General features: G+C 42.3%; 11 protein-coding genes across 14 annotated transcripts; 5 read left to right on the top strand and 6 right to left on the bottom strand.

The window, feature by feature from the left end:
• Positions 1-21,470: 21,470 nt before the first annotated feature.
• atoh1b (atonal bHLH transcription factor 1b) lies at positions 21,471-22,316 on the top strand. The gene has a single exon (XM_070837227.1). It carries the CDS (start codon positions 21,534-21,536, stop codon positions 22,269-22,271), a length of 738 nt encoding a protein of 245 aa, XP_070693328.1. The 5' UTR covers positions 21,471-21,533; the 3' UTR covers positions 22,272-22,316.
• Positions 22,317-22,786: 470 nt separating this feature from the next.
• Positions 22,787-27,445, bottom strand: dok3 (docking protein 3). The gene is made up of 5 exons (XM_070837091.1): positions 27,321-27,445; positions 25,971-26,273; positions 25,604-25,694; positions 24,562-24,749; positions 22,787-24,303 (listed from the first exon to the last, which is right to left on the bottom strand). The coding sequence occupies exons 1-5, from the start codon at positions 27,375-27,377 to the stop codon at positions 23,437-23,439; spliced, it is 1,506 nt and encodes a 501-aa protein (XP_070693192.1). The 5' UTR covers positions 27,378-27,445; the 3' UTR covers positions 22,787-23,436.
• Positions 27,446-27,734: 289 nt separating this feature from the next.
• On the bottom strand, positions 27,735-33,506 carry ddx41 (DEAD (Asp-Glu-Ala-Asp) box polypeptide 41). Its single transcript, XM_070836576.1, has 17 exons — positions 33,354-33,506; positions 32,379-32,474; positions 31,696-31,846; positions 31,467-31,541; positions 31,291-31,351; positions 31,061-31,197; positions 30,869-30,941; positions 30,607-30,760; positions 30,127-30,263; positions 29,709-29,871; positions 29,461-29,592; positions 29,273-29,344; positions 29,095-29,191; positions 28,651-28,800; positions 28,496-28,567; positions 28,237-28,347; positions 27,735-28,109 (listed from the first exon to the last, which is right to left on the bottom strand). Exons 1-17 carry the CDS (start codon positions 33,378-33,380, stop codon positions 27,973-27,975), a joined length of 1,845 nt encoding a protein of 614 aa, XP_070692677.1. The 5' UTR covers positions 33,381-33,506; the 3' UTR covers positions 27,735-27,972.
• A 299-nt stretch (positions 33,507-33,805) lies between these two features.
• On the bottom strand, positions 33,806-44,939 carry fam193b (family with sequence similarity 193 member B). 2 transcript variants are annotated; one of them, XM_070837125.1, is made up of 10 exons: positions 44,678-44,939; positions 42,943-43,221; positions 42,114-42,300; positions 39,753-39,965; positions 38,160-38,571; positions 37,849-38,032; positions 37,511-37,744; positions 35,793-36,855; positions 35,613-35,688; positions 33,806-35,454 (listed from the first exon to the last, which is right to left on the bottom strand). In XM_070837125.1, exons 1-10 carry the CDS (start codon positions 44,834-44,836, stop codon positions 35,358-35,360), a joined length of 2,904 nt encoding a protein of 967 aa, XP_070693226.1. In that variant the 5' UTR covers positions 44,837-44,939; the 3' UTR covers positions 33,806-35,357. The 2 variants fall into 2 exon arrangements, with proteins under 2 accessions (XP_070693226.1, XP_070693227.1); XM_070837126.1 differs by having other exon boundaries at positions 35,817-36,855.
• Positions 44,940-46,094: 1,155 nt separating this feature from the next.
• mxd3 (MAX dimerization protein 3) lies at positions 46,095-51,368 on the top strand. Its single transcript, XM_070836925.1, has 6 exons — positions 46,095-46,234; positions 47,828-47,927; positions 48,053-48,082; positions 48,190-48,304; positions 49,224-49,389; positions 49,928-51,368. The coding sequence occupies exons 1-6, from the start codon at positions 46,165-46,167 to the stop codon at positions 50,044-50,046; spliced, it is 600 nt and encodes a 199-aa protein (XP_070693026.1). The 5' UTR covers positions 46,095-46,164; the 3' UTR covers positions 50,047-51,368.
• A 371-nt stretch (positions 51,369-51,739) lies between these two features.
• Positions 51,740-56,016, bottom strand: prelid1a (PRELI domain containing 1a). The gene is made up of 6 exons (XM_070836745.1): positions 55,888-56,016; positions 55,082-55,191; positions 53,963-54,188; positions 53,752-53,865; positions 53,377-53,455; positions 51,740-52,553 (listed from the first exon to the last, which is right to left on the bottom strand). The coding sequence occupies exons 2-6, from the start codon at positions 55,171-55,173 to the stop codon at positions 52,432-52,434; spliced, it is 633 nt and encodes a 210-aa protein (XP_070692846.1). The 5' UTR covers positions 55,174-55,191; positions 55,888-56,016; the 3' UTR covers positions 51,740-52,431.
• Positions 56,017-56,745: 729 nt separating this feature from the next.
• On the bottom strand, positions 56,746-62,286 carry npy7r (neuropeptide Y receptor Y7). Of its 2 annotated transcripts, none has more exons than XM_070836742.1 (2): positions 61,930-62,286; positions 56,746-59,128 (listed from the first exon to the last, which is right to left on the bottom strand). In XM_070836742.1, exon 2 carries the CDS (start codon positions 59,089-59,091, stop codon positions 57,976-57,978), a length of 1,116 nt encoding a protein of 371 aa, XP_070692843.1. In that variant the 5' UTR covers positions 59,092-59,128; positions 61,930-62,286; the 3' UTR covers positions 56,746-57,975. The 2 variants fall into 2 exon arrangements, with proteins under 2 accessions (XP_070692843.1, XP_070692844.1); XM_070836743.1 differs by having other exon boundaries at positions 61,968-62,286.
• A 2,876-nt stretch (positions 62,287-65,162) lies between these two features.
• On the top strand, positions 65,163-71,464 carry trim105 (tripartite motif containing 105). 2 transcript variants are annotated; one of them, XM_070836347.1, is made up of 7 exons: positions 65,163-65,252; positions 65,757-66,090; positions 66,898-66,993; positions 68,639-68,872; positions 69,047-69,060; positions 69,199-69,314; positions 70,065-71,464. In XM_070836347.1, the coding sequence occupies exons 2-7, from the start codon at positions 65,794-65,796 to the stop codon at positions 70,622-70,624; spliced, it is 1,317 nt and encodes a 438-aa protein (XP_070692448.1). In that variant the 5' UTR covers positions 65,163-65,252; positions 65,757-65,793; the 3' UTR covers positions 70,625-71,464. The 2 variants fall into 2 exon arrangements, with proteins under 2 accessions (XP_070692448.1, XP_070692449.1); XM_070836348.1 differs by lacking the exon at positions 69,047-69,060 and having other exon boundaries at positions 68,639-68,884; positions 69,197-69,314.
• A 3,748-nt stretch (positions 71,465-75,212) lies between these two features.
• flt4 (fms related receptor tyrosine kinase 4) lies at positions 75,213-116,091 on the top strand. The gene is made up of 30 exons (XM_070836457.1): positions 75,213-75,291; positions 89,588-89,684; positions 91,826-92,100; positions 94,221-94,351; positions 94,477-94,642; positions 95,573-95,712; positions 95,795-95,954; positions 96,389-96,506; positions 96,668-96,852; positions 97,714-97,879; positions 101,272-101,407; positions 102,003-102,111; positions 102,824-103,183; positions 103,729-103,875; positions 104,701-104,832; positions 105,444-105,550; positions 106,969-107,104; positions 107,584-107,688; positions 107,918-108,031; positions 108,634-108,722; positions 108,919-109,045; positions 109,174-109,268; positions 111,395-111,517; positions 111,710-111,821; positions 112,022-112,121; positions 112,341-112,446; positions 112,548-112,672; positions 113,684-113,804; positions 113,998-114,083; positions 115,524-116,091. Exons 1-30 carry the CDS (start codon positions 75,234-75,236, stop codon positions 115,741-115,743), a joined length of 4,146 nt encoding a protein of 1,381 aa, XP_070692558.1. The 5' UTR covers positions 75,213-75,233; the 3' UTR covers positions 115,744-116,091.
• A 909-nt stretch (positions 116,092-117,000) lies between these two features.
• ergic1 (endoplasmic reticulum-golgi intermediate compartment 1) lies at positions 117,001-132,320 on the bottom strand. Its single transcript, XM_070836763.1, has 10 exons — positions 132,191-132,320; positions 127,299-127,360; positions 124,334-124,406; positions 123,737-123,831; positions 121,341-121,465; positions 120,617-120,721; positions 120,451-120,511; positions 120,098-120,198; positions 119,266-119,388; positions 117,001-118,403 (listed from the first exon to the last, which is right to left on the bottom strand). The coding sequence occupies exons 1-10, from the start codon at positions 132,208-132,210 to the stop codon at positions 118,296-118,298; spliced, it is 873 nt and encodes a 290-aa protein (XP_070692864.1). The 5' UTR covers positions 132,211-132,320; the 3' UTR covers positions 117,001-118,295.
• Positions 132,321-136,202: 3,882 nt separating this feature from the next.
• dusp1 (dual specificity phosphatase 1) lies at positions 136,203-139,625 on the top strand. The gene is made up of 4 exons (XM_070836585.1): positions 136,203-136,844; positions 137,093-137,232; positions 137,371-137,590; positions 138,323-139,625. The coding sequence occupies exons 1-4, from the start codon at positions 136,436-136,438 to the stop codon at positions 138,676-138,678; spliced, it is 1,125 nt and encodes a 374-aa protein (XP_070692686.1). The 5' UTR covers positions 136,203-136,435; the 3' UTR covers positions 138,679-139,625.
• The last annotated feature ends 1,913 nt before the right edge of the window (positions 139,626-141,538 follow it).

Below are 141,538 nucleotides of genomic sequence, written 5' to 3'. Positions count from 1 at the left end.
AAAAGTGATGCTGGAGCCTAGTTGGATGAGTGCTCCCAATAAAATACACCTTCCAGAGGGAAAGGGGTTTTATTGATTTTGCTATTGTGTTATTAATATAAAAATGTAGCCTGGTTGTTGTAAATAAGCCCAGTGAATTCTCTTTATTGCAGTCCAGCTGAACCTTTTACCTACTTAGCTGAAAATTGTGTGGGACAAAAATCTACCATATAAGGCAGGTAACATGTGCAGTATAATTACTGCCGAACTGGCCACCCCTCTCTGTAATTCTGAATAACGGGAAGTCTAAATGCTTATAATCACGTATGATTACCGGTGAAAGGTTAAGCTGATTCAATCCCTCAGCCCAATTTTCAGCAAAATCCAGGAAAATACTACAAAGACTGGGGGATTTGTGAGCCTGCTCGTTAGGGACGCTGAATGATCAGATTGTTGCTTTGGGAGAATAATAGCATGTTCTGCATAAGGAGTCACAGCATAATTTCATTGTAGTTGCGTTACCCAGGAGAACAGCAGCAGCTGGACATCTGAGGTAGCAGACACGCTGCATATTGTGCAAGCGATTAAAAAAACCCAGTGTGGCCTAAATATCCTCCCACAGCCTGGTTTCCTCCCTTTTCACACATCCCCTGATTCTGTCACATCTTCCCTGTTCTACTCCGCTGCTTCCCCTCCCTTGCTCCATATCTCCCCGTTTCACATTGTATGTTCAGAAATGTATGATGCAGTCATTCAATAATCATACCCCCCTGTTGCCCACAGGCTGATAAACCTCGCAAACACAATTTCCCATCTTCCTCTGACAATCACAAGTTTTTACAGAGGATGAATCATTTATTCAGCATGAGAATTGCCTCTGAATTGCCCTGGCTGGAAAGTTGAGGCGGTTGCATGGTTGGGGTTTGGGCTCCACCTTGTCCCCCCGGTATCGCCGCGTGCTGCTCCGTGGCAATCAGGGCTGACAGCAGCAATCAGAAGTGGGCAAACCTGCACACTAAGGACCTCGGTCTTAACCACAGTGCTGTGACACAAACACATCATAACTCATCAACACCGCAGCAATAATTGTTCAGGAATTCTCTGAGGAGCCCCCACGCTCTCTTTTTATTTTCTTCCCACATCAGGCACTCCTGTGGATTCTGTTAAAAGCAAAGGCTGAGGTGCCATCACATGCCGTGATGCTTCCGCGCGGCCCGGGACACATCAGCTTCCCTCTGGCTGCATCCGAGTGAGAAAGCCCTGTCAACACGCCCAACACAAGGGGCTCGTCTTAAGTAGTAGAGGGAGACAGAGGAGAGAGGTGGAGGATGACAGAGGGAAGGAGGAGGTGGGAGAGGGGAGGTAGGGAGCAGGAGAAGTAGAGGTCATTGTGGGATCTGACAGCGGAGGGCAATGCCAGGCCTCATTTAGAATTCACTCCCTGAGAAGCAGCTGTTACATCTTTTATTGGAGGAACAAAAGAATTGCGTGCTATTTTCATATGAGAGCGATTTTTTTAAGAGTAGCATCTAAAGAGACAAGAGGGAAACAGGAGTGCGAGTGGAAAAAAAACAAAATTCTTCTTTCAGGAACACGGAGACAGCCAACATGCAGCTCATTACAAGCTGCTTGGTGCTTGTTGTCTCCAGCGCAGGTTCTCACCCTGTCATTGTTACGGTCAAAAGCCACCTCAGATGGATAGCCAAGAGAGTTGGCTCCAACACCTCCAGACAAATCAATACCTAAGATCCTATTTTATTTCTGCAGTAGCCCTCTTTCTTTGAAAATACATTTTTGGCACACTTGTTCAGTTTGGGTTTCATTTAATTAAAACACAGAATCGCTCAAGCATGAAGTCTAATTACTGTAAAACAATATCTTAGATGCACACACACACACACAAAAAAAAAAAAAAGAAACACTGCATATTAGCGTATAGCAGAGAAGGCATTTCTCTGAGTCTCTGAAAATGAAAACGGAAATTGCAGTTGCAGCCTCCCACTTTTGGTCAGCAACCGTGATTCAAAAACTCATTATGATTTCCTTGCTCGGCATTTTAATACACTGTGGGGGTAAATAACAGGCTGGTCCACCACTGTGTGGAAGGCTGGTGGGCAAATTCATGTCGTTAAAAGTTGGACAGATGCACAGAGAATGAAGTTTTCACACAAGTGAGCAGAAGAAAGCAAATGAAGGGGCTACATCTCGCAACGAGCTGTAATAAATTACTGTGTTGATGTCGGTAATGACACCACAGTTACCAAATTTGAGTCTCTGCATTCCGACTGAAGCTGAATTAAACAAACGCTGTCCGGTCTGGTGGCCTAGTTCTTCGGCTGGACGAAGGCCAGCAGCTCAAACATGTTGGTTAGACATTATATTGTTCTGCTGTGAATGAGCAATTTAATAGAGGCTTTTTAATCTTGTCGCTGTGTCTTGGCAAGACACTTTCCTTGGCTCCCGTCGCTTGGTTAACACTAAATGTTTTATCCCCTCACCAAAGAGCACTTGTGTGATTACACACCGCAATGCTTGCTGCATATGTTTTAATGATTAATTATTTAAAATTTGTATTTCACACCTGTTTCCACCATTTTCCTCACATGGAGAGAGAGGGCAAGCATTTCAACTTTTTTGGAGTTTTTTATGAAAGGGAAAGGATGAGAAAAAGAGCACTCTTCCACAGGGGACGACTAAAAAAAGATCAAAAGTGACATCACTTGAGGCAATTTATCAGCTGCCCCGGAGCAACACATGACTTTGTAAACATTTCTTTTCAGTTGTAATCCCCAAAACCTGTAAACAAACTTTGATGTGTAAAATCAGAGTTCCCCTTTTAAGGCTACGTGAGTTTCTTGGCCGCACATGCATGGTGTGATTTTTTTAAAAGGCCTTTCCATTAATTTTAGACAAAACATGTAATGAATAAATAATAACAATAAAAACAACTCCAAAGATGATCTTGTTTGTAGCCACTGTAATCATTTATGAATGACTGCTGTCAGCGCCAACCTTGTTGACATTGCATCCCATTGCTTCCCAATAAAAAACATCCAATGTTTTATCGGGTGAACACTTTTAATGAGATCTAGGAAACGTCTGGTCTCAGCAGTAACTTCCGACGTGGCTGCAGGAGAGTCAGCGGTAAAAAGTGAGGCTGATATTGATTGAGATCAAATTTAAAAGACAGATAGCTAGATTCCATACGTGCATCGTTTCCTGTGACTCCCATGTGCACAAACATGTAATTCGAAACTTGAATTCCACTAAGAATGATGCTGTATGAATGCTATGATGTTATATGGTGCTATATAGTGAGATAAGTGCAGAATGTAAATAGGTTCAACAAGGCGGTTTGACTTCATTTAAATCATAAGGGTTATAACGTTAAAGTTAAAATGTAATGGTCTTTGCTGCTCTGATTTCGACCATAGATTTTAAACTGTCTCTAACAAGTTCCTCAAGTTTGTGGGGAAAGTGCAACAGTAAGTGCCCCTTCATTTCTCATTTCGTTAGAACAACAGAAGGGCAGTTACTGCACTCAGGGAGCAGTACATTGAATTTAAACAGGCTGTGAGTGTTACATAACTTTTCTTGTGTGTGACAATAACAAGCCTAACAGTACCTATGTCTGGCATGCTATGTAGCAAAACACACACACTAATGAGATGTTTTCTTGTCGGCTTGGTCAAAGCCTGCGGACGTCCACAGGTTCAAAGGCAAAGCTAGTTAGCCTTTCTCATTCGCCGCTCACAGTGGGATGGGCAAGATCAATCGGAAGTAATCTGAGAAATGTCATGCCGTCCATTTTGTTCTTGCCCCACAAAGGCTAAGCAGAGGGAAGAGGAATCATCGCTACTAATTACGAAGCCCATTAAGTTTTGATCCGTGTGCAAGCCCTGTCAATAGAAAGGTGCTATTATCACCCACCCATAGCCGCTTTTCCTGGAATTAATTTCTTGGAATCTGTTGTCAAATATCATAACACCCTGTGAATAACAACTACAATGGTTTTCACATGGCAGGGTTGTCGCAGCACATATGGCAGAAAGAAAAAAAAAAAACAAATATTAAAGGACATTCAGCAGACAATTTGGACGATTGTCATTGTGTGTGTTGCGTGTGGAATTGAAATAGCTGCTTGTCAGGCTGTGTGATTACACCGGACTGTTGGTAAGAACATTTCCGGAGGGCATATTTCATACATGCCTCATGTATCATTTCCACAGTAAATCATAATTTAGTGGTATGCAACATCACTGGTATTATGGAGTTTTCTTCAGTTGTGCTGAAAGATGAAATATGCTCCTGAAAATGGAACAGAAAAGAAATTATTCATGGCAAAATGGAAATCAAGTGTTAATGTGATAATATTTCTCTGCCTCTCACAACTAAAAGACATAGCGATACATCATCCTCATCGGCACAGCACCTTGAATCTTCTGCTAGGTCAGAGCAACCGAGATGAGAGTGATGATTCTTTTGTTTGTGAGGCACATTAGAAGGATTTACATCTGTCACCTACCACGATAACAAGAGTATGCTTTATGATTAGTTTTGTCTCAAGTGGTGTCAACTGCTTCCATGATCATGATGAGAAATAAGTGGATCGGTACATTCGGACTCTGGAGGAGTAACCAACAGGTAAAGAGGCCACCCAATTACCAGTGTTGTCAGTTTGATCGGTGCCACTCGGAGCTGGGTGTGCATCAGCTGCCAGCTCGTTACTGGAGGTTAGCTGGAGTCACATCTGCTGCTGAAGTACACTCACCACCCGACATTATGGGTGGGAGAGATCCTTGAGCAAGGCACCAGTCTCCTTGGTGCCCTCTGATGCAGAATAAATGTTGCCAGGAAACTATAAATGTATCTGAGAGAGGTAAACAAGACTGATGGAAACTATGCTGCCAAGTAGCTAAACTCCTTCCCCATGAAGAAGCGTGCCAAGGCTACATGTCTGAGCTGTTACTTAGCTACCAAGACGACTCAAAGTTTCTGTGACAATCACTTTTAAGCTATGCTTGTGATGTAGCTCTGGGATGTCAGCGTCTTCTCTTGTGTATTGGCCATTTACCATTCATCGGTCATCCTCTAAGTAAATTATTTAGTTTCGATGAGGTTATAAACTCTACGTCATGAAATCTTTAGGTCAGCAGCTGTCTGCTGAGAGAGGCCATCACAGTATTTGTGTTTTTTCTTGATAGGAAATCAAAAGCGTTTGAAGTCATTTAAAGCTGCTAATAATCACATGACAACCTCATTGTTTGCTTAATGTTTCATCTTTTTATGGAAGCCAGAGAACAATGAGGGGAATCTAGCTAAAACAAGTGCAGTCTAATGCAGCAGCCTTGCAACAAATCGTCCCTTCATGAAGGTTGTGATGCTCATTTTTTGTTATAACTCTTTCAGACAGGTGTAGATTCAACTGTATGGTCATTTTGGAGGATATTGTTTGTGTTGAACTCGGCTGTGTTATACTGTCATGCGTTTCTATTAATTTGTCCACCTCATTTACATCAGTGAGGGTGAGCTAAATAGCAGAAACACTTTTTTAACACAGTTGAATCTACACCTCTCTGAAACTATTACAACAAATACTGAGCACTGTCACCTTCATGGAGGGAGGGCTTATTGCAGGGCTGTTGTATTAGACCACATTAGTTTATCAAAGGAGCAGCGCTAATTGTACAAAGCCTTGTCACAACTTTTCTGATAATTGCTGCCTCTCACTAAAAAAAAAAAACTGTAAACAGCGTGTAACAAACGGCGAAGCTTTATTTTCATTCAAATTCTGTTGTTGAGGGCCTCACTCACACCTGGCTGCTCAGTCTCATCCCAAATGAGCAGATGACAACATCTGGAGTCTTATGGAACGGAAAAGCTCTGAGGACAAAGGGAAAGACAGAACAAACCCTCCTCCACACACACACACACACATGCGTGAGTAAAATGTGTCTGAGGTCATTAAAAGGTAAAGCCCTCTCCGTCTGAAATAATCACAACACATCACTGTCACTGTCTGATGAGGGGGTGGGGGGGTTCTGCCACTCCTATTTTAACCTGATGATCAGTGCTCAGAACAAAAGTGAAATCCTTTAAAACAAATCACTTTCAGACAGACAGGATATTATACTGCACGACTACTCAGACAGTATTATGCAAAGGCAGAAGTTCAGAATGACACTCCATTATTCTTTCAGTCTGAGCAAACAGCTGAGAAACACAAATGTTGTTTATGGTTCAAAGCACAGGCAAATCGGAGGGGAGACAGAGCTCTTTGTCTTTTAAGTGCATTACAACTGGAATGCAAAGCTGTTCAAATGAAAGGATCTTAAAAAGGTTATCTGGTATTTGTCTTGTATACAAAGAGCCAATACAGATAAAGTTCATATTATTATCTATAGACTGCATTAAGCACAATGAGGAGGCTAAAATGCATTTGATGTTAAAGTTATGTGATTGTGATGTCTCATATCAAAGCAGACACAAGCAGACGTGTTACAGGAATAGTTCAACGTTTTGGAACTTTTAATTCAGAGTCGGGGATATCAGGAATAAAATAAAGTATATCCCCTTTGGTGAAAATACGCACAGGCGTCTGTACATCTGAATAAAATCCAACTTTGATAGAAATAAAATTGCTCCAGCTGATTTAAAAGGAGTGCTTGTTAATGCTGTGACTACAAGGCCAGCAGTGTGCTAATGATGTTGGAATGATGCGCTAACACTCATCAGCATAGCTTAGCTTAGCTTAGCTTAGCTTAGTTAAGCATGCAGACTGGCTCTGTCCCAAGTTAAAAATGACTGCTTCTAAAGTTCAGTAATTAACATGTTTCTCTTTTGTCAGACAGAATGAAATTAGATTGACAATATAAAACAATATATCCATCCCAGTTGTGAGCCGCACCCCCAAGCTGTTGTGTCCAAACCTGGGCAGACATGGAGCTCTGTCCTCCTGGTCCTTATGAGGTGGTCCAAATGTTTGATGGGAACCCCAAAGAAAGAGCCAGCCACTGAATGCTGCACAAAGTGTTTATGGTTGCCTGTCACTTAAATGCCATGTTGACTCGGTTTATTTATATCTTGATCATTCCAATTGTGTGTGTGTGTGTGTGTGTGTGCACGCAAGAGTGGGAGCGACCATGATGACAGCCAATTAATTCAGCTCTTGGGGACTCGGCTAGGAGAAACAGTGACTCGCGGGCTGCATTAGTCATGCAGTATGGCAGCACTGGCATCAGGGAGCTCTCATACACTTTAAAGGTGACTCTGTGTGTGTGTGTGTGTGTGTGTGTGTGTGTGCGTGTGCCCACATTTGTTGTTTGCCTCCTCTGCTACCCTGTCATCCCTCCCTCACCCATGGGGGCCCAGCATGAAACAGCCTCATGACTTAAGGATACCATCGGCAGTGTTGAGTGTAGCTTGAGAAGCTGAGTGTCAAACTTCCAACAAAGCATTTAACAAGCACAACAGTGCACAGTGCTAACAGCTCGTTCAAAGACTATCGCAGAGTTTACCCCCTACAAGCACACAAACAAACAACTTTATTATAGTTGATGTAATGCTGAGTCCAAAGGGAAGTGAGAGAAGTTTTTTCCTTTGGAAAAAAAAGCAGCGCTGAAGTGATACAATGATCACAGCGAAGTGGGTCACAAGGCTGTGTGCATGTAATTAAAAGCTCGACTGTATGCTCACATTATTGAATGTGACGCCGATGGACTGTGCAGAAAAGCAAGGATGCTCAGGGAGATGAGTAAAAGAGAAGGACACACACCCATACGTATTACCCTGCTCATTGAATACATTTTATACTCATTATCCATCAATGCTGACCATGAACAGCCTGTGTAACAGCTTGAAATGTTCTATTTTAAACAAGCAGTCACAGGTTATATATATGTTAGACACTCAGTTATAGATTAGTATGATAGTCATCAAGCCTTGTGGTGTGAGTACCTGCTTTATCTTTAAAAGTCAAGAGCGAGAGCAGAGATATGAGGACATGGATATACAGCACATGTGCACGTATACATATGCAGATGAAGTGGCAACAAAGCGCTTCTGCTTATTATGTATGTAGATACGACTGCTACATACATGCCATGATAATGTTGTGCAGGTGGCTTTAGTTGGAAATGGTATGAAGCTGCTTCAGTGTTGATGTTTTGGTATCGAGAGGGAAACTGTTGCCTGTTTTTTCCAGGGGACAGTTATGAGTTGGAGGAGAGTCTGATGTGATCCTTGGTTGGGCGTGCTTACTGTCCAGCTGTGTTTGCATTGATCAAAGATTTAGTCTTGTGGAAACTGTAGCCTGGTAATTAGCCAGGGTGACTGGTGAATTCAGGGTTACATGAATAAGGCTAACGTTCTAAATGATTTGTATGTTTTGATTAATTACTTCAACATTGAGTAATGCATATTTATTTATTCATGCTTTAAAGATGAAATTAGACGTTTATACGGACAATTATTGTTTGCTGGCAAAAAGACATTTGGCTGGTTATCCTGCATAGCTTTGCATTAACACAACACAACTGCAGATATCCTATCAGAAAGTGAGTTTATAACAAGGAGTCACAAGTTTCTCATTTTACAACAAGCTATCAGGTCTGTAGATATGAATGTTATATGGAATATTTTGTTAAAGAGTTTCTCCACCATAATAATCCATCAATTGGGGTCACGATAAAAAGGCCCTGCCAAAACTCAAGAAGACCCTAACGGAAGAGCTAAATGACTGTTCATCTGTTTTATGATCTGCAAAGACTCACTGGCTCTCTGAAATAAGAGTGTTGAGTGCCCAGCTGGGTGACAATTGAAGCCAATTTGTTAATTTACAGTCTTGTCCACATCATAATCTGGCTCTCATTTAAAGAGTGTGATCAAAAACACGAGAATGAAGTCACTGACTCTGCAGAAGTAAAATGTGTATTGATCTTGATCCTGTGTTAACTATCCATTTGAGACATACTGACGTCTTGCTGAGACATGCTGATGTTTTGATGCTTTAACAATAGAAACAGGAACTGTTAATTTTCATACATTCATCTGGAAAGACTCTGCATACTTCATATTTCTATTTGTTGTTTTTTTACTGCTTTTAAATCTTTTTAGAGTATGTCACATGTTGTATTATCTTTAGACTATTTCACAAACCACTTCTTTAACTGTTAGATATCTTTGTATTTTGCATTTGGTTAATATTTGTGTGTTTGCAAAAGTACGAAGCCCTCAGTTCATACCAAATCACTCTCATTCGAAACAGCCTGTGTATAACACCTGATAAACTTGTGTTACTCTCCTCTATGTATTAATAGTGCAGTTAAAGTCCACCAAATCTCCTTTCTGCTGTATAAAGCAAACCCCCAGATAGTAGGTAATGTATGGAGCTGTTAGAATGGGCCAATATATGTAGCCTATTGCAATGGACTCACTCACTGATTCTGCTGATTTTATATACTAACTAATGTAACCTGGAATAAACCCATCTAATTCATGCAGGGGATCTGTCAGTATTTTAAACATGGGAGGATTAAATATGTAAAACACTTCAGTAATTAATTAGGAACGAAATTAGAAAGTAGTGTTAGGTCAAAATTAAAGGTTTTCCCCATCAGTATGGTTCTGATTTCAGTTTCGATTATCAGATTATTAATAAGTTGTGAATTAGTGTGCATTTTACACTGCTGGACGTTCCTGCATTGCTGAGTTTTATCCACTTCGTTTTCATCCTGTGTTTCCACTAATTAACGCATCTGTTAAAAAGATCACGCTTGATCATGTCTGTCGGTCCTCCTGCAGATGTTTTACACTCTGCTGCATTAATAACTTGATTCATTCAGTCGTCCATGACTTACTGTATTTTTAATAGCTGCATTTATTAATCCCTTCATGTGTTGGACAGTAGTTATTTGTGTGTGCATTTAGTCCTTATAGTGCTTATATATATACGTTTAGTAATTAGCATTTGTATGTGGATTAATTACTACAGTAGTTGTGTGCACATAATGGTTTCCTGTACTTTTCATTGTAGAGGGGGCATGGTCATGTGCTTCTGTGTATGAAATCATTGTACATCAAGTCCGATAGAGACTAAATTAATTACAAGGCTATCATTAGGGGTAATTTAGCATGGCATGGCGTAATTCTGTTATTTAAGATAAATGTTGATTCTTTGGAGAGCTATATATATGGATTTACAAAACAAGACAAGTATACTATAGTATAGTATACTATAATACTATAGGATGGACCCGCTGGGTTACAACGGGGTATTTCATGCAGTTGCCAGGGGGTTCGCAATATAAAAATTATGATCTATTAAAGAAAAATACACTATATATCCATATCTTTAACTATGCTGTGATTGAGAGAGTCTGAAAACTACTAAACAAGTCTAAACAGATGAAAGTAACAGACAAGTGGTTGAAATAGCATCCAGTTTAAAATCAGTTCAAATGGACAGGTGACAGGTGGTTTAGATGAACGGGGTCATCTGGCTGTGGGGAAACATCAGACAAAAAGTTTGGGGCCCTGCTGTAGGAGGATCAACAGCTCCCAAAGAGACCAACCAACAACACTGTCTTATTATCATTATTACTGAGCTACAGGATAAACCACTATAAAGTTATTTCTTAGTCTTTAGTAAAACCACTGCTTAATCATTTTATAATGTATGTGGTAGGAATCAGTGTAATATAAAGATGACCATCAACTCACAGGCATGAGGACGACGGTGTTGGACTCAACACCGTCGTCCTCATGCCTGTGAGTTGATGGTCGTCCATTCTCCTGGTTGGCGGCAGGATATCTCCGTGAGAAACTAATGATGAGGAGGACCAGTAGGTGGCTGGTGTGCCGCCTCAGCCAGTGCTCTGCTTACAAAGGGCCATTAGCCAAGGTCTGTGGCTGACAGATGAAGGCCCCCTAATGGACCAGGATCATGCTGTGATTTACAATCTTTATATTTAACCAGAGAGAGATTAATTATTGCTGGCAAATTGACAGGTCCAACGGGGAGAGGGAGGTTTCTGACTGACATCACCATTCCTCACAGCACCTCCTGTCAGAGGGCATTGCTCTTGACCTTGCGATGCCAGGCATGTTGGGCACCCCGCCTCCTTTCAGCAACACCTCCCTGGTCTTTTTGTTTAATAATCATCCTTTATTCTTAGCAGGGATGCCACTCACCCCTGGAAGAGCTTAAAGCCTGACAGTGGCTGTCAAAGAAAAGCGAAAATTCACTGTCAAGCAGAATTCACCTCTGTTTTTGATCGTGGACGCTTTATTGTCCACGATCTAGTGAGTGAGTGTGAGAGTGAGAGAGTATGTGTGAGGGAAAACAAGTCTTGCCCAAAGCAACAAAACAAAAGAGCCACGATTCCACTCTGTTTCTACCCTCCTGGTGTACTGATACCCTGCAGATATCCTCGGCCACTTTTTATAACCAGACTATTGTTTTTTGTTTGAGGGTTTTTGTCATGTTCTTTGCTTTGTTTGGTTTGCTATCTAGTGTGTGATTCTTCATGCAGACGACAGGTTTGGCCTAGTCAATTCTTTGTGCTGCACATTTAACAATAGGATGCAAAATCAATTTTCCACTGTGGGGACAATAAAAAGCCAAAGAATGATGTGTTTAGGCTGTTAAGTAATAAAACCCCCTTACAGTCATCATCATGGGATCTCAGTCAAACCCAACAACAAACTGATTGACAGGCATTTTTACTGCATTTTTACAAAATTTGATTTCAATCAAAAGCGTCTACTAGTACAAATTTGAATTTATTAAAAGGAATAATTCAACATTTGGCTACAACAGACTACATGTATGAAAATACTATTCACTTTCTTGACATGAGGTAGATGAGAAGACCAATACCCCAATCACATCTGTAAGCTAAACATGAAGCTACAGCCTGCAGCTGGTTAGCTTAGCTTAGCATAAAGACTGGAAACACTAACAACTGTTTTTCCCCCTGTTTTCAGTCTGTGAGCTAAGCTAAGCTAACCAGGTGCTGCCTTCGGCTTTATATTTACCATTCAAACATGAGAGTGATGCAAATCTTCAAGACAGTAAAAAAAATGCAAAATATCAAATCATTGTTTTAAAATCGTTAACTTGGATGAATCAATATTGTATTTTTCTTGGGTGAACATATTCTCAAACCTGCACGATCACATGAGTGCACTTATGCAGGCACCATAGGTGTTTTCACCATGATGGGGGACAGTTTTCAGCCCTTAGCACACCAGGCAAGCACACCTTTCAACACCATGGATGCCATGGTTGTTTTGCTGCAATTTGCCATTTTGCCATTATGAAGGAAGGAGTGAGCCTCCTGGAGCTCTTTAGAAAAGACTGTCTTTGTCTCCGGCATGACAGCTGACCGTTAGCATACTGACAGGTTCTGTCAGAGAGAGCCGCAAGCATCATAGCCTGTGACTCATAGCCTAGCAACGGCCTTGACAATGACACATTGATTGATTGACACACATACAGACAAATCAGTGTTGAATTCAGACCCGTGGTGCATATTATTCTACCTGTGGCAAAAATCAGGAAAATTTGGGAGTGAATATTGAAAACCGTAACATTTCAGTGTTTTACAGACATTTCTCCAGACTCGAGACACCCAGCTGACTTGAGGAGGAAATGTAACGCTGTCTTTGGGACAAGACAAGTATCAATACAAAAGATAGACAGCGTGTGTGTGCAATGATTTTACAAAACTTCAAACATCTGCCGTGTTTTCAACCACTGGTTGCAGAGAGCAGCTCAGGATGAACAGGAGATGGAGTTTGATCTCTCTCGACAAGTTCAGTCCACACACATCCCTCACACCTCTGATCCCATGCAAGAGCCTCCACCCACCTTCAACCGGACGCTCCAGCTCCTAACAGCCCCCCCCTCTTTTTTCTCTCTTCCTCACCCCTCACCTTTGCCTCTCTGGTCTCATCCATCTCTGTTCGCTGTCTCCCATAGCCAAGAAGCTCACCTATGGCACTCTCCCCTGGCACCCTCACTTGCACTTTGCAGTTTGAGGATCACAATGAAGGACATGGTGCTAATGATTTCCATTGAGTGTAGCCTCCGGGCTCCAGAATACACGTCCTGGATAAATCCTAAGATTTATGGCATCAACATTTTATCTTCTTCCAAGTGCGGGACGGCCGAGAAGAGGGCAGCGGGGATGGACAGGGAGTGCCACGAAGGATTCATGACCGTCTTTACTAATCCATTGGCACCCCTACCAGCCCCCATTACAGATGGAAATCACTGAAGGATTATAACAGGGAACCAGCTCCACTCCTTTTCAGATGCCTCCTCACCCCCTCTGCTCTACTTCCCTTCATTTCTGTCTTTACCACACTTACATCACACCCCCCACCTCCATCTTAAGTTAGTGCTTAAAAAGGAGAGATCACACCAATCCAACGTGTCAGCATGGGAACAATTAGCAGGCAGGTGCAGAAAATTGCTCTTTTCATAATGAAGGTTATTTATACATGCCCCCTCGTAGAGCTGGACACGCTGCCTCATTGTCACCTAGTAAACGCTCAAGGCTTTTTTCTCTGTCTCTCTCACGCTTTCTGGCTTTTTCTCCTTCACAAAACAAATCCTCAAATTCAGCTCATAATTCAAAGCCACAAAATATGATGATAAAGCCTGTTGCTGCAAAATCTGACATCAGCTCACATGTCAGATCAGACTGAGACATCAGCGATTCTCAATCCAATTACGTTAATCAACCATAGAAAATCCATACTGAAGGTTGATGAACAGCCTTTTACTGCCAAATTACAGGGATGGCCCGATTATAATTGAAGTTGGTTGTGGCTGTCACTATCCGTCTAATGAAATAATCTTGTTGAGCTAACCCTCTGACCGTGATCATGACAGACATAAGCATCAATCTTTTTTTTTTCTTCTCCAAAATATTGTGCTTTAGTCCCCACATAATCCAGCTGCCTCTTGTCAGTATGGAGATAATCTGTTAAATGTAGGAAAAGTTTCAAAACTTATGCTGCCTGCTATCCTGCTTATAATAGACAGGCGGGAGAGATCAAGTCGAAGATGACAAGAGGAAGATGTGAGCTGTCCGCCATCGTTTCCGAGGCAGTTCACCGACTTCACAGGCATTACAGACACTGAAGGTCGTGCACTTTCAGAAGATCACTTATTGAAAACAACCTCACATGATTCGTCGATGTCCACATGACTTCATAACAGCTTCCACTTTGTGCAGCACGTTTAATTCACTCCTCAAGGTCAAAGAGGTCAGCGGACAAAGTGTTGCTCATCTTAAGTGACTAACAGCCACATGCTGGTGTACGTTCAGCTCTCCTCCAAACACAGAGCACTACTGCTCCCTACTGACGGCCGTGTGCCACTTGCCTGCTGACATGGCGCTCTCCTGTCCTTTATTAGTGATAATGGAAATACCTGGTGGGGCATGTCTGTGCTTCACACTACAGAAAGTTGTTGGAAAGTTTTTTTCAAGAGAGAAGGTTTAGTTTGGAGCAGCATGTGCTGTGCTGAGGATACGATCACATCCTGCTGTGGCCTCTATCAGGAGGGATGTAATCCCCAGTGAACTGAGCAAGGCCTTATTATGATAAGATACACATCCTTATCCTCACAGTAAATAGCTTTCTGATTGTTGACCACTGCTGAAGCCTCCTGAGATATTCCCTTCTCAGACAACCGTCTATCTCCTGAAAGATTTATGTCTGCAGGCATCTGCTACATAACCCCTTCAGCTCTTAAAGGATCATTTGGCTGCTGTGTTATTGTATTTGTACGGTCGTCATGTGTGATTTCCTTTTTTGACGGAAAATGTTTAAGAAATCTTACAATTTCATTCTAGTAACACCGTGACCGTCTGTGGCAAGCATGTTGTGTTGTCTCCATCTGCTGGTGTCAGGCGAAATTACATCCTCTGTTTTATTTATGTGGCCTTATTATTTTATTTCAGGCAGGTACACACACACATTCTTGAGATTCATATTATATTTACATTTAACTTACATATAAAAGTTGCTATTACCACACTCTTTGCCTTGAGTTTGTAGTTTTTAGCCATCAAATAGCATTCTGTTCATGTTTGCAACCAGCGCTCGGTGAATCAAATTCAGTAAAAAAAAAAATCACTCAAATACAACTATAAACACAAGCAGGAGAGACACCGGACAGAGATCACAAAGATTATTCTCTTTCAAACCACACTATTAAATAAGATAAATATTTCAAATGTTCCTTCAACTGTGTGGTGAAAATTTCAATCATGTCTGACCTGACAAATATAAACATCTGCATGATGCAATGTGGTGCAACACAGAAGCCCTTCAATGAATCATACCTTACTCATGAAGTTTTGGTGAAAGTTTACTTTTTAAAGCTGAAGTTTCTATTGTATCAAACAGAAAATAGGTTTATAATACTCTGCGGACCTGATTTGCACATACGGAGGAGAAACAACACTAAAAACAGAATAAAATGTCAGCCCATCCAGTACAGCAACCTCACACACTACAGCCTCAGTCACCATATGGCGTCGTCAGCTCTCTGACACGGTGTGGACAACAATTGGAAACTTAAAGTTTCACAAACGTTTATTACAAGACTGTCTTAACGGAGTTCAACGTTGCATTTAGAGGCCCCTGTTTTCTGGTTCTACAGTGTGTATGATTTTATTTGAAGTTATTATGAAAAGAAATTAACAACCTCCATAGGGACCATAGGGCTGTGAGCTATGGCAACTATGACGAAAATGGATGGAGGTTTGTAGATATTTTTAGTCCAATTGTGCGCTTTTCTGTGCATCAAATACATCATGTATAGATGTTATTACAAGCACAATAGAACAAGCACCCATTACACATTGTAAGTGTTTATCCACGGCTGACAGCTCTCAGAGTCCCTGATGCTCAAGTGTCTGGAAGCCTTTCTTCTTCTTTTGATAGACTGAGTCTTAACAGCATACTCCGTGTTTGTCTATCTGCCATATGGTGTGCTGGTACAAGAAAAGAGCTCACTTGAAACAGCATTTTTAGCCTGTCAAATGTGAAAGAAAAGCACTGAATGGCCCATTAAAACAAACCAGTTCTCTTTTAACATTGGTAAAGCACTCTCAAAGTTTGCTAGATAGCTGCGCCACTGAGGAGCAGCACATTCATTTTGGCCAGAGATGACAAAAACAGAAATAAAGAAGAATTGTGCAGAGTGACACTGTAGCCCATTTCCAGTGCTGAAAGGAGCAGTCACGTGTGTATAAACCCCCCAGTGTGGATTTCCTCTGTTGCAAGTGTTTAAAATGTAAAAATCTTAAGGTTTTGTTGGCATAATTTAGTTAAATTACTTACATAATTGAAATAATACTACAGATACATCAACTTGTGAGTAGCATTTAAAGTTTTACTAGTTTTTCTACCATACGGCAGTTTCATCTGTAGCACATTATTATATTTTACTAGCTCTTTATATATTTTGTTAATAAAAATAAATAGTACCTATAGCCATCATATAATTGCAGTGGAGTACCCTCCGATATTTGCCTCTGAAATGCAGTATGGTAGAAGCTTAGAGGTGTATGAAATTACAAGTACCTCAATATTGTGGGTACTACTTAATAAGTACAGTATTTCAATTAATAGAATTTAATTACATTCAACCTCTTAATCAGGATAAATAAGGAAAAAAAAGACCATTGTTGTAACTTGTTGTCTGTGGAGTGTTTGTAAAATATATAAAACCTGAGCAAGAAGATTTCTGCCAATTTAAAGGAGCATTTAAACGAGAATAAATGTTTAGATGTATGTAATAAGAGTCACTGCCTGTATTTTTAATAGCATGCTTAATTAACATGCCTGAAACGTGTGTTATTGTCACGCAGGAATGTGGACACACCTGTGGTGCAGGTCCACTGACTTTTAAGACCTGCTTTGTTTAGTCCGTCATCCTGACCACACTGTCACAAACAAAGGCATCCCGAGGAGACTTCGGCTCAGGTATCGCGATATTTCCTTCCGCGTCCCATCGGTTGTGCCGCTACTCTCGCGATATGTTACAAAAGCGCTTAACTAAAGTCGTCTGAAGCATCTTTGGTCGTTTGAGTTCCGCAAACTCAGCACAGTCCTCTCGGTGCACGAAGCCCTCTCCTCTTCTCATTGTCCTTCCCTCAAAGTTCATCAATTAGCCCTCCACCGCAGATAGCACTGACTTAATGAACCGTTGCGTTAACTAGAATATTACTTCCCTTTACCCAAATTAATGAGGCCGCTAATTGTCCTAATTTGCGTCTGAAACCCCGACATTAAGATTTCTCTCTTTGCTCAGTAGAAGCACCTCCGTAGCTCCGGGTGTGTGTGAGGATAATTACAGAGTAGACGGCTGCCAACATCAAGAGGTTCCCTGTTCCTGGTGAACGACAATGGAAACGTTGAGGAATTATGGAGTCTTTAATTAAAACACAAGAGAGACACGAGGCACATCGGAGGCTCACTGTATAGACCATTAAGGAAGGAAATCCCACTCAGTGTGTCATTAGGGTTCAACTCTACTGTTATTAGAGAATTAGAGAAAACAATCAAATCAGCATTTGGACAATATATTTGAAATCATAGCATTTATAAGTTACACTATATGCTAAAATAGACATTCCCGTCAAAAGCCACATTGCCTTTGTGAATATTACAATTTTGCTTGTTTATATATTTATGAAACTGAGTCTAGAGAGCAGAAACAAAGCTTTGGTCATTTTAGTAATGCTTTATGGGTACGTGACGTCTCCCCGGGTATTTTCCCATTAATAACTTTATAATACTGATGATGAGGAGAATGGAGGCAGCGTTCAGCTGGTACACTTGCAGCTCAATTGCAGACTAATCAAAAGAGTCAGCAGGTAAACTGGATTTTTGTACTGAGTTTGTTTGACTTTTTTTTTTTTCTAACAGGCAACTTCACATATAAGGAATAAATGAATAATGAATGAACGCAGGTTAAAATGGAGTTCTTTCAAGGACGCTCCTTATAATTAGCACCAAATTACTTTTTTTTTCAGGAAGCTTATTAGAAAATGATTAAAGGAATTACAGCCCTGTAGAAAGTACAATCATTTCTAAAGCCTGTGTGGTTTGCATGAATGTACTGTAGTTCTTACAAGGTGTTGTAATGTCTTGAACAGGTGGACAAAGAAACAGACACACTTCACACTAAAGCCTCAGAAATAGAGCTGAATTAATTATGGATTGCTTGGGGCCACGGTTCCCCAACTGTGGCTCCCCAGGGACAACCGAGGAGGCTTTAAGACGTCCCCAGTGAAAGGACGGCCGCTTTAATTTCACCATTAGGCCTTCTTCATTTACTAGAAATGAGAATAATGAGACGACGTTTTACTATTGGAACTGCTCTCGTCCTCTCCATTATCACCTCCCGTGTAAAGGAAGAGCCCCGAGGATCCCTGCTGCCAAACATACATGCTGGTGTAGCAACTTCAGGTGGTTAATAACAGTTGAACAGCAGCCACAGAGCGTGTGCGGATACAAGCGGGAGCCGCTGTGGTTGGCCGGTTGGGTTTAGGGTTTGAATAGTTAAGGGTCAGGATAAGCTGTTGGGAATGGGGCCCGATCCTTCACCAACGTCATCTGGCAGCTGCAGTCATCTATGGCACCCACGGCTGCCAAGTTGGTGACATGTTGTGACAGCATTATTGGCAATAAACTGATCTGTGAGGTTGCTGAGGCATTCTGTGCCAGCTACCATCAAGGCGGTTTGTTGTTTTGCATTATGTGATGTTGTATTTGACACTGCAGCCTACCTGACAGTCTCCATTACTGCTGCGCATAAATATTTGTATGTGTGACAACTACAAAAGCTTCTTCATCTTTTTTATTTTCAGGAGTTCAGGAGGAGCTCTTAAAGAAAAAGAACACACAGGTACGGCTCCCAAGTCAGTTTGTGAACAAATTGGTCCAAATTATTTACATTCTGCCAGTCAGCAGTGTTTACAGGCTACCTGCACGTGTTTTATGATGAGAGAGTACAGGATTCTGATTCAACAGGGCATATTTGATACGGATACAGATGTCCATGTTGTGAGTGAGTTCTGGGTTTCACTTAGCAACACTGCCCAGATAGGCGTGCCTCTTGGAGCAGGGCCCAGGCAAACATGCACAGACACCTGAAGCTTATAGCAAGAAATGAGATATTTGTAGTGGAGGTGGCCACACAGGGTGGTGATGTGAGGCACTGCAGTTTTGGTGAAATGACTAAATTTGAGCACTAGCAGTTTGATAAAGCAGCTGATATCCAGCCGCTGACATGCTGAGTAGATGTGTGTGTTTCTGTATGTAACAGAGCAAAATAACTGTAGTCACTCTGCTTGTCTGGGGGGGAAACAACAAAGTAGTTTTACCAGCATGCATTCCTCAGATACTGTGTTGTTACTTCTCAGTGGTCACTTTTTTTTGCTGCCACTTCTGGTTGGTATCACCTATCTGCAGAAATGGAAAGTAACTAAGCACCGCACTTAAGTGCAGCTGTATGGTCTTGGTACTGGGGGGTTAAAGTGGGTTGGGGCTGAGCCACAGGACTCTATGGGCCAAACTAAAGGATCAAATTAGCTCCACCTTCAGGGTGACCGGTTCAAGTCCAGCGCAGACCCCAGAATGGGGTGTGCATCTCGGTAGCTCGACAGGTGCCAGTTCACCCACTGGGCACTGCCGGGGTGCCCTTGAGCAAAGCACTAAAGCCATAACTGCTCCAGGGGCAATCACCCAACCATCTCTGACAACAGTTTGCAAGTCTGTGGATCCCTCTTGTGCTTATGTATGTATATGATAATAATAATAATGCAGTAATCATGAAGATCACATGCAGTTAACTCCTACACTTGTGTAGGTCAGAGGCTTGGAGCAGCACTGGGAGGTACCAGAACTTGCCCCCCAGCACACACACACAGGCATCAGTCACTAAAGCTGACCTTAGAAATGTTCCTCACACCTCCGCTGCCACTCCCCCGCTCACGCCCCGCACCAGATGGGAAGTGTAGCCGCATTTTTAAAGCCTGCACGCAGGGTTGCAGGCTGTTGCGCTGGCAGTGGGGCTGAAGGAATGAAATATTCATGTAGCCCAAAAAATGAATGGACACCCCGGGATGGAGAGCGTGCCGATTTATTCAACTAAGACCAGGCCTCATTAAACTGCTGGCGGCGAGGCAGGTCATGGTGATTTTCTTTACCAGAGCTCGACCCCGACTGTCTCACACACACAAACAGAGAGAGAGAGAGGGAGAGAGGGAGGGGGTGGATGCCAAATTTGTCCAAGTCTACATCATGTCAGCATCCCAGAGCTCCCATCGGACAGGTCTGCGTTGGTGCTGGAGAGGCTCCTCTCCTGTAATTGATGACCTAATGAGTGATTAGCTCTCCCGTCACAGTGGCGGTGTGAACGCGGAGCTGCGGCATATGGGAGACGTGGGTGACACTGGTTGTGACAGAGGTGTGTAGCTTGTCCAGGGTGCCAGGGGACAACAGCTGATAGGCACAAGGGCCACGTGACCAATCCAAATTAATTTATCTGACTTGATTTGGTCTCGCTTAGGACACCGAATCTTGATCGAACAACAATAATAGTAATAATAACAATGGTGATGATCAGAATAAGAGCAGTAATAATACTTTTTGCTTTATTACACGTGCATGTTTTGAACCTGCTTCCTGCTAAATGATTCCTAAATTGCCTTCGGACAACGTAGCTGTTATCATGTCTCTGCTGGGGACAGGTGTGTCTCATGTCTTGCCTTCCACCTGCTCGTTTTATTATTCTTCTGCAAATAATCCGCCAAAGATTGTCCACTTTTTACTGTTTGAGAACAAACCTCAGTGCTGCCAGATCTCTCCACAGTCAGACCCAGTGAAGGAGTCAGTTCCTTTGCTCATGAGAAAAAAATCACAGATGTATTTTTGCTTGGACTTGGAGAAGCGATGGAAGTACGATGTCTGACGAGCTTAACTTTTTAGATAAAACCTTTATAATCGGTATTAAGACCTTTAAGAGTCGTAATACCCATCAGAAAATGTACCAGAATAAACTTTGGGTTACAAAAAAGTTGCAAACACAACTTTGTTTCATTTACCAATAAATGTAAAATAAGTGTTTTGTTACTTTCTGGGACACTTTACTGATGAGGGTCTGCAAAGTGTCTTATGAGATAAAAACGTTCCTTTTCAAACATATAAGCCACGCTATTAAATGATTAATACTTTCGGCTCCCCTCTGCGTGAGCACAATAACAAGGTCGTGATTGAGTTACAATGCACAATAGGAGAAAAAAAGTCGAGCTTTGTCTAATTGTTCCTTGACAGGGTCAGAGGACACTGTGCGATTGGCTGCTGCCTCCCGAGGCTGCAGGGCAGGGCTGTCAGATGTGTCGGAGCAGGGAGGCCTTATAAATTGCTGGCGCGGTGCAAAACGACTCCAGAGACGAGGGGCACCAGCCACAAGTCTTGTGTGTGTGACCTTTCCCTGCCGTGCACGACCACAGGCCTTTACAGTGATGACTGCGAAAGTAGAGCTCTCAGGCTGGCCAGACTACCCAGAGGACTTCACCCTGCCGCAGCAGCGCAGCGTGGCCCACATCAGCTCCAAGGCTTGGATCTCCTCTGCTTCTCTCCATGCGTTCTCCAGGAGGGACGCGCACGGAGCTGCCGACTCGGGCCTCTCACTGGACAAACTAACCAACATTAGTAAACTACCTGACAGCGTGTCCGCCACGGGGAGCACAGAGACGGACTCTGACAAGGCATCAGAGGGAGGCAAGGCGAGCCACTTTGGGCCCCAGAAGCACAGGCGCGTCGCAGCCAACGCCAGAGAGAGGAGAAGGATGCACGGCCTCAACAAAGCGTTTGACGAGCTGAGGAGCGTGATCCCCTCCCTGGAGAACGAGAGGAAGCTGTCCAAGTATGACACCCTCCAAATGGCGCAGATTTACATTACTGAGCTGTCGGAGCTCCTGGCCGGTGTGGTTCACCCGGAGTGCAGGAGTCCGCGCCCGGGCTCAGCGGACAAGAGCTCCATGAGGGGTCTGATTCACTCTCTCAGGCCTGGAGCCACTGCGCAGTCCCCGAACCCACTGACCGGAGAACAGCGGGACTCCTCCGCCTCCGTCGGCCACCTTATAATACTTGGATCTACATCTGACTTCGGGTCAAATAAATCAGCCTCCTCCAACAGCAGCGATGGAGAATCATCGCACCTCAGTGACATGGAGGAGAGTCACGCTGGGAGACAGTGACAGAAAACAGAAAACCAGTGACTTCTCCCTGTTTACACTGCAGTGTCTGTTCTTCTAGGGGAAACCAGGAGAACCAAATATAGAGATGTTGATCATGTGAGATAGTCCTACAGGTTCTCCTGTCAGTTTGATTAGCTTAGGTGTTGCACTGCCAAACGGAAAAAACAGGTAAAACTCAAAAACGCCTTGTGAGATGTTTTTTTTTTTTTTACTTCCTAAGGCCATGGTGAACTCCCACAGGCCTTTTTAATGCACTTTATGGCTTGAACCATCACTAAAGACATTTCCAGTGTCATTAGTGACATTTGTCTAAATTAAAAACAATTATTTTGATATTTATGTATAGCTTTGGGGTATTTTATGACGATTGTTTTACTATAATAAAGATATACTTACGACACAAGTGTGCATTTAAGTTGATTTTGTGTATTTCATTTTTGTTTGTCATGTGCTGAGTAAGTTACACTTCAAAAACACAAACTTGGATTCTTAATATTTCAATATTGCTACACAACAGCTGATACATGTGCTGCATACTCTGTATGATCTCTGTATGATTTAAAGCCCTGCTTTAAAGTTTTACATACTAGTGTGAAAGTATCAGCATGAAAATATACTTAAAGTACCAAAAGTGAAAGTATGTAGAATGAATCATCTCAGAATAATGATATATATTATAATATATATTGTAATATTGGATTCTAGTTATTGATGCATGTGTAAGCATCACTAATGTTACAGCTGGTAGGGTTGGGACTAATTTTAACTTTACACACTACATCATACATCATACATCAGACATCATACAATATGATCTTAGTTGATCATATTTGTATTGATAATCTGACTTTGCAGAGTTGCTGTTAAGATAAGTACAAGAAGTATAATATCTACCTCTGGGATGTAGTTCAGTATAAGTACAGTAACAAATTTCAATACTCATACTTTCTCTCAAATGCTTTAAAATTGCAAATAAGTACAGTACTTTAATGCATTTTGTTGCTTTCCACCACAGCAGGTTAACATACAAACATCTGTAAGCCAAGTCCTGAAGCCTAATGTTCCCAGCGGAGGGGATTTCAGAGACATTAAGAAACTAATTATGCTTTATGACAGTTTATCATGGTTAAAACTGCTCCTTCTAGTCTGTCTGTTAACTAATAGCCTACTGAGAAAATGTGGGGCTGCCCGATCCGGAGGGAAGAGGTGGCTGGAACTTTGCCAGGTCCTTGGAAATGATTTCTGCCAGCCTGTGTTTAAAACTGCCAGGGGCCTCTGTGGGGGTAACATGGGCAGAGGAGCCGTTGGCCTCCTCCATCTCTTTCACGTCGTCCACTGCCTGTGCATGTGCAATGTACCCTGGCAGGATGCAGTTATTGGCAGGGGGCTGACGCTGGAATCGGGACTTGGGCATGTTGCAGGGAGAGGGCGGAGGAACAGGCGGAGGGATGGATGGCAAGAAGGGCTGCATCTGGGGATTTAAGGGAAAATGAACTTTTTTCACATCTGAATAGACGCACTCTGAATCGTCTGTCTCAGCTGTGAACCGATCTTTTCTGGTCATGGGAGGCGTGGCTCTGCTTAGGTTGTAATAAATGGTTTCATCCATGACACTATCCAGGTGTAAAGCATCCAGAGAATGACAGCGTCCACTCTCATCCTCACTCTCCTCTCCCACAGCCTCCTTGCTGTTAGAGAGGTATGGTTTCACTAGAGATGGCTGCGTCACATTTGGTACAGAGACATTAATAGTAGAGTAGTGGTCGGCAGACTCGTCCTCTGGGTCAGCAGAAACATCTGCAGGGTTGTAGATGGGGGGAGCAGACGGCTGGTTGGTCGTGGTTGGGAGCATAACAGGAGACTGATCGGATAAGGATCTTCTGTGGGCGCTGAGTGGCTGGAAGGAGGACTTACTCTCCACAGAGCACTGCTTTAATATAGCCTGGAAGATCTGGGGACCCCACTTGGACAGGAAGACGAACACTCCTTCTCCTGACTCACAGCGACGGCCTGCTTCAATGCTGAATCCACCCTGCAATCACACCCATTAATAACCAACCATAACTGTTTTGAGAAACATGCTCATTTGTGTTCTTGCTTGTGAGTTTGATGAGATGATCAATACCGCTCTCGCACATGAGATGGGTATCCATCTTCTCATCTATCTCTGGCCAAGAAAGCCATTAAACCTGCTTTCCAAAATGTCCAACTATTCCTTTAAAGACATGTGAATGATCTGAGCTGAATCATAGCCATGGTGATGCAGTATGGATAAATCTTTGTGCTTTACCTCAACCTGTCCAAATTTGCGTAGGAGCCTGTACGGCCAGCGACAGATGATGTGACCAGTGCTGATGGCTAGCAGTATCATAGCCTCTTGTTCAGGGGAGACCAGATAGTCACCAGCCAACTGGCACCTCCTGGATGCCTCCGTGCTCTGGACAGTCACTTGGTACTGGTTTGGCGGAAGGGTAAGACCTAAATATGAGAAGACGGGAAAGTATTTGCCACTTAAAACATCACAGCACGCTGAGTTTAGTGCAGCACCACTGCACACGGAAAGCAAGTTTTCCATATGTGGTCTGAGCAGAAATACGCCGGCGCTGCCTAAACGTACAACAAATACATTCTCATACAGAAACGGGCTGATTTGCATTCTGCTAATCTCTCCATGTGACCAGGCTGCCTCGATTTTTCAGGAGAAGTGTAATCCATTAGGAAATAAAAAGAAATAAATTTGTGTAAGCCACAGCTTGCTGACGCTAATACATTCTGGCGTTCATGTTTGAATAAATTAGTGACTGTAGCGTCTGCTCACACATATTCAAGTTTTCTGCTGATGTCTTGAATTTATGATGCTATAACATCTAAAGCTCACTGCTTGCTTTACTCGCACAAGCTTATTAAAAGATAATTCCACTTTCTCACAACTTGGGTCTAATTTGTGCAGTTATTTCTATTAGTTATGACAACTTTGTACTTTACAGGTTAATTGCCAATATGGGAACGCTGCAGCTCGACTAAAACTGGTAAAAAAAAACAAAAAAAACACTGTTAGTCAGACAATGGTGAAAAAGCTAATAGTTTGTCCAGATTAAATGGTTATTTGGAGGTAAAACCAAACGTGAGAGCACCAGTAATAACATGACAATATCCTACCCCATTTCTGACCCCCTCACCCTCAGAATTATGTATCTGTCCTTTAGCAATGGCACCTTCCCAAATATATTAAGTTAACCACCTGGTAACTGTTTCTGATGAGAACCACTTCAGCTGACACTCACTTAACTGAAATTATTTTTGCTTGTTGACTGAAGATTGGCGAGAATTACCAGTTATCCAAGATGAGTAAAGGTCATTGTCCTCCATGGTCAGGCTATTTCCTCCCTCGAAACCCCCTTTGTCTGATTCTCCAGGATCCTTCTGTAAACACGGTGGCATGGTAAACATTATACGGAGCGAACTCCACCCTCTTATCAGTTTTATGACTTCAAAGAGGTAAGATGCAAGAAAGAGCAGAGCTTATGCAAGCAGGAGAATTAGAGAAGTGAAGTGACAGAAAGTTCCAGATACTGTATTAACTTCCCCATTGTGCTATCTATATAGTGATCGTAGATAAGGTTTATCAACACTTTTTCCAAATGACAATACTGCTCCTGATATAAAAAGAGAAAGGTCAAATGGAGAGATGTGTGATACCTGGAAGGCTAGAAGGCAGAGGGCACTCAGCCAGTCCTGGCTTGTTGTGGAGGCCAGCGTGTAGGTGCACTGAGTGGTGTTTAAGTAGAAGGCTGTGCACCCAGTCGGGCAAGACTCCTTAGGAGCAGGGGTCACGCTGAGGCAGTCACTTAGACGGACCACTTTCCTGTCTGGCATTTTCTGCCGACCGATCCTCCACTGGTCAGTAGGAGAGCTGTTGTCAAATACAGTATAAAACTCCAACCTCCCAACCCCTGTGGAGCTGGGTTTAAAAAGCGTAATCCATATTTTCCGCCATGTTTTCTGTAGTAGAAGATGGGAGGAGATGGAAGAAGTTAATAAATGGGTTCTCTGGCACAGTCAGTCAGTGACTTAGATCTTATGTTATTATGTTGACCAGCAGACCTGGCCTCTTTTTTCTATTGTCATGCAGACGACACACCACTCTACAGTTCTGCTCCACATGGCGATATGAGACCTACTGACTTTGAGACTTTTAAAAATTGATGATTGGATGGCTTGAACTTGTGGTTATTAGAGAAGACACCCAGTTCATATCTTACTGCCCATTCTACACTTTTTTACAAGGTTTATTATAATAACATAAATATTCTGGATACAGAGCTAATTTCAAGATGCTTTTCATTGCTTTTCATTCATTCATCAGTTGTGCTGCATCGAGTGTATTCACCCCGTCACTCTAGAATGAGAGCATTTGATTTGTATTCAAAACAGAATCGTGTCCGCATTGACCTGAACACGGCGACCACGTGTCATTTCTTCACTCTTAAATAGGTGTAGAGAATGATTACATGTAAGTAAAAGCAGCACGTAAAGTAATAACCCTAAACGTGTATTCAAACGGTGTAGTTGCTGCTTACTTGCTTGTAGCCAACCCCACTGAACATCTGAATATTGCAAAAGCAAGAGGGTGTAGAAAGCTTACGCCACAGGAGGTCTTGACGGCAGTTTCTTAAATTCAGCAAAATCATTTTCATTCTATTCCATGTAGAGTGCATGCGTGATAGAAATTGTGAAATTTAGTTTGAGTAAGGAGTAAAATCTTTTTCATTTACTCCAGATATTTGCATGTTTTTACTAAACGCTCACAGGGTTTGGCTGTGCACTCTGCATTGTTTACTAAAGCTTGATATTCTGTCTTTGCATGCAGTGACTTCAGATCTAATATCCTCCACATCAACAATTAGAACATTTGTGAAAAACATTTGTTAGCCTTTGCCTAATTCAATTAAGCAGTTCAGAAAAGTAAAACGCTGTCCTGGAAAATGAGCCACATTATTCACTTTTTCACAAGTATGCTGAATTTGTCAATTTGTGAATAAAACTTACTTTTCCAAACTTGACCCCCTGAAGGTAGAGCGTCCCTTCTTTGAAGATGACCTCCATGCTTGTAAGCTTTCTCTGTAAATGTTTCACTCTAGTACAACAGTTGTTCTGTGTGGTCAAGATGTAACAGCCCAAGAGGATAAAAATGGCTTTTCTATTACACTACAACAATAGTTTCCTCTACGTCACAGCAGCTCTCATTCTGACCGTACCCGTGTGCGTCTAATGGGTAAAAGTTAAGATCTCTCTGATCTCTCTGACTCTTGCAAAAGCAAGGACACATATGATGTGTCTTGCTGTTTTCTTGAGTCAAACTTCCCTTTGCATTAATCTGCTTGTTTTAGCAACTTCCTCAGTATACAAAACTGGTACCGCACCTTTTTATTTTTTCCAGGAAGAGCATAAAAGCATAAAAGATAACAGATATAGCAGTTTTATTTACAATTAGAGTATAAAATGTATGTTACAAAGTCTACACATCCAGAACAAGTAGGACATGTTTTGAACAAATAAGGTAAAAAAAAAAAAAACTGAGCAACTTGCAAACTATGTTCTGTGATGATAAAAATACACTTCCTTTGCTCAGTGACACGACACTAACTGTACACTTCCCTCAGAAATGTTTCTCACTTCCTTTCCCTCTGGTGAAAAACTCTTAAAAGTCCATTGAGCTATGAGCCAGGTAGTCTTTCCGCCCAATATTGGTGACCTGCTTGGTCTGCATGGCCTCCAACTTGGGACAGTCTGTAATACGATGACCCAGACCACCACAAAATGTACAGCCCCTCTCTCCTGTGAAAACACAACAATCACAGCATGTTGAAATGAGAAAGGGTTTGCATTTATAAAGAAAATGCAAAAGGTCTAGAAACAGAGATCTGAAAATAGATCTGAAATAGATTTGGTGTGCTCGACTCACCTCCGATGTCCAGCATGGTCTCGTCTCCTGTCTGGAGCACCTGGAGGACTGGAGGAACCTTCTGCTTGGCTTCAACTAGCAGGGCTTTGAGGTCCATCAGTACAGACTCATCTAAGAGGAAAAACATACACTTAACCTTAGTTTATAGTCATCAATTAAGCTCACTGAATTCACTATAATGCAGTGCAAATTGTCTGGAAAATCATTACTTGCACACAGAATGAATTTGGTGTATGTCTTGATGGGTATTTTTCCTTACCACAGCCTTTATTGATGAACGTAGTGGCGATACCAGTCTTGCCTGATCGACCAGTTCTTCCAATTCTATGGACTGAAACAGAACAATTAATCATTAGTTATTGTAACAATTTTAAGAAAGCCAGGCCACATGCATATATATATATATCCTCTTACCATAGTTTTCTATCTCCTCAGGCATGTCATAATTCACTACATGCTGTATAGCTGGGAAATCCAGACCCTTGGAGGCAACGTCTGTGGCAACTAGGACATCTTTCTTTCCTTCTTTAAACGCCTCTATGGCTTTTGTTCTTTCCTCCTGATCTAAAAAAAAAAACAAACAACCCATATTGCGTGAACAAAACAGTATTTTGCAAGGCTAAAAAATGAAAATAGAACATATGCAATGCCTCCTATACCTTGGAAATGTTAAGCAAACTTTGAGAAAGAAATTGTGACATTTGCAAGCAGGATGGCACCTGGTGGCAGTGATGAGCAACTACAAGAATGCTGAAGAGTTCTCTGAACTTGATGCCGACATTTCTCCAAATACAGTAATCCTTTGCAGGGGCTGTTGCTATTGTCTTGCTTATGTATTTCAATGATTAGAAAGTATACCTTTTCCTCCATGGATGGCCACCGCCTCTACTCCTTTTAGCAGCAGATACTCATGAATGGCGTCTACATCGGCCTTCTTCTCAGCAAATATCAGCACCTGTCAATATGAAAGGACAATATTCTGTTACATCAACTTGTTTGACTCAGATTTTTGGTATAAATCAGTGGAGGTACTGACGGGAGGCGGTGTTTTCTGGAGACACTCTAGCAGGTACACCATCTTTGCCTCCTCTTTGACGTATTCCACTTCCTACACACACACAAAGTATTTATTTAGTCCACACAGTTTTTATATCATTGGGTTTGTAAATGGAATACAATGAATTTCCTTAAGACAAAATACCTTTCAGTGATAAATTAACATACCTGGATGACATCCAAGCTGGCAGCACCGGCCCTGCCCACGTTGATCGTGATGGGTTTGACCAGCGCACTCTTAGCAAAGTTTTGAATCTTTTTGGGCATGGTGGCGCTGAAAAGCAGCGTTTGCCTTTGTCCCTAGATTTAAAATAACACATTGGAGTTTTCATTTTAACCATAGCAGACGGAATATGTAAAAACAGGAGGAAATCTAAAGCAGCGATTATACATTGCGGTCATTTGGAAGGCCTCACCTTGAAATAGGAGAAGATGGTTCTGATGTCTTCCTCAAAGCCCATGTCAATCATCCTATCAGCCTCATCCAGGGCCAAGTAGCGGCAGATGTCCAGACTCACCATCTTCTTCTGAAGCAGGTCCATCAGTCTGCCGGGGGTAGCGACCATCATGTGGACGCCACTATAATCAAGACGAGATTCATAGAAAAATTAACTCAAGAAACTATTTCCTGTGTGTATTTTAAAGAACAGTGTTATTAGCGCCTTGTTCTGAGATGCTCATAAATGTTTTGTACTATGCATGCTGTCAGTGGCGCATTATGTCAGTTTGGCCTATTTTATTCCCCTCTGGGTGATTTAATGTAGCTTAAGCATGCTATTTTTTGCTTCACACTGAAATTCTGGATAAGACACACAAATCTTCTCTTTTACTTACTGTTTTACTACCTCCATCTGCTCCTTGACAGACATTCCTCCAATGCAGAGGGCTGTGCGCAGCTGAGGAGCTCCCTCCTCCTCCAGCAGCTTGCAGTAGTACTCGATGATGCCGTGAGTCTGCCTCGCCAACTCTCGCTGAAGTGGAGGGTATTAAAATCGGATATGCTTAGTTGCAGAAAAAGCAGGGTTACTAGCAATAAAACGCCATCTGTCTAATGTGTAAATAGTAAGAAATGCTGCGGAATTATTTGAGCCTTTGATGGTCACTCAGAGTTTTGAAAGAGTTTGGAAGTTTTGGAGTGTGTGTAAATCAAATAAAATTTAAATGCGGTCTGGCGCTAACAAAAGTTTTGTCTTCAAAAACACGCTGATGAACGCGACAGAAAACTCTGATTTAGGACGACGTTTGACCACAGATCAGTCTTCATACAATATTTTCAAGCTGTGTCATTAGTGAAATGAAGTTGTCCTGTCTTACCGAGGGACAGATGATGAGTCCATACGGCCCCTCTCTCTTAAAGAAAGGCAGCCTTTTCTCCTGCTCCAGGGAAAACATGATGATGGGCAGAGTGAAGACCAACGTCTTTCCAGAACCAGTGAAGGCGATGCCAATCATGTCTCGACCTGAGAGACTTAAGACAAACACAGTCAATTCACAATTTTTCCTGGTTTACATTAAATGAACATACATCAGATATTATATACTGTTTGCATTGTAGACATCAGTTTACTGCACTTACACTGTAGGAATTCCTTGAATCTGAATGGGTGTGGGATGGACGATTCCCTTCTTTTTCAAACCTTTTAGAATTGCTGCAAAAACAATGAACAGATTTATTGCAAGTTGTTAATCATGTAGGACCACTGAAGGCCTCGTGCAGAAAGGCAATGTGTTTTTCCACGTGTGGGAGTGTTTTGGAGCGTGTTGTAACCTGGTGGTAACTTCATCTCCCTAAAGCTCTTGATTGGAGGAGGGACGCCGTCTCCATCCACCAGGATGTGAAACTTCTTCCTGACGCGCTCATGTCGGGTGCCGGGCATATTCAGGATGTAGCGTGGTGCCTTCCAGCTATAAAAAAAACAAAACATCAAGGTTCAATGTAAAGTAAACAAACTCAACAAACAGTGTTTTCTTTACAGAATTCACAGAAGATGAACTTACCTTGTTTTTATGGGATCATCATATATGATACCTTTGGCCATTTCCTTCACAGACATCAGAGCTGGTAGAGAAGAGTTGAAAGTCCCCAGAAGTGAACATGTAGCACTGTTTTCCAAAGTAAATCTGATAATATTTCAACATTTATTCACAGGAACATGACAGCATAATAATTTTACCTCTGCCTTCTGCAACGCTCTCAAGAATCTTCTCTTCCTCTTTCAGCTGCTTCTCTTTGGCGGACTCCTTACGGGCTGCGGATGAAAGAACATATAACAGGTTAGATGTCACAGAACCAATGTGGTTATGGTTAAGGAGCAGGATAATCATAATATGTTAATAATAGTGTGAAAAGATTTCAACAGGTAACAATCATAAACCGGATTGGACGGTGTCTGAACTGGATACCTTCTGCTTTTTCCTTGAGGTGCTGATGCTGATCAAGAAGACTGATATTGGAGCGTGGACCAAGACCCTCTTCCTCATCCCTCTGCTCCTCCCCGCTGTCCTTCTGCTCCTCGTCCACCGCCTTTCCTCGCAGGCGTAACATCTTCTGTAGCTGTGACGTACACATTTTTCAAAAATGCATTAAATTTGAATGTGTGACAGCTGGATGTGATGTTGACACATTCATAAAATGAAAATACAATTGTATTTCTTAAAAACTGTACAACCTTTACAGTTCGGTTAGGCTCCTCTAGTAGAATCTATGTTAAACTGGCCATGTACCCCTAACTAAGGATGCACCTGTCACACTTTTTTCTCCTGATACTAATTCCGATATCCTAATATCAGGGTATCTGTCAAAAGTGCTATTTCGTTCCAAACTTTAAAATCTGTAAGCTGTTAGGAACACTTTGTGTAAAGGTAACATAAGCATAAAGGATTGCTGTGATGCTAAAAACTGAATCTGGAGCTTGACATGGCTAAAAACACAGAATTTCACAATGATATTGCTGAAGAAACTGTATTTAATGTGGAACCATCACATCTGGCCAACACCCCTGATCCAATCAGTGAGCTCTTGGATGTGACTGGTGCATCCTTACTCTTTTCTAAAGTGTCAAACAGGGCAGTACGCAACAACTTACCATTTGCTGTTTTCTTATTTTGACTGGAACATACGGAACATAATCGTCATCCTCTGATCCTTCTGAGCCGGACCTTTCATCCTCTCCATGGGATCGCTGTACAAATGCATTAACATTATCAGTGGCGTTTCCTACAGAGAGGTTAGAGCTCTGCATTCAGCCAGAGTGAATACTTTATGGAAAACTTCACCATACAGTATGCAATACAGAAGAAAGTGGCTGCTCCAAAAACAGATTCTGATGCAATTATTATTTTCAGGACTTCAGATGTGCAGATCATACAAGCACTGGTCCTAGAGATGACCACAGTGTTATTTCAAACAGTGATATTTTCTGGATGAGATTGATGTGCATATTCCAGAGCTACATACTGGGCTGCAGCACAGGGATGCACATGTGCACAGTACAGATTCTGATACAGTTATATGTTCAGACAAACATCATTTGTATTTGATTTATATACATTTCTACAAAAGACTGCTGTCTGCTGTTTTGTCTTCCATGTGCTGGAAAATCTCGGTTTTCAAAAGAGCAGGTTATGCTCACGGTCTTTGAAATGCAATGGCGCCGTTTTCAGCTGCTCTGCCTTCAACTAATTATTCATTCAAGTACTGTAATATTTGACTTTAGTACAAATGCAGGTCGTTATATCTCGAGGTGTGCTGTAACTTTTGTGTTACTACAACCGTCGCATGTACTCGTTAACTATGTAGCACTACTATTGTAGCACAGCATTGTAGCTAGCTGACCGTAGAGATTTACCAAACACGGTTAATAGAACAATCTACATGAAACTCCTTTATGTACGTAATACAACGTTATTTGTTGGCATGTTCCAACGCTTTTAATTGCGAGTGGAAAACATAACGTAAGTAAACCAGACGGACACTAATGCTTGACAGGCTAGCTAACTTTAGCTAGCATTAGCTAGTGAAGCCTCGTCATAAAGTGAGCGGAAACACACGCTTAACTTACCTTTTTAGGTCGATTTTCGGTCTCCATTTTACTTATGAATACAGTAACGTTCTCTATGTGGCCGAGCAACGAGTTATTGACCAAATTACGAAGCAGACAATTTAATAAATACAGCTAATCCACATGTTTACACAACACAGGAAGCTTTGATGCTGTACGGATCGCTGTGAGGGTCAAACCTTATCGGGTGACGCTGCGTCCAAACAGCTCGAAGCGCCACAGACAGTCTGGTGTTGGAGGAGCAGGTCGTGCAAATGCTATGTCATGGACACCAAACCGTAAAGATAAACTGAGAAAGCAAACACCACACTTTATTTTTGTCAAAACGTTTTTGTTTTTAATCTTTCTGAACGAAAGATTTTTCACAGTATCAAAAGTGAATTTTAAAAAAAGAAAAACAAGCCAACATACACTTGGCTATTATTGATATAGTATAAATCTACATTCGAAACATTAAGATAATCTTCTCTAATTGAATATAACCTGGAAAGCATCAGAGATGTTATATGAAAACAAAATCTCAGCACAGATTCAAGAAAGAAATTATCCATGTCAATGAAATCCATCAGCTAAAACATGGTTACTGGTGTAAGGCCCTTGTCCCAAAGGTATTGACCCTTTAAGTATCAAGACTTGGACTTCAGATAGGCTAGCTGAGGTACAGGGTGCCACCAAGGTCACAGTACAGGGAAAAGAGTGGTATGGTGGAAAATATATCTCACACACACGCACACACACACACACACACGCACACACACACGAGCCCAAATCATCACTCGGTATGTACAAGCATTGAAATTAACTGTGTCAAACAATGTGTGATGTTTCCAACGTTAAAATGAACATTGCACACTGGTGTACCTGTCACTGCTGAGCTATACGGGTTAGAATAACAGTTAAAGAGTGAGAAAAACGTGGTAAAGGACTTTCTTCTACAGATGGCAGAGAGAGTATATTGGATATCACTATAAAAAAGAGTTATTTCTTCAAGATTAACACCCAGGGAGGACTGACATTGAAGCAACAGACACATTTAACTTTGCCCAATACAGGACTGGTGGACAGTATTGAGATTTTTCTGCTCCACACATCATGCTTGGGGATGTATTTGCATGGGGAACTAACTGCAGTTATTTCTTTTAAAGCACTGTGAGCCAAGTGTCAAACATAGCAAATTGATATATTCCCATAAGGTTCTTTTAGCTTTGTTGGCGTGCTGACAAACATTCATGTTCAGAATTTCATGATTTCATACAAAAAGATAACAGTGTAGCAGGTAGGTCTTCAAGTGTTTGTCATTTCATTTTCTGTCACTAATGACTAAATCGTTTGATGATCACGATTAAGTATTGAGGAAAGTGTCCCAATTAAAAACCACAAACAGCCACCAAATGCACTGCAGTCTGCTTGCGAGTCAAATCGATGCAATTGTTGCTGCTGCTCCCTGCAGAAGAGCGGGATGTTTTTTTTTTTATTTTTATAGAACTGGGTCAAAATGTTGTCTTGTTGTCAGTTGTATAGTATAAGACAAATGGTGCCTAGGGTCTACTAGGACTGCTGTAGTGGGCAGAAAAACTAGCAATGCAGAATGAACTGGATGACGAGCACCAAATTTAACTGATTGGAATTCAGAAGTTTAACAACGTTAAAATGTCTCAGATTTGTGATAAAAACATTTATTTCATGTAAGGTAATTGTTTACATACTACATAAGTAAGCACATGGATGCAGTGGATTCAACAGACTTCCATTTCCATTTTTGCATCTCTCATTTAGTGAACATTGCAATAATAGCAAAGGGTAGAGTTGGCCTTGAGAATGATCCCTGGCTTGTCAGCCACAAGTTATGTTTCAGTCTTCTGCATGGAGAGTATGATTGTGAACCAGGGTCCCTTGGCTTAGTAAGGAAGAGAAAAAAACAGGGAATGAGAGAAGGCCTCTGGCCAAATCGGGCTCTACTGAAAGAGTTTGTGGTGTGAAGTTTTTTTCTGGCACTCATCCAAGTTATTGAGCTGCATTGGAAGGAACCTTTTTGAGGCTGAAGTTGGACCAATTTACTGCTACCTTCTGGCGTGTTTGTTTTGCAGAATCAAGGCAAAACCTAGAGGGACCAAAGAGGAGGAGGAGAGGAGGAGGAAAACATAATGCCCGGTTAATATTAAGTAAAACGGTTTAGCTAATGTTTTGTTTTTAGGAAAAAAAACAACAACAACAAAGCATCAGTATCCAGGTATCAGTATTCTGCCATGGTTGAGCTACCTTTTGAAGTATTCCACTTCCCGATCAATCTCATCCATTTCTGTCGGATCCACGTCTTTAGGGAGAAATACATCATCTGAGGAACGACAATAAAGATCAAGCATTAGCTCAAAACCATTAAAAAGTAAGAAACAATTCAAATTTCAGTGCATTCGGTGTTAAAGATTGTGGTTATGGTACCGATAGCACTGCTGGATTTTTCACCCTTGTTCTTGTTCTTCTTATTTTTCCCCTTGGATTGCTGCTGTTGCTGCCCATTTGCTGAAATGCTGGGGTGAGCTTTGCTTTCTGATTCCTGCTCAGGCCGACCACCTCGTGTATCTGTGTCACCTTTCCCCCTGTGTGCATTCGAGAGGCCACCATTTGCTCCGTTTGTTGGATGTTTGGACGATCTGCTTTCCTCAGCTTTCTTAGGCCCATTTCTCTGGTTGTCTGCAAAGTGCTGGGGCTGTTTGTTCCCAGCTTTAGAGCCGTTACAGGCAATTTCTTTAGACTCATTGGTTTTCTGTGTGTCATTCCCAGAGGCAGCTTTGGTTGGTCTGTTGGTATTTTGCTCCGACACAGATTGCTCTTGTTTTTGCAGCTGCTTTTTATTCTTCTTTGACTTTGCACCATTGTTCCCAACTGTTGTGTTCTTGGGATCAGGTGCATCCTCCTTCAACTTAGCTGTAGCTTGGGCCGGCACCTGTGGTGAAGTGTCAGATCCAGTGGAAGTGCATCGTTCTGGGGACCGAACCCTTATGAGCTTTGACAGACTGGGAGTAGTGTGCAACCGCTGGATGTCCTTGGACCCAGCGGTGACCCCTGATGCCGTACTGGTTGTGGTATTAGGGGATGAGACAGTGGTTGTGTCCTCCCATCCATTAACCAGGTCCAGGTGACTCTTAAAGGTTCCCAGCGACAGAGGTGCCAGGTCAAGGTCTATCTGCTGCAGGTCAGAGGAACCATTGAGATGGGACAGTAAATGGTTACCCTCCAACGTGGCTGCCTTCTTTGGGAAGTCATTGACATCCAAATTGAGGTCGTACATGCTAAATGAGGCCCGGATTGAGTCTTTGATGGTGTTTTTAATCTCTTCCAGCCGACTGGTGAGGAAACTGTTGACGCGCTCAAGTTCCAGCTGAGGCCAGTCGAGCAACCGACTGGCTTCTGAACCATCAGGCAGCAGGTCGTCGACAGACTCAGATGGATTGGAGTGGGGGTCACTGCCTGCAGGACCCATGTTGCCCTGCTGAGCTTTTTCCTGAAACAGAAATGGTACAGGCTTGAGCGAGTGAACAAGTGCACACACAAAATCTTATTGAGATAATACATTAATAGGGCTGTGTATCGAACCTCAATACTCATGTGGGATTTCCCAAAATGCATCTGTAGCCCTGAGTATCAGAACTACAAAAATGTCTGATCAGATTTGTCATCCTGTCAGCGTATTTGATTAGTTAGTTCCTGGTTGAATTTGCTTATGATTTTCAAGAAATCAAACCCTTTTTTGATAATTATGTTCAACGTTTTTTAAGCCCACCATTCCCACACTGAATTCAAATTGCCTACCTTTGCACGAGGGGAAATGGAAATGAAACATTCATGTGATTCAGTGTGATCATTTATATTTCCCTGATATCAGCCCCACTGTTCACTCATGTTTACTTATGCACTGTTTATGTTCTTCTGCTGCTTGGACAGAAATGATGTGGATTATACCTTGAAATCTAAATTTTGCCAATTTAGACAAAGGTCTTGTAAAAGTGATGGTGTTCAGGCAACATTCACCATTACAGATATGTTCTTCATTTGTTAAAAGGAAAGAAGGGTTTAATTAAAAAAAAAAATTAGAAATGAAATTAGAATAAAAGAAAAAACTAAATATTGAAAACACATGGTTTCTAAAGTTCCCACACCTTTTTCTTTTGTTTGTGCCGCGCCCTTTTGGCAGCTTTCGCACTGTTGACAGGTTTGGGCTCAGAACTGTTGATGAAATCTAGCAGCTCATCTACGTCCCGGTTGTCAATGGCACCAGCCACCGTCAGTTCTGAATCCTGACGCTGAGGCAGCTCCTCTTTACGCCGGGTGAGACGTGAGCGGAGCTTCTCTCGGATCTCAGCGTAGTTACGGCTTGTTGGTGCAGCTGGAGGCTGTGACCAAAATATATGTTACATTACATCTTTTTCATGATGTCAGCTTTTTATAAATGTTTTACTCTTAACTCTTAATTACTGAACAAAAAGTTTCAAAGTACCGCATTGTGTCCAAAAAATTCGCAGTAGCAGCAGTCGCAGTACTTCCCGTCCTTCTGGTTGGTCGAAGAGGAAGCACAGGAGCTCCTCTCAGAGCTGCTGTCTTCATCCTCCCCCTCCTCAAGCTCAGACGAAGGGTGGCACAACGTCCCATTAGTCATTTTGTGCCCCTTACATGCCTGGTCCCTACAAAAAAGAAAAATCTGACATTAATCCTCACAGAGCATTTGCATTTTGAATCAACCCAGCTACAGAAGTGGTTTCTCAATTTCACTTACTTGACAAAAGCAATGTAAAGTTTGGTGCTACTAACCTACAGGCCCCGGCTGTCAGATGGCCGACATTTGAAGTTGCCACTGTTCCCGCGTTGTGTCCGTTACAAGGGTGGTTACAGCCCATGACAGACGTGCCCAGTTTGTTGTGCTGCGTGTTTACGGCAGGAATGTGGGAGTTTTTACATGGGCTGGGCTTATGGACAGATGTTGGGCTGTCTGGACCGGGAGAATTGAGTTTGGCTGTTGGGCCATGGAGGTTTGGTACCAGCGGGGAGAAGGGAGCGTGGGCTGCCACACCAGGGCCAGACGAGGAGGTTACATGACCGTGCTGCCCAAAGCTCGGCTTTGGCGGCAGCAGGGAGGAATGCTGGGAAGACAGGCCAGTGGGACTGTTGGGGGGTACCGACAAGTCTGTGTGTTGATGGTGGTCACTGGGGTGGAAGGCTTCACCTGGACAACGCAAAACATGAATAAAAATGACCTGTAGATACTGAATCGCCCCTTCACATAGTACATCAATCAATTTGGGTTCTGGTCTAACTTATTTCATGGGATTTTGTTATTACCTGAATAAGTCTACAGAGACACTACTAGGCCAATTACCATTAATCTAATTACCACTAATGTCTTCAATTGGTCCACTTTTCTATAGATTAACGATGTTTACTTTGAAGTTGAGCTCAGACTAAAATATGAAGACTGGACTGACAGTTTTATTTATTTCATATAACCCTACATAAAACACTTCTTTGTGCATTATAATGAATTTGGTTTAAATTGTGCTGTTTATTACATTAAAGTCCACTACTTAAAGCTAGAGGAGGCAGTTCTCTGGAGAAGATTTTTTAAAAAGCCAGAATTTGAAAAATACAGCCCTCCTCCTGCAGCTCTCCCCTCTCTGCCCTAAGCTCCTCCCAACCTTGTGGGCCTGTAAAACCCTTTGAGATTGTATACTGTGATTCCAGGCTCTAACGTTAGCTAGTTAAATAAACATGAACTGGAATTAGCCGCAGCCTTTGGCCACAGACAGCAGAAGGCTAAACTATCAGCTTTCTATTTTTAGCAGCTTCATCGTGAAGATCTCTAAAATGCCATATTTAACTTGAGTTTTATCGCGTTTATTGTCAGCCTCTATTTTTCTTTATTATCTTTATTTATCTTAATTTTTGATAAGTCCGTCTTCCTTTATTTGGGTGGTTTTTGCAGTGTAGACGGTTGTTGCCAATGCTGCGCCTGTAATTGGCCAAACTTTCCCATCACAGGCTATATTTTCTAAAGCCTGACCACAGAGCCAAGAGGAAGTGCAAAGGTCCCATTTCTCTCAGACCACTTGAATTTGAACACACTGAAAGGTTTTTATTTAATATTTGCCCATTTGCATCAAAAATATATGGCCTATCCCAGCTTTAATAGAATATATAAATAAAGATTACTGAAAACTAATTTGGACATAAGTGAGTACACCAAACTTAATGAAATTTGTCAGATACATATTTAATTCAACATTTTCTATCTCAACTCCTTATATATTCCTAAATCAATAACAGATTTGAAGCATTCAGTTTGATAAACTTATTCTGTTTCAAATGGAGAACATGCTATTGAATCCTAAGAGTCAAAGAAAACATTACCTGGTGGCGTTGGTCGACGGCACATGGTCTTGAAGTGCTTGGGAGTGGTCTTACAGAGGTCTGCTGAGGTAGACAGGGGGTTCCCAGCAGGAGATCCGCTGGAATTCTGGGATGACGGGTGACTGTAGGGACAGACCTTGGTCCCCGACGTTTTAGCAGATTTCCCAGGCGCTTCATGCAGTCCTCTTTTCTCGTGACAAGCTGCTGTTATACCTGGAAATGTAAAAAAAAAAAAATGTTTGATGAATTTGAAGGGGAACTGATGTTAGATTTAAGACAACAGGACAGTTGTCCCACTAAAGGGAACTACTTTTGATTAGAGCCACACGTTGCCTGACGTTTGTCAAAACCCAAGGCTTGGTTAAGCAACAGAGCTACACAAAGTAATTATCATTTCACTTGTTGGTATGTTAAAAACGTCTAAAATGTCCACATCACAAACTCATGCTAATGTCATGAGAACTGTGATCAAAATCCTGGACTCCAGTTTCCTTGACAATTTCCAGATGCTGTGATTGTGATGATTCAACAAAACATTTCTGGTCTGGAGTTTATGTTCTGTAAAAATAACTCTGTTGTATGGAGGCACTTTGAGGCATGTTTCACTGTCCAGTGGTGATAACTTCTCACTGCTGTAACAAAGAAACCAGCATTGCCTAAAGTAGTAAAACAAGACATTCTCATTTGTTGTGAAAAAAGTGACTGTATCTCTGGCTGGGAATAGCCCATGGCTGTCAGTAGAAGTTGATACAAGTCACAGCAACTTAATGCCCACTTTGGGAATTTACAATGGTATGTAATGAAGTTCAATCAGTAGGTCAGTTCCTTTCCAATTAAGTATATTTGTTTGATATACTTACTGTTGAGAAAAATAACAGCTCACCGACAAAACTTCCTGAGTTAATTAAAGTAAAATGTGCTATTTCTAAAGTATGCTCATGCATACTGCACAGCTGCTATCGCTGAGCCCACGTGCCATCATCTGTGACAACTTTCATTTACTCTAGTTTATTGAGCAAATGAAAGTGACGCGATTTGGCATCCTGACCCACTTGAGTGTTTGCTAAACAAGAAGCACAACCACAGTTACACACCAGGTGATGAGAGCCAAGAAACAGGAAGAAAACAGACGAAAACAAAAATCATAGCTGTCTGACATGCCGCGCTTCCCGTAACAACAGGTGTCCAACAAAAGCCAGCAAACATGTGTCAGTTTCACATTTAGTTCTCCTCTTATGACACATCTTCCTGCTATCTCTGTAATGTGTATGTATTAGATAGGTGCACTGCCTAGTTACAGCTAGGCAGTGCACCTGAGTTACTTCATAATACAGTCCTGCTAAATCACTGAACAATCAAAGGAGTAATCAATCATTTTATCTGTTAACTGTGATGTGTAAAAATGTTAAATCATGATTCATTTAGAATTTAACATGCTATGATTTGATTACAAAACAATTCTTGATTCAATTTTTTTATTTCCTCCATTTTCTTTGAGTGTGACAACAATCCTAACTAAATAACTGATATGTCCAATCGTGAAAAGTCAGGAATTTGCCTCCATTTGAATTTAGTATAGATGTTTCAGCAGTGTGTCACCATTGCAGCATGTATTTTGGCTCAAACATGTGCATATTTGGGCAAAATCCCAAGCTTTCAATGATGCACGAACAGGTGCAGAACGTAGTGATAAAATATGCAACAAACTGTGACACGTTTCATCCTTTCTAAAGCTTTCTTTAGAAAGTACGTGGAAGTTTTAGCAACTTGTAATGTCTACTATGATTCTGCTTGTTAGTTGCATTTCATAAAACTTTATCTTTACATGACACAACTTGTATACTGCATGTATACTCTATTTTCCCTTTTACTTAACACTGAACAACAATTGTTGTGCTGCAGCATTTTCATCAATACTGATACTGACACACTCGATTACACATAGAACACTTCCTTCTATGCAAAATGGTTCTCCACTGACAAACTAAATTAAAGGAAACAGTATATAATGTTTTTCCACCATCTGAGAGGCAGTTTTGACAACAAGCTAACCATAAAACAGTACTCCAACTCTCTGACTACTACTGAGCTCTAAGGACCTCAGACAGTAGAGCACCGCAAGCTTTCACAAGATGCCTCTTTGGTCCTCGAGACTAATACCTGAACAAAGCAGCCAAAAATGTATCACATATTTATTGCTAAGGAAGTAAGCAGGCAAGCCATCCCAAGAGCTCCAATTCTGACCAAATTTATTTGTTTCCCAAGACTGAAACACAGCCTGAAATCTAGGTTTGTAATGTTTTCAGCTGTTACTCTCATTAAATGTTGTCTGGAGCTGTCTTTTACCCTGTGACGACAGACCTTGTTGTGAGTGTGAGGACGTGTTGTGGTTGCAGTGTTCCCCTCCGTTGGTGTGGGCAGAGTTCCAGAGACCTGACAGTTTGTGGGCTGACAGGAAGGAACTCGGGTCCCAATCCACAGTACTTTGCTCCGGGTAACCGTTCCCGCAGGTCTGGGACTTACAGGAGGAAGAGTGTGACAATGGTACCTGAATACAAACAACAAAACCCAACAGGTTAATCACAATGCTGTCCATACAGGGTCACATTTTGGCACCAGTGCCACCAAGTAACTACCAATAATAACATAAAGGGAGACGAGCAAAAACATCATAAAACTGATTTATCAATCTTAAGTAAACAAAAAAGAAACAACTCACACAAAAACCCCAAATATTAAAATAAACTGCAGATGACTGTTCGGCAATCTTTACTTCTTTAAGCCAAATATCAACATAACATCTTGAAGACTATGTTCACCTGCAGTCGAGCTGAAGTATGATTACACAGCAAGTCTTCAAAATTTGCATTTCATGTAAAGTATTTATGTAAACACAGCCAAGAAAGCAAAGGTAATAGGTGCTGCTGTCACAGAGACACAAATACAGAATAAGTTCTTTCTGATGAGACAAAAAATAGACTAATTTAAACTTACTGAATCTAACGTGAAATTTAGACAAATATGTTTAGTGAGTAAGCTCATGCAAATGCTACGCCAAGTGTGAAGGGTAAAGATTTAGACCACCTCAATTGAAAGAAACAAAAAAAGTCAACTAAAAAGTTGTAAAAAAAAAAAAGAAGTTGAGAAAAGGTTGCAGACATATGACCCAAATCAGTCCCTTTTTATTTACCGGCGTTGGCTGCTCCTGGGTGCTCCGCCTCTCCTCTTCTTCCACACTCTTGCAGCAGCTCTGACAGATCCACAGAGGCACCTCTCCCAGCAGGGACTGAGACAGCGAGGGCACCGCATCAGCAAGCTTACGCCCTGGCGCCTCCCGCAATAAGGCCTGGGAGAGCGCAGGCACGGCATCAGCCAGCTTAGTCCCATGGCCCGCAGGCAGTCCGTTTACGGAGCTTGCTCCCCAGTCCTTAAATTCACGGTGGCACAAGAGGCAGCAGGTGTGCATTGGCTATGTAGGGAATGAGAGGATAAAGAGGTCAACTATTAACCTGTGATTACCAGTCAGACTGTGATCTGTGACAAATTACTTTGCTAAAGTCTAGAAAATAAGAGGGATCAAACAGGCTGGGTCAAATGTCACTCAGAATAATGTCTACAATATCTGACAATGCCAGCAATAAAACATTATTTTAATACTAATAATTACATGTGTTTATACACACTAGGTTGCAACTCAAGTTGAAAACAAAGAATGAACAGCTCTTTCAAACAGTGTCAACAAAAACTGGACAATACAATCACCACAAAGGTAGGTGTATTAACAGGCAGGTAGACTGTGTTTCTATTATTTCAATGTAATAAACACACTGTCATAGATAGATAGATAGATAGATAGATAGATAGATAGATAGATAGATAGATAGGATGTCTCCCAGTAGTAGCATCTTTTTATCATAGATTATATAAAATATACTTAAAGAAATATGCAGATTATTCAGAATTACTGAAGCACAACACAGTTCTGCAAAACAAGTTGTTTTTTTTCCTACTCCGTTACGACATGTTACTAGACGGGCATCTTACTAAACACGTGGTACAACGTGTAATAACTCCATGGTAGCAGCAGTCGGTGGGGCATGTTTGAGGCTCAGGGGTCAGATGCAGGGGCAACAGGCTGCTGAGGAGACAGTGGTCACTCTGACTTAAGATAGCTAACGTCAAAGCTGGTAGCCCCGCTGTGGCTAACGTTGAGCATCACTAACTGCATGCACTGGAAACTTCTGACATTAACACTCGCTCCTGTCACACTCCGGCAGAGGAGTGTTACAGCACAACAGATAACTACCACGCTAGAGAGGAATAAACAACTCCAGCCATGTCTCAGAGTTAGTCAGCTATCACATTTCTGAGCCCGTTTTTCTCTTTTAGCTAAAAAGCTAATTAGCTGTTAGCTGGCTAGCCTCTGCTGCCCGAGTGGTTCCTGTGAATGGGTTCAGGAGTATAGGCAGCACAGCACGCTTGCAGCACGCTAGCTGGGGATGATAGCACAGCTAGCGTGCTGGCTAAGGTTAGCTGAGCGGATGAGGAGTTGCAAACGCTGGAAATGGGACGACCTGTCCGAGGCACAATGTCACCTGTCCGGCAGAGGAGATGGGCTGCAATGCTAGCCCCCCCCCCCACCTCCGCCCCAAAGCCGCCTGTTGGGGGGCGATTCTGCTCGCTAAGTTTAGCATATTATTTATTTAATTACACATCAAACGACGTGAGAGCTCTGCATCCACCACAGCTACATAAAGATTTAAACAGCTTTCAGCCAGCTGCTGCATATAAGTTCACCTTTGCAGGATCTAGCGCCATAAAATAAAGGAACACCAGAGGATGCTTGGATTAGCAGGGAGGTGCTAGCTCAGAGGCTAGCTAGCCTATTTTAAAAGCAGCGATTGGCTCGCTGCTAGCTAACCTACCTGGTTCGCCCTGGTAGTGGCCAGCCTATCCAGCCCAGCATCTCCGCCGCCACCGCCAGCTGCATCGCCGGGAGAGACTGGGCTCTTCGGTGCGGTCTGCTGTCCAGGCACAAGCTCCTTCTGGGCGACTCCTTGCTGCTTGCTTTTCTTCCTTGCCATTGCGACTTTGTTTATAAAACGCTTTGGCCAAGTTTGCACCAGTTTCGATGATTTTGAGAGCACACTTTCGTTTCTTCTCGGACCTCAAAATGTTCTCTATCTCCTCCAGTCAAGACAACAGTCAATATGGCGGAGGACTGGCACACTCAGGAGTTCAAAGGTTAAAGATACTGTGGGCAACGAGGCTTCACTCGCGCTACGGAGAGCTGAGCTGAAACCCGATACAGACAGTGAAGCCGCACGCCGCCATATTTAGTGAGGGCAAACCTCTCCTCCCACTTTTTCTGTGTATGAAAAGACAATTACACAGGTCCTCTTTCTTACTCTGCCTATTTATCCGATTGTTTCAGTGTTTGGACATATTTATTTATGTTATTTATTTATTTATATTATGTTCTCTAAATACATGAGTCTGTAACATGCTTTCTGTACAGCGACTATGATGTAAAAAGAGCTATTGTTATGGCAAGAAAATGATGGATGTAAGCTTAAGTTGAGGTAAACATGTATGTTTTTTTGTTTTTTTTCTGACATCGGTAGTTGGCTAAGAGATAAAACACAAGTGTAATAAATAATAACACATACAGTATGAGACAATGACATTTGGAACAACTAGCCCACAGACAAACACCAAAAGTCTAGATTTAGGTTTTCATTAAATAGGGGCAGATATGAGAGATGATATACATGTATAATGTTAACTAACATAAGAAATGTTTGAAAAATAAAGGTGCTGTGGGACGTAGGGAGGGGAGGGCACGACGATGACGTTTTACGTTGTCTGGTGGGGCGTTCGGAAATTTGACAATCACAGTCTAAGTGCACCATAAGGGTGTTTATGACATTATGTTTATTGAAAACTATAATTCCTGTTTCTAATTATAAAAATTCTAAAAGTATACTCTATATTTTATATCACTATCATACTTTTTTTTTTTTTTTTACACAAAATTAGACCACTGCCATGTGCATCCAAACCAGCTAAACTGTATGTGTAATAGTCACGCTTGAACAAATGTTTTGCTTTTCGAATATGTCACGGATATTTTCTAACAAAACATAAATCACCTGAGGTCAAAACTTAAGATAGCCCCCTTTTAATTGTTATATCCGACAAATGTGGTGGGCGCCGGTTAGTATTTATGACGGGGAAGTCAAATGTCCGAGCTTGCGTGACGCCCGTGAAGGCGGCGCCAGTGTCTGGGTCCAGTGGATTGAGGACGTAGCACCGCCACACAGCTCGGTCTACTTCAGGATCCTGACGCTTGTACCACAGTGGGCTGTTTACCCGGGGCTGATCTATTTTAACAACAACAATAATAACAATAATGGACGGAAACGTTTGCAACATCCAGGTGCTTCTTCGGGCTGCTGAGTTTCTGGAGAGGAGAGAGCGAGGTGAGTAATTTATGACAACTGTCAGTGCACAGGGGAGGAAGTTGGTTATTGTTCAAACAGCAAAATGCACAATGAAGCCACTGCAACTGTGCACGCGAAACACAAGGCAGAGACGCGATACGGTGCGATTGCTCGAGAAAACATCGAGATTGTCGCTGGAAGGTTATTTTTGGCGATCTTCCCCATTTGACTCAGTGACCTACATATCGGGCGCATCATTGTACTCGAAGGCGCCAATCTCGTCCCGTTTGAAAATGAATCCGGGCGGCGCTGGTCGCTCTGTACTGTAAATGAAAGTGAGGCAGAAAAAAAGCAAGTTTCATTCATTGTTTCCACACTGTCGATGCTGCACCGGCTTTTTTTCTCTTCAGCCGGAGAGGCTGCGGAGGGTCGTTGTATAATCGTGAATAGGCTGTGTGTGATGGCGCCAAAACCAAAAGCCTGAGCGTCCAGCTGAAGATGCTGATGACAGCAGTCTTCCAACCCCTTCTCGGCTTACAGCCTAGAAAAAGACGCAGTAATACCAGTGTGTTTTTTCGATGAAGGACAGGCAACTTCTCTCATTTAAGGTGTTTTATTTTTAAGTATTGATCTTGATCAAGGACTCAGTCTGAGCTCTGAACACCACAGTCAGCAAGCTGTTAGTCTGCAGCCAACAGGTCCCAGAGTGACACCAAGGTCCACCAAGAATACAGTTATTTTAGATTGGTTGACTAGGTGGGGAGTAGCCGTGGATTTATGCTTGGCCCTCCCTTCGTTGGTGCCCAGGCTGGTCCCAGCCTCTGGGCATCACCACCTTCATCCAGCAGCCGCACCTGTAAACTAAGTATCCTCCCTGGTGACATTTCCCTATCGTGTGTGTGCATCTTACAATGGAGTCTTTCTGAGAGCATCCCTCCCCTGCAGCTATCTCATCCTGCCGTTACAATGACAGCCTCCCACCAACTTGGAGCTTCCAGTATATGGTGTGAAATGTAGTTTATGGGGTGTGTAGTAGTGCATGTAAGCGTGCTTGTGCTTTCTTGCCATAAACATCCCACTTAATCATCATGTGTCTGGCCCTTCAGAACCTGGGGTCAGTGCTTGTTCCCCTCTTTATCAACTTTGGGGTATGGCTCTTCCCTGTGCATTAATATGTCTCTCCCTGCAGGTTAAAAACAGTGCATACACTGTCAGTAAGAACTGAACTTCCAGTGTTGGCAACACAAATGGTTCTAATGGTTGATTATATAGTGTTATTAGTTCACTCACAGGTCACTTGGTTAGTTCAAATAAAGGTGATACAGTTTACTATTAATATAGTGTTAGTCATACAGTTATTATTGCTAATTCAAATCCAGTGTTCTGTAATTAGTTTTACATATAGTGTTGTTAGTGCAAGTTTAAGGCACACAGTATTATATATTTGGCCTTTTTATAAGTAGTGATTAAAAGTAGTATTAAAATTCCCCACACCAGTAACAGGAAAACTATATATTCAGGACTGCATATTCTTGAATTTCCTGGGAGAGCTTTATGTTTATACCCTCGGATTATACCCTGTTTTCTGACTCAGCTGTGATGTGTTTGTTTTTGTTTTTTTTTCCTGCACAGAGGCAGAACATGGATATGCTTCAGTCCCCCCTCTCAGTCCAGATCACGCTGATAAGAGAAGCAAACTGAAGAGCAAGAAGATATCTGCTGGTGGCAATAGGTGAATGCATAACATAAGAGACAACTGACAAGAGGGTGTGGCCGTGAACTTTGGCTTTCACTTTTGTCATTGATAAGCAGCACTTGTTTCAGAGCTTAACATACTGTCTCTTTCCACATCTGCAGGTCAGTTCACAACGAGCTGGAAAAAAACAGGTAATTAACCTTTTTTTAACTTGAGAAAAAAAAGATGCTTTTGTTATGGTGGCCAAAGTTATGGGGGGAGTAACTCATCGGCTGCTGCTTGTTGTTGCACTCTGCAGACGAGCTCAGCTGAGGCACTGCCTGGAGCAGCTCAAGAAGCAGGTTCCTCTGTCGTCCGACTCCATGAGGAACACCACCCTCAACCTGCTGAGACGAGCCCAGCTCCACATTAAGGTAGACACAGCGCCCTCGTACTGATACAAGTCCTGGTTGAAAGCACAGTGTTATGTGCAGGGTTCGTACAAATGTTTTTAAAGGTTTTCAGTGTTGGGACTGTGCCTGAATTTGAATGCACTGTTTGAAAAATGTTTCATCCGCAACATAATCTGGTGTTTCATCCAGAGCTGAAGTGATCAGTCGATCGATCAGCAACCAGATCGTTTGATTTACTTTTTAAGCAGAAATTCAAAAAAAAAATTCTGGTTCCAGCTCATTAAACGTGAGCATTTACTGCTTCTCTCTGTTTTAAACAGCTGTGAACTGAATATCTTTGGGTTTTGGACTGTTGATTAAACAAAAGATGACATGGAGGTGTCAACTCTGGGAAACTGAAAGAGACATTTTATATTTATAGACCAGCCTCAAATAATCGGCAGGTTAACCGATAATGAAAGTGATTGCTAGTAGCAGCCCTAGTTTCATCTACAGAATCACTCATGAGAACCAGAAATCTTTTAATATTTAAATGAAACAATCTCATATTAGTTTGTTGTGTGGCAGTATGCACTGATTGGTGTGGGTATAAAGGAATTATGTATAATTTGTCTTCTCAAACTGCATTTATAGTGATAATTTAGATGTGATGATGGAATTTTTTGGTTTAGATTCCTGGAAAGTGCTTGAATTTTGTTCTTGAAAAGCTGTACAAACCCTCTACGAGCCCTCGTGCTGTCGTTTGCCCAGTGCCTCTGAAATAATGTGCCACTTTGCAGACTTTCCATCACTTCCAGTCTTGTTTTTATGCGTTTTTTAAAATTTTTATCAGTGCTGGGTGGTCTCCTTCTTCGTCCCGTCCAAGCTTTGTTCTACTCTTTTGTCTGCCACTCACTTGTCCGCCTCTCTCTCTCTCTGTCTGTCTGCCTTCTCCTCTCAGAAGCTGCAGGAGCAGGACGAGCATGCAGAGCAGCTGAAGGGCCGCCTGCGCTGGGAGCAGAGAGAGCTGCGGGTTCGGCTGGAGCAGCTGCAGAGAGGCTCAGAGAGGATGAGGAACGACAGTCAGGGGTCCACCATGTCTTCCGAGAGGTCTGACTCCGACAGAGGTGGGTCTATCAGGCGCAAGGAGGGTCCCACCTGAACACAGTCACAGCTGTGCACAGTCCTGCTTTACAGCTAAAAGTGTGATTTTTGTATTCTGTGACGTCTTAATGAGAATTGAAGTTTCCAGGAAAGACTTGATTGTGACCGTTTTGTATATATCCTCGTCTCCTAATGATTTGTAGTTGATCTTTTTTATTGTTAATAGTCAGTATGAGCGTATGATGGCGGGAGGGGAGATGAGGGGAGTCATTTTTTGATCACATGATTAGATTTTGTTCTCATCATAGAAAATTCTGTCGTCCAAATGAAAGTTTTTAAGGCGAGATGACATCAAAAGTTAACAAATGAGTTTTATTTTACACTTCTGAAGATTATGTTGTAACACATAATAGTGATTTTCCACACAGTTGCAATTTTGTCACTGAGAAGAATATCGCTGTTAATATCAATATAACAGAATATACTGTTTGTAAGTTCAGTGTGAATGTCTTAATGTTCCCTCCCGCTGATGGATTTGCCGTTTGGTTGGTTACCTTACAGAGGACGTGGAGGTCGATGTGGAAAGCATCGTGTTCGACTGCGTGGACTCTGACGGACTGAGCATCACACACGCTGATGCAGACCACTGTTACTCCAGCATGGACAAAGCCTGGCTATGACGGCAGGAAAGCCCACGGTAACTCACTGAACGTCACCAGGTGCACAGAGAGAGGAGAAAACATTCCAAAAACAAGCAAGCAAGCGGAGGAAGATGTTACTGTACAACTGAACAACTTTTTTTCTGTTTGTTTTACAGAAGGAGTAACTTTTGACATTCTCTTTTTAAAATATGTCAGACTACAAGCTAGACGATAACGTTATGAATGAGCTGTGTCCATTTGCACTGAATCGCAGTTAAAATCACTGGGCTGTGATGGATGTAACATTATGCATATATATTTTTTTGCCTGGCGTCAACCATTGATGGCATTTATTTTCAAAGCCATGAGGTGTCTGTGACTTCCAGTGATACAAACAGTTCTAATCATTCATCTTTAAGGGCTTTTTCAAATCCAAATAATGTTTTTTGTTTTTTTTTTTTTAATTCAAAACTCTTAACTTATTCCTTACTACAGTATGTCTGTACTGAATTCTGCCTTAAATCAGATTTGGTCTAGTAGTCCCTACAGCTTTTCTCTAGCACTAAGTTCAGATTTCATTAATGTCATGTGTAGCATGCACTTAAACATTAATCTCTGCTATGTTTTGTATTATTATCCTGTTATGTAAGTTCAGTCATGGATTTTGATCTTTTTCTTTTGTTGCACAAAACGTCCACACATTGCACTTGTTTTGTCTCAAAAGGATTGTGGGTATGTCGAAATGAAAACCATGAACAGACGTTAACTGGTCATATTTGCACATTTATACCTGGCAATTAACTAATTGTGCCAAATATTCATTTGGTGTATTTGTGCACAATTCAGTCTGTAAGTAAGTGCAAGGACGTCTAATGACCGTCTACATCACAACTGTACACTTCCCTGCTTGTGCATTTGATATGTTAATTATGCATGCAACAACTTTACCACGGTCAAGACAGGTAATGTCTGCTTGTGATGATTAAGCAATTGGCAGCACCTTGGTATCCGCTGTGGCCGAGCGGTTACGGTGCGTGCTGCGTGTTCGCCGGTTCAGCTCCAGCTAGCGACCTTTGTTGCATGTCATGCCCCTCTTTCTCTCTCTCTCTCTCCACTTCCTGTCTGCCTCTACCTCTCACTATCCATCAACAAAGGCAACAAAAAAAAGACAGAATTTTAAAAAAGAAAAGAAGAAAAAACTGGTGCAGCATTACAAGTATGTATCATTCATTGCTATATATTTAATAACTGAAGGTGCTTTTTGTCTTCACTTTTGTATATGCAAGATGCCTTATTATCTTTTACTATTATGTATGCATTCATCTGTCTCTCCGCCCAGTAATATTATGTAGCATTTTTGTAATGGTGTAAGCTTTTTTTTATTGAATAAATATTTTCTATATTTATGTGCCGTTTCTGATCATTTCTCTTGTACTAATAATTTACAGTAATTAAACTCGACGTTTCAGTTGTGGCACTGTAAAGTTAAGCCTGCTTGTAATTCACCAGTTATAATTGTTTACCACTGAGACACATGCTTTTTTCTCCCCAATGTTCTAAATGAATCACTACATCTTAAACATTTTAGTGTTGCAGAAATGTTTTTCCCCCTTCTCCCATCCTGTTAATCACCCAGCAACCCCTTGTGGGCGTCCTGTCCTGACCAGGCTGGGAACCACTGATGTACCTACACATGTACAACCTCTTGTTTAAAGACATCACAGCATGAGGGTTACAAAGAAACTGTCCATTTATTGACAAGCTGATGATTAATCGATACACTAAGGGCACAATGTTGCATGGGTTGTATTAAGAGTGCTAAATTAGTATTTCTTATCGAGCTGTGGCTGCCAACAATATGGACCCTCCTTCAGTCAGTGAACATGTGGTTGGTCGAACTGAACTAAAACAGAAAACATGATAGCGACAAAACATACAATTTAAGTAAATAATACACACAAATTAGTATTAATCAGATATTTTGCGGTATACTAATCTCAGTTTCTGGATAAGAAGCTGTTAATAATCCAAGGCTGTTACAAAATAACATGACAAACTCAAAAGGAACAGAGTAAAACACAAACATTGCTGATGGGCACAGAGGTTCAGCAAAGGTCTTAGGAACAGTAAGTTGGCAAGTGCTATTGTCATTTGAATATGGCACCCAGAGCCATATTCAACCATTCCTTATGAAGATTTCTATCTCTGGTGAATACTGCGATGAGCTGGTATCGAAGGTACATTATTATTATTCAGTGTGACGCAAACAAGGAGGCTGGAACAGGCTCTTGAACCCAGCTCAGGCCTTTTATGGTCCACCCACCATTTGAGTTGGATGCTTCCTCACAGAGGGGGTCCACCCATGACCGGGATCAAATCTGTCCCAGGACCAGTGGCGAAAGAACCATCGATGTGTGGAGCTCATCACACGTATTGTTTCTTCTGGGCGTGTGAGGCGAGGTCTTTGGCTTTCTCCTTAGCTGCCAGTGCCGTCTCTCTCGCCCGCTCTGTAGCAGTTTCTGCTAAGGTTCTTGATGGAGTTTCACCTGCAAAAGTCGTAACATGTTGGTTGAAATATTTATATTTTTACGATCGATCGTTCAAGAAAACCGACAATTTGCTGTTGCTGTATAGTTGTTTTTTTTTTTTAGAACTGTATAATAAACAGACACGTGTATAGATTTTGCACTTTCAGCTTGTGAGTGGTTGTTTTAATACCAGGGGGCTTAGACTAGACACAGGTGAAGGCTCACAGGGATGGATGAACACCTAAAAGACCAAACAAATATATTTTGCTTATGTGCTCAACACTTTTACTTTGTTTGGACTAAACTGCCACAAGAGTGACTAAAAATTTCAGCAATTTTTAATTTTTAGCATTTTAGATCGTACGTATTATAACACACATTGAAGTGTTTCTGCCTGAACAACCTATTTTACAAGTGTGGATGCAGGAGATCACAACCTTTGTCTCTCTTTGTCTCTCATATCCTGTTTGAAAGATGTTCCGCAAGTTGAGCCTTGCCCAAATCACCAGTTTTACACATGAGACAAAAGGCTCTCCTGCTATACTGACAGTGAACTCAAGAGCAACACTGGCTTCTTCATATTTGACTGATGTATTTGCTCAATGAGCATGACTCAGTTTTTCCTTTATTCCCCCTTAGACATTTGTTCTTGTTGTACAATATATGTGCGTGAAAATGAATAGTCTCGTTAGCATCAGACCACTTGTGCTTCTTTATTGTTCCTTTTTAACAGCAGATATTTTAACAGGCGTTACTAGTAAGATTCAGCTTTATTACAGTAATAATTAAATGCACTGCACTACTTCTTTATGTATTATTATTATTGTTATTAACAGTTTACCTTGCATTTTGGCCAGCACGTATTCAAAGCCCTTCATGGTCTTTGTGACACTGGTCTTGAACCTTGCAAGACCAAATTCCTTGAAAGAGAAGACAAAAAGTCAACCAAAATACTCTGAGAATAAAGTGTCAGCAGCCTATAAGTCACATCATCACATGCTAACATACATTCTCAGACCGTGACAACAATAAAAGACCATTCAGCAACTCAAGTCCTGGCAGCCAGCTTCAACTTCTCAGCTGTTGCATCTCGACACTGTGTATTGTGTTACCGGTTACAGAATGAAAGGTAGGTGGGGAGGGCTCCCTCTCAGACGGCCCACGCCACTTTCCCTGGGCTGCTACCTAGAACGACGCTCCACTTTACTCTACTGACCTGAATAGCTCGACTGAGCCCGTAGACATTGGAAGAGATCCAAGCCTCTCTTCGTATCTCTGTCCAGCTGCCGTTCTCAGGGTTGATTCTGTACTCGCACCGCTCTTCCACGGACTGCGACAGAGAGGAAAACACAAACAAAGGAAGCATGAGGCCATGTTAATACTTTTTGTGCCGTGCTGTGTGCGTACGGAAGCAAACAACGTGGTACCATGAGGCGAGCGTGGCTGATGTTCCATGTGAGTGTGGTCATGGTCCTTTTCTGAGGATCCACGATGGAGTCCTCGATGATGTATGCCGAGCTGGCCATGTGCTTTGGAAGGTACCGCTCCATCCAGCGAGGCGCTCGGCTAGTTTTGGTCAGCAGACGTCTGGACTTGAGGCAGTTGGTTGGAGTAACCTCTCGGAAGATGATGTCCTCAGTCAAAACATGGTTACTGTGAGAAAGAAGGAAAAGCTATGGATCAAGACAATAATCGAAGTCCTCTACATAGGTCTGCAAGTAATGATTATTTTTATTGAAAATATATCTACTAAACTAAATAATATCACTTAGTCTAGACAATATCAATACCCACATATAAGAAAGTTACTATTTTTTTATTTATAGCTTAATAACACACTTTGGAACACTCAAAATTGTAGGAGATTTATTTGCTGGTGATCAATTAATCGAATAACTTGATGGTTTCAGCTCTCAGCTCGTTTCAGATTCCTTAATCAATCAGTCATTTGGCCTAAAATTGTCAAAAATTGGGGAAAATGACATCACAATTCCCAAAATACAGAGCTGACTTATTCATAATGCTCATTTTGTTTGACAAGCAGTCCAAAACTTAAAGATATGCCGCTCACTCTCATATGTGTAATCATTAAATCACTAAGAAAAAAAAACTAATAATAATTATCAGCAAGTGGGCGAGTGTTTTTTTTCTCAATTAAAATTCAAATTAATTAAAATGTTGCCTGTCAATTTAATGATAGACGAATTATTTCAGCTACATTATTTTACCTGAACAAAAGTTGCAACATCAAACTATAAAAGAACTTTATTAGAGTTACAAAAAAAAAAAACTATTAGCATCAAAAACTCAAACAGACAGTGTCAGAGTGCTGTATCATATTATTACTAACACAGTGCATCACGTTTTATTAACTAACCACATGTTTAGAGCTGCTAATAAATGTTGGGAGTAAAAACTAGTACAAGTTTGCAAAGCTGTTCTGTAAGTACACTGGCTCGGTTAAAGTTCTCTTCCCAGTGATGAGACACAACCCAACTATTGGTGCAGATCAAGTTGTACCCAGTGTAACACTACGATCATCTCACCTGTAAGGGTTGGGATATCGTTGCCAGAAAGCAACACATACTTGGTCCCAGGTGTTTCTGAGCAAATCTGCGCAGCAGAAATATTTCACCATTGTTCCTGTGGAGAAACCCTGTGGAGGAGCAAGACAAACAAAACATGTTGGCTCACCTCGTTTGTGCAAACAGCTTTCAAATGTCAAATGGTAGATAAACACACTGGATCTGGGGGTTCGACGACTGAGGGGTGTATGTTCACAATCAGCTTTTATTGGCCAAGTATGTGAACACACACAAGGAATCTGACCTACTTACACATAACAGACTAATAGGGAGACAAGAACAACAAATCTGAACAAAGTAAACTCACATTTAACTCAAAAGTGTCAATAAACTAGAAAAGTGATTTACAGAAAGACCATGGATGAATGATAGGGTTTAGGTTTGTTTAGTTGTCTTGCTCCTCTGTTATCGACCACAGACTCAAACTCTCCTGAACTTTCCAGCTGAACACTGACGCTACGTGACAGCTGTCAGTCAGCTGACAACATGAAGGCGGAAGATTAGCCGAGAAGCAGCACACCAGAGCTAAAGAGAGGCTAAACAGGTGCTGTGAGGCCAACATTACCAGCGCAGACCGCTGAATATGGATCAGTTAACATCAGATATAACGTTACTGTCGTTTGTCACGTCCGCACTCCTCATCTTCCTGGTTAGCATGAGCTAGCCTAGCATGAAGCTAACTCTATGAATGAACGGCACCGCCTGAGCCACACAAAACATCGAACAGGCAAACTGAGGAGTGTAGTTCAGAGGCAAAGGAGGTTTACCTGCGCGGCGACAACATTCAAGAGATGAGTGTTAGCATTTTATACTCCAGGCGGGATGGACTTCACCGTGCGGCCATCTACGAGTCATGTCAAACGTGACTCGGGCTGCAGGAAGGTCAAACATGGACGTCACATCCGGTGGGCGGTGCAACAGCCATGTCCGCTGTGACCACTAGGGGGCAGCAGGTGACCGCGCACAGCATTTATGATCATCTCTTCTCCACAGAGTGAATTTTCATAATTTTGGGTCAAATGTCGTGTAAAACAACTGAAAGTGGTAATCTACAATCTACCTTGAACCCAAAGGTAAATAAAAACAACAAAAATTACACATTTTTATTATCATTAAGATTAATCTGACCTTGTTTTTGATATTTTTGGAGAAATATCTCCTTTAGCACACTGTACTGGAGGACAGATGGATAATCTATTCCGCATACTAAAATCGTCCCTGAAAACATCTCTAGTCTGCAGCAAAATCTTCACATATTAGCTCTAATGTCCCGTGGGTCCAATAACATGCGTCTGCGCTCAGTGTGTGTGTGCTGGTAGTCCTGATAAAGGCTTAGAGCTTCTATAATTATCCAAAGCACATAAAAGAATATACTGTAGGTTAAAAGAGGAAAGCACTGATGTGGGTGTCAAGAACCAGAAATACAAATCCAGTTTATGTATGTATTTTCTCTGCTGTAAAATGAATCACACTGCGTAGGCCAGTTGTTCATTAAATGCTTTATTGGATGCAATTTGGACCCACTGGTTCTTCTTTTTTTGTTTGTCGTTGTCGTTCATGATTAAGTCTGAGCATTTATGTATAGGATTTTGACTGACCTCAGTTTTATTTTTACTATCTGGCCATCTATAGATGGATTTTCCAGCTGCCAGGTTCAGAGGTTTTAGTTTATCTTCCCTGTATTACCATATCAGCCATTATAGCGGCTTCGTGCACCACAGCACAGACTGATACCACCGAGCGTTTGGAGAAGTCTACAGGTGGTGTCAGTGTTCAGTATATTTTGTTACATGCCACTATTTTTTGTTTTATTCTGCACCCAGATCTTGCTTCGATGATTACTTATTACCTTACTTCTAACTGCTTATCAAAGCCATATTCAAGACAAGGTCCGTTTATTCGACACACACACACAAAACATTATTTCTCCTGATGGTCAAATCAATTCTAGGGGTTGTGTACAGTGGGGGCTCAAAACCTGTGCCCTGAGGCCCTGTGATCCATCAATGCTCCTGTGTTCATTATTTAAAGACCACTAACCAAGGACACTTTAGCAGCTGAATGTGTAATTGCATGTCTTGACCTGCTTTTTTTTAAAATTTTGTTTTTTTTAACATGTACTCAAAGTAGCTGCCCACATTCTGCGATGAACATATCAAGAACTTGTTGCTCTCGCTTTACATAGTTCAGTGGTTTTCAATCCCATTCCTTTAGACGCAGAGATCTGCCCGTCCATTTAATCAGGAACAGCTGGTTGCCAGGTGAACACAATTAACTTCCTGCTCGGGCAGAAAATATAGCTACAGCCTCCTCTGGAGTCGTGTGAGAATACTGGAATTAATCCAAAACGCAGCATTTGGATTAATTGCGTGAAAGTCATCCAAATGTTTTGAACAGCCGACCAGTAGGAAAACAGGCGTGGAAAAATGAAACTTCTCACAGTCACAATAATTACCTTCTTCCCCTTAGTAAGTATGTGCACATTAATAGCATCAGATAGGCGATGTATGCAATGGAGTGCATAATTACTAAGACGTTACTTACCGACAAGAGTTTTGCATTTACAGTAAACACATTATACATTGTACCGAGTTAATTAAGCCCCTAGTAAACATCTTAAACGCATATTTGAATAGGTTCGACAAATGAATTTTCACTAGTACCATTCACAAAGGAAAGAAGAGCCTTACATAAAGCAATTTGCATGCAAAGCTTCGAGCCCTCTCCAATGACACAGATACTCAAGCTCAGACTGTTCAAGTCAAATGGCTACTTTTGAACCACAAGCACCACAAACCAGAGGTGTGTTCAATGTGTTCAATCATATTCTACAGGCGTTTTCAATTGCGTTTGACTCATACAGCAGTTGGAGGGTGGCCGCCGTTACGACCGTTCAGAGTCAGCCCCCTCGAGGAGCGTGTCCTGAACGAGCCCTCGGGGTGGAAAGAGTCTGGCTTGTCCTCACAGCGGAAGACCATGAGGAAGCCGTTCCTGTAGTTTTTATTCATCCACCCGTACAGGAGAGGGTTGACAAAAGTCGAACACATTGCTACGATATGAAACACTGTGTATATCAATTTGTACTCCTTCAGCCTGAGCACCAGGTCCAGATCACTGGCCAGCTGAAACACATGGAACGGCAGCCAGCAGGTAGCAAACACCACCACCACCAGCGCCAACATCTTGGTCGTCTTTTTTCGGCGGCTGATGCTGTCGTTACGGCTCGACGGGCTGATGTGATTCTTCAGTTTGACCCAGATGCAGATGTAAGCGTAACTGATGATGGCTAAAGGAATGATGTATTGCAGCAGCAGCATTGAGAGGCTGTAGATGACACCATCCCTGCTGGTCCCGTGGGGCCACTTCTCAGAGCAGACGGCGATACGCAGGTTGATGGAAGGGATCTCTTCATGGCGGTACTCTCTGAAGATGGCCAGGGGTGCTGCCAGGACAGCAGATGTAGTCCAGGTGAACGCCATGATGAGGAAGCTGGAGTGCCACGTAAGGCGCCGACCGAGGTGGAAGACGATGCAGCGGTAACGCTCGAGAGCGATGACGGTCAGGGTCAGGATGGACACGTGCACGCTCAGGGCCTGAGCGAAGGGCACCATGTGGCACAACACAGCTCCGAACTTCCACTCATCTAGCAGAGTGTAAACCAGAGTGAAGGGCAAGCAGAGAGTGTTCACCAGGAGGTCTGCCAGGGCCAGGTTAGCGATGAAGAAGTTGGTCACTGTTCGCATGTTTCTGTAGCGAATAATCATGTAGATGACCAGAGCGTTACCCAGCAGCCCCAGCAGAATGATTAGGGAATATGCTGTGATCAGGGTGATCTGGACTCCGAGGTGCTTGGTGATGTCAGTGTGGAAACCAGGTGGGTGTAAACCCATGCTGTCGTTTGGGAGAATCCAGGAATCGGTTTCACAAGCCTCCGCTTCGCTCGTGCTGTTGGATGTGTCTGGTGGGCTCATTTTATCACAAGATTCCAGATCAAAGCTGTGCTGAAACCTGAGGCGAGGAAACACATGGCATTAAATCATTTTCTGAATAAGCTATGAAACAAAACAACCCAAATGTCATTGTGAGAAACACTTGTGCTCGAGGTGTTTAACACTTGTGCTCGAGGTAATATTTATTTCCCACTTTTCTCTCCAGTTAAGAATTCCCCACACCCAAGTGACACCATGTGTACTGCCAGCTCCACCTGCAGTTACCCCCCACTCACCCACCCCCATCTGTGCAGCTACAGCACAGTGACAAGAGCATGATCCTTCACCGGCTTCCCACTGCCAAAGGTTGCCATTTGCTTTCACTCGAATGCCTGACAAAGCCAGAGGTGCCAAAGCTGGGAGATGAACTCCGGTCTCTTTGTTGGTGAGCTTGTATTTTGACCTCCAGGCTCGCTCTCGCTCTCCCTCCCTCTTTATACTATACAATACCTTCAGTCAATCAAAGAAATGAAGCGACAGACTAAGTGGCGTGGGTATAAAAACACCTAGTTTTTTTCCCAGGCTCTTCTCCCATCTGCAACAGCTTTTCACTACATCCAACTTCTAATGAAATCTGACGAAACACAACTGATTTTATTATTCTCTTCATATCACCTGGAAAGGGTACTATGCATTGTAAATGTCACACTGTTGTTAGAGTCCTTTAGTATTTAATGAAACAGTGAAATTTAGAAGATAAGTGAATTCTCTACTGAATGGAGACTAATTATTAGAACAATTGACCAAGATTGCATTGAGGAAGTGGGTGTTCTGAAAAGCCAAGAAAATGAAAAACGCATTTCAGCAACAGATGATAATCAGTGGAAAATCAGCTTTCTTTGTGTACACATGTTTCAAACACTCCAAAAAATAGAGTCTGTTGCTTTCTAGAACTATTTCTATTAAACGCAGTTTTGCCAATGTCCTTGGTGCCAGTGTTAACTCACAGGATGCAGTTTATCCAAGAGACATGGGCACCTGTGCCATTATAAAGGCTAAAGGAAAATGATGGAGGGAGCAATGTGATCAGGGGGAGCGAGCCAGTTCAAAGCTCCATCATTAGAGCCACAGACGGCTCTCATACGCAGTCTGCATCTCATAAAGGAGACTATTGTGAGGTATGTCTAATTTCTGCAAGAAAGACCAGCACATGTTGCACAACCACATTTCAGTGAAAGAAACCCTCCCTTTTCAGTATATTTTCAGTAGTTTATTATGTTGCCATTTCTGTCAATACACCTGCTGCTGAGCTCCTGCTGAATATAGAGAGCACATTTTGACATGGAATGTATTAATGCGAGTCAGAGTTTGACTCTTAGAGAGCTGCGAACTCTCTGCATCCTCATTAAGCCGAATGCCAATTACATTAAGTGGCATTAGAGGCTTTCAATAAACCCACAATACTCTGATTTTAAAGGATTTCATTGTGAGTGTTAAAAAACGGACACTTTTGTAGCTGTTTGTGTTTGTGTGTTTTTTTTTTTGGTTTTCTTTTTGTGGCTAACACTCTATTCCTCAAGTTTCCTTTATGGAATCACTGAGACAAACAGGACACCGTGTAGTGAGAGGTCATCTCGCTGGTGACAGACACTCTCTGGCTGCTCTGGGGATCCTGTAGCCATTTATTTGACAGACCATTGCACAGGCTATGGTCGACTGACATCTTTGCTTTTTCGCAATTTACTTACAACTGAATGTTTTATTGTAATAGAAGTAATACATTTTATTTTGTGGGCATGTCATACTTACTTTCTAAACCCTGGAGTGGCATTGACGACGAAAGGGTAAAGCAAGAATTTCATTGTGAGGTGAAACTTGTTTTTTTTATCTGTACATATGACAATAAAACGAGTGAATCCTTGAATCCTTTATCTATATACGTTACATGAACAAATATTGTGCACTTGACTTCAAACAGCAAAAGGTCTAGACAACAAGTGTGTGTCTGATGTGTGTATTTTCCAGGGATGAAAACTGCCCATACACCAGATGGGTTCGTTTAAGCAAACTATATAACATGTCAGGTGTGTGGCTCAAAGGAGAGGACAAGAGCCAAAGCTATAGAACACACACCGTGAGTCATAAAATGACTAGCAGGATAACTCTGAATCTATATGGACCCCTGACTTTGTGTCACACCTAAAACCAAAAAGAGAATGTACAGCCTGCCTGTATCTTCTGTCACCAGATCAGGCAGCAACACAGGAGCACGCAGAAGGCAGACTGCAGGCGACATGTGCACTTTCCAAAGCATCAGTAATTTGTCAAAACCCCCTTTAATGATCAGCGATGATAATCCTCGACTTGAGTCAAGCTTGTGCCAGTGAGGAATCTTCTATCATACACCTGCTGGAGCAAGAAAACACAACGCAAGCGGATCCTACTGAACTCTATGCACCGCCGTCAAATTATGATGAGACACCTAATTTCCAGTCAAATAGACACTGATGCTTCGTTCGTGCGTAATTTGTCGCCATTTCTTGAACTTACTGAATAGTGCGCATGCATTCAAATATCACCAAGTGAGCTCTCAGAGCTTATTCAACCGAGCAGACAGGTGCGAATCGTTTGCCTCCAACACAAACAGTATCTTGCGGTACGCAATTTGGACACTTGTTCATTCTCCTTTGGAAACGTTTCTCTCACATCCAAATTACGCACGTATAATAGTTACAGTCACTACAAGTTCCGCTGTCACACAGGAACAGAGAATCAGATATCTCTCACCTCAGGGACACGTTTTTGTCACTAAAGTAAAGCCTCGCAATACCTATCCGTTTGAAGTCTAAATGAACGTTATCCACATATTGATGGACTCACCTTTCCCTCTATATCTCCTTTTGCAAGCGAGTCCTCACCCGAGAGTGGCGTGAAACAAGGGGGGAAAATCCCGAAGCTCCTCCCAAGCTGTAGCGCCCAGTGCGCATCTTGTGGCTCAAACCGTGCGTTCCTGAGGCAGCTCGACAGGACGCACAGAGAGCGTCCGCACCAGTGCCAGGGACAGCCGCTGGAGATCTGCGCAGGGGTTGCGCTCCGCAGATCACATTTCCAAAAGAGGCGTCCATGTTATTTCATTTCTCCTGCATCACACAGTGGATTGTAATGTGATTAAATATCACAAAAAGCCATTTAAAGTACCATGGCAGCGTTACGTCACTGAGTTTATGACATTTTGTGGGTTTTATCTCCATTTATCATTTATTTTAAGCCTCCTATGTCCTCTCACCGTGTGTACAATTTTGAGTGAACTTTGGAACCGTAAAACGAATCCTCGTATACCTGAGGTCCATCATCACGGCCACAGATGATCTGATTTCAGCAATCACATGAGGAGCATGAACACTAAACTGTGACACAACTTCATATTGTTGTGCAATCAACCATTTATTGTCAACTGCATGAAAAAAAAAAACCACTGTCAGATTTAGTTGAATCCCTAAGAGGACAATAAAGACACAAATCTCTCACAAGCTCCATTCTGTGAGCTTCCTAAACTAAACTGAATTTCTTGGTGACTGTATTGTTGTTTCTATATCAAGATGTGGACACACACACACACACACACATGCATGGCAGTTTTGGGTGCCAGACACCTTACTGAATTGCAGTACATTTGAATAGAGCTTGGTTGCAAACATCAATCAATATTTTACTATTCACCTGAATGATTTCAGTTCTTATGGGGGTTTAATGAACAACATATTATTGTACTGTGCCTGGAGGCATTTTCCTTCATATCATGCACCAAAGCTCGGTGTCGTATGTGAAAAGATGGGTGAACAGTCATCAGGACGTTTCCCAAAACTGACTGTGATGCCATATTGAAAAAGAAAAAGCAACAAGTATTTACTACCAGGCAAAAGTTACCTTGAAATAAATGGGAATTGTTGAAATAATAATACAATAACAACAAGATAACAGTTAACTATAGCGCAGAGATGTAGTAGGACTGATTGAAACACGCTGCCACTTGAAATTAGACATAAAAAAAGGAGCTTTAGCAGCAGAGAAGACCATTGATCACCCACTAAGAAAATGTATGGTGATTAAAAGAAGGACAACAGAGGAGATTGTGCTGCCCTTGAGCCTTGTTTCTGAATTTCCCTGGAGCTGTTAAACGTTCCCTTTCACTGTCCCTAATCAGATTTAGCATTCAAGCAGCAACACTGTACGAGATTCCTTGAATCTTCTCGGTGGGATTGCACTTGATTGGAGCACTGATTTACTCAGCAACAGAGATTACCCTCATCGATTGGGGCAAGGTGCTTTGCCGCCTCAATTTTTCCTTTCAATTATGAGAGCCGTCCCCCAGCCTCCACATGCTCTGGGTCACAGAGGTAGTCAAGGTTGACACTTCTCTCTGCCGGACTCTCTGCATGGATTACTGATAAAAAAGATTTTTGTCCTTGCCAGAAAACTTGCTTGTCTCCATCGAGCGGTGAGGAGGTTTTACAGTGTGACCATGAAGGAACTGATTGTACTCTGCAGAACGCGTTTAAGCGAAACCATTGGTTGTTAGTGGAGGTCTTTGCAGCTTCATGCACTTACTTGTGCTCATGCATCAATCTACATGTTCCTAATTAGTGATCTCTGCAGGACTCCCCTCCATATGGCCGGGGATCCTGTATTCATGGCCCACTGCTCTCCATCTGATTTGCTGTTTCTGTCGAGCTCCTCTGAGACCACTGGTGCCACTGATCTGATGACCTGATCAGAGACTGTGGCATCCTCACGTCTCACAGAACTCACAGTGCATACACTACTGGGGTTATTTTTCCTCTCTCTCTCTCTCTGTCCCTCTCTCTGTCTGTTCTTCTCTGTCTGTCTTTCTGTGCGTAGGCTGGCTGAACTAATGGACGTGGGAGTTGAGGACAAACAAATTGAGAAATCCCGTTCGTGACTCCCTCCTTTTTCCTTTTTCCTTTTCCTGTTGGTGTTTCTCACAAACTTGACAGGTGGAGACTGTAGCCTAATCCAGATAACAGCCTTTAATTCTTCAGTGATTAAATATATTGATCTAAAAGAATAGACAGTCTGTGAAGCCAGCAAATTGGATTCCTGGGGTAAACATTTGTGTGGGATGCTTCATATAGCCCCTAGTGTATTCTTCTTTTATTCTAAGACAGGGCCAATGGGTGTGGGGAAGCAAAAGTGATCAGGGCCTGATCCTGAACTTCTGATCGAGTTGCATGTGGCTCTAGAGGCAGTCAAATTAATTATTAATTATTATTAAGTTCATGTTCTCTGTATTTTTTTCTAGGAATATGGGCGTCTTTACAACATGACGGCAAGTTTACATTCCATATTCACTGTTTTATAGACAGTGGATGTCAGACAAAACAAAAAAACAAATTTAATTCCAGGTGCACTTCACCGATCTTATACATGGAAAAATATTCAGCCAGTGAAAGCAGCTGCAGAATGTCCACTGTGGATCTATGGGACCTTTCTAAAATCCTAGTCCTCTAAATTACCCCAAAGTAATTTGATAAACTACACTGACTAAAGATTGCAATTGCACAATTGCATTATGGAGAATGTAGGATCCAGAGACTAAAAGTGAGCATCCGTCAGCCTGTGCTGCTTTATTTTTGACCACTCTTTCTAACATGCGTGTCTTGTAATTCTGCCAACTTTGTGGAAGTGCAACGCTGAAATTGATGACATGGCCCTTTAAATCCCATTATAGGGAAGAGTTTTCTGCACCAGAATGATATTCTTAAACCCCATCATTGCGGTGAAGGCTTTAAAACAGTTACACCATAATGTAGAGGGATTACAACTGAGATGTTTGCATTTAGACTCAGTCTTTCTAAACTGCTCTGCTTGTGGCAAGAAGACGCAGCGAAGGCAGAGGCTGCTTCTGCAAATTAGACAGAATAGTGTAGCTTGAGTTCTTATCAGTTTTCAGTGCTTTGCAAAGTGGCACAGGAAAATGTGCTAAGTGCAGATGAGGAAATGTTCCTCTGTGCACGAACAGACGTCTGGCTGTGAAACATATGGACCAATCAAAGGCGCGTTTGTAGTTGGCGCATGCGCACTGCGGCTGTACGTCTTGTTCCCAAACAGCAGCCGAGGGATCAGACAGCAGATGGAGCGACTTTGAAGTGTTTGGCCACACATTTCTCCAGACAACAGACACCGTAGGTTCATCAAAGTGTTCACTAACAGTCGATTGTAGTCACCATGTCAGAGTTTGAACTTGTTCCGCTGAAACAGGCTGTTTATTGGCTGCTAGCAGGCTGCAGGCTGCGTGCAACGATACAAACCTTCGACATCAAATCACACGCTAGCTTAAACTGTCCCGTGATGCATCACCTGATTTCTGCTCTACTCTACTGGCTGTGGTTTACAGCTCAACTAGATGTTCAGCTTGTTTTGTTTTTATTTAGTTATTTAGAGCAAATGGAGAGTTGTGTGCGCTGATCTGTTGTTGCAGGAGTGTTGGACTTCAGAGGGGAGGTGGATCCAGATTTAGACAATCAGTAACTGTCGCCAGTGTAAAGTGCACCACAGGAAGTTGCTGCTGTAGACTGAACTTTTTGTCTTATTCTATGTCATCTGTCTGGACAAAAATCTGTCTGTGAGTTTCTCTCTCACTTTCCCTCCTGACCTGCAGGATTTTTCTTTTCTTTTCACTTCCTCAGTGTGGACAGACTTTAGGCGAAGAGGCCACCCTCCACCATGGCTGCTGCTCCTCCTGCCGCTGCCGCTGCCGCATCCACCAAAGGCAGCCTGAGAGAGGACCTGACGTGTGCCATATGCTGCGACCTGTTCCGCGAGCCCGTCATGCTGGCCTGTATGCACCACTTCTGCAAGCCCTGCATCTCCAGGTACTGGAGGGGAACTCAGAGCCCCGTAACCTGCCCACAGTGCCGCAAGGAGTTCACCTCCAAGCACTTTCAAACCAACTACCTTGTGACAGCCATGGTGGAGAAGGTCAGGGCCACCACCTCGGACTCCTACATCAAGAACCTCGAGGTGAATTCACGCCTGCGCTGCTTTAACCATGATCCTGTGATCCTTCCGGGTGTTTGTCTTGCCCTTTCTCCAGGCCATTATTAATTATCTGCCAGTCTTGTACAAAGAACCTCATGCGCCAAAGTAAACATATCGATTAATAATAACCTTTGAGTTATATAAGTTGAATACAATTGTTTTCTGTTTCAGTCCACATCTGTGTTTATTTCACTGTCGTCCCACCCTGAACACGTCTCGCCTGAATTGCTCAGGGCAAAGTTCGCTCTCCACTCCCTTTGTTATATTACTTTGTATGACAGGATATGTGGCTGCAGGGAAACCAGTACACACTGTCAGAATAATAAAACCACCTGTACATTTTAATATGATTTAGTCAAAAATGCCTGTAAGGGGTCCTATTTTTCACTTTTGTTTAGTTGAATTGTTTTTAAATACGACAACTTAATGGTTGTTTCTAAAGGAATAGTTTAGCATTTTGGGAAAAAGATCGATATCACTCTCTCCCGTAAGTATAGGCTAACTCCAGCAGCAGATTAGCTTAGCATAAAGACCAGGAAGAGGGGGGGGAACAGCAAAAAAAGAGGAAAAATATTTTCTCACGCTAGTTTCTGCCTTTGTTGCACTAGATTTTATTAAGTTAGGTGTTTCAGCACGCTTCCTTGGGTGGTATTATTTATCGCATGGCTTTTTTTTTTTTTTATTTCTTGCTCATTCAATTTTAGGCATGTTTACAGTTGTTTATGAGTTCCTTTATTCTCTGCACAGTCTCTCTAAGTGCACTGATTTGATTTGCATGTTGCTGTACAGAAACAGCTGAAAGAGACTTTGGAGAGCCATCGCCTGAGGAAGGACGATTTCATCAACAGTATTCGCAGAGACAGAGACAAGATGGATGCCATAAAGGTACACTCCTCCAGGGGACTACAGAGATGGCAGCACTTAACAGATAAGAATGAACATATCCCTCCTTAATGGCTGTTTGCAGTATGTTCACTGTGCATATTTAGTGGTGTTTGCATATGTGGTAAGTGACAGTTTGTGCTTTGATATGTAAAACATAATGGTCTCACACTTGAGTGCGTAAATGCCTTTCTAACCCTATTGGATCATATTGGATCACCCAGATTATGTTGTTGTAAATAATAGAAATGTTGCCTGTTTTATGTTGTTTTTTTCACTTACCTCCACAATCACACCACTCCTGTCAATCGTGATGTTGCTCTGATTTACCCATTTTTTTGGAAGTACGCCCCCTTTACGTCTGTTTCTGATTGAGTTGTACAGATTAGCATGTTGTCTAGTGAAGAGCAGCGAGAAGTTAGAGCTCCACTTTGTCAGCCTACTTGGGCGTTTTGCTTTCTGTTAAGTCTGCGTTTGCTCATATTCCTGTGTGTCTGGCAAAGCAGCTCCTCTCATAATTCTAAGGAATCCGTTGAGGATCCGACAGCTAACATCTCAACAACAGTCCCCACAGTAACTGTTAGTTGGTGGAGGCCAGGTGACCGTCTGTCCCTTTTATGCCCTCTTTCTTCTTGACTAGCTTCGGGGGCTTGCAGGATTTTTATTTGTGAATTAATTGAACTGAGCTGAAACGAGGGAACGCTTCCTTGTTTTTAAGTTTTGTTTTACTGGCTAACCGGGAAATCCCCAAGTGGAGTACATTTGCTACTCGATGAACTAAATCATACAGAATTGAGAAATTCTGTGTTTAATTCCACTGTCTTGCAGTTAGCGACTATAACCTACAATTAATCTACAATTAATATCAGTATTTTTCACTTTTTACATGGTGATTGAAGTTTTAGGAGATAAATTCTATGAATCCTTATCAAACATGTATTTTTGGTGCCTTTTGTAAAGTGTCATTGTGAGAAAGTCTTTGTATAAACTGACCTTATAGACATACAGATACTTTATTCATCCCCTGAGGGAGTTAAGAGCAGAAGGAGACACAAATACTGAATCTCAGCCTCCCTGCTGAGGAGACCCTGAGAGCACCTTTGTGGGTTTGATACTGACTCAAACTTTTGACTGGTTCAAATTTGATCAACCGCTACGACCTCTGACTTCATTGTGTGTCGACTATGCAAAGGAAATCCTTAGTCCTCCTGCCGTATTCGCTTGCTTTCTGTTGCCTAAACAAACTGATAAGACTGTGTTGCATGTGACTAATTTGTGTACAGGCAGAGGCGACAGAAACAAAAACACATCTAATGTGTGCGAGACAGATGGGAGATAAGATGTTGAGTTTAGTTGTGTGTGTGCTGTGCTGAGTTGATCAAATCCCTCCTTCTTAAACACTCTGTAGATGTTTGGCACATAGATCTTTGACGCTAAGTGTAGCTTTATTGCCCCCTTGTTTGTCTCCCTTTTTAAAGATGTGTACTTTTGCAGATGTTATTTAGGCTTTAATGGGACAAGCCACAAGGCAACAACATAGTTAAATCATTACTATTTCAAACTGGTCAATGACAAATGTGGCAATGCAAAGGAGACAAGACGCTATTATGTCCTCCACATAATTAGCCATTTTGTTTCCCCGTCACAGAGAGTCGGAGCCGATCTGCAGGCTCGCGTCACAGGGGAGTTCAGGGCTCTCCATCAGATCCTGCACGATGAGGAGGCCTGCGTGCTGGAGCAGCTAAGGAGGGAGCAGGAGGAGGAGCTAGAGAAAGTCCAGCGCCACCTGGAGGCCACGGAGCTGGCTGTGAGGGAGCTGGAGGATAACATGCGAGCGCTACAGCAGGCTAGCGCCGCCACCGAGAACATCGTGCTGACTGAGGTGACGTATCAGCTCGGACAGAAAGTTTAAATGAGAATCAGAGTTTGATGCCTCACAGTAGCCATTTATATGAAGATCACATCAGGAAGAGTGTCATCTACTTTGACTTGTGTATTTTTCATCATTTTGAAACAAGTTGTTAATGTGATTTGCCTTTCATTTCCTTCCCTCTAGCTCCCACAGCTAAGGTAAGTGTTTATTTCAGTGTCTCGACTGATTAATTGCTTTTGGCATTTTTGCACCTGTCACATCCTTATTTGATCTCTCCCTCTCTGTCTGGCATAATTTGTGCTGACAGTAAATGCATATTTGTTTTTCCTCGACAGCCCATGTGTGCAGCTGGATATTGCCCCGGAGTTTGATATGAACTCTTTCAGCAACAAATACATGGCACCATTGCAGTACATCACATGGAGAAAGATGTTTCAGTCTTTGAAGCCTGGTAATTTCCCCTCTGATGTCATTCATTTAAGGCCCGAGCGGAAAACTGTCTCTGCCTCAACAATGGGAATAATTATGGAAAAATTACTACAGTATGATGTGAAAATGTTGAAGTGGTAACTGTCAGGAAATTATTTCTATAAGACAAGGACTGTATTTTCGCTGTTAGTTCGTACCATTAATTTCCACAACACACAAGATAAACTCTCAGAGACAGAGATCTAACAGAGACAAGCAAGGAGTACAGGCAAAGATCTACATCTGCACTGAGCAGTCTCAGTGTCTTTCAAGCATATATATGTAAAGTTCCTCCTCTCAGCAGTCTGAGAGGAGGAACACCCTGCTCCCTCTCCTCCTCGCAGGGGCGGTTGGTGAGAAACTCAGGTGCGCTGACTTCTCACTGTTCAAGGCCTTCTCCAACTCTTCTTTATCTCAAGAATGCAAGCACAGTCTGATACATCCTACACCAACACACATCTCTTTGGTCTGTGTAAAGGTCACAGCAGCTATCACACAGTCCTGCATCAGGCTAAAACTTCATGATAATAAAGCATAAATGTACTAATATAAAAATGTATTAGCATAAGCGTGTCTGCACATTTTCTATTTCCTAACAGTAGCAGACTGACAGTAATGATACCATTATTCCACTGACAGAATGCATTTTCAATTTAAAATGTGACTCTCTGTTGAATCTAATTATAGAAAATATTATCAGTGTTATCGTTTAATGAATTGTTTCACCTCAAAGGCCCTTCCCCCGTAACTTTTGACGTGGACACGGCGCACCCGAGCATCTACGTCTCCCGGGACAAAACCGTGGCAGTGGAATGTGATGCCGTGATCCCATACACGGACCACAACAGGCGTTTCCTCCAGTGTGTCAACATTCTCGCCGCCCAGGGCTTCCAGACAGGCCGACACTACTGGGAGGTCGAAGTGGGCTCCAAACCCAAGTGGGACGTGGGCGTGGCCTCCGAGGCCGTGGACCGGCACGCGCGGATCAAGCTGAGCCCCGAGAACGGCTACTGGACGCTGCGGGTGCGCAATGGGAACGAGTACTCGGCCGGAACGCAGCCCTGGACGAGGCTGCAGCTCAGCTCGTCCCCTCAGAGGCTCGGGGTTTTCTTAGACTGTGAGGAGAGGAGGGTGTCCTTCTACAACGCAGATGATATGAGTCTGCTCTACTCGTTCACCAACGGGCCGAGGGGAACAGTGTTCCCCTTCTTCAGCCCGTGCATTAGTGACAGCAGTCTGAAGCCTCAGCCTATCAAACTCCTCCACTACCCTCCCGTCGCACTGTCCGGCTAACGTAGATGCAATCTATAAAGGCTTTTCAGTGTGTGACAGCTGTCCAATCACTTGTTGACCAATGATTCTTACAACTCAGCTGTTTTAAAAGACTGGCCTTGTATTATAAGACTGTCACATTTCAGACTGTTCTCTTGTGCTTTAATAACCAGATATCACCAAATGCTTCTATTTGCGATCTGAAAAGCCTTGTGTCGTAATAAGCAGGAGCAATCAGCAGAAAACTACTTCAGAATGAACATAGTGAAGCTTAGATGCATCAAATTACACTTACAGACGTGCTAGTTCTTCACCAAATCTCTTAAATAGATGAGATAGTTGACCTTTCAAATGATAATCTGAATAATTATCTCTCATCAAGTCCGACTACCCTTAAGCTCACTTGTAAATGGGTTTTTTTAATCACCGCTGACTTCAATCAGCAAGAAAAGAATTGTGCACTTAACTGTGAGATCTTATATTTGATTCAAACGTGTTTATTCATGTTTTATACATGAAGGGACACTTTTATGTCGTGCTTTCTGATGAACACAGATATAAGTTCACAGCACCTTATGAGTTCTTTAGCTGACTTCTTTAGTAGCTTCTGATGACTCGTACATTCATGTATATACATCACGTGCCTGAATTGGAACACTGAGGTGATAAAATCGCACTCATTGTTCATTTCTCTCAAGGAAATGCGATCCATTGCAGGATGAAGCCTATGCAATATGTTTTACATTGTTGTCTGTGCATGCCAATGACATGTTTTATCATTTCCCGATAAAAGACCCAAACAATTATTGTAAAAACTGCTGATGCAAATAATAAATCACTTATTCTGTCTTGAATAAACATCGTCTTTGATCCTTGTCTGCAGCTGTGACACTGCGCACTTCCACGACCTCCACTGAAATAATCAAGGATGTTATTAAGCATCATCAAAGCAGAGCACTGAGCCATGAGCAACTACGAATACGCGGGCCGTTTCTGACACTTACAGAGAGCGAGAACAGGCGAGCTCTCGGTTATCTTTACGAGCACACGAGAGCACTGACGTCCTGTTTCCTCCAGGCAGGTGAAAGGTCAGATAAACAGAATGACAGTGGGGATGCCTCAGGGCTGCGGCCTCCTCTGCAGGCTGCAAAAGTGGCACAATCAGCTGCACCAGAGGGACACCCATGCTTTTCCCACATGGAATGGGTGCCCCTGTGCCACTCACTTTGACTCACACATGGAAATAGTCATCCACTCAATTTCTACCATGTCTTATAACATCTTTGTTGTTGTGATTGTGAGATTGTCCGATGAGAAGCTCTCATAATTAACCCTGTACTAATAAATATTTTTATTTTAAAGGGATACTTTGCTGATTTTCATCTGTCTTTATATCAGTACAATCTTGATAATATATGCAAATAAACACTGTTTATCTTTCCTCTGCGTCGCCTGCATGCCATCCAGCCCGGCTCTGGGAGCGCTGGCTGCAGGAAAGGTAAACATGGTTCATTTGCATGTACTACACACACTGTAAATATAGCAAAGTATCACTTCACAGTTGGGGACATGACAGTATAATGTGACAGGGGGCCCACACAGAATTATCACCAGTTCCCCTCCGCTCTACAGCATTTTGGTGACTTTTAGGTAATTGTTTGGTTTTTTTCTGTCTTGCAGCTTTAATGCTTCGGTTCACTCTCATTACTCTCATTGACGGCCAGCCATTTTCAGCAAAAAGCTATAAGTTCTAATGAACACACTGTTACACTACCTCCCCAGCCACAAACAGCAGACAAACTTAGACTATTTAGTCACTAAGGGGCCAGATGTTTCCAGGAGGTGGTGGAGACCAAACCAGAGTTAAAAGGAGAGTGAATATTGGAAAATCACAACTCTAAATAAATTGTCTCTCTGTGTCTGTTGATTTAAACAAGCGACAACACATTTGATATATCATCCACATATCAGCGTTGTGTTTACTGCTTGTTTTGCTGCCCTCAAGTGGCCCAAAAATCAAGCAAACCAAGTCTACGTGAATTTTGGGAAGTGAAGAGTTGTAGTTAAATGAAAGGACTTACTTCAAGTACCATTTGCTTTGAGTTCAGCACCATAGAGGACTTTATGTTAATCGGCTGCTTTCTACTCAATACATTAGCTTCATGGCCAATGGCAAGAGGCTAGCCATGATCGCTGACTTATAGTGACCTTGAACAACAACTGATGAGAAATTTTGGCTAATTCAAACAAAACAGAAGAATAAAATCCCTCTTCAGCAGTGACCAAAGCACTTCAAAGTAGCTTGGCAGAGTGCAGCGTAGTGCACGGACCCATGGGCATGAACTTGAGTGAGAGGGTGAGCAGGTTGCATGTGTGCTCCACATCCTTCCTATGGTAGTAGCTGTGGACCTGTAATGTGTTTCCTGACCTGAGGATGGGCCGGATGGAGTGCTGGCACTTCAAGGACGAGTCCTTGAGTCCTCAGCTGTCTCTCAGGAGCCGGCAGGATTATAAACTGAAACTTTTTCATCTGACACAACAGGGGCGATCATGCTGTCCTGCATGAGGTCCATTGTTTGTTATCACTGTTGTCTGAATGGCTTTTCTGAATGCTTATGTGTGCAGTTTATTATTATATTGGCCACTCGAGTGTTTTCATGTGTTTATGACATTATCTGTTTTATATTCATAATGAGATTTGCTAACTCCCTAGACATAGCTTTGTTAGACTATCGGCACGATTTAGTGTGTTTATTTTCCTCTGGAGCCGAGGGCGCTGTGGGGCTGAAACCAGGAGAACACTTTAATTACAACCATTCAATCACAACATTGTGTTTTAAGGTCAGAGAGGTGTATTGCCATAAGGGATCTAGGGGGAGAACACATGCCCACAATAACACGCAATGATCCTTTGACTCGCAGTTATCCCACACACTCCCGACGTCCGGTTCCCTGTGCCACAGAAATCATTGAGAATAACAATCATATTGAGAAAAAATATTTTTTCTCTCATACATCTTATTGACAGCTGCTGTTTGATGGAAGGACTCCTGGGGGCACAGTTAGGAAGGAGTGTTGGGTCAGCTAGGCTATTATTAGTTGGACTGTTATTTCCAGAGTTTCCAAGTGAAGATACAGCACACCAGCGATTTTTCAGCACACTCGTGTTAAGAAGCTGTCTGGAATTGGTTGTACAGGCTTACACAGTCATGTTCTTCTGAGGCTCCATGAGTGGTTTATCTGGACCTTGAAGCTGCTGCTGCTGGGACTGTGTGTGTGAGTGAGTGTACTCGATCACCCAAATGCACACCTCTAGTGCCCTCTGACTTTTTATATCTCTGTGTATATGGTACATGGGTTTTCAATTTTCAAAATCCCCCCCTTGTCAAATAAAACAGGGCTGATAGCGGCTCGCTATGGGCATGTTGTGCTCTTGCAACATGCTTTTCATTCACACTCTGAGGACTCCCAGAGGAGGATGGGTGTGTGGGCAGGGGGGGTTAACAAGACTTGGCCAAGGCTGGCAGAACTCTGCGCAGTTTAGTTTCATTGGAGGCATCAGAGCATCTGACCCCTTGGAGGAGCGATTACAGACCGTTAATAGAGAGCTACTCCCACGGTGCCTCTGCTCAGTTTTGCATTTGCTGAACCTGTAGAAGAATTTCTTGTCCATAAGCACAGCAAATTCCCTTTCCTGCCACAAATGAATGGCAGACATTTGACTTGAACAGGTAAATTTGCTGTTATGGTGCTGGAGGAGTTCCAGACAAGATATCTTCATTTGTGGATGAAAGAGAGAAATACCAGGTAAAAGATTCCTCTGGAGTCTAGAGGATGTGTCTATCTCCCTGTGGTATTTGTTCACTTCCTCAGTGGCACTGCTGCATCCCTGCGGTGGCTTTATATGAATTTCTGATTTAAGATCACCTGCTGAGCTATTTCAATGTCAGGAGAAATGTAAATACCTTGAAAAGCAAATGAAAATCCACAGCTCCCACACAGCATCATATATTATTATAATACTTTACTGACTTTAAAGTCTTCTTATTCTACATGATGATCTCTTATTTTGCTATGTAATAAGATTTTACTTCATAATCCCGTACAATATGGTCTTTAAGGCAGGGGATGAAACTAATGGGATCTTGCAGGAAGGAAATTTGTCATGGATGTTTGGGACCCCCCCTCCTCTCTCTCTCACACACACACACACACACACACACACACACACACACACACACACACACACACCACACCCACTAATACACACCCCTCCAATTCAGCTTGTTTTATGAACTGGATGGGTGGGTGTGCAGGCGCTCCAGTCACGAGCAAAGGAAAAGGAAATCATTGTAAATCCCATTCTGTGCCTTGTGCATCCTTTTTGACAAAACGTGGAAAAGAAGACTCCCCCCCCCACCACCACCCACCCACCCCTCATTTCCTCAGTATTTCGGCTCTGTCCTATCTGTGCAGGGAACAGACAGGCATCGACTGGTGCGAGGTTCACCTGAGTTTTTCCCCCTCATCCACGGACGCTCATTTAAACCACCTCTCCGCTGTCTCCGTTAAAACTAACGAGGTTTTGATAAGAAACAGGCTTGTGCACTTCTGGACCGGAGATCTGGAGATGAAGACAGATTTTTCGTTTTTCTGCCGGACTTGGATTGGAATAGCGTATGCCTCAGGTGAGGAGACTCCTGCAGAGAGTCTGAAAGTTTGGAGCGCAGAACTTTTAGTGAAGTTAGAGCTGGAGCTGTCCGTTCACACTGACCTTCAGTTAAATGTTGACTTCTATGCCACAAACTTGTGTTCATGTGCAGCTGCGGTCTTAAGCTGAAGCTGAAGGTAGATCCTGAACGTTTAGATCTTCTGTGGAACCCTTTCTTTTTATGTTATCAATGGTATTTCAGTATTATTGTCAAACTGTAAATTATTCTCAGTCAAAAACATGAAATCCTTTCACGTTAGTCCACTTTGAGTCCTTCCTCCACAGAATGTACTTTATGTTACTGAGTGGAGCTGACACACATGATTTAAAGTTTGTCTTTTTGCCTCAATGTGGGACTGAAAGGTGGGAGTCTCCAAGCCTGCACGCAGATAGGCACTAGGGGGAGGCATGCCGTTGTTGTGTTTGATAAAGATGCAGCTGTTAATTGATGATGCTGAACTCAGAAGGGAGGGAAAAGTGGAGAGATTGTGTTGTGTTTGAGTGTGCAGTACTTTACATGGCAGTGAATGTATGTATGTGGGTCACATTTTGGAGGCAAAGCTGGAGGAGAGCTGGCTGATGTAGTCTGGACTGACATGCGGGGGTGGGAGGGTGATGGAGGAGGGGGGTGGTGGTGGTGGTGGGGGGGTTCAGAGCCCTTCAAATGTCTTATTTCTCTGAAGCGAGTGAAAGGTGAAAGAATGCCACTTCCATCCAGAACTAACCAACTTGTTTCAAGAATTTGTGGGTAATTTTGAGTGTGATCTGCTTCCATTATGCACTTGTGTGTCAAGACAGTTCACAAACTTAGAGTAGAGACTAATAAATCTAAAGCGCACTGTTTTTATTGCAGTATTTCATGACACATACTTGAAACTGGGCCATCTGATTGACTGTGTTATCTGGGAGTACAGCTGAGGTGGTTTGCAGCTTTTCCCAGTGACTGTGCGTGTAGGTTTGAGATGCTCATCACTGATTGCTGTTGAACAGCTGTCCGCAAAGAACAGGGAATACTTTTGTGGGGGGCAGTCGCCATATGGCTGCTCGAATCACGACTCCAGGGTGGAGGGATGGCTCTCGTTCCTTTCATGAGGCTGTGCTGGGTGGGTCTCCTGCATTCGGAGGAACAGATAAACAGTGGCTCTGTTTTCCAGAGAGGAATGGGGACTAATGGCATCACAAAATCCATTTTAGGGGAATCACTCGCCTCAGTAACAGTAAACATTATCGACCCTCGGCAATGATGGAATTCTTAATGTGCCTCAAATGGTGTTTGGTGAAAGTCGAGCCTGAAGTCGCTCTCCTCTTTTTTTTCACCTGGCTGTGTGTTCTTTTGAGGCTCTGTCCAAACTTTTACAGTATGTAAACAAAGAGAAAACTCATAAAAACTCACATTTCCCTTTAATCCACATTGTGTACCTTGGAACTGTAAACCTCTGTCTGACATTTCTGTCATCACACAAGCCTGAGGTGCCTACTCGCGTCTGTGTCGAGTTACCTGTTGAAGGACTTTCACACAGCCCTGTTGGTTCAACCGCACATGCAGGACCCCCATCTTTCCCAGCCGATGCTGCAAACATAAAGTAGAAGCACCATCTCTCAGAACTATCCTCGAGGCAGAAAGAATCACCAGCTTCATATCAGAGACACATTTTTCAATTACAGCCTCACAGTATGTACCTGTGAAATTGGATGCCACATACAAAAAAATATTGCAGCTTTTTCGTCCACCACTTGAGGATTTTTTCCCACCACCACTCTAGACTTGACATGCTGGGAACTTAGAATTTATGCAAACTTTCTTTCTTTTTTTTTTTCTCTCATGAATGCAGAAGAGGACACACATAGAAAAAGAATGCCCTTGAGTGCCACAATTCACCGTTGGTTCGTGTACTGATTTTAAAAATGTGTTGGTGAATAACTCGTTTTTTAAAAGTCGTTTCTGAAAGCTTAAATCCCTCATATTTTGAATACTGTGTGAAACACTCAGATTTGTCTCTAGTCTGAAGGGTTCCCTTAACCCTCTTAACCCATGAATTTCCCTCACGAAAAATACAAAAGTGTGACATTAAAAAGACACTTCTGAGTCAGAGTCTGATGTAAGCATGATGAGAGTACTGGCTTCCTATTTTTATGATGGGAGCGGAGGATTGAGGCAGAGTGGATTGTAGACCTGCCAGCCCAGAAGTCATTGTCATTTTAGAAGGAGAGGATATAATTTAGACAGCAGCTGCATTTATGGAGCTTCAAGATTTCACTCAGAGCCATTTTCTACCATCTTCCTGGTTCCAAAACATTTACTACACTGCTGTAAAGATCCTGTCTTTAACACAGGTTTTGGATACTATTGAACTGAATTGTGAATCATGATTGATTAATCTCTTAATTTCCTTGTTTTTGTCATCACATAATTGACTATGGCAAACCGCCCCAGTTAATGAAGTTTTTTTTTCTAAAGCTGAGCTCCAGAGCCAAATGATCTTTGGCTTGCTCTGTGTCTTGGGTGCATAGTGTTGATATTGCTTTTAGCGGAGTGTTTTCTGTACGCATACCTCCACTTGAACAGATCATCCCAGAAATCTGACTCTCAACTCTGGGTATTATTCTAGTCGTCCACTTAAAGAGGTCGAGTTGTTTTAGCCAACAATAGCCCCCTATTCTCAGCGCTGCTCTCAGGATTCAACCTCAGGACTCTGAGGAGTGGACCCTCGGTGTCTGTCCTTGAATATCTTGTTCTATCAGCTGGAGAGCAGCTCGGATGAGAGAGGAATGCTGCCGCTGCTGCTCAGTGTGGGAAGCTCTCTGCAGTAAAGTCCAAATAAATAGGGGGTCCGGTGCCTCACTCATCACTGGCATGGAGCAGTGAGGCCCCTGGGCATTTAGATGCCTGGTCACTCACTTTCTCATCATGCTAAAGCACCAACACCCCAAATATGACAAGAGCAGAGAGATAAGCTCTTTCAACACCAGGGATCTGCAGCAAAAGCCAAATATGTGTCAAAGTTGGTGTTGTATAGTTGATGAAAACCATCTGTGGTATTTTTGTTTTCATATTTCTGCCCCCTCCATGTTTTCTGTACCCAGGCATTAGCCATGCTAGCTGCTTGGCTTTAGGCATGGCAGTGCTGGTCAGTCTGGCTGGATTGCTGTGAAACTTTGTACATCATGCTCCATCTACATTCATGCTAAATCGGAGGTTGAATACACTACTTTTGATGATCCCTGGACTTTTCCTCTTGTGCCATTATAAGGCTGACATTTTTGGCCTTTAGTTAATATCTTGACAGCTATTGGTCTGACTGGCATAAAATGTGGTACAGATATCAATGATCCCCAGAGAATGAATCCTAAGGACTTTAATGATGCCTTGTCATCACTTGTCACCACCGTGAAGTTGACATTTGTGATTAAGGGTTAAATGTCTCACCAACTATTGGATGGATGCCAAGGAAATTGGTACAGACATTCATGTTCCTCTCAGGATTAATTGTAATAGCTTTGGTGAACCCATAACTTTTCATCTAGTTTTATAATCAGGCTAAAAATTATTTTTAAAATTTGGTTTTTCACTAAATACCAGTAAAACGTTAATGACAATCTCATCAGCCTCAGTTGGAATTTGTTTTTGGTGCTAATAAACACATGTTAGCATTGTAGTGAGCATCTAGCATGCTCATTTTGCCAAAACCGCTGCTGTGCTTCAGCTGCTAACAGATAAAAAAGATCAACTTGCACAGTAACTTTTTTCTTTACAACAATAACACTTTTTAAAGAAGTCTATTCCGAATCATTACTACATGGTCATTTTTCTAGCTGCGGCCTGCTGTGCAAACACGAGCAGGGTCCAGTTAAGCTCCAACAGTATAAATTTTTCTTAGCTCTCGCAAAGCGCTCTCCCACACTTGGAATAATTACCATGCAGAGGAGGTTTAACCTATTGATTTTTTCTTTCTTTCTGTGTGTGTATGTGTGTGTGTGTGTGTGTGTGTGTGTCTTTTCTGTCATGGTCACACAGCCCTGAGTTGCATGCTGCAGTAGGTAGAGCACAAAGACAGACAGAAATTAATTTTAGTGATGCTTCACTCACTGAGTACTTGATCTATAACTCAACGAGTGAATTAACCCACCCATGAAGGGGTAAGCAATTCTACATGTAAGTGCTTTTACCTGGGAGATGAAATACATTATATGGCACTGACGTTGTGAATTGGAGTGCTGCATGTTTTTTATGCTCATTTGAAATCTTGGCAAGCTAGTACGACTTGTGCTTAATTTGGGCTTGAATTCAGAGCTAAAAATGTTTACCTTGGTGTTGACTTCACAGATTCTGTTGACATGCTAATGCAAGACTAATTACATGAGATACAGCAACTGTAGCAGAGGTGAGGAGGCATTTCTTGCAAGTAGCGCTGACAGACCCTGGAGGGAAATTGCTTTGTGGCATCTGTTGCCTTTGTTGGTGGATCACTCCGCACATGTTCTGACGGCAGAAACTGGATCCTGGGACACGGTGGCTGTTACACAGATATTACAGCTCAGGGCTTGTGTTGCTTCGAAACAAGCATCGCTTACGTTACGACAGCCATCGTTGCCATTAAGTTCAAATCGCTTCTCAGTCTTAGGCAGCTGTGTGTTGAAGGGTTGTGACTTGGAAGTCCGTGTAGCATTTCACTGGTTATTCAAACCTCATTCCTTGTCTTTGGAGGTCGCTTGAGGTTCATGGGAAAGAGTCCATTGGCAAAGCCTTAGGAAATTGCCAGCTTCCCCCCTTTTTAGCCATTCAGCACCATAATTGTTGACCCGGCACTCCCTATTTAGCTCACGTTTTCTACAGCTACTCAAGCTGCAGCAGTGATTTAGCTCACTGGGTCATCTGGCTCGACTTGTTTATGGCCCGAATCTCCAGGAATTAGGTAACAAGCGCAGTAATGGAGCTTCTCAAAGTTTGGCCTCTGCACAGTCGCAGCGTGAGTTTTAAGAGAAGCAAGCCATTACAGCGGGCTGTGACTGTGCAAATCTGTGGCACTTGCTTGTACACAAAGAGATATTTTAGATGTTTCCCTAAAGAAATGCCATTGCCAAGAGCCAGGACAAAGCGTTTACCAGAATATTCTTGGTTCCCTTATCAGCAGTGGAAACCATTTCTCAATGATAAAAATGATGACATGCAAAAAAATGGATCGCCACAGAGGAAGTGCTTGAGTTGTCCGGTGTGCCTGTGAGGCAGGTACAGGAAGATTTAGTCAGGGACAGAGGTTTTACAGATAGGAAGCCGACCCAGATGGCTTGTCGCTGCATCCTTACTTTCGCACCCCTCCTCTGGCAGGATGTTGGAAAAGCCTAACTCCCCCAATAGTAGAGAGGACAGGGACACAGTGAATGTCATCCTCCTCTATAGTAACAATGAAATCAAAGCTGTGCTGCCAGTCAGCCCGTCGCCTGGCTTTGGCCCGGCCTTGTGTCCAGATGACAGAGGAAATGGACTTTATTTCTTTCAGAGAGAGAGAGTATGTTATAGCCTGAGGCAGGCTGACTCCACATCCACAGAGCAGGTCTGCTCCATGGCCTAATGGCCTCCTGACCCTCTCCGGACATACAGGGCTATTTCAGAGTTCCCCAGCCTTGGCCCCTTGCCAGATACTGTGTCACTGAAATAAATGTAGACGTACTGTTATCTGCATGCTGCTCTTCACCTCTAAAAACCTGTAGGTAAAGAGTTAGATAGTTAATGCATTTGTTGTGTCATTCAAGTGTGTACCTCATTATGATTTTATCATATAAGGGTAAACACAGCTCATGCACAGCTGTATATATATATAAAAACCCAAATGGCTTCCTAAACATTTTACCCATTTATGCAGTGTATAACCACAGGGCAACAGCTCACGTACCTAATTACAGCTTCTAGGTCTGAGAAAACCTGTTTTTCTGAGGAACTCCCACGTTGCATCCTTTCTGCCAAACTGAGACTCTGAGAAAAGCTTTACTTGTTTACACAAGGTTCCTCTTTTCCCGTTCCTGTCATGTGACTGATCAGAGACAAAACTACAGAGGAGCGAGGAAACACTAACGGCAACATCTCCTTCACCGTCCATGAAAAAGGGAAGCGGCAGAAGCGTGAGCATGATAAAGAAAACAGGAAATTTGCTTGCAATGAAAAACATTTCGCTGCCTTTCACACGAGCTTCAATGTGCCCCGTGTCGTACCCTCGGAGAGAGGAGCTCACATCTTCATGCTTACCTTTGATGCGCTCGACTCCTGCCTGCCATGTATCTGTCTGCTTGTCAGAGAAGCTTTACATTTTTAACTGGCTTAGAGGGCCTTATAGCAGCTAGGCTCCTTGCCATGTGTGTGCGTGTGTGTGTGTGTGTGTCATTTATTTTTAGCCAGCAGGTGTCTTCCATAGGCTGAGAAGTCCAGTTTCAGCTCTCCCTGACTGTGACAAAACCCCCAGAATGAGTGAGACAGGGGGGCTCATACAAATATATACAGATATATTTGCATGCGTAGAAGATCATACCACCCTTACTTACTCCCCCTTACTTGAGCAATCCTACGGCTCATTTTGCCATAACTCCACACAAATCAGCCACATAATACATTTGAATAGAAAATATAAATGGCTCTGTAACTCTTTAGAGCCACTTTTAGAATTAAGTTTAGTTTTATTACTTCCTGATTGTTGTTTACAGCGTGTTTAGAAGTTACATATACTATACTGTCAGGTTCATTTGGCACTTCAGGGTTTGGATTAAATGAGAATCTTGTCAATTTGTGACCTTCACAGGTGTCGGTGGCTGGATTTAGTTACCTCTGGACAGAGCCAAGCAAGCTCTTTCACAGTTTATATGCCAAATTAAGCTGCTGACTCTAGCTACGTATATGAGACATGTGTATTGGTATCTATTGGTAAGAAAGAAAAAAAAGTATGTAGACTTTGTCCCCTGGTTCGGACAAAACAGACAGACACTGCGATCGTCGAGTATGCACCTTCAGCCACGTAGCTGCTTTGACTGATTTTTGCGTGTGTTATGTTAGTAGGGGTAAGCATGATAGGAAACGCTGACACCAGCTCGACTGTGCATCTGCACATATTTCACAAGGTTTCAATCATCCAAAATCATTTGGGTTTACATTTTTCAGCATCATATTTCATCTTTTATCTGTATGCACCTCTTGGCCTTTCAAAACTAAATGAAGAGCTACTTTTGATGTTCCTTAAGGCATGCTGTTTCAACATTTCAATTGACAAGTAGCCGGTCACACATCTTTCCTTCCTGCCAACCAGGTATGTGGAGCTGACACATCAAAGTGCAGCCTAATGCACATGCAGAGTGAACAGGCACAATTGTCCTTGAAAAATTCGGACTTCTGGCGCTCAGCTCACATATACATCTGGCGCTTCCATCATGGCAGAGGCATGCAGCACAGAAAAGGCAGAAAGACCAGCTGCGTGTCATGTAGGCATCTCTTTATGTTACATAGTTGGCATGTTCGAGAGCCAAGTGAACATTTCCACAGCCTCATCCTGATCTGAATTCCACTTTATCTACTAAAACACTTATCATCTCTCCTCATTTGTCGCTACTTTAAACAAATACCAATCTGAAAAGTTTTTTAGGCCGCTCAAACCTTGGTTTTTGCCTGGGAGAGCCAGCTGGAGCTGAATGCAGGGAGCACACATTACTCACGCAGTGAGTTTTCACAAAAACTAGAAATCACATTTCGCAAGAGCAATGTCAACTTTTTACGAGGAGAATAAGGGAGCTGTTTCTTCAGCACAAATCCACGTCGACTGACTGCCAATGAAAAGTTATTTCTTAAATCTTCAATAATTGTTGAATTATTTTGGACAGTCCCCGATGATCAGTGTCAGACCTCATGAGCTGAATCACAAGATTTATAAAGTCATTGGAGTCATTCTCATTTCAAGTACTGGAAACCTAGAAAATTGGCTATAAGATTAACACTTTACTGGCAGTGAGAGTAAAGTTGACACTACGTTTATCTGTCTGAAGGATTTTACACATCTAAACTTGTATCTTTCTTCCCTGTGTAATAATAGAATGACAGAAGGAGTAAATCAGCTTTGGAAATATTGCGTTTTATCTTTGGAGGTTAAACTGTGAGGTTTTGCTTTTTGTTGGTTGAAGCTAATCACCCAAAGCTGCTGCTTATCTCTGCACCACCAGCTGGAATGCATGGGAAAAGAGGGGAACCAAGCTCAAATATTTTTTTGGCTCTCTGCCCCCTGCTTTGTAAGGTGGTTGTCAAACAGCCAATCACCATCCATTTGAGTTTTCAGGCCAAGCAATCATTCTGTATAGATAGATGTTGATCTGTCAGATGTTATTAGCTACAGAAACATTACTGAAATAACAGGCTGTGCCGGTTATTTAGTATATTTTATCTCATTGTTCACAAATCACAAATACTCTATGTCTCTGCTAACCATTTTGCATAATATGCAACCAAAGTATGTCCATTAAATGTTCTTTTTTGCAGAATGGATCTCTGCAGAGACTGGCCTATCACATAGTTTTTGCTTAACCAGACATACAGTAGCTGCTATAGATATATATATATTTCTATAACGATATGTATTTTAACATGTTAGTTTATATCTAAGCTATTACACTAATGTCACACAACAACACAAACAAACTAACTGCAGCAACTCCAATGTTCTGCGAGCTAAAATTACTGTTTTTGTCAATGGAGTCTGGTGGCTTTACAGAGAGAGAGAGATATAACGACTGTTTCTGGTTAAACAAAAAGGATCTTAGGGCTCTTTCTCTGTAGGGATCCTGTCAGACAGATCCTTGTCAGACACTTAAGATAACAATCTGAGCCTGTTAGTGGCAAAAACAAGCACAGTTAGTGGGCAAGGTTGCCCAGAAGGATTACATTACAGCCACTGTAGCTTGTTTGAAGCCATCTGAGACGATTTACTGTATCAGTTCCAAAACGTTTGTACCAATCAGTCAATTTGAACCCACGGTGTAACAAAGGGGCTCAGGTTTAATACTATAATACTGAAGCTACACTTATACAATAATAATGAATGCAGGCAAGATGTTCACAATGACTGATTATACAACTCAGGCAGGATTAAACTCTTAACTAACATTTTGTTGTTGGGGCTGCAGCCTTGTGTACAGAAGGGTAACCCAGTCTCTTTAAACCAGTGTTCACCGCTGTACCGCTGCTTACTCACTGTCCACCTCCATAACTTTGCCGACCGTCCTCCAGCTGGAACTTCTGTTTAGGAACGAGGCTTGTACAAGATATAAAGAGCTTTTTTTTTTTTTTAACATCGCTGTTTCATGCATATTAAGATAAATGAGCTAAATGAATGATAACAGTCATAACAATCTGTCGTGACACACAGCATGAAAGGTCACGACAGGAAAATGTGTTTATTATCATGACAAGATATGCTATCAGCCATGAACTTATATAAATTGATGTGTTTGGTTTTCTTTGGCTTTCGCCCCGCATAGCTGTACATTGGAGCAATGTGTGCTTTTAATTATATTTGACAGAACGCAAACAATTACTAATGGGATTATGCATTTTTTCAAACCATTTACGTAACTGACAGGCTGACAGGCCTCCATATCTGGTGTCTCACAGCTTGGAAACATGGCGTGTACATTATACAGCACAATACATATGGAAGATATTGACATCTGGCACAGAACATTTTCATCATTTTGAAACACGGGGAGAGAACCAGCAGCTCCCGGAGCATCATGGGCGAAGGTTAGCTACAGCATGCAAGGCGTAGAAATGCCCCCCTTCCTACCTCTCATCAATCTTAAGTGTCCAAACAGCAGAGAGTCAGTGGCTGTTTTGGCCTACAGCCACATGTAACCCAGCACACATCAAGATATGACTTTGCGGCGCCTGAGAGAGTCACTTAGGATGACAAGTGATATATAAGAGACCTAAAGTCTTGACAAACTAATGTGGCTCACATTAGCCTCAGACTCACCCTAGAAAAAGACTATGCCAGGGGTGCCATGACAGAACACAAGCATATTTGTCATGAGTGTATCAGTTTGAATGATCTGCTAAATGTGTTGCTTGACTTCAACGATCTTTTAGCTCGACTCCATGTGAGACACTCGTGCTGCATAGTGACAGACACATCAGTCCATCTTACTATATTAGAGCTTTTCAAATAGCCAAAGCTGAAATCTTCCCTCTATAGTAATCATTACATGTTTTTCAGGTTTCCCTCCCAAATGCACCTCCAACATCTTGATGTCTTGTCTCTCAGGGCATGCCAGTCAGACATGACATTTCAAAACGATTTACAATTTGCATCCTGTCTCTCAGTGTGTGATCTCTCAACTGATTGTGAGGAAAGCATCCATCACTTAGACTCAGCTACAGTAGGGATTTAGCTCAGGGCTCATCGCTCACTCTGCACATCACTCAGGAAGAAAAATCATGTCAGCACAGATCAACCTATGCAATGGATTCGGGTATATAACATCTCACATTATTCCAAAACTGCTTAGATTGACGGTTACAAAACTGCTTCATATAAAAGTTTTCTAATCTGCCAACTCCATGGTTGAAGTTTGCTGAAGTTGTGTAGTACTACTGCAACATCACACTATTTTCTTATTCGCCATTGCCACTTAGAGCAACAGCCCTTATTCCCACAGGCTGGCATCATTAAAACATATAAATAGTGCTTTTAAGTGTTTGAGCAAATGACCAGTGCTACAAGTTTCACTTTATAGTCACCTTATAAAGTTGTTAGCATACTGCGCACATCCAGAGGATATGGAGCAACATTAGCATTTATTTTGATATGTGTTTTTCTCTAGTCAGTCCAAGTCCATTATTCGGGTTCGCTCTCGTTTTGCTCTGTTATTTTGTCTCCACCAACTCCTGAGGGAAATATCTGTTTCTTTAACTGCTCCACAATATTCACAAACTAGTCGCTGACTTTGTCTGCCTGCTGTATGATGCTGGGCAGGCATACCAGAGCTTTGATTACTGAAAATTAGCTGGAACCGTTGGATAGGACCGATGGACCAAAAGTGACCCGTATCACAGTACATGTAGTCTTTTACGCCGTTGCTAAAATAAGAATATTACATTAATGCAGCTCAAGATAGACAAGTGAATTTCTAAATTTGACTCATTCACTCATTTGAATGTCATAACTGTAAGACACAAGCTCCCATTCTTTGACATTTGCTCTCCATCTAGCCAGAGGGAAACGTTCAGGTCTGCTGTTCACATTGGGGCTGAAATTTGGGAAGTTGTCAGAGGTTCAGTGTTCTTCGGTCTGCCTTCCTTCAAGATGTGTTAGTGTGTGTGTGTGTGTGTGTGTGTGTGATAGAAAGTCGCTGTTCCTAAAATAGTAAAGACGTGAGTTGTCCTGACAAGAATTTCCTTTCACACTTTCCTCTTGTCTGTAGCTCATGGGGGGCCCTGTGTTGGCCCCTGTGTATGTTTCTCTGACACAGCCCACTGTTTGGCTTCACAGCATGTCAGGTGTGAGGAAAAGCTGTGCTGTGTCGCAGAGGGGTGGTGACGGGACTGAAGTTGGTGGCAGATTCACATCTGAGCTGAGACAATATGTTGGGGAAACTTTGCTTCTCCCGCGGGGCAGAGTTAAAGATCTCCGAGAGAGGAGGGAAGGAATAGCCTGCTGGGAGGCAAGCTGGGAATGATTCATGGACTGCCACCACTTCCCACTTCAGCCCCTTAGCATGTTTGTTCTCTGTCAGCAAGGCGATGGTAGCTGTCCTAGTTCACATTCACACAAGTGCTATTTTGTGGGTTATATGTGGTTTTAAGGTAATGTGTCACTTTTAAAGTTTGAGCAAAAACACAAACAGATATTTCTTGGTGGTTTTGTTGCCTCAGCTTCAATCAGAGAGAAACAGGGATGTTTGAAATGCAAAACAAATATGTTTTTTACACTAGCAGTAATAAACTGCATGGAAACAGTTCAATATTTCAGATTCACTTATGAGCTTTCTTACTCAGAAATAGATAAGATAAATACCCACTGTCTGTGCAGCAGATGACCTACTGCCAGCAGCATTTTAAAAGACTTTTCCATTGATTTAGCATTTCACTCCAATAACTCTGCCAGACTCATGATGGACAGTTCAGAAAGAAATCGATGCAGCAGAGCGATGAGATGTCATCAATTTTATTCAATACATCCTTCTTCCTTGTCAGAACCTGGTGCCTGCATTACCCACAATTCAGGAGCCACAAAAGGATGTATACAACTTTTTTCATATGCATTAGAGCTGTAATCAGACTTTGATGTGTAAGACCAGTGGACGTCACCAAGCAGCACCTCTAAAGCTCACTGGTGAGCATGTTATATCTTGTTGTCTGATTTGTACAAGAAAAACCGAATTTGGACTTTTGCCGTTGCTCCGGGGTTTAACCTGTTGTAAAATCACAACATGTCATTTTTCTGTATATTCAACAGTTTGAATGTGTATATTCAAATGTGTATATATGATACTGATGTGCATTGAATATGTATGAAGCTTCATATTCACATGTCAGGTATGAGAGTACAGACAGATGTGAGTGCTATTGATCTTCTCATCTAACTGTTGGCAAGAAAGCAAATAAGTATTTTCTCAAAATGAACTACTGTTCCAGGAAACTGAATATTATGATATTATGATATTAATCTGACATACTGCAAGGGAGATACAACTGTAAGAAATTCACCAGTGTCTGAAAGTTCCCAGTCGGTATATTTTTTCTTTATATTACATCTTTACCTTGTCATCATTTGTATGAAGTCTCCCTCATTTATATAGACTTTATTGAAAAGAAACTTACATAAAGCAGTTGAACAAATAGGAGCAACAAAGCAGGATACAGTGCAGCAGAAAAGCAGCCTTGAGTCTTAACAATAATTGGCTACTCGTTATTTACTGAAAGCAAAGTAATTTTCTCTTCTGCTTCAGAGAGTCTTCAAAATGTTTCTGGGAAATGTACAATGAAGTGGAAAATTTTCAGTCTTACAGTGTAAAAGTTTCTAACAACACTTCTTAGTTTCACTTTACTGTATTCATGACCGGCAGCTGAAGGTTACGGGTATTTTTGAGTTTCTGTCAGTTTGCAGTTTTGGAAGGAACCCAGGCTGATCAGTCTCCTTCCACTGGGATCAGCCTTTACTGCAAACACTGATGAACAAAATATTTACATAAGAGTAACCTTGCTGTATTGTGCTCCCTGGGCAGCAGGATGTGTTGGAGGAATGAGGTTTATGCGCAAGAATTGCAGCTGTGCAGAGCTCTGAGTTTTAATTGGCAACAGGTCACGACTGACTGGCAGGTCATGTTGCTTTTCGGCTGCCTTGCTGTTGTCTGGCTTGTTGTCTGTATCACACCTTATTAAAGACGTGTGAGTCAGCGATGCAGAAATGTGCATCTGCTGCTCTGTTATGCTTACTGTTTGACCTCAAGTACTTTTCTTTGTCTGTCGAAGAGTGAACATCGATTAAATGTAGGCCATGAAAAGCATTGACTGTGGTCTCTCAGATGTTTCAGCTCCAGTTGTCCTTGAATAAATTTTCTCTGCTTAGTTTGCTCAGCTGGCAAAGTGCCGACAAATAGTGTGTTTGATACTGCACGTGCATCACAATCATTTTCAAACAAACATTGAATCGGGTGTGAAAAATGGTCATCATTTGCTTTCACGAATGCAAAGAAACCCTCTCAACCTTGTACACCCTCTCAGCCTGTGCTATCACCCTGTGTGTGTTTTCATCTCTAATGATATCCAGGTGGGGCATAAGTCATAGTGACACTTTTATATATGATAGACTGTAGGTGTAGAGTCCGACTAAGCACTAATAGCACCCTAAGGGGACTCTGGGATGGTAATGACATTCTATACTGGCCATATTAACTGAGCACAAGTCAGCGAAGTGAATGCATTAGTAATGAATCAAGGGAAAATGGTCTTTGTGGCTATTTCAGAGGGGGAATTGGGGAGCTCAGAGCGTCATCACCTCATGAGTGGGCCATGATTTCTCTGTCTTGGTGTTTCTCAGCGTCAGGGACTGAGTGCTGTACCCGCAGATTTCCTTACAGCTTGTAAATGTAATGAACAACGTGCTGTCTGAGCTGCTGTCGTGTCAGATTTCAGATTCCTGATGTGTTGCGGAGATTAGACAGCCTAGCAGCAGCTCTGTCACAACCACTTGGTCCTGACCAACCTGCGTAACATAAATCTAATGCAATTGCTGTGTTTACTCCCACAGGTCTGGTGATTGGCTTTTCTATGACTCCACCTACCCTTGACAGCTCCAAAGACGACCTAGTGATTCCCGTCCACCAAACCCTCACCATTACATGCAGGTATGTATGTGTGGGTGTGCGCTGCTGTGGTTTGGGGGTCTATACGTGAGCATGACTAGCTTTGTTATTTCAGCAAGTAGAACATCTACATTGGTAGACAGCAAAAACAAAAATCTGGTTTTTTGTTTCATAATAATGACCCAAGGATGCCGCAAAAGATTCACAGTATGCAAAGCAAAGCAGTTGTGGAGTGTAAATACATTAACTCAAGTACCGTGGTGCAATACACATTTCAGATACTTGTACATCTTTTTTATTCCCCTGCATTTATTTGACAGATAGAATTTTACAAACAACCCAACATTATATAAAGTTAGAGGTGTCGTTTTTAGAAGAAAACAAAAAACAGGGACATCAGACAGACTGTCCAGTTTGCTGTAGGTGGAAGTCCATGATGTAGTACAGCAGTCAGTGAGAAATCCAATCTGATGGTGAATATTAATAAATCCTTTAGTAAATCATGGATGAACCAATTCGACTCACAGAGTCTTCATTAGAGTATAAGGTGCAGTAAGGCCAGGTATTCAATATAGAAACTAATCAGGTTCTCATGTGACCTAACCTGGTTCTAATATTACACTACATCATGGACCTCCACCCACAGCAGGTCACACTATTAATGGCCACATCATATGTTTCTAGAGTCTCCCATTTTTTCTTCAATTCATCAATTACTTGAAAAAAATAATCAGCAGACTAATCGATATTGAAAATGTTTATGAATTGCAGCTCTTCATGAAGTTGTTTCAAAATAGTGTAACATATCATAGTGATAGAAAATCTAATGTTGTGATAGAAAGATTTTGATACTTCAAGTACATTTTGCTAATAATGGTTTGGTACTTTGCTCTTGCTGTTTCAGTAAGAGTAACAAAAAAAAATCATATGTTACAATAAAACAATTTCAGTACAGTTTTCATAGCATTTAGTTTCTGATGGAAACTAGTCAAGTCAGGTCAATTTTATTTTAAAAACTAAATTTTTGTCCCAGAGGGCTTTAAAATATGTTCAACATATGACAGTCTCCACCCTTAAGATCCTTGATCTCGCATAAGGAAAAACTTTGGACATTTTCTAACACATCCACCTATGTGTGAGAAACGTAAATACAACAAAGGTTATGTCCTATAAGATATACAGAGACTGTTTGGTTCTGAAACACAGCCAACCCTAATTTAAACTGAGTCCAAGTGAGATATGAGTTTGCTCATAATAACCATCCTTTATCCTTATGAAATCTCTGCTGCACTGTCTGCTGCCAAGCTGTCACTCCATTAACCATTTTGTGTCTGCGGTGCAAAGACATGCTGTCTTTGGAAAGCTGGTGATACCTTTGGACTTTTTCCAACACTGGTCTTAAATAGTTGTTTGCCTGTAAACCTCACATGGCCAGCCCCACTGAGGGAGTCAGTTTCATTTTAGCCAATTTAGTTTTTGCGATCTCCAATTTTCTACAACCTAGATAGACAGACGCTATTCACACGGATTGGAAAATATCCCACAGAATACTTTCATTGCCCTCTGTGATTTTTGCAGTTATTTCCAGTCATCACATTTTGGCACTGTCTGCAAATGTGGACATTTGTATAGTTGGCGGAGGCAGGTAGTAAAAGCAGAGCTATCAGTTTTCAGACAGCCAATATGATTCTACTCAATCTCGCTCATAATGCCTCTGGGTTAACATGTCCAACCGTAACTGAGTTTATGTGACAAAGCACACAAAGCAAGCGGGGAGGTGTGGATGCACAGAGGACTTATAGCATCACACACACACACACACATGAAACACACACACACACACACACACATGAAACACCTCACAAACACCCCTCAGCTTTTACAGTTGATGGTGATAATACAGACACCAAAATGCCTCTATTTTGTTTTTATTCTTAATAATAACAAAAAATTTAAAGGATGATTCACATTTTTTTCAGGTCTATCTTGAACAATAATCAGCTTCCCATATGTTCACTGAAACCGTTCTTGCTTGCTTTAATCAGCGCCTAACTCATATGTTAGGACAGGCAATGTGAACCTATCCTTTTATTTCACATTTTACCTGCAGATTATGACTTACTGACTGATCCTCACACTGATGTTAAATCTGTCCCATGTCCTTTGACCTGACGTGTCCTCAGGGGAGAGCACACCCTGGCCTGGGCCTGGCCTGATCAGACTCTGGTGGGACAGGAGCTAACCGACCGTCAGGCACAGCTGCCGACCACCGGGGCCCCGGGGCAAAGGGCCGCCTCGGTCAGCGAGTGTCCAGGGCAGCATGGGAAGCCGTACTGCAAGAGGCTTGTCCTGAACGGGGCCCAGGCCCAGGACACAGGCTACTATCGCTGCTATTACAAGGATGCCAAGGCCATCATTGTCGGCACCACTGCCGTCAGCAAATATGTCTTTGTCAGAGGTGGGACACACTTCCACGTAGCCACCCACTCACACACATACACTATGCTGACACAGCCTCACTTGAAAATGAAAATGACTTGTTCACGTCGCTGGTTCAGCATAAAATATACTTTATACGGTGTTGTTTCACTCTTTCTCTCATTTCATTTACAGGTGACTGTGAGAGTGTAGCGCATATCGACCATTAAAATGAAATTGTCAACATCATATATCCAGCCAGGAGTTTTCATTTCTATTTAGAAATAGAGTAGTGAGTCAGTGGGACCATTTTGCTTTCTGAACTTGCCTAAAGAAAGTGTGTTTCATCTCCTGCCTGCCTGATCTGGTCTGCAGCTCTTTGGCTTGGCTGTGTTCAGCCTTTAGGCTTTGGTTTCTCTTTTCCTTGGGAGGTTCACAAGAAAACCAAAGACATCCTACTGAAACAGATCTCCTGTTTGAACACGACTTCAATATCAAAGCAGCCCATGCATAATTAGAACTGGAAGTTGTTGACTTTGTCTCAGTAACACCCTGGAAGCTGGCGGGATTAATGTTTCGGAAATTAGAGATGTAAAGTGTCTGATAAAGGTAGGAATGAGCAGCTCATTCAGTTTTCTAATTAGAGAAAGGGTATGTTATTAACTTATTGATATTGAAATATGGCAGCAGCTCTACTTTCTCACGAGACTTATTATGTGAGAGTGTCAAAACTGATAAGACCTGCACAGTAAAATCGGTTCTGCTACCAGTCTTTTTGCTCCTGGTTTCAGCGCATTTCACATGATATTAGCATTCAAAGCCATGCCTCCTACTTCCTCTATTTTAGAGCGACTTTATGACTGTGAGCTCGGCCTCAAGGGTTGCCTCTCTACTCTTCATCGCCTCTCTCCATGTGCTGTGGGAGAAAAGTAGAAGGAGGAATGGATGAGGAGAGTGGGAGAGACAGATGATTGTCATGTAGGGGAATCCTGCTGACCAGTCCACTCATGTGAAACGCCTGTTTATCCCCTCTGACAGGGTGCCAAAACAGTTTCCACAGATCTAAGCAGGGGGTTGATCAGAAGCAGATGAAATTGCAGCCATAAATTAGACTCAGTGAGTGGCAGGGTGAGAAGGGACACATGTGGGTCGAGTTAGACAGGCAGCCGTCTCTGCTGCACACTACCACCCTAACGCTGAACAACACAGGCCATGAAAGCACTGTATGTGCATAGCCTTGCATACACACACAAGCTCATGTAAAATACACAAACCCTCGAACACACACGCACAAAATTCTCACACTCATACTCAGTCTCATATTCCTGATGCTTTGCAAACTCCTCTTGCCCCAGGCGGGACATCTCCTCTCCCAAAACCAATTGCCGCCTAATACCTGCAGTCATTTATTGTGAAGAAGTTCAACTGTGAGGAGTTGTGTATTATTTCTGTTACCTGTGTATATTTAGACCACCACAGGGCAGAAATATGAGCCTCTCGATAAGACCTATTGTTTGGCCTTGGAGTCATAGCTTTGAGTGCTGCAGGAAAAATAATAGAAGGCTTATCGCAAAAAAAAAAAGAAGCAGGCAGGTTGTATTAACACAACATCTTTGACTGCTGTACAGAAGTCTTAGGTATTGACAGGAAAGCTTGAGAGATAAGCATTTTTGTAACAGCGTGCGCTTGTGCTGTGCAATATGAGGTTTTATAGTGATAGCAGCTGCAATTTGAATTGGAGGCACAGTCGCTGTGATGTCTCCCAGAGCCCCCTGCAACAGTGGCTGTGAGTCACAGACAATAAAAAAGGAAACATCAAGGTGTTAAGGAAGAAACACGGGAGAGATATTTTCCATTAAAAGACGGCTTGGGGTGAAATTGTTGCAACTGTTTATGGGAGGATTAAAACCCCTGGCTGTCTGTCCCTCAGCTGACATGTAATAGCAGTTCTTAATGCTTACTACTGTGTGGAGACTGACTGATCTGTTGCATTACATGTAATCATGATAAACTCGGCATACGGTGTGTCTTTTGGGGGTGATTATCACACTGTGAGATATCTGCCTGTCAGTTCATGAAGTAACCTCAGTAATAGCTGCCATTATCTCAGTGGGTATCTGGCTTACCCTTTAACAGCTCCCTGTTTCTATTTGCATCCAGACCCCGAGCAGCCCTTCCTCAGGAGGGCCAATGGAAATGACCTGGAGACCATTTTAATCACACGCTTCTCCCCACACGTCACAGTGCCATGTTTGGTCACAGTGCCCGATCTGAACGTCACTCTCCTAGTGGTTTGTACTCTCCACAGATTTCTCATAATCAATTCCTCTAATTGAAGCTGTCAGATGATGCTTTAATTGATGAATTGAGCTCAGGCAGTTATTTCTATTTTGTTTTTTTACGTGTGTCATCTCAGTACGGAGATACTCTGGAGAAGAGCAAGCTGACGTGGGACAACAAGCGGGGCTGGTCCATTCCCAGACACTTAATCGACAGTATGCCAACGCTCCTTGGATTTTCATGTCTCGCAACGCTGGGAGGAAAAGAGTTCAAATCTACCAACTACCTGGTCCACATTACAGGTAAAAAACATCACATCTGTGTTAACTCCATAGTGCAAAGGCAAGGCTCGATAGCTGTTCTTGTTCTGTTCTTCGTGAAATTAAAGGTGGTGCTACATTGTCCCCATAATTCTGAGTTGCAGTCAATTACGGCAATTACGTCTTGATGCTGACAATTTGAAGGATTTTATTTCATTATGTAATTTCCCTGAGAAAAACTCCCTTTGATGCGGGGGCGTGTGCCATTATGCCAGCAGAATTAATAGAATATAAAGAAAAGGAAGAGAAGGGAAGGCATAATTAAATTTTAGGAAACTAAGATGTAGGGACGAAATTTCATGTCAAGGTTCTCTCTCGCTGTGAGTGAACTCTGAGGGAACCCGCAGGCTCTTTGCTGTGTTGTGTGAGATCATTCACCTCTCACTTCAGAGGGCGAAAGGAAACTCATACCCACCGCTGCCGGCCAAAAGTAACAGCAGCATCAGTCAGGGGAGAAACTGAGAGCGAGTCTTCACCCTGAACGTTAATGGTGCGTTTAAACAATCAGGCAATCACTGCTGCACAGTCCACTGCACAGACATCACCAGCATGTGTTTTTTCACATCTCACATCACTGCCAGTGACAGCAGAGAGAGTTGGCTTATCATAATATCAGAGACACTGGCCAATGTCCAAACCTTTTTCTCTCTTATCTTGAATTGAGGCATCACTGTATTCAGCTTTAATTTCCTTCACTAATATATAGCCTGCAACATGAATGGAAGTGCGAGCTTGTGACAGGCAGCTCCTTTATAGTAACGTAGGACGGCTCCTCTGGTCCAAAGGAAAGTCATTTCCTCTGGTCCTGTGAGGAAGGAAAAACTGCTGACGGTGTCACCATGACCTCTCTCACTATCTCCCTCCCTCTGTCCCTCTGTTTCTCCCTCCCCCTTTTTTCATTTTCCCGGACAGGAAGTCAGGTTTACAATGTCAAGCTGTTTCCTGAGGACCCAGTCGAGCTGTTAGTGGGGGAGGCCCTCACCCTGAACTGCACGGCGCTGGTGGAGTTCGACACTGGAGTGGACATTCATTGGTCTTACCCCGGCAAACAGGTACGCAGCAGCAGCAGTTGGCCCCATGTCGTATGACATCAGTGAATAAAAATCTTCATTTCAGACTGTTCCTCCTCACCAGACGAACACTAAGCCCTATCGTGAAGCTCTGTCTCGTGCCACGGAGGCTGTTAGCATCCTGACAATCCTCAGTGTCAATGTCACAGACAGTGGCACCTACAGCTGCAACGTCACCAGCTCTGAGGCAACATACACCCAACAAACTCAGGTCACAGTTCATGGTAAGCACCAGCTCAGAGCGAAGCACATTTACATCTTGTCTGTTTGTCATTAGCTGATTTGCACTAAACACAAGTGTCATTAGTTCTCCAGATATTTGATATTGTATGTTTAAAATGATGATGACACTGTAGGAAAAGATAAGCCATCCTCAAAGTATTAGGATTCATCCTGAGGGGAACATGATTGTTTGAGCCATAAATATGAAGCTTGTGGTGGAGCGCCAGAGGAAAGATCAGGAAATCATTCATCCTCTGGGGACCATGAATGTCTGTACTATAGTCTTGGCAATCTATCCAGTAGTTGTTGAGGTATGCATTCCCCTGCCATAAAACCACTGCACAAGCATGGCTAAAGTCTTGCTTTATGGGAATACTCCACAAGTAGCTACTCCAGTAATTTCTTTATGTGAACGAGTGAATGTCTCTTCTTCCAGAAAGGCCATTCATCAACCTCAACTACAGAAGTGGACCAGTGGTGGAGGTAACTGCTGGCCAGAAGTCGTTAAAATTACAAGTAAATGTATCTGCCTTCCCCACACCTGAAACACAATGGTGAGATGAGACTCTCTTCTGTATTCATTACAAACATACTGAGCAATTTCCAAAAGTGTAAACAGACCTCATCCAACTTAGAGTTACATATTAATTTGGGCACCTCAGCTGAGGGTTATTTGTGCAGTAGCAGCTGGGCTTTGTGTGTGTGTTGTGTCCAGGTATAAAAATGGAAAACTAATAAACCAGCGCCCTGAGTTCAAGATGAAGAAGATGAGGATGCACCTTAACCACGCTTTGGAGATTAAGGGTGTCGGTCAGGAGGATTCGGGGCTGTACACGGTGGTGTTAAAGAACAGTGCTGCTGCGCTGGAGAGCAGGCTCAACATCACGCTTGTCGTCAACGGTAACTATGCTGTTGGTCCCTCAGTCTGCATCACGACGACTGTATAAAACAGTGAGTGTGCAACAGTTAACATTCCTGCTGCAAAACTCCAGAGGTTCACAAGTCGAACAAGGAACTTGAAGTGTATTCAAAAAGGTGTAAAAATTAATTAATGTGTGGTTTGTGGAATAAATGATAAGAAAATTGACATAAAAGCTGAAATACTGCAAAAAATGGAAATGTTCCCAGGGAAGGGGGACAGTAACAGATTAAACATCACTGCTTTGGGGCCTGGAAATAATTAGTTTGGGCCATAATGAAATGCCATGTTGTATCTAGGAGGAGTTACTTTTTGGGGTCATTAGTAATTATACCGTTGTCTCTATGAAAGACACTGTTGCCCAAAAAGTTGGAATAATTGTTCAAAGCCTGAATACACAGTTTGCAAAGGTTCATTGTGGTTTAAGTTTCACTGTGACATGTTTGGAAGAGTTTGATCAATAAAGTTGAGAAGATATAAACTTTATTTATCAAGAATAAATCACATTGTCACAATCATTTCATGAGAAGAGGTGAAAAACATTTTAGTCCAACTTTATGGGGAACAGTGTGTTTAACAGTTGCAGTCAATATAAACATATTTTCTTCTGCAGACTTTTTGATGTGATCTTACCTGCTGGAGTGGAATTTGAGACTGATTTCACTCATGTATTTGATTCTCATACTTTCTGGGTAAAGCTCGCTTGTTGTCTTCATTTTATCCCAACAAGTCTTTACTCTCTCTTTTCTTGTCGTCTGTTTCAGTTGCCAGGAGAATTTAAATTTCTCACAGCTTTGTATTTGTACTTCAGTGAATATTTAGTGGCTCTCCCCTTCCCCCAGTTCCCCCACAGATCCATGAAAAAGAAGTGGCAGATCCGTCCAGTCCTTACCCCAGTGGCAGCAGCCAGACTCTAACATGCACCTCCTATGGTCTTCCTGCTCCCAACGTCGGCTGGCAGTGGAGGGCCTGGGGCCCATGTGTCCTCAACAGCACTCAGAGCAGACTGTAAGAAACCGATATATTTTACAAACTCTGTGTAAGCAGTGTGGGAGCAGATAAGATTTGATCAGTCTGGACAGAAAAGAGGAGAGGAGTGGGATGCAGTGCATGAAGTGTTATATGAGGACCAAATCAAGAGGGGGAGGTCAGTGTGAAATTATCCACTGGCTCTGCGAGAGGAAGAGAGGAGGAAATGATGAAAAAGGAGTTTGTGGAGATGGATGAAAAGAGCAGAGATAAAAAGGAAGGTGGCCAGAAGTAGATAGAGGAAAGAGAAGACGAAAGGAAAAGTGAACAGACAGTTCAATGTCCAATATGCTTCCTCCCCCACGCAGTTATAATGTGCCCGTTACTCTGCGACTGATCCGCTATGCTTCACCTCTCACACAGCAGTCTCACTTTCTGACATACACTGGCAAAGACATAACGTACACACACACACACGCAGACTCACCGGGTAATTCACGAGTTAGAAAATCACATAAACCACCTAGGTGTGTTTGAGCTATATCACACACACACACACACACTTAAATGCACATATAAACTGACACACCCACGCAAACAAACTTATTGCCAGGCATCGCCCTCGGCTCTGCTCTGCTTTTCCATCTCTGCTGAATCCCAAAACACAATATAATGGATTCTCCGGACATCCATTTACAGTAGATTTCAGTTATTTCCTAAGCTCCAGTGTTGTGGCGCTTTTGCTGAATATCCTTACAATATTCTCCTGCCTTAACCTTCCTCCAAGGCTTAATTTTTGAAGTTATTGCTATTCTCTTGACCTTTCCATGTGGGTATGTACCATGAGCGCAGAAACGAGGGGCCCGACCTGCTCTTATAAGCAGTACACTCTAAACGCACAAGGAAAGGCAGTTCTGACTCAACCTCGGCTGTCCAGTTCAGCTCTCGTGTACATCATATGTGACATTTCATGGGCACTGTCTCAGACAGGGCTCTATCGACCTTTTTCTGTTACATAATAATTGGATTTCTTCCTGCTGACCACTGTAAGGATGGCCGCGAAGACCAAGATGGTGTTTACTTCACCCACAATGAGGACCTAATAATAACAACATTCTTTCTTCTCCACATAAAATACTGTGGACCATGACCTGACAGCAGTTGTACTTGATAGAAGTTGACAAAGACATCACAGTAAAGGGATATCCGCCCCTCACTGGGCGTTTAAACATTACATTAAATCCATGGTTACTTCGGCGTACTAAGGTGTACCACAGTGAACATTATGTTGTGGTGACCAAACTAACCAGATTAAGTATATATGCCTTCAATCCATCCAACTAAGAGGCAGCTACAATATCTACAAAACACACATCATTCATCCATTTGATGATTTCAATAAAAACCCTTCAAGTTTGTAATTTATTTCTTTTACCCGTAGAGTGTACCAATTGTGCTATAGAATGCCACAGAGTGCAAATAATGAAGAGGTGTAGGACAAGGACATGTGTGTTGGGTCACAGCGACCTGTGTAGTGTGGTAGCACAATGTGGATTCAAACTGAATTCAACCTAGTAGTTTTGGGAAATGGTTCCTTGAAAAGTCTCACACAAGGACAGTCTTTATTAGGCACATTGCAAGAACATGTGGGGACATTGTTGGGGTTTTCGTCCATTTGGGTACATTTAGCAGCCCCCTGGTAGGTTTTAAGACTGCTATGTAGTGTGAAAGTGATATTTTTTTAAACATGCTTATTCAAAGTCTTGGCGAGAGATAAGTAAAGCAGCTGGACCAGCCCTACCAAAGGGTGAAAAATTGGGCTTCCAGCACTTCCAAAGCTCATTGTAGTAACACATGAAATCATAATTGTTCTTTTAAAAGTATAAGCAAGGTGTAAAAGAAAGTTGTGGTCGTGTGTTTCTTGGCTGGGAGTGGTGACTTCCTGGAGTCTTGTTACAGTGAGTTCAAGAATCTAGACAGTCAGTTACACACTAACATGTATATGTTAACTGGTTTGCTTTATCAATAAAATCTATCTAAATCTATAGAGGTGCTGGAGGGCAGATTTTCTTTACCTTTGGACAGAGGCATGTCTGCTGTTTCTGGTCTTTAGGCTTCGCTAACCATCTCCTGGCTGTAATTTCATGCTTGAGGTAGATATGAGTGGTAAATCAAGGTTAAGGTGGTAAAAATCAAGGTTAAGGCTAAGAATCTGGGTTAGGCATGTTATTGGACTGGGCACTATAGTCATAGTTAGTTTGTCAAGCATAACCCACTAACCCTGTAAAGCTTTGAGCCTTAAATCCTAAAACTTCAGACAAAAATCATTGATGTAACAGGTTCATTCACGTACATAATAATATTTTCCGTCTAAGCTCTTCTCCACACTGTTGGGTATGAAATTCTGGTGGAGAATGATATTCCCATTAGTATTTATTTAGTAGGCCTATTTACCTAAGATAAGACAGATTAACCTGACAACCTGACTACCCTGCTAGCTGCTCTGTGACTTTATCTGGTGCCACGGTGTTTTGCTGCTGAGTTAAAAAGGTAGTATGTTAAAAGATAATGCTGCTCAATTTGCTAATTAGCAGTAAACACAAAATACAATTAAGACTGGGAGGTTATTAGTTTTGCACGTTTGGCTATAAACTCAAGTGTATGACAAATTAAGATTTTTGACCTCATGGTGGTGAATTTAAACTCCTTTTTATGTTATTAAACCTCAAAATTCCCCAAAACCGAGGACATGATCTTGGGGGTCCTCAGAGGTAGCTGTGACCCTGTTATATGGTTGAGGTCAGGTAAAGTCTCTAGGATATGAACATAAATCAAACCAATGTTCTCCCAAGTGACAAACGTGTGGAAACACCAGATAATACTGGCAATAGCATTTTATACTAATTTTCATAGCCAGAAGTGTGTTGCTTTGTGTTCCAAGGGAGTCAAAACAAGTTCTTTATCCACACAAGTTTATTTCTAATAATTGATTTTATCCATATGTATAATAGTTTGACTCATTTATGAAATACTTATACTGTTAGTACACTATGCAGAGTGTTAGATTAAACTGACCCTGATTACCTTCTGTTCATGTAGAATATTGGAGCGGTGCCTTTAGAGAAAATGCAAAACAAAATTCCATTTCATGTTTCATTAGTTCTGCTATGATGTTCACACTATGGATCTTCATAATAGAATCTGATACCATAGTTTTTCCATTAGTTGCCAGGACACTTAGCATAATTGCCATGGCTTTTGGATGCGGGCTGATGTTTGGATCTGAAATGCAATCCGGTGTGTGGAAGAGAAATCTCATAAAACCTCAGGATGTCTGGTTTGATGTGCTTCTGAATTCTCCCCCACTGTCCACTGTCTGCTATGCATGTCAATGAGGGAGATGTCATGAATATGTCTGTGTTTCTCTCCAGGGTCCGACGAGACAGGAAGGGCCGGAGTGACAGGATCACAGACTGTCAGAACTGGCAGGACATTAACTTGGAAAGCTCCGTGAATGAAATCGAGGCTATTGAAACATCCGTCGAAGTGGTGGATGGCCGACAAAAGGTTCATTGCAGCTGTTTAATTTTGACTCCCATTCTATGTCAAAGCCCATCTCTTTGTGAAAAAAAAAAAATACACGACTATATGATTGTAAGAATGAAATTCATGTGAAAGCATGACAGTAGGAGTACGATTAGGACGTAACCCAGAAAAGACATTTATGTAAGTGGACTGTGATGTTTTTATGTAAGCGTCCCAAATTCTGAGCTCCATAACAAAATTTGTCAATCAAGAGCCATTTCCACAGTGGAAATATTTAGAACAGTCTTCCTCTGCAGACTTCCTGTAAGGGCCAGTTATAAACACATCCAGACACCCATGCAGGGGGGCACATGTGCACATACACATGCCTGTACATTTATAAACCACAGCCATTAGAGGAAATGATCACCCGAGCGCACACAGAAACACTCACATGCCCACACGCAAACGTCCTGAAGTTTTTTCTCAGTCACACCTGAGCGAGTGTGCTTCCAGTCAGCAGAAAATCTGGTTAGTGTCGGCTCACAAAGAATTACATGACAGACTGCACTTCTTCTTCAATCTACGTGTTTCCTCCAAATGAATGAAGTCTCATCCACCTTTTCTCACCGCACAGATAGTGAGCAGGCTTCAGATCCGCAACGCCAGTGTTTCCGTCATTTACAAGTGCTCTGCTGAAAACAAAGTTGGCAAAGACGAGCGGCTGATCTACTTCTATGTAACCAGTGAGTATGTCGGGTTAAATTTCAGCCTGCTTTTGAAAACACAGAACAGTTTCCCCAAAATTCCCTCTAGCGGTATGCAGCTGTGTGAATAACTTTGGTTTTATTTGTCAAGTTTTAGAGATACTCTCTCTCTGAAGTGCCAATCATCACCTCATTACAATTTAGGTGATTAGAATTAGAAAGTTTTGACGTATCTTTCATTGAAAGGTCACAGGACTCAGTTTTAGGGATTTAGGGAAGTCCTCATTTTTAATCCTAATCTTTTAACACTGAATATTACTCTAATACTAAGTATTGGAAATATGTTCGACAGCAGAATGACCCTGTGTGGAGACAACAGAACCTGATCTTTGATGGTGCTCAGTAATACTTTGCATCGTAGGCTATAGGAGTGTCATTGTGGCAAAGCTGTGGAGACTTCAGACAGCCTGTCTTTGTGATCAAAATAATTTCAACCAATAACAGAACAGAAGAACGTGCATAACAAGCAGCAACAATCTTGGAGGAAGCCCCCATTGGCTCATAATCTGTTCATGCAGAAGAAATGGTCCTAATGAAAACTGTTCACGCTTAGATTGGTCTGTGGATTAGCCAGAGGAGTGAGGAATGATTTTGTTGCAGTGCTGTGAGCACGATGAATGTCCAGTACAACAAGCGCTGGCTTGTTTGGGTTACCTAAACGCCTCACCTGCCCTTCTCTGTATCTTCAAAGCCATCCCTGAGGGGTTCAGTGTGGACTTTCAGCCCTCAGACAATCCCCTGGAGCAGGAGAAAGTGTCCCTGTGCTGCACCGCCGACAATTACACCTACGAGCAGCTGCAGTGGTACCGCCTCGACCCCCAGGCCCTGCAGGACGAGCATGGCAAACCCCAGGAGCTGGACTGCAGGAGCGTGCACCTTTATGCAAAAACCCTTGATGGCCAGCTTTCCTTCCAGGAGCCCTCCAACAGCTGGGTCCTGGACTTCACCATCCCGCTCATACAGCTGAAGGATGAGGGTTATTATGTGTGCGAGGCTCAGAGCAGGCGGAGTGGAGAGAAACACTGCCTGTCCAGATACATCTCTGTCAAAGGTGAGAGATAAAAGAGATGGAGGCTCCAGACACATTACACAGAGAGTAGTCACTCTAACCACAGCTATATTATAGAGAAAGGCTCAACTCTTCGCTGCAGAAACACATGGGTCACGGTGGGGATGGTTGTGAGATGCTGGAGGCATAAAAATACATACGCAGGAGTGCCCACGCAGCCTGATACCCACATCCACACATAATGGAGAGAATACCTTTGGTTTGTACAGCATCAATATGTTTCGACAGGAAACAGAGCTGAGACGCCGCTGGGCTGAAAAGCACAAACACATTCATGCTTCATTCATGTCGTGTGCTGTAACCTTACATCAGTACCTGGATGTACATTTTAATAGAATTTTCTGACCTTTTGACTTTTCAATCCAACAAGACCCTTCGGTGAATATCATGCACGGTTGCAGTTCCTGGGTTGATTTTGAACTGCTCACATCAGTGCAGACAAGTAATAATGTTGAATTTCCCTCTCCTTCCCTCTCCTTCTCCTGCTCTCTGTTTCACCCACTTTTGACCCTTCCCTCTCGCCGTAGCCCTGGAGGCGCCTCGGTACAAGCGCAGCCTCACCAACCAGACAGTGAATGTGACCGAGTCCCTGCGGATGGAGTGCGACGTGGAGGGCAGACCTCTGCCCCGCCTCTCCTGGTTCAAAGACAACCAGCCTCTCCACCAAATGTCAGGTGCATGAGTCCTCCTACATAGGTGAAACACACGTTTACACAACAGCACAGCCGCCCACCTGCCAACCCAGCAGCCACACATCCATGCACACACTCCTACGCCTACTCTTACTCATTCACTGTGCCCCGTTGGGTCTTACTCAAGCAGAACTTGTATGGGTGAGATTGTTCTGCTTCAGGTGAGTTTCCAGCAGGATCTTTTACACTCTGGCTTCACATTTGATAGACGAGCAGAAACAATAAGCTTTGTTAATATTTACTCAGACGCTGACAACTTTTGGCAGATGTTTTCTTTGTTGCGCTTTCCGTCATGATAAATGGCAGTCCAGCTATGAAAAGCCAAGCGCAGGCACACACACACACACAGATACACAACCACCCACCAGCCCACCCACACAACCATACTGTCGAACAAATGTGTCAAACAGAACCAGCGACAAGAATACTTGTGCGGATGTGTTTTTGCTGCATGTGCACACCCCCACACACACACAAAACCCCACAGGCCGATAGATATGGCTCATTAGCTTTCTCAGCGTGCGTCTCTCCTTAACATCTGAAGGAGATGAGGGTGTGAGAGGGGGGAGGAGGTGCACTCAATATGGGTCTGAGTGACAGCTGATGCTGTGGGTTTCCTAAGAGGGGCTGCTGGGACATATGGCTTACCACGCAGGTGTAAGGAGATCATACACACTATACTGGAGATTAAAGTGCAGAAATGTGACAAGAATTTGAGCTGTATTGTTGAAAATATTGCTGGATTTATGATGTGAGAGTTAAAGAATGAGTTGTCTGTCTCATTAAGCATCACATGCTTCCTCGCAGGGATCCAGCTGCAGGATTCAAACCGGACGCTGAGTATCCAGCGCGTTAGAGAGGAGGACGCTGGTCTTTACACCTGTACCGCCTGCAACCAGCATGGCTGTGTCCACTCCTCAGCCGCCATCCGGGTCATAGGTGAGACAGCTAAACACACACACACACACATACTCAGTCTCACACACATACACCCACTCGCACATACAGTACATATAGAGACAGACAGTTGCATACAATCACCGTGACACCTGAATCCGCTCACGCATTGTCAGCCCTGGCGTGCTTTTTCGAGTGCACTCAGGCCTGAAATAATAGTCGCTCTCAAACTCCCATCTTCTTTCACAAAATGTACAGATCTGGAATTGGATGATTCACCTCTCACACTTTTCTGTTGGTGTGTCTTTGTCATGTGCAGCTCTATACAATAATATCCAAGTCAAGTAACATCCAGTGCTAGGATGTTTTGTATTCAGAGTGAATACTTTAATGGGTTTGCTGGAAATGGTCTCATGATTAATGGCCGAATTGAGTAAATGGCTTTTTTAGCACATTGATGTAATCTAAAGAATTAATGTAAGGAGCTTGTATAAAAAGCCAGGGACAATAGTTTGTAATACAGCACCCCCTACAGTTCGTAAAGAGTAATATCGTCAGAAAGAGATGCATTTAGGACTTGAGAGTAGTTTCTGAGGCTCAGCGTTCAGAACATCTGCCTCTAAATGCGACTTTATTTCTCTCTTTCTGTGCAGGTTCCAGTGACAAGGCCAATGTGGAGATCGTAATCCTCATCGGGACTGGAGTCATCGCTGTTTTCTTCTGGGCCTTGCTCATCCTCATCTTCTGCAATGTGAAGCGGGTCAGAGGGCGCCGCTTTTCACTCTGTGTCTCTGTGTTTGTGTGAGAAACTGACAGACTGTGACAGAGACACTTTAACCTCTGGCTCAGACCACGTCTGTCGCCGTTTGAGCGCAACCTGTTTGATCTTTGACAGTCTGTAATTTACTTGCTGAGGGAGTTAGCCTTCTGATGTCTGCTGGGAGTTAGTCTTGTTAGTCTTTCACTGCTATAAGCCTCAAAAAGAAGCATATCTCTAATGAGGCTCAAATTGCTTTTTACTTTCTCTCACTTGGTCACACATTAAGTGGCCTCGCACAGTTGCACTGCTGAGATTCACAGTGTGAGGCTGTCATTAACAAATTAATTTAGAGATGTTTGATATGGATATTATGGATATGGCTCTTTTCTCCCCTCTCTCTCACAGTATCTCTTGAGTAGAACATGAATATACAGGCAGTAGCCCACAGCATATTAGTTTAGTATGCTTATATCTAGAATAACTTCACATGTTAATATAAAGCAGCCCAAATGTGCGTCTAATGTATGTACAGTGTTGATTTTACGTTGTAGGAGAGCCTGAAACTCCTGTCGCGGAGGTAATTATGTATATATATATATACATATATATATATATATATATATATACATACATACAACATTGCCACTTCTGTAAAGACTATGAGAAAAACGACCAGCAAAAGCAACTGAGAGCTCCCTAGATTCCTCCTGCTGAGATGACACATTTGTTCTTAACTGCAGTGACTGCAGCAAAGTCAGTAACCATTAGATCCTGAAAACTGAAATAGGTAGTCACCACAATCTGGGTGTAAAATTAAACATCGCACATCCAAAACTAGAGACTGCAGATACATTTGAGAATGTTCTTGTAATGCTTACAGTCTTACAGTGTCATCAATTTTAAAGAGTGTTTTTTTTTTTAGATTCTTGAGTGTGTGGCTCAGCCAGCAAGCTATGAAAATAGCTGTGTAGGTGTTCTGAGCAAGTACTGTAAATATAATCTGTTGACAAACATGAGGGGTGCCTTTGCTCCCACAATTCATTATGCCCCCCCACCCCTCCTTTCTCCTCCCATCATGCACCTCTACCTTGCCAGTAGCTGGCCCTGAAAGCCATCCAATAGTCAAAGGGTTATTGTATGTATGCTTTTATGTAGATGACCCTGCTCAGCAACCTTGCTTTCAACTTGATCAAGATTAATTTGATTCATCTAATGTTATAAAACAGGTTTTAGCATCTTAGGAACGGTAACATCTATATAAATATATGCAATATGGTTGCATTTCAACCCGTAACCCTCCTTTTTCTCTGCTGAAGTAGTGTTGCCTGTATTTTTGTGCTGTGTTTACAGCAGCTCTTTTACCATATTCATCCCCATTCAGAGCACCACCTCCTCACCTTCCTGTCTCTGAACTTCAGGTAAACCCGGCAGACATAAAGACAGGCTATCTGTCAATCATCATGGATCCGGGGGAGGTGCCTCTTGATGAGCAGTGTGAATACCTGCCCTACGACTCCTCGCAGTGGGAGATCTCCAGAGACAGACTCCGATTGGGTGAGCAATCGGAAAAGGATGGATGGATGGATGGTGGGATAAATGAGTGAATGGGACAGAGGAGGTTTGTGAGGAAATATACAGGCGGGGATGAGAGCGCATAGATGGATGAAACTGAATTAGTTTTCCATTTCCAGAATCCTTAATGGCATGAGTTTGGATTGCAGCCAGCTGGGCAAAGTGCTGCCAAGTAAAGTGCTACTGTTAAATATGTGCTCATTCCCAGCACAGCTTTTTAAAAACGCCCAGAGGAAACGCATCTGTTCCACAACAGCAACTCATGGGAGCATGTACGCAAATGCTGTGATTGAGATTTTCTAATATCTCCCCCTTGTCTCTAAGGATGCCAGATGCATTGACATTTTGTAATTGCTCCCCACCACAACTGTTTGTGTACACCAGCGTGACTAAAACCAAGCCTGCGTAGATCAATAAGCATGAATATCTTGTCACTTTTCTTTTTCTTTCTCCTGACATAGGAAAGGTTTTAGGCCAGGGTGCCTTTGGAAAGGTAATTGAGGCGTCAATCTGCGGCACGGGCAAGAGCAAAAGTTTGGACACAGTCGCTGTCAAGATGCTGAAGGGTAAGAATTGGTCTTGTACACGTTTACTGTTAATCTACACTAGTTTTGACTACTGTGGGAAGTTACTTATGCATAAATTTGAAATAGTGATCAGTTAAATGGCTCTGACATACACTGAAGTGTGTGAACTATGACTTGGTAGATATGCACGTATGATAGATGCATGCTTAAATAAACAATGTAATGTGTTTTATGCATAATATTCCTTTTTTGTGGGCGTGCGTTTCAGATGGAGCCACAGCCAGTGAGCACAAGGCCTTGATGTCAGAGTTAAAGATACTGATTCACATTGGTAACCATCTGAATGTGGTGAACCTGTTAGGAGCCTGCACCAAACCAAATGGTCAGTACATGGATTTACATGGATCACATTTTATATGTTAAAAAACGTCATATTTATATCATAATTAGCATTGGTAGAGATTAACATAGACATATCTTCTTGGTTATTTTCTATTTTGAAAGATGTGTTGTCTTGACACAACCTCTTTTTGGCTCTGCTGTTTGTCCTGTTGAGTGAACTTGAGGTGTACACATTATTTTGTCTACCCCCTGCAGCTTCCAGGCAGCATTTTAAAAAACAAACTAACTGAGAAAGTTAAGAAACAGCTGCCTCTCTTTTCTTTTTTCTTCGAGTACCCTAATTTTACGTCCATGCATCAACTTGACCTATAGAGCACATTCTGAGGCGCGTACATCTGAAAATGTTTACCCTGCATGGCCCGACACAAAAGCAATTTAGCAATTTAGCCTTGCAGTTAATCTCAGGCAGAAAATGCTTAAGGGATGACAGCTCTCACTATTTTGAATATATAATAAGCTCCGAAACGAGGCAGAAATCCTTTTACTGAGAGAGAGAAAACAATGTGAAGTGTGCAGAAATACTGTAGCCTGGCATGATTTAAAAAACAAGAGCAATGCTAATTAAATGTTCTGTATCACCAGGTCCACTGATGGTGATAGTGGAATACTGCAAGTATGGGAATCTGTCCAACTTCCTTCGGGCCAAGAGAGAGTTCTTCCTACCATACAGGGTATGCAAAACACAGCAGAAATGTTTGTTATGCTGCGATAGTCAGATAAAAGAATCTTATCGCTTTAGTTAGACTGTATTTCTGTCTTTGCTTTGTTTCCTTTATTGAATTTCTTTCCTTCTTGCAAACTATGGCACGTGTTTCTTTAACTTTTTGTTGACTTTGGAGATGACACACTGATTGTTTCCCCACTTAGGATCGCTCTCCTAAAACTCAGAGCCAGGTGAGACGGATGATTGAGGCGGGTCAGATGGACCAAAGAGCTGGCCAGCCTCCGTCCCCATCATCCAACACGCCCGACCAGAACCCTGCTGTGGAGAAAAGTGAGTCACACCCAACACCCAACAAATAAAGTACATTATTTAACTGATTGATTAACATGTTACAGTTGTTTCTTTTCTCCCTCCTTTCCTTTCCATGGCTGACCCTTCCTCTCCTCCTCTCCCTCCAGTGGAGGACTTGTGGAAAACGCCTCTGACGATAGAAGATCTAATTTGCTACAGTTTCCAGGTGGCTCGTGGGATGGAGTTCCTGGCCTCCAGAAAGGTTAACTGTCAACGTTATAAAGACAATTAGTGAACGAACTATGGTGAATTGTCACCAGAGGTCGGTCTCAGAAGCAGCTGGTTATTGCCTGGATCATTCAGCTTTTCAGCCCTTTGTGCTCGTTAGTAAACCATGTGACCATAAAGAGGAGCTGTGCCCCTGTTCCATACCACATGCTAATTCTAGACCGAGTGTGTAGTGTGTTTACGCAGGAGATGTGACAAAATTAAATATATTACAAACAAAGGCAGCAGGCATACTAAATCCAATTGATTGTTTTTGCGTGTGCTGTTGTGCTGCATGCCCCACAATGCAATGCACCGGGGAAATTGAGAGGCCATAACAGCTGCAAAACATTAAAGCAAATTGTGGACAGTTGATGATGATCTCTGGAACCAAAAATTGAGTTATGCCCTTTTGGAAATAACATGTTGCTTCCTCTTTCTCTTTGAAGTTTAATTGGCAGTGGTGTTCGAAAAGTCACAGTTCAATGTCTTTTGGTCACTCTGAATGTATTATTTCCACTATGGTAAAGTGCATTCATCTCTTGTATACCATCTACAGAAACCGTGCACGATGAAAATGTGTATAGTAATTATGGAGTATGGAATTGGGACACGGCTCATGACTGATTAAGAAAGTGGTGGGAAAAGTTTTCAGATCCTTTACTTAGAAAAAAACTTACAACTAAAGTTCTTGAATTCAAAAGCTTACATAAGTAAAAGTATTTTCAGCAAAATGTACTTAAAGTATCAAAAATAAATGCGCTCAATATGCAGTATAGCCTCTTTCAACATGTTATAGCATTTTATATATTACATTTTTGGAATATAATTACAGAAAAAGTACAATATGTGGTGCAGTATAAAGTAGCACAGTGCTGAAGTAAATGCAGTTATTTACAGTCCACCACTGGTCCGTGTTAACGATTAAATGTTCCCAGCTAAGAGTTTCCTCTCGAGAGTGATTCACAAAGCTGCTGAGAGCAACCTGAGCCGAGAGACCGAGGACTCCTGAGATAAGACTGTGGACTCACTATGTTTACATTCACTGACCGATCTGTGTCAGTGAATGTGACATAAAATGCTCATCAATACACAGTAAATTACATAGAAATTAATTATATACATTTAAATTATATTAAATCAAATGGGGGTAAATTAGCCTGAATCAGAAATTAAATCCAAAATTAAGTTAAATGAAATGAAATTCAAATGATAAAAAACAAATTGGACTAAAAAGTAAATTAAATAAAAAAATTATTTAATTACCCATTAGATTCACAATTTCAAAAATAATGTATTAGATTACATAGCAAATTAAAACATTTGAAATTTAATTTAAAATATATAATAAGAAATAATTTAGAATAAAAAAGGAAACAATTTTAAATAGTTACATTTTAATTTTATTAAATAGTAATAAAACATTGTATTAACTTTAAAACCTGATTACAAATAAAAGTGAATAAAACAGTGGAAATTAAAAAGTAAATTTTAAATTTTTTATTTAAATTTAAATTTAATTAAATGTATTTGTTTTTGTGTTTGTAAGTTCATCAGCAATGCAAAGCACACTTTCAGACTGCTTCCATTTGTTAGTGAGTTGAGTTGACTTTATTCTTATTAACTCACCAGCCACGAAAATATGCTTTTAAAAGTTCAATATTATTGTATTTTTCAGAAACACTGACACACAGCCTCAGTCAGTTACCCACTGGTAAGCAGACGAATAATGAGATTAAAATGGTGACAACAAAAGCAGCTATTACTAATAATGAATTTCCACCATCTGTGCGGACTCTTAGCAGACTGCCTGGCTTTAACCGGGGGCCGTTTACTCAACAGATTTGTGAGCGATGGTGAATCTCCTGCAGCGATTCCACAGAGCTCAGGCCGGCTGAGACATTGTCCAGTCCCAGTTACAAACTGGCACAAAGAAACCACACACAAAGTTTTTAAATGATTATTATATACTTTGCTATTTACTTTCTTCAAATCTACAACTCACTCATCAGAGAAAACAAGGTGAAACAACGCATGCAAGCAAACGTGCACGGACACACGCGTGCACGCTCACCTGTCCGCAGGCTTCTGATGTATGTGTGGCCATGTGTGTATCCACAGTGTATCCACAGAGACCTGGCAGCCCGGAACATTCTCCTGTCAGAGAACAACATCGTGAAGATTTGTGACTTTGGCCTGGCCAGAGACATATACAAAGACCCCGACTACGTCAGGAAAGGCAATGTACGGCATCCTCACAATCTTTAGAGTTAAGCCTACAAGTTTACCATCCATCTCCATTCGCTGTGGGGAGACATTTTCCTCCTTTTTTATTTTTTAAAATCACCCACATAATGATTCTGTTTTAAGGCAGGTGTCATTTCTGTTTATGCGACTATCTTTTCGTTTTCCTCCGGTGTTTTAACGCCCTCCCAGGCTCGTCTGCCTTTGAAGTGGATGGCTCCTGAGAGCATCTTTGACAAAGTGTACACCAGCCAGAGTGACGTGTGGTCTTTTGGAGTTCTCCTCTGGGAAATCTTTTCACTGGGTAAAGACAAAACCGGAGCATCTTTAAATGAAGAATCTTTTGTAAAGCAATCAAGGAAACAGGGTGTCAATGCCTTCTCCTCCACAATCGTACCAGAAGCAATTTATTCTATTAGCAACAGAGCAAAACTTCATCCCTGTTATCCAAACACACAACTGACATGTTAATTAATGTTTCGTCCTCCTTTTGTACACCCTCAGGTGCGTCTCCATACCCGGGAGTGCAGATTGACGAAGAGTTCTGCAAACGATTGAAGGACAGCGTCAGGATGAGAGCACCAGAGACAGCATCCCCTGAAATGTAAGTGTGGGCTTTCATTTTTCTTCTTTCTTTCACAAGCCTCTCAAAGGAAATGATCATTTGCTGTCAAATAAGTGTTGCAGCTCTAAATGCAGCGAATCTAAACGTAATCTGCTCCTAATTTTAACTAACTTTTAAATCTAAGAGAGGAAAAAAGGGCAGATTTGTTGTAGACCACAGTGTCCTCTTTGTTGTGATGGTGCTGCCCTCTGCTGGTAGATATGGCATCATGCTGGCCTGCTGGCACGGTGAGCCCAAGGAGAGGCCGACGTTCCCTGCACTGGTGCAGATCCTGGGGGACCTGCTTCAGGACAACGGCCTGCCTGTAAGTTCACAGCTGGAGAGACGTTCGGACGTTGTATCGAGTGGTGTTTTTAGTCTGTAAAAAAGTTTCAGGATCTAATCTTTTAACAAATGCCCCCTCAGGATGGGAAGGACTACGTCCCTCTGAATCACTCACAGAGCTCAGAAGATGATGGTTTCTTTCAGGCCTCGTCACGGCCTTCATCTGAAGAGGAGCTGAGACTGGCCTGCAACACTCTGCCCACCAGGTAGTCATTTATCCCACGTTCCTTAAAGGCCCTGAAAATCAAACATCCCACTTTGAACATTGTGCTTCTACTTTAACACACAATTTTATCTCAATGGTGGAGCATTTTTTTCGCATGAGGGAATTTGTCTTTCTGTCTGGTTTGATGGTGAAGCTGATGTCATGTGCTGCCATGCTGCAATCAGGATTCAGCAAAATTTGAATGTAAATAATCAAATCTGACGAAACGACAACAGTGAATCTAAAATAGCATAAAAACACATCTTGAATGAGGGTCAAATTTAATTCTTGGCCGTAGTAACAGCTGTTAGAATCTCACCACAAGGTCCAGCTACTAAATTAGTAAAGTCACTAGTTGTACCTTAAAGTGAGACAGTTTCCTCAGAACTATTATCCCTGTAGAGCCGCCACACTTTTATAAAATAAGATCCCGCTCATTTCCCAATACTGTCAAATCAAAAAGCCTTACTCCCATTCAGTAAAAAATCACTCTGTGTGTCAGCTTGTAGGCTTTTTACAGAATATATGCTTTAGGTTTCAAAGTCATTGTATGTAAACTCTGATATAAAGTCGGTGTTATGTCAATGACTTCTGTTTGTTAGGACACAGATAACAGTAGAAGGTTAAACTGGTCGCAAAACCTCTAGAGAGTCTCAAGATCATTTTGCGGTTTTGAGATGTTTTAAGGGATGGGAAAAACATTTTTAATACCCAGATGTATCATCATGTCTGTTGCTCCCATGTTTGCTTTATCTTGTGTACTGAATGGTTTCAGTCTCTAGACTCTCACTGATAATCAATCAAATGAAACCAAATGAAAAGTGTCCCCGTTTATTACAAAAAGATTTAAGAATAGAAATATATTTGTTTCACTGAATGGAAGGAATTTTGCTCATATTCCCATCTCAGCTCTGGGTTCTGTACTGTTTCTTATCCGTCTCCTGTGATGTGTATATCATCAGAGGCTCTATCATGTATTCATCTGATAATCTCTTCTACACTTCTTGAACAGGTATTATAACTGCGTGCCCTTTGGCGGCTGTGTGTTTGTGGGACCCTCCAAAATATGCCATCCCAGAGTGAAGACATTTGAAGAGTTTCCCCTGGAGATGCACCCACAGAAAGCTCCTCCAGTAAGACTTTTATTCTCTTATCAGGTGTCGAAAAATGTGAGCCGGCTGGTGACATTTTGCAAATGCCATTCGACTTTGGGAATTTCCTCCTCGGGTAATCAACAGAAATAGGTGCTGCTGCTGCCGCCGACATGGCAGCGGGGTCGACCAAAGGCACTTAATTCACGTGATGTCCAACTGTGTCTCTCCGCAGGACAACCAGACAGACAGCGGCATGGTTCTGGCCTCCGAAGAATTTGAGAGAATTGAAGAAAAGCACAGGGGTGCCGCCTCGAAAAGGTTAATAAACAAAAGCCACGATCCATATTGTCTGTATGAAACTGACACAGCCATTTATTTAATCTGAGTGTTTGCTCACTCTGAAACAACACAGTGACTGTCAGGTTAGAGTGAGGCCTCTCAGATAAACCTGTAAGATGATCATGGTCATTGTGAATATGGTCAGTCACAGCTTCATGTGCAGTGAAACAGCATTATTACTGCAAAGGAAGTGAGCATCAGCAGAGCCTCGACTTGAGCACGGGGAAGCGTTAGTCAGAGGCATTTAGTTGTCAAAGGAAAAAACTAATAGCCAAGTTAGCAGAGTAAGGTCATCACTAAAAGTAAAGAATGAAATGCATTTATCAAGCAGCTGACTCATAGTTACAGAGTGTGTAGGAGGAACCTTTAAGAACAGCTCCCAAGTGATCACATGAATGATCACATGTATTCTCAGAGAGCAGCAATAGTCAGAAACCCACACATCATTTTTACAAAACACATATATTTTACATGGTGATGTATGCATGCATGCAAAGGCCAAAAGAATATGTTTTAAGCTGATTTTAATTGTGAAATCTAAAGTTGCAATGTACATGATAAAATATAAAATAGCCAACCACCATTGAAACATGGACGTTCATCAGGGGGAACATATGGGTAGGAAAATCTAGAGCCAAATGGACAAGTTAGACTAAAAGATATATGCAAATGAAAGAAATGCAAAGGCATGAAATGAAAAGGCAGCAGCATCTGGAATTGGCAAACTGTAAACATCTGCTGTTCTGCATTTTCACATTAATTCTGAAAATGCATACTAGTTTGTCGTGACCAGTGATATAATGTTCTGTCCAAAACACCTGGAGCTAACCAACTTTGGAAACCTGTCTGAACTGAACTTAAAATATTTCAAAAGGAATCTGATTAATACCTTCTACTCTTTAGTTTGCTAGCGATACCCACAAAAAGATCAAAACCAACATTGTTTCAGTCTGACTCTTGTTGCACTCAGCCCCAAACCCAGGGGTATCTACTGAAGACATAAATCTTTAAAACTGAATCACAGATATACAGTTCAGCTGGGAACTGTAGCCTCCAGCAAAGTCTCTCCACAGGAGCAAATGTTGTGTAAATGATGGGGACTATTTTCAGCTGTGGATTCGGTGCTCTAGTGAGTATTTACAGCATCGGGGCAGTTTGTGGGATTCACTTAAAATGAACTACAGTACCCATATTCATGTTATGAAGAAACATCATCAGTGTGTTTGAATAGTTTTTGGACAACAGTGGAGCTCTGTGTCTCTCTCAGGCTCACACAGACCAGATTAATTTGATGGATTCACTGTTGGTTTTGGGGCTTGCAGTGAGTTTATGAACTCATACCTGCAGACATCTCTGTAAATCCTAATTATCAGTACTTGACATTAATTCTTACAACTTTTTTTTGGTGTTCTGTCTCAGTCGTATGGGCAGCAGCAGCAGCACAGAGCCTCTGACAGCCTCCCATGGTTCCCTGGGTCGAAGCAGTGGGGCAGGCGGCTCCAGGCACCATCCCAACTTCTTCAGCCAGCTTTCAGGACAGACCTTCTACAACAACGAATACGGGCACCTGTCCGAGGAGGGCTTCTGCGACTTCTTCTCCTCGCCCGACGCCCCCTGCCTGGCCTCCTCCAATGTGTAATCTTACCAAAGATGCAGCCCGAGAGAACAGAGAGGGTTCAAAAAGTGGACAGCTCAGGGCGATGGACGTGTGTAGGCTGTAGGATGATATGTAACTAGTCATTTATTAATGTAGATCAGGTTATAGATCCTCATTACCAGAGCTGACCTCTACTCATCTCAATATCCTTCCTCTCTCCTCTCGGGCTGCTACTTCTCAACAGACTGAGCTATATGTGCCTTACGTTCCTCTAATAAGCCACTGGGTGGCAGCATTATGACAAAAAGAAACCAAAAGTATTTTCTAGTCACACATTTATATTTTTATCTTTTGCATACAGAGTATTCTTCCTTTATTTGTAAAAAACATATTGGGGGAAATAAAGAAATTTATCTTCTTCTCGCTCTTCTCTCTATGATTATTATGATCTGTGAGCCGTCAGTAGTCCAGTGAAATATATGTCTTAAGTGCAAATTTGCATTTGTCATACTGTGAGAAATTACAGCCACAAGGTGTGTGTGTGTGTGATCATCCATGTAATGGACCAATCAATGAAACGAGCAGATATTTGTGGATCTGTGTCATTTAGTGGAGATGGAGACGCTTGGATACACGACGCCGTGAACAAGGGAAAAAAGTGACGGAGGTAAATAGAGGGATGTAGGGCGAAAAAAAAAAAGAGATGAGTCACCCTAAGCACCTATTATCAGGGCTGGACGTAAGCATGATGATAGCCTTGACAGCTTAACACCCTCTTACATGTTAACATCACAGATGACAGCCTGCAGGGTGTTGACTCTGGCTGCCAGCTGAGGGAAACGAGCAGCGTCCAGGGCACAAAGTCCACTAGAAACACAAACAAACGACTCGAGCCACAAGAGTTTAGTTAATGTTACGAAATTAGAGGTGCAAAGGTTTCATTTTCGGTCTCTATGATTAATATTGTTAAGGTAACCTGGATACATTCGGGTTCAGGTGAAACAGGGCTCAAGCAGACATCTTTAAATTGAAATACTTGTCTTTTAAACCATTACTTCATTTCTCAATAACTTCACTACTTTAGGTTTTATTATTTCTTTCCCCTTTTTAGTCTAGAGATATGATATCCTTTTCTGTTAAACCTCAATTTAGTAGACGAGTATTTCCTTTGACATCTATCCTAACATAAAGAGAATGGATAACAAATAAGGAATTAACACCAAGTTAAAATGAAGTGCAACCACAAACTGAATGGCATCTGGCTTGTGGAAACCTGAAGACATGAAACGTGCAACAGTGATTTCTATGGTACCTTTACTTGAGGAACGCATAGCGTTACAGAGTAATTTGAGACGGAACAGGAAATGGGTGACCTTTACAGTGGAAAGACCGGTTCTGAGGACTTGTGATCACCGTCCATGACCAGAGAGGTCTTTCATACAACAGTATAAAAAGGGAGGAAAAAATGACCAAAGAGGGAAAAAAAAATCTTGGCCTACAAGTTCTCTTCTTACAAAAACTAATCTTCTTTACAAATTACAACTTCATGGTAAACAATAACACATACCACATTTAAAACAATTTAAAAAAATAAACTAACTAAATCAATTTTTCTTTGCAAAAAAACAAGACATTCACTACGTGTTTGCAATAACTGAAATGACAGAGGAAGTGAAAACTAGGACCTTTGACAGAGTTGATGAAATATTTGGTATAAATGGACTGAAAGGTAAACAATGATCGCTGGATTGAAAAAGATTTCTAAAAATGTAATCTACACAGAAGCTGTTAAGTTGTAACATGTATGAACCTGTGAAATGATTTCAGTGGCAGCCACTGAAACAAACAAATGTAGGACAGATCAATAAACCTAAAGGCACAAAGTCTGAATACCGGAGGTGAAATGGATGGGCGGGAAGAAATAATGTGGTATGATATAAAATGTAGTTTTAAGGACAGTGTGAATTCGTGAAAAACTTTTTTTTTTGCTACAGCACAGGCTCAGGAATCATTACCTTTGGCAGTAATGGGGAACCAGACAGCACGGTTACTCTGGTGGAACAATGCATGTGCCTGAATTTCTCCTATTCTAAATTCATTTAAACAGAGTTATGTCTTTTTATTTGTAAATCAACAATTCTTTCCTATGATTAAATGTATGTGGAGATTTGTGTGAAATTTAAAGCAAAATGAAAATTAGCACAAAATCGACTTCAACTATAACTTCATTATTTGAAAAAAAAAAAAAAAAAGAGCCTTCAAAAACCCAAACTGTTTGAACCCTGACACAGTAACAAAAGAGCTTCCATCTCCTCTCCTCGCCTCTCTGCTCCTCTCCTGACACTGAAGACGGAGGAAGCGGACATGTGATAGTCAGCGTCCACACGTCATCAGAGCAGACGGAGCCTGACAGGACCTTAAGTAACTGAGACGCAGCCGCGTAGCCTGGTAGTTAGATCGAGTGCCGGAGCCACTTGGTCGGTCAAGGTGATACGATCTCCAAAAGGAAGTTGGTTCGAGCAGGAGTCGATTTAGCTACCACGCTAGCAACTTGCACTTATAAATAAGATGTGAGAAGGGGCGGGGAGCAGTCCTCATGACATTTTTCCTATCTGGATCTTCTTCCAAGCCTCTGAAGCAGTGAATATACAGGAGTCGATGATTCCCGCGACTGTGAACGTCCCGCCGACGATGGCACAGATCTGTAGAAAACAAGTCACCGTCAGCCTCACCATTTGGAAAAAACATTGTCTATAAATGGTTCAATATCCTCTGAATTAAATCTTGTTTAATGATAACAACACATTACACTGACGCATCAGTGTGTGCTGGAGTCCAGCAAAGAGCCTTGCTGCAGCTTGACTCACGATCTTCAGCCATGACTCATAATCACACCATAAGCACAGTCATGCCTTAAGTCATGATAAACCTAAACAACACAAAAGGCAAATAATAGTGTAGCTCATCAGCCAGGCAGCTAATGCAATCCTGACTGCATCATCAGTCAGCAGGAAACTTTCCTGATGAGGTGGTACAGGCTTCACCGGAGGGTTGGGTGGGGAAGTGGATGCAGAGAGAGAGAAAAGGGAAGTCAGGAAGTAAAAGAAATTGTTGTTGTTTTTACCTCAGAGAGGAGCAAAATAAGTGTATGAAGTGTAAATGTTCAACTATTTCTTTTACCTTTAAAACTTCCAGATATCTTATGTATTCAATAAAGAAAATAAACCCTAAAATCATGACATTAAAGGTGAGAAGTGAAAAGCTACAGTAGGTGTCCCTACATGGTTTATATACTGTGTCCATTTTGACTTCTTTTTAAAAAAAGAGTTAGGTTTTATATAAGACCTGTATTAGCTACAGAAATGTGTTCACAGTTTGTTTCCACTGCCTCTAAGTGGCAAGAAGTGCTATTGCAGTTTGCAGATTATGTTAAAAAGCCAAAAATTACAATTTTATTGTATTTGACACCATTAAAAGATGATGAATTAAAGTAATTGACTTTATTGTGAGACTTCTGGCCAAAGAATGCTTGTTCTGACAAAGTCCAGAGGAGAGCTCACTCACTGTTGTGATGAAGCGGTACAGGGGCTGTCTCCTCTCTGTGTACTTGACTGTGATTGGACTGAGGTCGTATCGGAACCAGATGGCCGGGATGATCCTGCCCGTGTGGCTGTATGCGACGTATTCCTGTGTGGTGGGAAAAAGAGAGCGCGTTACAAATTCTAATGAGTGTTGGTGTTGCGCTTGGTGAGAGAAATTCATTTAATCAACACTGAAGCGGTCTGTGATTTCTTATCTCTTATCTCTTGAGGAGTGTTTATGAGTCATTGCGCAATTGGTTTCAGATAAAGTCACTCAAAAGTCACAAATGATTCATCGGATATGAATCTTGGCTGAATACAACTGATGAAGTAAGTGGGAGGGGGCTTCGATGTGTTGTGAGTTGTTGTTGTGCGATGACATGGATATCAGTGAGTTTCTGTAAATCACATTCATCCATTCTTAATTCTGTGCATAAATTTGACAGTTGCTGCACTCCAGGCACTGATGAGTTCCTCCACTGGACCTTTATTTATGCTTTGGCAATGACATTTCAGAATATTTTGCGCAGGCCTCCTCTTGCGCTGTTATTACTCCAAACTCCAAACTCAGCTGTCAGTCTGCACGGTTCTAGGAAGCGTGTTTATGGTTTGTTGACATCCAGGGAGCCTTTCCAGTCACTAGGGGTGAGCTTTCATTTCCAGGTGAGTGCACAAGTTAACACGGCGATACATGCTCTGGCCATATGTCAGGATGGTCACGCTGCTGCCATGACAAGCGCAAACATACGACACAGAGGTATGATCTAACAGTAGAGAAGGAAAGGAAAAGAGGGATAATAGCTGGAATACGGCACCTTGTTGGCTACCGTGTACTGGTAGGAGAACCTCTGTCTTCCTGATAGGTCTTCGTACACTGTTGGAACAATCTTCAGTATGTAGTCATGCGAGGCCAGAGCTGCAAGAGAAACACAGTTATTCAAATCAAAAATTGCATCTTCAGTGTCCAAAAAAGGACGTAGTTTTGTTAATGACACAGCCACAGGCCAGAGCCCAGTGTCAGCTGTGTGATTCAAGTTTCCTCTCAGTTTGGATTCGATAGTTGTCCACTAGGTGTCTCATGTCATTGGACCATCTTATGTCAGCGAGCAGCCTTACATAAACGCCACATAGCGGTTATGGTGCGTGCATGTGCAGCGTGCATACGTACGATTAGACGACAGCCTGTCGGCTCCTCCTAACGCATTGAAGGCCCCTTGTACTTTTTGTACCTGCGTGCCAAAAGAGAGAAAAGAGCTCTGTGTTTAGCTTTGATACTGCAGATCTGCAGCTGCCTCCATTTTTTTTTTTTAGTGTTTCATTGTGCGTCCGCAAACCTGCAGCTTCTCTCCAAAGGCCAGCTTGTGGATGGTGTGGGTCATGTCAGGGCTTTGGGGCTGCGCTGTAGCGCTGTGTGTGGACACGTGGAAGTTTCCTGGTACCTGAAGACACACACACACACACACATAGAGCACAAGGTAAGTCTGTGTGTGTGTGACACCATGAGCACCTGCAACACATTTAGTTAACAAATGACCAGGTCTGAATACACTCACAGTTGGCTGGAAACTAAATGGCCCTTGGGCAGACAAATCTAACTATTCCGCAAGCAAGGGTGTTAAATGTACAACTGCTGGGTTAATCATTTTAAATTCACTGGAAAGACTGACGCACGGCACGGTGGTAGGACAAACAGGGCTTCCCAGGACTCAGACTATGCTGTCAGATGTAACTGAAGCCGATCCCGGCGCTCTTCCATTTAACGTAACTCAATTTAGACTGGGGGAGGAAGTAGGCCAGCCTCATTTGTCTCACTCCACATTTAACTCCAAGTCCAAGAAAAATAAACAACATATAATCCAAAAGCTCATGTCCCACAAAATACCAGCTCTCTTATCCGATCCGTCATGATGTAATTCCTGTGTGCGGAAAAAAAGCAGACTTTCTCCTTCCTCTGAGGGGAATCAGCCACATGATAAGACAAGTCATTCATATACTGTGTGTGTGTGTGTGTGTGTGTGTGTGTGTTCTCCTACTCTCTACTGTGTGATGGGGCCTTACTTTGTTGATGGTGAACTCCCCCTCAAAGCGACAACCATCACCCTGGTTGAGAGGAACCTTCATTGAGTTGTCTATGTGACCCACCTCGTGGCGGCCCATCTCATCCTGGATGTCCAAACCCACCACTGGAAGAAAAAACCACAAAGAGACATGGGAGAGAATTCAATTACATAACGAACAAGAAAGAATATGAACCAAATAACCGTACAATACTTTAGCTGTTTTTAGTGCTGAGAACATTGGAAGATTAACCAATTAGCTGAACAAAAGAAATCAATCAAAAACTATTTTGATGATCGATTAACCTCTTGAATAATAGCAGGGGATAGTAGGTTAGTTTGCTCTACAAAAAATGTCAGCAAACAGTGAATTAACAACAATTAAGAATTTAAAACCCAACATATCTGGTTCATAAAAGATAATACACAGAAATGTTCAGGGTTTTCTTTCAAAAAGTTACATTTGAGAAGCTGGAAATGTTTGAAAGCTTTCCTTAAATGTTTAATTGACTTAATTGAATGTTTAAATGCTTTATATCAAACATTTCTTGCTTTTCTCTAGTAAAGACTGAAGTCACACTGTAAGTGCTCTCACAGCAACAACATCTCGAATAAATTAATCATTACAAATAGAAAACATCTTGATTTTCTGGATTCTTTATAGAAAATAATCAATTGGTTGATCAGAAAAGAAGACTGCGGCTGCGGCTCTATCTTGTTTTACAGTAAAGTACCAAAACATTTTTCATGAACAATGACAGAGAAGAAGAAGAATGACAGAAATGCTGAATATCTCTGTAGAGTGAGATCCACAGAGTAAACACACAAAGTCCAAACAGACCACCTATCCTGCCCGTCACCCGCTCTCTGTGATTTTCCATCTAGACTGTACTGACCCCCCCCCCCCCCCCCCCCCCCCCGGCAGGCTGCTGTGTGTTGGCACACTGGCAGTGGCCTATTTTCAGAGCCTGTCTGTGCTGTGTGTTGGCCGGAGAGGGAAGTCTGCTGGGTCTGTGCTAAAACCTCCACATGCCGTCGGTCTGACCTTTGACATTCAAGACAAGTGCGACCCCGACGTCTGTCCAGATCTCCAAATACACTGCACAAATATAAGATAAGTCTGCCGCTGTGAGTGTGTCGGAGCAGGTTCTTTCTCCTTTTTAAGACACTTAGGAATGGAAGTGTGTTCATGTAATGTGGCATCTGGGGTGGGGTGGGTGGGGTGGGGGGGATTATTATAAGGTTATTGCGCGCGGTTCTGCTTTTCCATGAAATCACAAACCAAGACCTGGCAACCCTTGAAGGTCAGCGGAGGGAGACGTGATGTTTAGCTGTGGAACATCGCAGCAGAGCAGATAAATAGTAAAAAGAGATGGAAATGCTAGCTTTTCCATGATGAAGTGATTGCTCCCTCCAAGTAAATCTGTAATAGACGACAACCTGTTTGGAGGCCCGGAAAATAAACTGATGTACAATATTAACTAGCTGCGAGGGCGGCTGAGGAACATTTCTACTCATTACATGCAGCTGCAGCAGTGTGGTTAGACCAACGTGTTTGAGCTGGTATTTAAGAGGGCCCCACATTTCTGTACCAAAATAAAAAAAAAAAAGTTTAAATTCTGCAAATAAACAAAACCACCATACATACAATCATCAAGAGCTTTAATTGGAAACTGCGGGGGACGGGCCTTTGTTTAGGCATGCCATGAGTGAGCTCGTCTAAACACATGGCCAGCAGCTGCGCGCCTGCATGCCAAAGCCTCTCTCGCTAAAATCTGGACTTTATTTTTCACACAAGCATTTATTAGCTTTGCCATTTTTGGATATCGCTTGAATCAAATGAATAGTTTTCTGTGCTGCCCAAGCCCTGCCAGTGTGTGCAGGGATGCGGGGTGTGTGTGTGTGTGTGATTTGTCATAGGGCATAGTTTCTGACGGGAGTCATGAGGAGCAAATAACCAGTGACTCTCCGTCTTGGCAAGCTTCGACGGGCCTGCCCACTTCTCTGACACCAAAGTACAGCAGATGAGCCAGTGGAGGCAACTTTATGTCAAACCCAGATTGCGACGGTGTGGCAGCACGAGATCAAACAGAGGCAACACGGGGCAGAGGCCGGGCTAAAATCTAGTGTTATCTAGGAGCGCGCCACAACACAGCCGGGTAAACAAACCATTATATAGTTTTGAGCCTAGTTCTTTATCTAGGGCTTCATTTATCTTTTGCCAATGGGGCGTGTTAAATGATATGGCCTCGCAGAATACTGTCTGATAAGGGGGGGGGGGGGGACAAATTGTAAAAAGGAGGCCATAAACCATGTGAAAAAGAAAACATACAAACAGGAAGTGTAATGCAAAGAAGTTGAGAGTTGTATATGTGTATATATTATGTATATACTCACAATCACAGTGTAAGTTTGGCAAACTGATGTTTAAACTCACTTCTATCTTCCCACCACTGTCTTTATCAGGATCATCCACATACAGTTCATTTACACTGTGATGGACACACAAGAGAAAAATGGTTAGAAAAGCCAAAACCCAAACTTTTCAATGAGAGGAAATGTCAATTTAAATGATAAGAAAAAAAGGGACACTATTTTCTCCTCCTCACAACATGTCCTTTGCACATCACTTTAACAATCGGGGATTCATCTTCTGCAAATTGCAAGGACAGAGCATTTGTGTATCTCTGTCAGTGTAATTTCCTTCCTGTCACATCCTCCCCAAGTCATCCCTTATTACACGTCGCCAAGAGGCTGACGCATGCACAAAAGCCAATTTCCTGTGAGAAAACGGACTCCATTCATTGGTTACAACGGAATACATCATAATGGGGGCACTGGCATTCATGATTAAGTCCCTGTCTTGTACATTTCAGACAGCAGGTTCTGTCTGTCTGTGTGGCAACAAAGGAGCTCTCTCTAGATTAGTGCATTTCAGCTACAGGATATTACAAGACATACAGGCATTCTGAGATATGATGCTGCGATACCTACATTTCAGTGGCTATGAATCCTGTCAGCTCCGACAGGAACAGGAAAAGTATAAAGACGCAGCAGAGAATGGAAACTGTGGGCAGAGAGGAAGAAAGTCAGAATAAAAACCTTGTTTAAACTTTGTTGATCTTTCACATTAATCTCAAATTACGCGAGCATTTCAAGGGATGATGAAAACGTAATGAGCTGGGCTGTTCCAGCCCTAAGGAAAGGCTGACCTAAGATATTGACATTAATGAAATCACAGCGACCATAAAAAAGAATGTTCCCTAAATAGCTGTTTTACTGATGGTGTTAAGCCTGCCATTACGCAGGGTTTTAAAGACCCTCCTACACTAATTACACATTAAATACCAGCACAGCAGGCAGCCATTACAGCATATCTGCTTTGAGAGAGGTGAGCTCATGCTACGCAAGTCCTACAAACAGCTCATTTTAGGTTTCTTTAGACAAACTCACACAGTGACAATCACCCACACCAAAAATGGCTTCTACAAAGAAGCTTCATGGATTCCTCTAAAAGCTACACAGAAACTACATTGGTAATATTAAACTTAAATAATGAGTATTTTTTTGTTCAGTCTGAGCCAAAATAAAGTCTGGGCTTAAAAGGAGAAGCAGTCGGGCTGTCTGTTTCATTTCATGTGTCAAACTAATCAGCCAAAGGGTCATATAAAAAGCCGTCATGAGTTTACGAAGATAAATATGGAAGGAACTGATCTGTGCCTGCGCAACTGTGGTCTATCCGGTATGGCGAGAGCCTCGGTCAGAAAGCTCTCACTCAGCAGGTGAGGCGTGTTTACGTGGCAACTGTCTCCTAGGATCACACAGTCACATGACCTTGTGGCTGGCCGGGCATCGGGGCCAAACCAGCGGCTGGTGGAGGCTTTACATAAGGTAATGTTTAACCAACAAACAACAGGGAGTGTCGCTATGACACATAGGTCACCAATTCAGGTTCATCAAGTGATTTGTACAGTAATTCTTCCCAGGCTTCAAAGAGCACAACACTGGAAGGGGATTTACTGAAGATCCGAGTAATGGGCTGCCAGTGATTTAAACTTCAACAGCTCCGCAATGGAAATACTGACAAGCTCAATGATTTACAAAGACTTCACAAGTGGTTTTTATATAAACCTGAGCTCATCCTTCCCAGTGCTCACACATGGGATGAAGTTTGCTTCATTCTAACAGAGAGGAAGCTTTCTTCTCAGAGTTGTGACACAAAGAATGAGATTGAATAACTGAATGAATCAGTCCGTGACATCCGAAACTAGCCCTGCATTTCTGTAATCAGATGTGCCATTTATTTTTGTAGCGCCCAAGGCTCATTTTCCCCCCCAACGGCACGGACAAATGAGAACTTTCTATTAGCACAGGCGGGCCAAACAAATATCATGACAGAAAATCAGTCAAACAGCTCATTGATACATTATGTCCAAAGCTAAAACAGCTCCGGAAACTGCTGTGCCCAAAACAGAGGTACTGTTCACGGTAAAAAACTTTTTTTTTTTTTTTAATTCAAACTCAAAAAGGAATGTGGCCCAAAAACAGAATAACAAAAGCAGAGGGGGTCAAATATTTGGCCTTTTGTGAAGAGGGGGAGCCTGTTTCTGGTTGCCTCTGAACCACACAATGTGAGTTAACCTGCTGTGGGTGAAGCAATAACAGTTTTCTAATATCCAAATCAACCCAATGCCCTCACTCCTAGACAGTGGATGGAGACAGGAAGGGTGTCGACTGTGTACAGGAAGAACTTCCATCCGTTTCCTTATGGGCGGAAACTGCGCGTGTATCTTTAGCAAATTCATTCTTTTCCTTGTCGTCCAGGAAGGTTTTTTGTATAATCTGTTTAAAACTGCTCAATATTCAATGGGAGTGCTGCTGGTGATATTTTGCTCTACCCAGCGCTCACCAATGAATAACCAATACTAGAAAATGACTGAGGAGCCAAAAATGTGTCATGATGTCATTTGTATTCTATCAAGCGGTGATTAATCAATCCAATCCCTGATTACACAGTGACTTATTGATGACAAGCAGGAAGACACATGACCCGACAGGAAAAACTACAGATTTCCACTGATGACTTCTCAGGTGCCTTTGGCGATGAAAGAGCACGCTCATTAACATTCCTACCATACTAGCTGTGCTAAAACAGGTACTGCCCCGTGCTGAATGACTCCGTCAGGACGTACTTCTCTGCTGGGGCAGGCAGATACTTGAATTACAGCTGTCAACTCATTCCCTTCCTAAACTGTTCAATGCATCCACCTCCCTAAGCACTGGTGCCTAGTACCACTTTCCATTTACCTTCCAATGAAAAGCCTGCATGTAAAACTCCACAGGTATGCTAAATATGACCTTTTAAGAGCTGACAGTATAGACAGCAAAAACACTGAGGACGTGAGGAAAAAACAAACAAAAAGGGTTTTATTTGGATAAAAGTCTAGTTTTTTTCACATTGAAGAAAAAAAACACAAAACACCTATTGAAACATTGAAGGATAACTTCGGTATTTTAAAACCTGGGAGATATTTTTACACATTTTGGGTTCGAACAAAATACAAATACAAACAAACTAAGTGATCGATCCAGCGGTGGGCCAGCAACTCCTATGTAAAACTACTGTTTTTGACAGTGGAGGCTTTTCAATTCTACATTTTGGTTTGGTGTTAATTTGTGAGCCATCGTTATCATAGTCTTCGGGTTAAGATAAACTAATAATCCACTGCCGCTAGTTTGATATTTTATGTATTAGCATGAGAGTGGTATCAATCTTTTCCACTAATTTCCAGCAAAAAAAACAGTATTAAATTAACAGGAAGTAAAAAAAGTTTTTAAAAAGTATATAAAAGTGCGTAATTGTACCAAATAATTTGCAACAAACGTAATTTTATACAATTTTATACATATGTGGACAAGCTCATAGTTGTTGGCCTGTTGTGTGTGAAGCACTACTCACTGAAGGCTCCTGTGTATGTGGGCTGGGTGAGATCTTTTGGCACTTTCCTGTAGATATCCAATCTGAGGAGAGAGAAGAGGAAGAAAAGGAAAACCAAAAAAAGGGAAAGGGAAGTGAGAAAAAAAAAAAAAGTAAATGTTAATACTACGTGCTGAGAAAAGAAGCACATTCTGTACCCATAAGGCTGTGCAATATTACAGAAGAGAGGTGGAATGTTAGCTCTGGACCACCGCCATTACACAAAACAGGCCCAGACAGCCAACCATAACACACACACACACACACACTCACACACACACTGAAAAGAGACACGCTGGAATATAAACTGAATACCAGCTGTGAAGGATTCAATGTGGATTTATTCTCATCTAAATCATCAGCTTAACATGTTAATATCAACCTGGACAATTTTTAGGACAAAAAAAGAGGATTGTGCGTAAAGCAGTGAATCAGAGGCGGAGGAGGACCTTTACCACCTGACACAGTCAACACTCCTCTTGTGAAATACAGTTGTGGCCTATTTGGGGAGCTGAGAAAGGGGGAAGAAAATCTGCTGCTCAACACCAAAACTATTTAGGTTCATGTGTTCTTGCGCATGTCCTTTTTGGGCAGTGAAACATTTTTCGACCCCAAACTCCACCGCTGACTTCGCAAACCCCACCCACTCCCCCCTCACCCCCCCCCTTCTCATCTCCTTCCCCATCACCGTCCAAAACACTCACATCTGTTCACATTTCTTCCACCGAGACCTGCCAGTGAAATGATCACAGCTGATGCAATGCAGGGCGGGGGAGGAAGTGGGGGGGGGGCTTCCTGTCCGGGCCCGACCCCGCCGCTGCTGCTCTTGTTTTGCCTGCAGCTCCTGCTTTTGCTCCTTTGTTTTTTATCAAATGCACAAGGACCCCTAGATGTTGAACACCTCGGCCAGCTTCCCTCTGATCCACGTCCATCTACAACTTCCCTCACCCATACCCCGCTGGTATTGGATCAGTGTGCGGTGTGCTAATAGCCGGCCCGGCAGGATGTATAGGGCAGACAGCATGGAGAGCGGCTGGGCGGGAAGCTCAGGGAGGGGTCGCTCTGTATCAGGATGAGAATGACTTCTAGAGTAACACACTTCCTGAATGTTGAGCTTTAATGTGGCTCTGTTCCTCACGCCCTCTCCGGTGAGACCACCAGACAGGTGGAGCATACATACGCCATTGACATGTGAAAGCCTTGAAAGCCTAATGGTGTTGATTTCCATCTTCCTGACTTGCAGTCGGGGATCACATGCTCCCTCGTGGAGAGAAAATACCATGCTCTTATGGAAATTTGTGGTCAAAGTGGCCAGAAAAGAATCAAATGATGTAAATGTTACATAATTATCCAATGCCAACTATAAAAAAATACTGTTGGAAGAGTTTATCTGTATCCCAGAGACAAATACAAATCAATATTCATAAACTAATATATGATATCAAGCAAGTATGCTTTTAAATGACCATTTTAATGTATCAATTTCTCATCTATTTTAGTTAATCTAATCTTTTTAATATGCTACACATGCTCTTGGACATCGTTTTTGGTACGCATACATACAAAAGCTCTTTTTTGCGTTCTAATGAGATTCAAATTCAGTCGTCAGTAGATTTGTATCGTGTGTGAATATTGCTTTCATAACAAACACAAAATGTGCAGTGCAGCTTATTTGAATACAACAAAATGTGACTGATGTGATTGAATCTCAGTAGACCGTCTGGATATATCTGGACACAACTAGAATCACAGCACTATTTTGACAATGATATGACACTGTGTTTATCTAAGTGTTCACATTCACGTGGTAAAGTGGCATCATGGGCCAACACTCTAAAACACAAACCATTATTTGCTGGTTCACAGACAGATGCTGCTTTAATGCGACAGACACTGACTGAGCTGCAGTCAGCACTGAAGGGAAAACGTACAGCGAGCCGCTCATTATTGCAAAATATGATTCAAGACCTGCATCACCCTGTCGGGGTTCGTTTTGCAATAATGGCCACTGCTCGCAGTACATCATCCCGCTTATTACACGGCTTCGTACTATAGATATCAATAATGTGACATAAAATCTTGATTTAGAAATGGCTTTATTGCTAATTATTTATCAACCATGTTTCTGTTAAACAGAGAGAACAGATCGTAGGCTGCCGTAATTGACCAATTAAAATCAAGTATTCAACAAATATGTGCAATATTGAAAGTCATACAGTGAAGTATATCTTTTTCTTCTTTATTTTTTCTTTCATTTAAAATCATCTAAACTCATTTTAGCTCATTTAAAATGTGACATTTTCATTCTTTTTATATTGAATTTCAAAATATAAGCAGCTACACCTTTGATACACTCAGGTATGTTTATTGTCACATTGGCTGAGATCTCAGTTTCCTCCGCTCAGAACACCTTGTATTCATGAATAATAATGTTGACTCTGGAGAGTCACCCTCTCGGCCCATCGCTGATGTTTTGTAATTTCCTGAATTACAGTCAACACGTCTCCCTCCGTCCCTCAGTCTGCTGTGAGGGGGCTCAGATGTTTCGTGATTACAGAGGACATGGTGTACCACCGTCTCTCTCTGTTGACACCATGAAACGAAAGCACCGGGCTGCTTATCAATGAGGAGACCTAAATAAACCATATCTCATCCCTGAGTCATAGTGGTCACTACCTCATCCCTGTCATGTACTGCTGAGTAAACCCACATCACTGATATGTTGATGTTCTTCTTCTCACATGTGATCATCTCACATCACAAGTTATCGGCAACACATGAGCCATGGATCTTTCTTTACGTAGGTTTCTAATTAGTCATCTTTGACGAGTACTGAAACCTCTAAGTCAAATAGAATATGACCTCTGAACCCTGACGCTGAGCATCCTTTCCGAAGCCCTAAGTCACCACAATCTGATCATCAGAGGAGCAAACACACTACCTCATCAGTTTAGCCAACACGGGGCAATAAATGACATAATCTGGAGGTCAATTAAACAAGGGGATAAAAGCTCTCTGTTGACGACCCGCTCATTCAGAAGAGCTGCTGTAACAAACAGCATTAGCAAAACAGTAATAATGACGAATTTAGGGTATTAATACTAATAATCAGCTAGTCCCTTCAGACAGACTAAATGCTAACTATGCTATGAATTAAACAAACCTCTGATCTTTTGATTGTACAAGAAAAAGCCTTTAACTAACATTGAGGTTAGATTCTATATTTTTGTCTTTTTATTCATTACAGTCCATCACCATCAATGAATTGATCTCACTAACAAGTACCGCAACAAGTGCCTAAAGCTTGATATATGTGTGTGTATATATATATATATATATATAACTCTACTGCCATAGATACTCCCTAGAACACCAAATGTGTATTAATCCGCAACTGAAAATAGTCCCAAACAAATGTGTTGATGACCCTCATTTGATTAATGTGCTTAAAAACTACAATGCCCAGCTGTTTTAGGAAATTAGTGAGCCCTCTTTAAAGAGTTTAACTATATACCTGTGAGGTGTTTTTAGAGATTTACATCTACAAACAAACAACTGGTTAGTTGGTCAATTGAGCTATTTCCATCTGTTGCAACTCAGGTTTTGTGTGTTCAAGGCATCAAGTCAGTGAAACATCTGAGCAGGATGTGACCACTTGGTAACACTGTGACACACCCACTGTCCCGCCCAGCCCTCAAACACACACAGGTCATCTACTGCAGTGGTGCAAACGAGAGTTACACCAGATCCTGTTTGGCGGTTAAGTCATTCTGTCATTTCAACACAGCTGTGGTCTGGAGGAAAGACGAGAGCAGCTGTGACAAGTTTGACAGACAGCTCAAGTGCGCTATCATGTCTTAGTTCTCTTTTGATTAGGAGATCTCTGCCTTACAGACCTACGACATCAATCAACTAACAGATAAATGATCAGCTACTATTTTAATCATTCTAGTCATTTCTTTATAGCAAAACTAGTGAAAAAATACTCAACATCTTTCCCCTCATTCATTTTCTTTGTATTGTTGTGAACTGAAGGTCTTTGGGCTAAGGCCAAACGAAACAAGACATCTCAATATGTGCCCTGGGGTCCTGGTAGGTCCTGATGTGGGACTTTCTCACAACTTTTTGACATAGAGACTCAAAGATTAAATGCAAAAGAAACAAAAAAAAACTTCAGATGAATAAGTTACGACAACAGTCTGTTTTTGACAGTCAGTGTCTGTCACTGCCCTGACTATGAAGTGACCGACACAGCTGAGGGCAAACATCCTGGCCTTCATTTTGATTAGGGTGTGCTCTGTTGACAGTTTCAACAGCCCAGTAGGTGTGACTATTAGCTCTGTTGCCCAGGATTAGTTGAATGGTTCTGCGATGCCTGCAGTCAGGTGCATTTCTGACTATTCACTGACTGTGTATGTGGGGGGCTAACTGGTGACCCTTCCTGTGTATTGGGAGATTATAAAGCTTTGATTTGTAAATAAGGCTAAACCAGACCACCAGGTTCGCTTAGTTAAATACGTGGTCCATGACCAAACTGACCAAGCCTTACTTACACCCTGGTGTTACTGGGCTCAGGATCAGGTCTTGCACACATCAGGGTGGCTGAGGAAAGTGCACATGCGCAGGAGCCCAGACAAAAACTGTGTGAGCATACCTGAGCATCACTCCCCCGACTCAACAAAACCTCCCCAGCCCGCTGCCACAATGCAGCCCATTCATAGCACATGTGAACCACCACTGTTACAACTTAGTCCCGCTCATTAGGAGGCGATGCTTTGCCCCCGTTAATTCATCCGGAGCTCCCGCACAGCTGCACAGCACCGCCACCGTCCCGTCACATGTGACCCCCCAGACGAAAGAAGCCCCGTACTCACCTCCGCACATCGAAAGGCATGATGTCTGCAAGTCTGACGGGGGGATTAGCGCACAAAGACACAAACAACGGGCAACCATACGGCTCTCCTCGGCGCTACCGGTTGTTCATCGGTACCGGGCTGACGTCAGCTTAGGACGCTTTGCAAAAGCCGATTGGCTGAGAGCTACTTCCTGTTCGCCCTGATTCTGCTTCCGCCGGGTGCATCGGTTTGTGTTTACTTCGTTATAGGTCCGGGGTCAATTTATGCGAAGAGACCAAGACACACTAAGCCTGATATCTAGAAATAATAATTATAGGAAAATAGAGAGAATAATAGAGAATAATTTTGTGTCGTTTTACTGATTAAAAGCTTTTATTTACTTATTAACCGAATTAGCCTACATGAAATCATAAAATTCATCAGAAAGATTGTGCTGTGAATATTTTGTGACTATCCTGAGCAATACTATATTTTTTCATTGCATGAATATATTTCTTATCATAGAAGTTTCTTATCATCTAAATCATACATTAGTATTATTATTATCATTTAGCTAGTTACTTTCTATCTGCTCTTCCTGGATAATCAATACATTGTAGGGAATATAAGGACAGTCTGTAATACACTATAGAATACCCTTTTAATCAAAAACTTTTACATTTACATTTATTTCTTCATATGTGTGCACAGTACATCTGGTGTCACTGGCCAGATGTTAAAAGACATCAGTATAAAACTACACATTTTGTCAGATGAATATACAAAAACATTTTACAACATGCTATAATGTAATTGTGAGCACATACTTGGGCATTCTCAAGTGATATTATTTTTTATTATATATTATATAAATGTATTTGTTACTGTAACGCCTCGTGTTTATCCTCTGTGGCTGGTTAAACTGTACTGTACACTAATACATTAACATATGTTTGTGTTCATGAGAAATATTGTTGACGTACTTTGATTTACCCTTCAACATGTCTGCTTTAATCAGTGTTATATTGTGTTTTAGAGTGTTATAAATAAATGATTAAGTGTCTATACTGCTCACAGTAATGTATTCTTGACTAATTTCAGTGGTTTAGCAGTAGTTTCAGTAACTGCAGTGTATTCTGGACCGGTTTTCAGTTTGTGATTAACTTGAGCTTGATCAATTACTTGTGAGGAATAAGACCAAGATAAATAAGGAGATTACATTATTTAGGAGACAGATGACTTGTAAACACCCATATTTCCTACTTTGGCCAGTGAGTAATTAGCATGTTTATCTGACTTCTACATGGCCTCAAACAGCAGGCCGTGAACCATGTTGCCTTCATGGGAAAATTGCCTTAAATTCATTTTTTATTAAAAAAATTCCTGTGGTGACATCTAATGCCTTTGTTGGCCCCCCGAGCACAATAACTACACTTCTTGGCTGCCATAAAAAGTCTGAAAGCATTATTAAAAGCCTACAAATAATTCACCAACATGGATTACCTGGTACATGCAAAAAGGTAACCAGGAAAGAACGTGTAAAGATGTGCATTGCATCAAAATGAACAATTGGTTGGAAAGTTAATGTCTTTCAGCCTCAACATTATAAATAAATGGGATTTTTTTTTCAGCAATACTAAATGTTACATGATGAATAAGACATTTTTAGTTACATTACCATCAAAACCTAGAAAAAGAGAGCAACATGTCATGCTTTAATGTGGTTGAAAACTGTATCTGTCGTACCAAAAAATCCACAAACTCCCTCAGTTAAGGTTTTTCCCATGTTTCTCTTGGTGCCCCCACACTGAAACATACATGAATTACAGCATTTCTTGCTCAAAAACCGTGTCTGTTGTTGAGGCACAAATAGTCAGGATAGGCCCTGTATTTTCCCACTGATGGCTCAGCTGTTGCCCCTGGTGACAATGACAGTAAACAGGCAGCGGTGACAGCAAGTGACAGCGCGGCTGGACCACAGGAAATGCCTCTTTGTCATCCTCTGTTTCACTTCCCTTTCTGAATGAGAGCTACAGTTGGTTACGGGCCATAATTATGGGAATCCATAACAACTCAGGCTCTATTTTCAGGCCTCAATTTCAATATCCCGTCACACACAGAAAAGTTGTTGTTTTTTTTGTTGTTTTTTTTTCCCCTTTTTGCTGCTGAAATGCAAGTTTTGGTTTCACAGACGATCTTCTGCCGGTTATCACCACCAAACAGCTTTAGAGAAAATATGATAGCCTACATGGGTTTAGCCAATTGAACTGTTATGTGTTGGTAAGACATTTGGGAAAGCACCAATATCACAGATAACACCAGCAGCTGCTGTAAATAAATGAAAAGAAAGGGGGGTTACTTATGACGAAAAGTGAACATTTTCTTCTTTGTGGAAATACACAATTGCTTCACAAGGCCTCCTCGGTACTGGCTGTCCTCGATCACCCATTCATCAGGCAGCTCATTTCTTTCCTAACCTAAGCCAGTCACTTCCATCACGACTGGAGGGAGGACATATTTACAGTGAGGACAAAATGTTTGGGTACAGACTGTTTTCAGAGCCCGTACGACCCTCCTCCGTCTGTATGGTGTGTAACATTCCTGCTTTGTGGCATGAGCCTCAAAGTTGACTCATCTCACAGGAGTGTGAGGTTAAACTAGCTGGAGAGTTTTTGCACTATGTTGTGATTGGTTAGGTTTCTGTCCTGCAAGCTTCCCCTCCCCCCCATCCTCCCCCCTGTTTCTTTTCCTTTCTCACATAACACATCTATTCCCCCTTTGCTTGGAGCAAAACAGAGGGTCAGAGGAGCATGGATGTGGATTCACCGGGCTGAAAGTTCTCACTAGTTCAGGTGACAGTGAGGTGAGAGTGATGTCATCGGCCATGTTGTGTGTGTCGGCCTTATCTTTTCAGCTAATAAAACTTTTAGCACATACAGCACTATATTTCAGACTTTACTACAAGTAAAATAAATGTTTAAGGGAACGGGATAACATAATCCGTTCATAACGAGGCACCTTTGAGCTGAAACTCAATGAATTTTTGAATGGAGGTCAATGTCACAACGCTACCCGTTTTCAAGTCTGCTGACAAGTCTACACATTAGTTTCACAACAACAAAACATCGGTGTGTCATTGCTGAGCAGTTTCAACACACCCTCTTGTCAAAATACATGCCCGTAACCCGTCAGTAATGACTGCTATGCTTCACAATTATGAGACAGCAGTGTTGCCTGATGTGAGTCAGCAGACCACAGCGACACATGAAAAGGGTTTCCCTGAGTGACTGCAGTCATGTTTGCTTTCTGAAATATAGTCTAATTTCAGGGGGGGGGTGTCACACACGTCATCTTTCTGTTCCAATCAGGCCGCAAATGAAACAAAACTGACAGGTGGAGAGATCTCCATCTGCTGTTGTCTTCCCGGTAGACCTCTGTTTTGTTCTCCGCATGTGGAAATTTACTGGACTTCAGATTTCTATACAGTGATTAACTTTTATGGTTAGCCTTTGCTCTCGGGGCATTGAACACTATGTACCTCTGACCAATAAAAACAAAGAATAAACTTTTATGGCCCCCATGGCAGGTATTTACTTATTATCTTGTTATTTGTAAACTCTCAGGTGAAGAGGCAAAATAGAAATCTAATTAATCCCTAACATCATGGAAAATTTGGCCAATTCCTTTATTTGCTGATCCGCGGACATGCTGAGAAAACACTTCAAATTGGGAAACTTTATTGAGATTGATTGAAGAAGAATGACAAAAAAAAAAAATGAAGAGAGAATGAAACGCAGTGAAAACTTTATTGACACCTCGTGCCCGCGGACGTGCGGCACGCTTGTACAGAAATGTCCCGCATGTGCGCGAGCCTGAAGGGGGAAGACAAGGGTGGGGGGGGGAGGTGATGACGTCCGCAGTCCTGGCAGGAAGCCAAAAGAGGCGGCCGTCTGACGTCAGTGGCCTCTCATTCACAAGCAGCAGCCGTATATAAAAGCCTCTGAGGGCGCTCGCAGGCAGAAGCCACTGACTGTATGCAAAGGTGATTAAATTAAACTTTTAAAGAAGAACCGCAACCACCGCTGACACCCGAGAGAAGGAAAGGACCAACTTCGATAGTCTTAAAAGTTTTCTTCTTGTTTGTGAGCCTGTTTTTCTGTCTGTCGAAACCGGAACAAAGGACTCGCTGCTTCAAAGGCCACATTGTAACTTTGGGAAAACGCGTTTATTGGTTTTTTTTTTTTTTTTTCCCACAACAAGCTTAACTTCAGCTCTACAAGCTTTATGTATTTGGATTTAACATATCTATCCCGCCGTCCTACTATGGTCATAATGGAGGTTCCCACCATCGACTGTGCGTCCCTCCGTGGTCTGCTGGAGGGCGACGTCCCGGGCAGCCTGCTGCTGGACTGCCGCTCCTTCCTGTCCTTCAACTCGTCCCACATATCGGGCTCCACCAACGTGCGCTTCAGCACCATAGTGCGCAGGAGAGCCAGGGGTGGTCTGGGACTGGAGCACATCGTCCCCAACGAGGACACCAGGACCCGGCTCCTGTCCGGGGAGTACCAGTCTGTGGTGCTGCTCGACGACCGCAGCTTGGACTTAAGCCAGGCCAAGAAGGACGGGACACTGATGCTTGCTGTCACGGCCCTGTGTCGCGACCCGTGCGGAGCCAGGGTTTTTATTCTTAAAGGTAAGCAAGGGGGGGAGAAAAGTGTGTTTTACTGCTTAAAAGAGCTTCAACTGTACCCTAACGACGAGGCAACAAATGCGGGTTTACAGCTGTCACCACACCAGCTGCTGTCGGAGTAAACAATGTTCCAAAATAGCCCCATGAGCAGTTGTCACCTTTTTGGAAACCCATATTTGAAGGTGGATGTGTGTCTGTGCTGGCTTGTGATCTAACCTGGATGTGTTTTTCTTCTTTTCTTTTTCTTTCAGGCGGTTTTGACACATTTTCCACAGAGTATCCAGAGATGTGCACCAAACCCTCCCCACCACAAGGGCTCAGTTTGCCCCTGAGCTCCAGCCACAGTGCAGATCCAAGCTGTAGCCCATGCAACACTCCTTTATATGACCAGGTTTGTGTTGTTTTTCTCCCCCTTTTTTATATTCTCAGATTGAATACACAACACGCTGTGTGTCTCTCATTTCCTGTTGTACTGCTCTGGATTTAACTGAACTGGGTTGTTTTGTGTTTTTTTTTTTCCTCTCTTCAGGGGGGTCCTGTGGAGATCTTGCCTTTCCTGTACCTTGGCAGTGCTTACCATGCTTCAAGAAAAGACATGCTGGACATGCTGGGCATCACCGCTCTGATCAACGTCTCTGCTAACTGCCCCAACCACTTTGAGGGCTCCTTCCAGTACAAGAGCATCCCCGTCGAGGACAACCACAAAGCCGATATCAGCTCCTGGTTCAACGAGGCGATCGAGTTTATAGGTGAGCACATCCACCGTTTTTATCCCCTTCGCACCCCCTCAACCGCCAAATGTGAGCGCCTACCACAGCTGTTGCCTCCCGTGCCCGTTGATGGCAAGCAACTCAAACACACCCCCCCCCCCCCCTTTCTCCCCTCCCCTCTTCCTTCACTTCACTCTTTGACTCCTGGATTTAAATTTTAAAAAGTTCCCTCCAAAACCGACCAGCTGGCTCGGCACAGGCTCCCCGCACCTCCACAATGGTGGTTACATCATCACCACCTCTCAGGCGTAGAAAAGGGGATGCCCCCTTTTTAATGAATTGCGAGGCAGCGGCCCCCAACTAGTGTTGTAGTGGGTAGGCTGGCTGGGCCTGAATAGCTCCCTCCGTGCCGCTCTTTGTTCTGGCCAAACAAAAGGCAATTTCTCCTCACTCACTGTCGGCCTTCCTCCCAGATCAATACCCCCAGCGGGGGTCTGTTCCCTGCCTTTGTCCATTCAGACTGCCTCCTTTGGGAATAACCCCCACTAGCTCACACCCTGCACCCCTATTAACTGTGTTCCTGTGTCCTGATTGGTGCTGTTGAAATTAAATAGCAACTGAAAGTGTTGCAAAGACTTTTGTCTTTTTGGCACCCAGTGACAGGAAGCAATTGAACCTCCTTTTTTTGCAAATATATTTAGTCACCTGACAGATGTTTACAGTGCACTAATGTTGTCTTTCCATCTCTTCTCTCCCCCCCCCCCCCACCAGACTCAGTGAGGAATAAAGGAGGCCGCGTGTTTGTGCACTGTCAAGCAGGCATCTCCCGCTCCGCCACCATTTGCCTTGCCTACCTTATGCGGACAAACCGCGTCAAGCTCGACGAGGCCTTTGAGTTTGTCAAGCAGCGCCGCAGCATCATCTCCCCCAACTTCAGCTTCATGGGCCAGCTCCTCCAGTTCGAGTCCCAGGTCCTGGCCTCGTCTACCTGCTCCTCAGAGGCGGGCAGTCCGGCCATCGGCAACAGCAGCACGGTCTTCAATTTCCCAGTCTCCATCCCCGTACACACCTCGGCTGGTCAGCTCTCATTCCTCCACAGTCCCATCACCACCTCTCCCAGCTGCTGAGGAAGGCGTCAGGGAGCACAGACTTTGTTTGGACTTGAACTGAAACTCACAAGTGACTCCGCAGAGAGCACCGCACAAAACGCAGTGCTGATCATAATCCAGTTTAAGGTGATACTGGTATCACTGGACAGAAGTAGGAACTGTTTGTTTGAGGTCAATGCTCCGCTGGCTAAATCTCTGTAGGTTGGCCTCACAGTTTCAAAGGGAGATTTGATAACTACCATCAGGCAGTATTCATGTTTTAACCTCCTAAATGTGAAAGTCAGCAGCAATTTTTTTTCCTAGATGACTTGGAAAATGGCTGAAAAGTTGAGGTTATTTCTGTAAAGGAAGTTAGAGGTATCTGAATATTCAGTATTCAACAGACTTTTTTTCTTTTCTTTTTTATGAAGGCAACTGCTTTTGATAATCAAAATCATTTTTAAGCAAACAAAACGGAGAGGGCAGTCAGTTGTCTCAGGAAAGTGGACTCACCCTCTGAAATAGACATTTTGCTTTCTGCACTGGTTAAAGAAAGCAGTGTAAACCTATTGCCCAACAGGGCATGGAAGATGCTCCTTCATTTGACGAACAATGAATGTACCCCCCCCCCCCCTCCCCCTTTTCAGTGTAGATGTGGCAGAAATCTTCATGTTCAGTTTGAGAGTTGAATGGGTTGCCAATTAAGATGCAAATACCTGCCTTTCAAGACGTAATGAAGCCTTGACGATCCTGACGCATTGGGGGAAATGGACCATTAAATACCTCATGTTTCTGTACTGTGTACTGCAGCGCTGAGACAGACAGAACCCCAGAACTACTAAAACGGGGACACGTAGTCCTCAGCGACTGCATTCTGACATATTTATTGAACTAAAGTAATATATTTCTTTATCATATCTATTTTTGCATATGTTTGTCTAAATGTTGTTTTTATACCGTTTAATAAATCTCATTTGACTTTTGTACTCAGTTGAAGATTTTCTCTTGTGTTCAACTTAAATCTGACATGAGACATTTATTCACTTGTGGTCAATGATGCACGACGACGTCCGGAAAAAAAATGTAGGGCTGCAACCAATCACCATTTTCATCATCTGTTGATATGGGGATCATTTAAAGCCCCAGTTGACACATTGAATATTATAGAGGACCCATAAAACCAGCAAATATCCACATTTCTAAATGATGTCGGGAAATCTTTTGTTCCTTTTTTCCCTTAAAAGTACCTCAATTAATCACACATCAAAATAGCTGCCATTTAATTTTCTCTTAAGAGGCAAATCATTTCAGTTCTTAAGCATGTTTTGTTTGGCAAAAGAATATTTATTTTGTGGCAAGGAGAAAAACATTAGCAATGCACTTAAACAAAGCTGAAGTAAACCGAAATATCTTTATGCACATCCTTCCCCGTGCGATGGAATCCTATCACATATCTGGATAAGGGTTGTGCCCACATAACAAGCATGATGTCATGGCGTCGGCCATTGTTCGGGCCACACTCCCTCTCTATGAACCCATCTGAGAGCAGGGCAGCAGCAGGAGGCCTAAAGAATCAGCCAAGGAGCCCCCCCTCTGTGGCCACAATAGGAGCAGCTGCAAGGCGTTTGGGAAAAGTGTGACAACTAAAGAGCATTCAGGGCTCAGTCAAGCAGCGGCCCTGTGTGCCCTGCCCCACACACCAATGGGGAGGTGGGGACGGAGACGGCCATGAATGGGAAAGGAATATGTTTGGGTTGCAAATTAGCCAAAACATTGGCTATGACCCTTAGCGGGGTGTGAGAAAGGGAAAAAAAAGAAAACACTTCCTACAGAGGTGACGAGGATGATACCCCAAGGCCGTCACTACAAAACAACTGTCTGCATTTACACAGGGTTTTGGGGGGGAAAGACCAAAATTCAACTACACGGATTCTGACAAAATGTGAACTGACATCCGCTTCTTATCTGACAGCGATGCAAATGTTTGTCTGTGAAACAAAACATCATTGGTGACGATGCCTCTGTGATGAAAGGCTCATTCATTACCTCACCAGCTCCCTCAGACAAGCTGTGGTTTTAGTGACATATGTGCGAGCCCCCCCACCCCCTAACCAGCCCATCCGCCTTTGTGTCTTTAGATTTCCTGTTGGCAGGAGCGTGTGTGTGTGTGTGTGTGTGTGTGTGTGTGAAAGTCGTTAGGCATCTTTTATGATCTGATGAGGGTCCTTTGCAAGGGAAAAAGAAGCCCCCAGTCATTTGCCAGGACAGGGACATTAAAGCATTGGGATTTTAAGTGTGTGTGTCTGTGTGTGTGACAATTTGAATGTGGTATGAGACAATGTCATGGTGCTTGTAAATGTGGCTGGATCCTAAAACAACACAGCTGACTCGGACTGATCCGTGCTATAAAAAAGTCTGATATCTGATATATCCTGTTATTTCTCATCATATCCTCAAAACTTCAGTCGGTGTCGGTCAGACGGCCAGTTTCACCACGTTGTTAATTGACTGATCCATTTAGCAACTGAGCTCTGACTCAACTTCAAAGTCATTTTAATTTACACGATCCCAAGGAAACAGTGGTTATATAAAGTGTCAGACACTGCTGCCATGATAGGAAGAGACACAGTCCCACCCCTGCCTTTTTACATAATCCAGTTTGGATCAAATATGTGGGAGTTGATTGTGCTCTGTAGGAATCATGACTTCATCGGAAGTTGCGAAACCTTTTCTAAAGAATAAAAATGGCATATTTGAATTGCAATCTGTCACATAACTAAAAAAAGCTTCATTCACGCTTTTGAGATTAATATGGGATCAAAGGACACAGCGATTTGAAAGGTTTTCCTACAAGCCCAACTCATCATCATCATCATCATTATAAAACAGTGTGACACCC

Source organism: Pempheris klunzingeri, chromosome 9 (assembly GCF_042242105.1).
Source record: "Pempheris klunzingeri isolate RE-2024b chromosome 9, fPemKlu1.hap1, whole genome shotgun sequence".
Classification (NCBI taxonomy): Eukaryota; Metazoa; Chordata; class Actinopteri; order Acropomatiformes; family Pempheridae; genus Pempheris; species Pempheris klunzingeri.
Note: the sequence above shows the minus strand (reverse complement) of the source record. Positions and strands in the feature narration are given on the sequence as shown.

Bases quoted from the DNA above. Each gene is read 5' to 3' on its own strand.
- atoh1b (XM_070837227.1), top strand. From the start codon at position 21,534: ATGACTGCGAAAGTAGAGCTCTCAGGCTGGCCAGACTACCCAGAGGAC.
- dok3 (XM_070837091.1), bottom strand. From the start codon at position 27,377: ATGGAGGTCATCTTCAAAGAAGGGACGCTCTACCTTCAGGGGGTCAAG. The intron at 26,274-27,320 runs GTAAGTTTTATT...CTTCTACTACAG, and splicing joins AGGGGGTCAAGTTTGGAAAA to AAAACATGGCGGAAAATATG. The intron at 24,304-24,561 runs GTAAAGCACAAA...GTGTGATTGCAG, and splicing joins GCAAATTTGGACAGGTTGAG to GGTGGATTCAGCATTGAAGC.
- ddx41 (XM_070836576.1), bottom strand. From the start codon at position 33,380: ATGGAGACCGAAAATCGACCTAAAAAG. The intron at 31,352-31,466 runs GTAAAATTATTA...CTTCTCTACCAG, and splicing joins GAGCGTTGCAGAAGGCAGAG to CTCTGATGTCTGTGAAGGAA. The intron at 28,568-28,650 runs GTAAGAGGATAT...GTTCTGTTTCAG, and splicing joins TGAGGAGATAGAAAACTATG to TCCATAGAATTGGAAGAACT.
- fam193b (XM_070837125.1), bottom strand. From the start codon at position 44,836: ATGGCAAGGAAGAAAAGCAAGCAGCAAGGAGTCGCCCAGAAGGAGCTT. The intron at 39,966-42,113 runs GTCTGTCGTCAC...TTACATTTCCAG, and splicing joins GTCCTCACACTCACAACAAG to GTATAACAGCAGCTTGTCAC. The intron at 38,033-38,159 runs GTTAGTAGCACC...TCTTTTTTGTAG, and splicing joins CTGACAGCCGGGGCCTGTAG to GGACCAGGCATGTAAGGGGC.
- mxd3 (XM_070836925.1), top strand. From the start codon at position 46,165: ATGGACGGAAACGTTTGCAACATCCAGGTGCTTCTTCGGGCTGCTGAG. The intron at 46,235-47,827 runs GTGAGTAATTTA...TTTCCTGCACAG, and splicing joins TCTGGAGAGGAGAGAGCGAG to AGGCAGAACATGGATATGCT. The intron at 48,305-49,223 runs GTAGACACAGCG...TTCTCCTCTCAG, and splicing joins GAGCCCAGCTCCACATTAAG to AAGCTGCAGGAGCAGGACGA.
- prelid1a (XM_070836745.1), bottom strand. From the start codon at position 55,173: ATGGTGAAATATTTCTGCTGCGCAGATTTGCTCAGAAACACCTGGGAC. The intron at 54,189-55,081 runs GTGAGATGATCG...TCTTTCTCACAG, and splicing joins CGATATCCCAACCCTTACAG to TAACCATGTTTTGACTGAGG. The intron at 53,456-53,751 runs GTCAGTAGAGTA...TTCTCTTTCAAG, and splicing joins GGCTCAGTCGAGCTATTCAG to GAATTTGGTCTTGCAAGGTT.
- npy7r (XM_070836742.1), bottom strand. From the start codon at position 59,091: ATGAGCCCACCAGACACATCCAACAGCACGAGCGAAGCGGAGGCTTGT.
- trim105 (XM_070836347.1), top strand. From the start codon at position 65,794: ATGGCTGCTGCTCCTCCTGCCGCTGCCGCTGCCGCATCCACCAAAGGC. The intron at 66,091-66,897 runs GTGAATTCACGC...GTTGCTGTACAG, and splicing joins CCTACATCAAGAACCTCGAG to AAACAGCTGAAAGAGACTTT. The intron at 66,994-68,638 runs GTACACTCCTCC...TCCCCGTCACAG, and splicing joins ACAAGATGGATGCCATAAAG to AGAGTCGGAGCCGATCTGCA.
- flt4 (XM_070836457.1), top strand. From the start codon at position 75,234: ATGAAGACAGATTTTTCGTTTTTCTGCCGGACTTGGATTGGAATAGCG. The intron at 103,184-103,728 runs GTGAGAGATAAA...CTCTCGCCGTAG, and splicing joins CAGATACATCTCTGTCAAAG to CCCTGGAGGCGCCTCGGTAC. The intron at 104,833-105,443 runs GTGAGACAGCTA...CTTTCTGTGCAG, and splicing joins AGCCGCCATCCGGGTCATAG to GTTCCAGTGACAAGGCCAAT.
- ergic1 (XM_070836763.1), bottom strand. From the start codon at position 132,210: ATGCCTTTCGATGTGCGGAG. The intron at 124,407-127,298 runs GTGAGTAGTGCT...CTCTGCCCACAG, and splicing joins CACATACACAGGAGCCTTCA to TTTCCATTCTCTGCTGCGTC. The intron at 123,832-124,333 runs GTAGGTATCGCA...TGTCCATCACAG, and splicing joins GGATTCATAGCCACTGAAAT to TGTAAATGAACTGTATGTGG.
- dusp1 (XM_070836585.1), top strand. From the start codon at position 136,436: ATGTATTTGGATTTAACATATCTATCCCGCCGTCCTACTATGGTCATA. The intron at 136,845-137,092 runs GTAAGCAAGGGG...TTTTTCTTTCAG, and splicing joins CAGGGTTTTTATTCTTAAAG to GCGGTTTTGACACATTTTCC. The intron at 137,591-138,322 runs GTGAGCACATCC...CCCCCCCACCAG, and splicing joins CGAGGCGATCGAGTTTATAG to ACTCAGTGAGGAATAAAGGA.